Source organism: Gossypium hirsutum, chromosome D10 (genome assembly GCF_007990345.1).
Source record: "Gossypium hirsutum isolate 1008001.06 chromosome D10, Gossypium_hirsutum_v2.1, whole genome shotgun sequence".
NCBI lineage: Eukaryota > Viridiplantae > Streptophyta > Magnoliopsida > Malvales > Malvaceae > Gossypium > Gossypium hirsutum.
The window spans coordinates 340498-480578 of NC_053446.1; the positions used below are offsets into that span (position 1 = coordinate 340498).

The window sequence follows — 140081 nt, forward strand, 5'->3', positions numbered from 1 at the left end:
AAAAAATTATTTATAAATATAATTTAAAAAATTACATGTATATTATTATGTGAGGTTGGTTGGTGGTTTGCATGATAGAGGTGTAAAGGTCTTTTCATTTTCCTTTTTATATATGCGTGGGTCCTAAGGGAAACAAAAATAAAATAAAATAATATTATTTTATGATTTTGATTTTCTTTTAAAAATTATAGTCCTTATTTAACAAGTTTTGATCTACCATAATTATATCTAGAAAATAGTTAATAGCATCATTAAAATATAATAAAAATTATTATTTTATTTTGATAAAAATAAAAATTATGGTATATTTGGTTAGGTCAAAATTTGATACAGTTTTGATTTTTTGAGTGAGTAAATTAATATTTAATTTTAAATTAAGTTTAGGTTCGGATTATATTAGGGGTACATTGGGCAAAGGTTGGGGCAAGAACAAAACTGCCTCACCCTATGATGTTACCATCCATAGTCGTAAATTAAGTAAGCCCAAACAAACGAATTCCTATTCATGTTTATTTGTTTAATTTTAGTTTATTCATTTTTATAAAAAATTTATAAATTTTTCTTTTATCTTTAAATTAGTTCAAAATCAATTTATTATTTTCGATTTTTGATTAAATAAATTCTTTTGATTTATAAGATTTTTTAAACATGGGAGGCCCTAACTCTATAAATAGACAACTTGACACATGAATGAATGAAGGAATGAATTAAGACAGAAGAATATAAAGGCATAAACTTCATATATATATAATATTTACTATTATTAGCAGTGATATGAATTCATTTATCAAAACCTTGGAAAAGGACAGCAAAAAGGAAGTTCTGACTTTCAGAAGATATTAATGTTCAGTTGCATTAAAATTTGTTTATAAATCTCATAAAGTTTTAGTTAAAAAAGATTTTAATTGTTTAAGGTTTGATTGGAATTAATTTCATAAACTTAGAAATTTTAAATTATTATTTATGTTTGTTTTTAATAATACTCATATTTTAAACATGAAATATATACTCATAATCTAATATTTGCACTCAATAATTGACTAATCGATTAAATTAAAATTTTTATATTAAAAGTATAGAGATTTTAAACCGATTGAATCTTAGTTCGATTGCCATGTGTATTATTGTTAATGTAAGAATACGTGAGTTCGAGAACGCTGATGAGATTATTTAAAAGAAATACAAAAATTTTAAAAATTTGTCAGAAAAATGTTGATAATGTTAAGAGTAAAATTTCACGCATGAAAATTAAGAGAGGTGAAATTGAAAGAGAAACTAACAAATATAGACAATACAAAGTGTGAACCTTGCCTGATTTAATCTCGGTCACGGCCAAGGTCGTCAGATATTCGGGTTGCGGAATCCAAATCCTGTGAACGAGCTGAACCGTATCTCCATCGGTGCTAATGGAAACGGCATATGAACATTGTGTGATAGCCATGTACTTGGAGAGAATTGCTCTTGTTGGAAAGGTTCAAATCCGGATCCGCTGACCGATCCAAACAATAACTCCATCAGTGCTAAGTGGGGCTTGGAATATGAACATATTATAGAGCCATGAACTATAATTGAAACAAAGGTTCCAATCCGAGTTGGTGGACCCTGCATACGAACATCGTACGGAAGCCGAATAGCTATACTTGAAATAAATTGTTCTTGTAGCAAAGGTTCCAATCGGAATCGGTGGACTGAGCCAAACCGCCTCCATCGGTTGCAATGGACTCTGCATATGAACATTGTAATGGAGAATGAAGCTTTTCTTTATTTTCATCGCCATTTTTTATAGTTGGAACATTTCCAGCATCAACATTCAAGTCTTCCTCTTCATCAGATAGGCATCTGCAGCTATCGAACTCATCCATCTCGAAAATCCGACTTGCTAATCCTTCCCTCCAAGATATTCTCAATTCGGATTGTGACACATCCTCAAATGTAGAATTCGAATTCCACAAATATCGATCGTCCAAAATTTTCTGAAACCGAGAAAGATCCATAGAATCGGAAGGTGTAGACAAGCGATCAAACTTAATACTCGAACTATTAGTATCACATATCGATAAATGGCTCTCCGGTGACAAGCTCGCCATTCGGAGATCTTCGGTTATTGAGAGTAGCTCAGATTGAAGGTGATGAGGTCTCTTGTGATCCTTTAATCTTGAACATGACAACATAACAGGTCTTTCCAAGCTTGAATCCGATTTTGGGGTTTGCATAACATTTTCACTCCCTAATGTATCTGCAGATAACGGAGAGTTTCGTCCATCGATATTATAGCCGTGTTTTTCCTCTTCTTTCGGGGGAATCAGTCCGGAATAAGGTGTGACATTTGGAGAAGACAAACAATCCAAACTTAGTCCAAACCGAGGGCCTTGAGTTGAAATAAGCATACTGTTTGTGCTCCTTTGGCTCTTTCCGGTGCCGCTATTTGTAGCATCACTTGTGTCATTGCTGAAGTTACACCAGTCAAAAGAAACACCAAGATCTAATAACGGCGATGAAGGAGAAAGACGTGTCTTATGTTCTTCGAGAAAGCCATGTGAAGAAGCAGAATGCTGGTTGTCATCCTTGTCGTGATCGTTTTCATGACAAGGAGACAAAAGCCAATGCATTGAAGCCTCAACAGGTGAAGGCAATATTGAAGCACTGAACTTGTTATCGAGTCCAGCATCACAATCTTCTTCAAAGCTGGCATCGTTAGAACCATTGCTTAAGATACCATCATCAATCGGTCCGGCTTGAGCTACAGCAAGTACACCTCTAGCCCTACATTTTCTCTTATCAGTAACCCCGGAAAGGAGATGACCTGCACCATAACAAGCAGGAGTGGTTGCCATTGCGGTAGACTGGATCTCAGGAGAAAATGAAGCTTGCAGGGGTGGTGTTATAGTGTTACTAGAGCTGGTGTTTGATTTTTCATTATTCGGTCTTGATCGAACTACAGCAAGCACACCTCTAGCCCTGCATTTTCTCCTATCTGTAACCCCGGAAATGAGATGACCGGCACCGTAACAGGCAGGCGTGGTTGCCGAGGTTGCCATGGTTGCAGTACACTGGATCTCTGGAGAAAACGAAGCCTGCAGCGGTGGTGTTTTACTTTTACTCGAGCTAGTGTTCGATTTCTCATCATCAACGAGCCTATTCTTCAAATTACCATTACCAGCAGCTAGATGATCCAATACAGAACAACTTGCAATCTTACTAGCAGCCATGGGAGTGAACCGAAGCTCCTCGGACTCCTCAGAATGCGACTCAACCACAGGATTGAAAACAGCAGGTGTCTCCGAAGTTGATGATTTGGAAGATTTGGAACTCTTAACTCGGTTTAGTTTGTTGGAAACAGATGCAGATGAAGAATTTTCCTTCGTCAAACAGAAGGGTTTGGATCGAGGGAGACGGGAAACGCGAGCAGATTTCGGGGTTTTAGTGTGACAACGGCGATTCAAAGCGGTTTTACGAGTACTACCAGTAGCAGCAGGGGAAGAAGAATAAGAACAGTGGGAGAGCAAGAACTTGAGACAACCCTTTGGTGCTTCAATGGAAACAGAAGCAAAAGATGAAAGATGACCGTTGCTGCCATGGATGATGTTTTCAACAGCTTGAGAAGCTCTTCTAGAACCCTGCTATAAGAAAGACGCCATATAAATTATTCATAATTTTCAACGAGCCATTTCCAGGATCCCACTGACTTAGCTTAGCATTATCTATTCGAACCGGAACCTTCGATTCGATTCGATTTAAGTTCCGATCTGACCTGTAGAATTCAATTCCGGCATCTATAACATTCGATTCCAATTCAACTTTTAAAAAAAAAAATCAAAATACCGCTCATTAACTACAAAATCATCTTGAAACTGAACTATTATCACATTGTAGCCTAACTTAAGGTAAAATAATCATTCTAAGAAGTGGATCGGAACTTACAGGATACCGGTGTGAACGGATATCAGACAAATGCGAAGGATTTTGTTGTTCTTGTTGTTTCTCATTCAATATCAGCTCAGATTTAGCAACATCATCTTCCTCGTAGAGACCTTTTTTCCCTCTTGCTTGAGCATGCTTCGACTATAAACGAGAAAAAAGCAAATATAAAATAGATCAATGATCTCGTCTTGCTTCATGAATCAATACAAATTTTGAAAAACAAAATTAAGCGGGGGCGGCAGCGGAGGATATACCTGAAGCAACCCAGGCGAGGGAGGAGGGAGGAACATCCTGTGACTTTGGTTGTGGTGGTGCGGCGGTGGCGCGACCGGTGGGGGAGTAGATCTGAAGAATGCGGCGGCGAAACTGTAGAGTTTACGAACTGATACAGTATTTGGGTACGGTAGGGCGGGCTAAAATTTCAAATGTTGGAACCGGTTGGTAACTGGACAACCCGTAGAAATGGAACGTTGGATTATAATATATTTTATTTAAATAAATTATTGTTTTTTAGTGTTAAAAAAATAATTATTATTTTTTGTCCCTATTTTTTAATATTATAATATTTTGCTGTCATGATGAGCCGTTGCGCTTTCTTCTAGCAATTCTCTGTCATTTGTTGAAGGGTATAATATATTATTTGGCATCTATATTTAGCTTCAATGTTTAATTTGGTATCTCAATTTTTTATCTCAACTTGATACTTAATTTTGGCTCTAATGTTCAATTTGATACCTAATCTTTTTCAAACTGATACTTCAGTTTTTTCTTGTCCCATACAAGTACCTGCGTTTGACTTCAATATTCGAATTGTTACCTGTGTTTTTCTTTTGTCTCAATTAAGTACCTATTTTTTTTACTACAGTACACGTGTCAAATATTTGTTTGTGGTTTGGGTACCAATTTGAACATTGTATCCAAACTTAGGTACCAATTTGAGACAAAAATATTTAGATGCCGAATTGAACATTCAAAACAAATATAGGTACTAAATAGTATATTAATCCCCTATTGAAAAACTAAATCCCCAAGCCAATCAGTTCAATAAAAAATTAAAATGAAAAATTGTTCATTTCATAAAACATTGGTCAAATTTTGTTATTATTCTTTTGTATTCTATATTAGTTGTGGATTTAATGGCAAATTTTAGTTAATGTACATTTTTTAATTAGTCAATTTTAAAACTCGATCTCAACTCTAAATATAATCAAATTGAGTGAGATGATATACATATTTCCAAACATAAAACATACATAAAGCTGGCCCAAACTTTCAATTTGGCAAAACCCATAATTATACAAACTAAACATCCATTTACTCTAAGCAATGCCCAAACATAAACAAAAACACAGAGTTTCAAATCAATTAAACCATTTCAGATTATTATCCAAGTTTATAACACATATAAGTACCTGAATATTTATATAACGAGAAGGGCTGATACTACTACTTCGACATCTAACCTTCCTATACTAAATCAACCAGACCCAACCAATCGACAAGGCTCCAGTTTTTTCTCCTATCGTAGTATTTAAGTGCAAAGAAACACGTCCATGCGGATTAACTATCGGTCCCTCGGATAAAAATGTGCAAGAGAACTGTAAATGCACTTAAACAACACTCTACCTTGCTTCAGTTTTAACAACCTCCCTAAGGTCCTGCTATTACTTCGAAGTCTATACACACTTTTAAGATATAAGTTCTGAGCTAAAAAGAAGCAATTCCGATACTATGCTACTGTTGGAAAAAGGCTGATCAAACCTATTTTTCTGGCTTTTAAGCAATAAGACCACTGCATGTATATGTAATTGCTTCCAAAATTTCAAGATGTGCCCTCCACGGAAGATACCTCACTTTTATTGGAGCTCAGATTGATATTGGACTGTGATTTATCACCTGATGCTGCATCGTTCTGTTTGCTTTCGTTTTTCTTTGAATTGAGAAATCGACCCCCAGATCCTCTTGCTCGTCTCAATGCATGCAAATGACGGGATTCATGCAAGTATGGCTGCAAAATTATTGCGGTGGTGAAATAATGAGTCACTGTTGCAAAACCGAATGTAAACATTTAAATGGGAAAAGAATTTTAAAAAAAAGTTAACATACTTTCCGAGACTTGATAGCTTTATTCTCTGATTCGGCTTTTGCACGAGATTGTCGACGTCGCAAGATGCCATGATATTGTTTTGCATTAACAAACACTGGCTCCTCAACTGCACCTGATGGCAAAGGAACTCCTGCTTGCTGAATACCCATCAACTGAAGATGGACCTAAAATGAAAGCAAAAATAAGCCAAACTTCAGTCCTAAACTATGCTGCCCCGACTTTACATTTTTCTAGAAATACCCATGTCTGACACATTTGAATATGGACATGGGATATTACCCTTCAGGGACCCTCTATATACCTGGAAAAACATAGAAAAAGTTGAACACAGCTGTGTAAAACACATACCCACATAGGTTGACCACCACAGGGCTGCGGAGGATATGGTTGAGCATCATAGGGAGCAAATATGCTTCTATAATATGGATCCGGATAAGGGTAAGTAGCCGGTGCCTTCAATGTCATAAGCCAAGGAAACAAATAAACTTATCAGAGATCTGTAACAAAATCGGGTCAGAGGGTCAACTGATTGGACCTCCGCCAGTGTTAAAAAAATCAGATTGGAGGTCAAACCACCAGTTTGATATTTATTTTTAAATGTTTTAACACTAATTTAACGTAAAATAGATGAACAGTGCAAACATGCTTCAAAGGCAAAGCAAAAATGAAAATAAATGTTGATGCTAAAAATGATTTTACTCTGAAGATGGTACCGCAGCATGTTGAGATGTCATGTATGGGATATTTCGGGTTGTGATGGCAGAGGGAGAAAGTCCTGTTGCAGGAGATGACGACTGGTTGTGGGGTTCTAAGTGTTTTTTCTGTTCACCAACTTCGTTATCATCTGGCAGGAGTAAATTAGTTAAAATCAAAACCATAATAAGAGAGCACTCCAAATGAAGAGCAGCCACCAATCAATGTCCATAAAAGGAAACAATTTGGACAACTAAGATAGAAAGCATTGGAGGCACAAAAAAAACAATAACGTCAACAAACCCCTCCAAATGGCTCGGTATTGCATGCGTGTAACATAGCGACACAAGGAGCCCTCCCAATAAATGGGATAACAATGAGCAGTTAATTCAAATTTCAAAATGAAGAGCATTAACAGAACAAGGTCAATAAAATGAAAGCGCAGAGACAAATAAGATACAATGCTTCCAGGCACAAATTAAGACTTATGTTGCTCCAACTCTTCATTTTTCTCAACATTCTCGATTCTGGCACATTTCTGGACATACATGAAAATATCTTCAAATAAACTAAACACACCTTTGTCGTTCTCGAATTCACACCTAAGTTGGACTAACATGGATTATTACAACAAAATCAAACCATGCAGCCTAAATCATACCCACTAAATGACCCCAGTACGTGTCTTCATTGCACGGGAAAACCCTCAGTAAGAGATACCATCAATAAATGAAATAGCAATGAGGAAAAACACAGGAATTCAACAAGCTGGAAACCAAAAGGTCCTTTCAATCCCATTATTTAAATATCATTTTTCTTACCTCGATTGAACACCGGGAAATAAAAATTAAAACAAGCAAATTCGAAAATGAAGAAGGCCACAAAAATATTCAAAATTTTATCCAATCGCAAAGTTCTTAAGAACATGACCATAGTGGAACCATAAAACATGAAGTTGACAAAACATATGACAAAAAAAATACCATAAAGATCATGCACAGAGGAAGTCATGACGCTGTTGTGACCAGAGGATCTGCAAACTCAAATCTGGCAGAACAACCAACAGAAGCAAAGTTAAGGCAGTATAAAGAATCAGAGCACATTCATCAAACAATTTAGATTTTAATCCAAGTCTGTATTCGTACTTTTTGGAGCTTCTCTTGGCATCTTTTAGATTCAAAGCAATTTTCATTAAGTTTTGGCAATCAAAAGTTTTTACAAAATACAAGCATGCAATGAAAACAATATGAGCTTGCTTCAGAGAGCATTACTATACCCAATATCTCTTCCTTAAATAGAAGTAGTGTTAGGATCGTCCCGATTAAGCAACGAACAAGTAAAAATAGTAGAAGAAATTGAGAAGATGAACACACAAATTTAACGTGGAAAAACCCCTCAAAAGAGGATAAAAAACCACGGGCAAAGATAAATTTACTATAATGGCAAAAGAATGAAAAGTACAAAAGATGGAGATAAAAACTAAACCCCGAAAACCCGAAAAACAAAGAACCCTCAAACGTAAACACAAAATTCTCTGAATGTGTTATGAGTTCTAATCTAATGGGTGTCTCATAATTCTAAGATTGTAAAGGAGCCTATTTATAGGCTAAATTAGTAAGTCAAATAAACTATACTAATAAATGCTAAATATATTATACTAATAAATACTAAATCTTCTAGAAAGAAAATATATTTTTGTTTAACTTGACTTGCAAGCAATCTCTTAGAATTTGGGTCACACAATTCTAACAATTTCCAACTTGACACAAATTCTTTCAATGTCATCTTTGCCAAAACCCGCCACGGGCCTATCTTGAACTATGCAGGGAATTAACTGAGTCGAATCTATGCTTAGAAGGTGGAAGACTTCTAGCCTTCGACTTGTGCACTGCCAAATCAAAACTAACCCGGGTCTGATTTTCACGAATACAGTGCCCTAACTTTTCAAAACCTGCATCCAAAAGAGAACCTCTCTTCAACGAAACGGTCATACCTTTTTCCCTCCTATGACCAAGTTGCCTCCGCTTCAAATGAGTTGACTTTGACTCCGTAACGGACGAGGGACGTCCGATTTCACCGGTCACTGTAGAACCTTCCAGAATATAAAGACTGCCGGTTCTTTTACCTTTTAACAAAACGAGAGCTCCACGAGATACTTTAATGTCGCTCGACTCGATGTTGATTCTGCATCCTTTCAAGTCTAAAATACTCAAGGAGATGAGATTCTTTCGTAAATCAGGTACATACCTGACATCTGAGAGTGTCCTAATCGTCCCATCGTGTATCCTAATTTTAACAGTACTAATACCAATTATTTTACTAGATGAATCGTTTCCCATGTGCACAACTCCACCTTCAACTGAACTGTATGTGGAGAACCATTCTCTATTGGGACACATGTGGAAAGAACATCCTGAATCTAGGATCCACTCAGACGTAAGCTTGGAGTTATCGCTCGTTGATACTAACAAGAAATCATCACCGCCTTCATCGACCAAATTAGCACCAACTACATCTTCCTCGTTACTCTCAGCAGCTCTTTTATTTCGCAGTTTATAACAATCTGCTTTGACGTGACCTAACTTTTTGCAATAGCGACACCTTTTGTCTCGTTTCTTTGATGCTACCAAAACGGAAGCTTGTCTATCTGCTTTGCTATTCAAATCAAACTCATTGTCGAGTTTGTCTCTACTCAACAAATGACCCTTCACATCTTCGAACGAGAGTTTGTCTCTGCCATAAATCAGGGTCTCCCTTAAAGACTTATATGAATAGGGTAAAGAGCACAATAATAGCATAGCTTGATCTTCATCGTCAATATGAACCTCAACGTTCTTTAAATCATTTAAAAGAGTAATGAATTGACTGATGTGATCTTTAAGAAGCTCATCTTCGTTCATGCGAAACGTAAATAGACGTTGTTTCAACACTAAACGGTTAGCCAGAGACTTAGTCGCATAAAGAGTTTCTAACCTTTTCCACAAGGCGAATGAGGTCTTCTCCATCAATACCTCCTGCAATACTATATTCGCGAGGCACAACTGGATTGCAGACAAGGCCTTTTCATCAAGCTCTTCCTATTCTGTTTGATTTAGATTCTCAGGCTTTTTCCCTGTAACAACCTTTTTCAAGCCATTTTGAACTAGAATTGCCATCATCCGAACTTGCCACAGATTGAAATTTGTCTCACCATCGAACTTCTCAATTTCAAACCTTATTGCTGCCATCTCTGACCGGGCTGATCTATGAAAGTTAAACTAGCTCTGATGCCACTTGTTAGGATCGTCTCGATTAAGCAACGAACAAGTAAAAATAGTAGAAGAAATTGAGAAGATGAACACACAAATTTAACGTGGAAAAACCCCTCAAAAGAGGATAAAAAACCACAGGCAAAGATAAATTTACTATAATGGCAAAAGAATGAAGAGTACAAAAGATGGAGATAAAAACTAAACCCCGAAAACCCGAAAAACAAAGAACCCTCAAACGTAAACACAAAATTCTCTGAATGTGTTATGAGTTCTAATCTAATGGGTGTCTCATAATTCTAAGATTGTAAAAGAGCCTATTTATAGGCTAAATTAGTAAGTCAAATAAACTATACTAATAAATGCTAAATATATTATACGAATAAATACTAAATCTTCTAGAAAGAAAATATATTTTTGTTTAACTTGACTTGCAAGCAATCTCTTAGAATTTGGGTCACACAATTCTAACAAGTAGTCAATTAGGCATTGTTTGATTGTTACTTCTACTATTTCCCTCAATAAACATAAGTTGTTGATTAGGCATTTTTTTATTGTAACTTTTACTATTTGCCTTTTGCTTCATAAAAAAATTACTGAAAAGAAAAAGAAATTTCATGATTAATTAAAAATGAAATCTCACTAAAATGCACATGTTTTTATTTTCTAAAATATTACACACTTTGATTTTAGATTATTCAGAAAGATTTATTTTCTTTAGCATCCAAACACACTTCTAAGTTTTGCTTCCCAAAGGAATAAAGCAAAAGTAACACCAAAGAGTATCTTAGTGAAGTGGTAATTATTACAAATCCTAACAGAAAAATAGTCCAAATTCAAGATAATTAAACCTACAAGTGTAAACTAAATTTATAGAATACGTGATTGAAACATCCCATGAAATTGGTAATTATTGCAATTGGATCATTGCACCTAAAAATGTTTCAAGCAAAATGAGTAAACAAATAAACTCAAGCTCTTCTTTCTTTTTTTGCTTGTTCTTTTACCACAAGCTACAAATTCATACAATGTCCGATGCATATTTGGATACAAGTAGGTATGACATTCCAAAAGATCCTCCAGGTACATAGAAAAAAGTTAAACATACCCATGTCCGACACCTACACCAATGTCCTGAGTAACATGAATCATATCAACTTCAATTTAGATACTCACTGTTAACTGAATTAAAACCTAAAACTGAAAAAAAAAAAGAATTAAAGTGGCTTGGAAAAATTTCCCTCTATCATTCCCTTCCAAACTTTTAAGTTTTAAACCATTCTCTTAGTTAAGTGCCTAATTGCACCGACAGAATGATATGATCACCATGAATTTAAATGAATTTTCTTAAAAAAAACAAAAAAAAAACTAGTCCAATGAGCAATATACAAAACGATTGCTGAGAAAATTAAATAAATTTAACTGGAAAAAATTCAGAGACCCCGATTAAATTTAGTAAATTAACTCATGTAAAACAAAATCAACTCAATTAAACAACAGATTTGACTCCTGAAATTAAATGAAAGAAAGAACATAAAAAAAAGCTCAAAATTAATGTTATTTTGAAAAGGAATCATTCTTTCACTTAATATTCTTCATGGGAAATTAAAAAAAAAACGATGCGGAAAATCCCATATATCACAGTTTTTTTTACACTTCCACAACATCCAAACGAAATAGGAAATTGAAGTGCCAGAAGAGAAAAAACTTTAATAATTCTCTTTTGCTCGAATTTTAGAAGATTTGAGAAAGATACAATTAAAAAAAATAAATTAACAAATGATAGTTTATGGATAAATTCTCTATACCTCCAAAAAGGAAACAGCATAAATTTTAATTTGAAAAAGAAAGCAAAACTACAACAACTAGGGTTCATCGACAATCGAAATTTTACCTTAAATAGAGGTGACCGAAATTCTGTACAGCAGAGAGCTGTTTGATTTACATTTCTTTCCGTTTGCCGGAAGATGGAACAACAAATCTCTGCGTATATATGTGTGTTTGGAAACAGAGAAAACGACAAATCAAAGAAAAGGAAAATGAAAATCCAGCAGCACTGAAAATTAAAAAATTTACTAAATTAATGTTTTGAGTTGCGGTTCAAAAATTATTTTTCATTTATTTTATTCGAGCTCATTTTTGTAACTTAGAAATCCGAATTACTCGTCATTAGCTATTAAAATATATTTTATATAAATTTTATAATTATATTTATTGAAATTAAATTAATAAATCATAATTCAATTGTTGTTAACATAATAGAACATAAATTTGAATACATTGAAGTATATTATTCTTACGTAATTTTAAGCCTTCTATAAAAAGAATAAATATAATAAGTTAAAATAAATAAATTTGATGGTAAATTTAATAAAAGTATAATTATTAAAAATATTTTTGTTGTGACGTTGATCATACACGTGGTATGCGGGAAAAAGGATAGGGTACATTCGGTTTCACGAAGGTTCAAGTCTATAGTGGAATACATTGGTTAAATTCTATTATTAGTCTTTGTACTATATGTAAGTTATCGATTTAGTCACTATCCTTTAATTTGATATTTTTTGCCTTTGTATTTTTCAAAATTTAAATTTCCAGTCCTGACCAAATGTTAGTTATTAAATTTATTAAGTTGAATTCTGCTCTCTTTCAAAATATGATGCGGCAAACATATTATCACATGTGTACTCTAATATTAGTTTGTAATTTTCAAACATTATTCAAAAAAAATAGTTGATGGGCTTAATTGTTACCATTTTCATCAAGACTTAAATTTTGATATTTGGAAAAGTATAGAGACTAAAAATGATCAAATTAAATAATATTGACTAAATCTACAATTTTACGCATAGTACAAGATTAATAACAAAATTACTGCTATTATTCGGTCAAGATTGTATTTCAAAAGAAAAAAATACAAGGCCTAAATTTGACTAATTCAAAATGTAAAAGGACTGACTAGCAGCATCATTTTATGTATAATGAATTGTATAAATGATATTTTTTTCATAAAGTTAATCTACCATTAATTATATTTTCTGATAAATATCAAATTTATACATAATGTTTGATCTAATATGTACTTTGATACGTAAATTTTGATTTGGTGTAAATTTACACGTGAAATTTAAATTGTTGTTCATATTGAAATATTATGATTGTTTGTATGTAATATATCAACTTAAAATAGTGTTAATTCAATAATGTTGTTAATGATTTATGAAAAATCGCACAAAATCAAATTTCATATATAAAATTACATTCTATCAAAGTTCATTTATAGTGTTGATATTTTTAAATGTGAGTTTAAAAAAAATCCCTTGATTGTAGAAAATTAGTCATGAAGCAAGTTAAAAATTAATGTTCATCTTTACAAAGATTGTAATTCTAAAAATAAAAAATTATATAAATAGATTGATCAAATATCTATTGTGTTAGTTGATTTTCTGAGAATTGACTTTTTGATAGCTTTAAAATTTTTATTCAAAATAGATTCCAAAAAAAATTGGAATTAAATTATATAAAGAGTAAAGCTTATTCAACATTGTTTTATCATTTACAATATTCAAATCTAATATATTATTTGTGGAACATCCAACTCTTTACAACTCTACCTTATATTTGGTTTTTAACCCAAAAATCCAATTACTGTCCACGTTATAATTTTGAGATAGATCAATATTTAGTTTTTTAAATTTAACAACTTTTTTTTATTATGGTTTTTATTTTTTTTATCCGCATTAATCTTGAAATTTGGTAACTTTGTTCAATTGATCCCTAAACTTTAATTTTATTAATGTATGATGCAGTAACACCTTAATGAAATTAAAGTTCAGTAATCAAATTGGAAAAAAAATTTGCCAAATTCTAAGATTAATATGGACAAAAAAGTTGAGAGACCAAATTAAAACAATTCTAAATTTAAGGACTAAATATTATTTTATCCCTATAAATTTCAACCAAAAGAGGTTCGGGCAGTGAAGGTGCTGACCAGGGAGACAGGTGAGCAAATCCGAGCCAAGAAATACGTGGGGATAAGCCAACAAGGTGCCACTGCAGGTGACCGTTGCCCGTTGATAGCTTGATAGTTAAAACTTGAAGCTGAAAAAGGGATCAGTTACACGCGAGTCCAGGGAAAGGGGATTCCATAATTGGCTGGCCCTCATTTGAAATATAGTTTACTTTTGAATTTCAATATTCAAAACTCGAGTTTAACTCATCTAAATTTATTTAAAATTTATAATATTTTATTATTTATGTATGATGTAATTCATAGTAGATAAAAAATATATTAACTTCTTTACATGATTGTAATTGATATATATTTATATGCATATGTAAAATATAATTTATTAAGAAATTCAAATTTTAAGTATATATATAAACAAATCAACGAAAGGCATGAAGCAAAACTTTTTTTTGGAGGAGTCTGATATCAATTATGAAAGTTAAAAATGTATGTTTTTCAGTGAAATTTTACAATTTTTTAAGGAATTAAAAAATGTGAAATTGAATTTTAAATTTTAGGAGGGACTAAAATATAATTTTATCATTAAATTAATTAAAAATTTTGTAAATTTTAAAGAATTAAAGGGTTTTTTTTTCATTTTGGGGGTTAACTATACCCTTTTTAGTACTAGTATTAATATCAAAACAAAAATGACACGTTCATTGATACGACATTAACTAAATTAATTTAAATATCCTTAAATTACATGAGAATATATTTTAAAGACATATTTTTACTTTACATTTCAACCAAAAAAAAAATGAGTAATAAAGCTTTTGATGACACTATTATCATTTAAATGTTTGTTCTTATAGAGTTCATAGGCATTTGCTTTAATGAGATATGAACTATACCTATTCAAAGATCTAATTATCCTTTAAAATTAATAAACATGTGATAATATAATGCCTCTAATAATGAGTTACTTTTCTAAAATTTACCCATTTTTATGTCTACCTTAGAATCATACATGTTTAAAAATAAAAATGTATTTGAAGTTTTGGGTTATAATAATAGTTAGGAAGGCAAAAGTGATTGTATGACTAAAATCTAAACAAACCTTTAAATGGAAAACACACAGGTAATATATAATTTAGTTATTAAGTTTGATTTGAATGTTTAATTTAGTATTTAATTTTTTTTTGTTTCAATTTATTAAATACGTTCGATTTTAATGTTCAATTTAGTTCCTAAAGCAAATGGCATCCTTTGGCACAATGAATATTTGAATGGTGTGCTCTAGTATAAAAATATTAGTACTTAATTGGGATAAAAAAAAACTCGGACATCAGATTAAATATTGAAACCAAACATAGTTATTTAATTGTCACAAAAAGAAACTCAAGTATTGAATTAAATAAAAATCATTATATACCAAGTCGAGCATGGAAGCCAAACTTAGATATTAAATTGGAAAAAAAAGAAACTCTGATATCAAATTGAGCATAGAAGCCAAACTGATGTACTAAATTAGGGATAAAAAAAACTTACGTACCAAATTGAATATTGAAACCAAATTTAAATACCAAATAGTATATTACTCCTTATTACTATTTGAATTAATGGAACAAATTTGGGGGGGTTTCATCAATGGAACGATCATTTTGAAAACAAATGAAATGTGAGCTATAAATAAATTCTGATAGACAAAATTATCAATCATGAATGGTAAATAATAGGATGTTTCAATCATTTAGCCAATATATATATATATCACTTTTAGAAAATTACAATTAAATTCATATAAAAAAGAAAGAAAATAAAGCTTGAATTCTTTCAAATTCCATTCTTCTTTTCTCTGTTATCTTTGGATTCCAAATTCAATTCTCGGTGACTTATCAAATTCCTCTTTTTCAGATATAATTCTTTGTTGATTTTGGTTTTGGTTCTTTGTTTCTTCATACTTTTAGCTTATTTCTTGGATTTTAATTTTCCAATCATTAGTTTCTCTCTGTTTCTTTTTATTGCTGGAAAATTTAGGAAATGAAAATAGATTACAACTCTGAACCACAAATTGGAATTTAGTTATAAGTATTTTCATTTGAATTTGTTTCTAAATTAAATTCCTTTTTTCTGTTTGAGAATTATTGATTTATTTGTTGTTGTATTTTTATTTTCTGGTTGAATTCTGTTTCCTCAGTTTTCAAGCTTTGATTTTTGGATGATTCAGGGTTGGTTTCAAAGCAATGAATGCTACAATGATTACAAAGACTACCTCAGGTATGTTTAAACGTTTCATCAACCAATCATGTTTTTATTTAGTCAATTCAATAGAATGATTTCAATTTTTATTTTTATTTTTTGTAATGAGAATATTTGTTGTTTCGAAAAAATCTGAAGATATATGTATGACCGCGGATTTTGAAATTAAGTTTTTTTTTTCAGGTATATCTAAATTTGTCAAATATTTTAGGAATTTAATGAGTTTTTATCAAAAAGAATTAAATGGTTTAATTAAGATTTTTAAAAAATTATGAAATTAATGAGAATTTCGAAAAAAAAATAAAGGAGCAAATTAAAATTTTCAACAAATTTCAAGAAAAAATAAAAATTTTCAAAAGATTTGAAGACCAAGATCCACCATGGATCAAATGCATGAAAAAAAAACTTGTATAAAGCGTTGACACATGAATTCGAATAATATAGTTGAGAATTATAGATTATTATCATGTTTTCTGTATTGAGTACCAGGAAAAATTGAAACAAAATGAATCTATCTTTTTTTTAGATATATACCCATTTTTTAGGGGTGAAGTCAATAAATTTTGAAAAGGCGAAATTAAATTATATATTTTTATAATATTAAAAATATAATTTTATATTTAATAATTTTTTTAAAAATAAATTAAATTTTTATCATTTTTAAATTCGAGTTTTAAGTCTACATTCTACAATAAGAGCTTTTTTATTTTTAATACCTATTTTGCAGTCAATCGTAGAAGACTAAGGAACTTAGTGAACAAAAGTGATAACCGCATTTGTGCGGATTGTGGTGCTCCAGATCCAAGATGGGCGTAAGTTTTTTCCTTTTACCACTTGTTTAAAGTTTTTTAAAATATGCTATTAGTCCATGTATTTCTACAAAAATTGAGATTTAATCTTTTTATTTTAAAAATTAAAAATTTAATCTTCTTCTTTTTTTTTCAATTTAAAAATTGTAATCCAATCATTATTGTTTTTGGTAGTTTCTGTTAGAATTTGTTGACTTAACATGTTTACCTTTTGTCAGTTATATGCAATGTCATATGAGAATAGTCTAAATAATATGCCAAGTCATTAATGATAGGACTGGGAATTTTATATTAGAAAATAAGAGGACTTAATTTTAAACTTTTTTTAGTATATAGACTAAATTTTGAATTTTATTAAAGTATAGGGACTAACTGCATATTTTAACCTTTTGCCTATGAACGGACTACAAAGCTTAGAACATAGCAATGTAATGCCTAGCACTTGTTTGTAAAGTTGTTTGAATAAGAAAATGGTTTTGGATTGTATTTTTCAGATCGTCGAATATTGGAGTGTTTATATGCTTGAAATGTTGCGATGTTCATAGAAGCCTTGGCACACACATCTCCAAGGTGACCATTCTTCATCTCTGATTCAAAAATTGGACCGGATTGGTCAGTTGAATCAAGAACCAGTAGGTTCAATGATTTAACAATATAGATTGAACGATATTATTAGCAAACCGACTAAAACGGCTAAAAAATCAATTGAATCAAGAACTTATGGTACAAGGCGAAGCAGTTCGATTTCCAGCCCGATGTTTTATTTCATGGGTTACAATTCATCTTTCAGGTTTTATCAGTGACATTAGATGAATGGTCCAATGAACAAATTGATGCGATGTCTGAAGTCGGAGGAAATTCGGCTGCTAATGCAATCTACGAGGCCTATATACCCGAAGGTTTTTCGAAGCCGGGTCCAGATGCTGGTATCGAGGAGAGGAAGAGATTCATCAGGTTCCACTTCTCACAAATTTAGAACTCATTCATATGCTTTGTTATCTAGACTCGAGCGTGAGTCTGAGATGATTATGTTAAAATTTTCTTTCAAGATTCAATTTTTTTTTTTTGAGTATCATATTTCCATACCCTTACTTAGATATCTATTGGAAATGCGTATCAGACATAGGTACTTGAAGAATGATGAAGAGTCGGAATAACATAAACCACATTCATTTTGTCATAACATGTTTATCAGATTTTAGATAGAAAGCAAACACTTAGGGTGGGTTTGGATGGGCGATTGGATGCAGTGTGGTGCGTTTAGCTTACATTTTGTCTCACGCTACAGTATTGCAACAGTATCTAATCTTACCGCCACCGCTATTTTTACACTAACCGCAGGTAAACGCACCGCCCATCCAAACTCACCCTTAAACTACAACAACTTATGTTTGCTTTAACTCTTTATTTCTCTTGAAGCACTCATGTCCGGCACATAGTTATGCGAACATGAACTCTTAATACCATCCAAGTACATGAAAATGAATTTTGAAAAATTGGACCATACCCATGTCAAATATGTACCCTATTCAACACTCATATCCAAATCCAAGTAACTTATGTTGTAGTTACTCATTTTAATTCATCTCTAGGTCCAAATACGAGCTTCAGGAATTTATGAAATCGAGTTTGCGGATTTCAACAGGAAAGAGTTCCCCTTCTTTTAAATCGATATTTTCTTCAAAATTTATGGATAGTTTCCGAATAAGGCCGACGGATGATGAGGTAAATTCATTTACTCTTTATTTCTTTAGAAAAAAGGTTTTGAACCATAGTGTTGAGTTTTGGATCAATTTTGGCTCAACTTTAGGTTTCCTATTTAATTTAATGAAAATGACTTAAAAACACTATATAAATTGGTTTGATTTAATGAATTGTATGGTGTTACATTTATTCATGCGAGTCTCGTTTGACGTGAAAATGGTAACAGGATGGTAAGGTAGAATTTATCGGCTTACTGAAGGTCACAGTGGTGAAAGGCACGAATTTAGCCATCCGGGATATGATGACGAGTGATCCGTATGTTGTCTTGACTCTCGGGCAACAGGTTTGTTGCTAAGCATCTTTGGCTTTCATTCTTTGCATTAGTCGGGCTCAGGTGTGAGTGCCGATTATTGGTATGTATTGGGTAAAGGTATGGTTAGACTTTTCTAAGCTTTTCCATTATTTGGATGATCTCTGGAAATCATTTCATCATATCCTTGGGTCTGACACAAATACTCCAAAAAGAATGAAATGTTGGAGCATCATACTTTGTGTGTTTGTTTCCCTAACAAAACGAGAATAAGATTAATTGCTTTGAGTTTACTAACGATAACATCGGGTGTTTGATCTTATTAGACTATTCAAACAGCTGTCATTCCGAGCAACTTGAATCCGGTTTGGGATGAGGACCTCATGTTGTCCGTCCCGAACAATTACGGGCCTCTGAAATTGGTAACTAATTCGTTTTCTTCCCGTTCTATGTTATTAAGAAGCTTTATAGGAGTTTCCCCCGAAAAGGAAAGGGAAAAAAAATGTTTAACATTTTTAAAGGACTGTTCAGGTTCGGGTTATTTTGGGTTGTTCAAATTCGGCTTGTATAGATTATATTTCCTAAAGTGTAAACTACTTTGTACTGCATAAGAATGGGTTTCTAGTGGGTTGCTTCTATGTTACTTGGATTCGACTATGAGTTTTGGATTCGAGTATGTTTTTAACACGGATATGTTTATTTTTTTCAAAATTTCTATATATTTTGAGTGTCTTTAAAGGATCATATTTCTATACTCATGTCAAGATAAGCCTCCGGCATGAGTGTATATGATGATCTACAGTTCATATGATATTTCTTGTTATCTTAAGCGTAGTCATGATATGTTGAGCTAATCCATCAAGTTCGGATATCGTAGGAAGTATATGATCACGACATGTTCTCGGCCGATGACATAATGGGCGAAGCACAGATCGATATCCAACCCTTGATATCAGCTGCAATGGCATATGGAGATCCAGAAATGTTCGGCAACATGCAGATCGGAAAATGGTTGAAAACCGCCGACAATGCACTGATCGAAGATAGCATCATTAACATTATCGATGGCAAGGTGAAACAAGATGTCCAGCTGAAGCTTCAAAATGTTGAATGTGGAGAACTTCATCTAGAAGTAGAATGGCTGCCTCTTGATCAATAAGTTTATGCATGTGTATTTTATGTATTATATTCTTGTGGAGTCCTAATTAGACTCTAAAATTCATGTATTTTTGTCCTGTTTATTCATTTTTTTCTGTCATAATCATATTTAATTAATTTTTTATTCGTAAAACTTTCGATAGGTTCTGGCCCAAAATTATTTTAAAAGAATTATATAAATTTTTTGTTTGCCGAAGCTTTTGATCGAAATAACCTGTTAAAAAAATGGTAGAAAAATATAAAATATATGTTATAAGAAATATTGTAAATCATATACATAAGAATATTTTGTAATATGATGTTGATTAAAGCTAACATTCACAGGTCTTGAATAGTATCTCATCTTGATTTCTTTAACAATAATTGCCTTTCCAGTAAAAATTTCTTTATTGATGAATGCCCCTCCCTCCACTATACAGATGTGAAATTAATTTGCAATAATATTTTTTGTCGAGGGTAAGGAAAAGTATGATTGAATGTGTTGTGTTAGGAATTAAATTGTATTTTATTTCTTTTATTAAAAAATGAGTAAATTAATCTTTATATATTAGATGAAGGAGTATATTGATTATTCTATTAAAAATTAGATCAATTTAAACTAGAGTTGTCCATAAATCGGAAATTAACAAAAATTTAGGCTCAATTGTTAGCATGGGCTTGGTCTGGGCTAAAAAATAGACTTAAAATTTTTTTCTAATTCAGCCCAAATAAAAATGTTAAAATTTAGGTCAAATCCGTTCGTATTAAAATTTTTTATATAAAAAAATAAAAACTACAATACATCAAATACAATCACTAAAATAAATGTTTCCCAACAAAAGTCTTTATACTTAAATAATACTAAGATAAGTGCAACTTACTAAGCAAATGCCTTTAAAACAGTAGTAAAATTAATAATAAAATAAGAATTATTCAATATCCAAATAATAATAACAAAATAATAGCGAAATTATAGTAAAACAACAAATTTTTTTTTAATTTGGGTTAAGCCCGAGCAAAAAAAAACTTATCCAAAACCCGATTAATTTATATATTTATTTAAACTCTCTCACTGAGTGATTCGACCTGACCCACAAACAACTATGTGGATGACCAAACAATCCGATAGCGACAAATTACTCATAATTTAATTACTAAATTAGTCTATAAAATTGGTGTGACAACTAACACTGGCTTGTTGCTCCGAAGTCCAAATATATTCTCAATCCAAACCTAAAAACTAGTGGCTAAACGGAAAAGATGAGCTGGATTGCACTGAAATAATTATAATACATTATGGGTAAATATACATTTTGGTACTTGAACTTAGTTTCAAGGTTTGAATTAGTACTTAAAGTTTTTTTATTCAATTAGGTACATAAACTAAACCTCGACTTTCTTGTCTAATTAGATACTGAACTTGGTTTTTTAGTTCAAATTAGTATCTAAATTTCACTTTATAATTCAAATTTGTTCAAATAAGTCACCGTAAATACTAATTTGGACAAAAAAATCAAGTTCATGTGCCAATTTCAACCAAAAAGCCAAGTTTAGGTACCTAATCGAGCCAAAATAAACTTTAGGTATCAAATTAAACCTTAAAGCCAATTTCAAGTACCTAATTAGACAAAAGAAAACTTTAGGTACCAATTTAAACTTTAAAGCCAAATACAAGTACCAAAATGTATATTTACTCTTTATTTTTAGTCTTTGCCCTTTTTCCACTAGCTACGTCTTATCCATTCCGAGAAAAAAAATTACAAAATAGATATAATTGAGGTATCAAAATGTATATAAATATGAATATATATAACAAGTAAAATATTAAATTTTATAAACATTACAACATAAAATACACCAATTTCTAAATTTTTTTCCAAAATAAACTCGTAATTAATTGCTAATTACGGCTAAACTATTATTGTCGTTCTTAGTTGAATTAGTGGAAGGGGAAAATGATCTAATCTTAATCACATAAATAAAAGCGGAAGCAGCCAACAAAGCGACACCTGCGACGCCGCAAATCAAGCTCCCTAACAGCAGCACGTGCCTCACGTGATCGTTTCCCCGCTGGTTATTGGCCACACTCCGCCACCATGAGGTGTCGTTGGAATTCGTGGCCTTTGGCAACGCCACTACCGACGGCGTCGACGATGATGAAGTGGAGGAAGACTTTGAAGTTGATCCGAAGAAAGACATCATTTCCGGCGACTTGAGACCCTTCGGTGGTACGCTTTGGTACTCTAGACCGTGATCTGAGGGGCGTAGCTCCCTGGCCGCTGATTCTTGAACGAGAATGAGGACGATGACGGTGGTGACCAACTGTAGAAACGCCGTCATTGAAATGGCGTTGCTTTTTGTGTGGAAATAAGGCATAGCTGATTATAGTGTTTTGAGTTTGAGTGACAAAGTTGGTCCATAAATACGTACTAAAATAAATAATAATAATAATCCCGTCAAAATAATACGTTTTTATTTATTATTCTATGGATAAATAACAGATTTACACATGAATCTTGATCGAATGTATAATTTAATATATAAATTTTGATTTTGTGCAATTATTAACATGAAACTTGGATTGTGATTCTTTAGAATACACGAGACTTTAAATTCGATTCGATTGTATACATTAAATTAAATGAATATGTACATTTATTTTCATATTGGATTAATATAATTTTTTGTGTATATAATATATCAATGTAAAATGGTGCTAATTTAATACTCTTATTAGTGATTTGTGAAAATTGAATCAAAATAAAATTTCATTTATAAAATCACAAAAAATCAAAGTCCACGTATGACATTGCATATTGGATCAAAATTTACATATAATTTTAATATTTATCCCATTATTTTAGTGTTATAAACAAATATAATATAAAAATAAGTATGATTACATATTCGAGCAACTATATAATATAATTAAATTATTACAACATATAAACTGTTATAATAAACATTGATAATGGCGGTAAAACAATCGCAAAGCAATAAGAAAAAAATAAGAACACATATATTTTAAGTGGAAACCCTTTCGGGAAAAGACCATGGGCAGAGGACGAGAAATTCACTAATGTTGAAAAATGAATGATGTAAGAGGAGTTTCGACTATATCTGTTTAGGGGTTTAAAAGCCCGGTTCTAATCAAAGTTAGATAGAAGGAGAATAATTCTATATGGATTCAACTTGTGTTGTATGGTCTGTACTGCAATAGGTGCACTCCTGGTGGCAACTCTAGTCTAGTTTTGTGCTTAATGAGGATTTATGACAGGCTAAGGTCCTCGGCCTTTTACCCCCACAGATTTCCTTATCTTGCCATTGTATTTATTTATTTAACAAGCGATGGAATTCGGGTCATATAATTTTTAACATAAACGTACAAGGAACTTGAATAATTACAAATAAAAATATATGTCAAGCAATTATAAAATATAATCAAACTATTATAACATAAAAATAGATAAATAATTAGAATAATACGAACAAAATTCACCCATTGAACTAAAAACATTGAATGCGAGCACGCATAATGAAATTAAAGATCCATACATGAGATTTTATATTTAATGCATATACTTAATGGATTTGCTTTTAAAAAATTAAATAATACACCTAATTTACTAATAATATATCGTTGACTTCTAAAAGAAAACATAATAAAATGTATATTTGTTATAATTAAGTAATCATGATTAAAATTATATAAAATCCACCATTTTTTAAATAAAAAATCAAGAAACATTTTATATTAAGTGGTACTTATTATTATGAAAGGATAGTTTTAGATGATTGATTTTTTTGTTTGGCGATTTGGAGCAGTGATTTATTTGTCTGGTGCGGAAAACGCGTGGCATTAATATTAGTGTCACGGAAAAGTATTCGCCGCTACTTTCTTTGTCTTTTAACGACCAGTAAGACCAAGCCTGATCAAAGGATGTTATTATTGTAAGATTTGGTCTGATTTTTTAAATTTATGGTCGTGGTTAAAAGAGAAAGGAAGAATTTGAAGTCGTAAAGTCACGTCGGAAACTCGAAATTGTGTTGGTAAGTAATATTGAAGCTGTCCAACCGATTATCGAAAGACAGAAGAATTGTATTTTCTCCCATAACTGTAACTCTTATTTTGTATTGGAACGTGTAGACTTTTGGTGGATTTGGATGGGCGATTGGGTGCGGTGCGGTGCGTTTAGCTTACTTTTTATCTCATGCTACAGTATCACTATAGTATCTAATCTCACCGCTACCGCTATTTTTACACTAACCACAGGTAAACGCACCGCCAATCTAAACTCACCTTTTGTTGAAAGGTAGACTCAAGTTTTTCAAACAAAATCTTATCTGGCATGATTAATGGTGATTTAATATTGTTTATTTCACCCTTTTAATTTTTCAATAGTAAGTTTAGAATGGATCTCATGGAATTTTCCTAGATAAAAGTATTAGGGATAGAGATAGTAATAGAGTGGGGTGGGGTGAGAGCGGCTTGAAATTTATCAGACGGTTCGAGTTTTATCATTCTTAATCACGGAGGCATCTATATTGAGACTTAGCTTGCATTTTGTCATTTACTCAAAAATAGGCAAAAAATAGTCATTGTATGTCAAATCAAATAGTAAATTAGTCATTTTAATTAAAAAGTTCGTTCATTTGTGTTATTAAAAATTGGCATAACTGACAGAATAATCAAATAGTGGCATGTGTACCTCATTGGCATGCAAGAACTAATTTTTAATAGTATAAATGTATGAGATTTTTAATAAAATGATAAATTAAATTGCTCTTTGGTCTAATGTATAAAAACTAATTTACTCATTTTTTAAGTAGAGGATAAAATGCAAAGTGACTCCTATTATAGGGGTCTCCATCGGGCTTTTACTAATCCCCAATATAGTAGATCTTTCTATGAACATTACAAAGAACAATGGGTAGACAAAGTTTACATTAATGTGTTTGGTTGAAATTTTGAAAATTAAATTAGAAAAAAATACTATGTTTTCAATATTGTATAAAAAAATATTACTAAAAATGTTTTGTTTAACAAAAAGAATGATAATAATGATTTTATCATTAAATGAATAGAACCGTAGCTAGACCAATATAAATACATAAATATTATTATTTTGCAACATTTTTTAAATATCAAATTATATTGTTTGAATTCATGTAAATATTATTATGTTTCATATTTTTATTATTAAGAATACATTTTCATTGTTGAAAGTTATTTTTTTAAATTAAAAATAGAAAGTGTTTCTAGAAACCATAAGAACCTTAGGTTTTGACTATATTACTAATGTTGAAGGTTTCTTTTAGTGTATATTATATGAGGCTTTTATTTATATTTTATTTTAGTTTAAAATTTACAACACGTAGATTTAGTCTAGAGTTATCTTGGTTTAATCTTTATTTAATTTATGTTCTGTAATGATTAACTTTGCTTTTATAATGTTTTTAACGCATTAGTGTCTTTACAATCATCAATCAATGTAAATTTATTTATAACTACTCAAAAAAAAAAACTAGAAAGCTTTTTTATAACATAAATAATTTAATTTTTAATATTTCATATGGTTAGCACAAATGAACTAACAATAAAAATAATTCAGACTAAAATTAACTCACGCGATATAACGCAATTAGAGATCCACGCATGAGGTCATGACCATTGCATGTATAAGACTTAAGGTATTAAAAAACTTAGGGTATCAATTTTTACCAATAATGTCAAATCCTTGTGGGTAAATTTGCATTTACCAATAATAATTATTTTATTTAATAATTATTTTCAACAAAATTAAATTTTTAATTACTTAAATAACTTATTTAATTTTTGAGATCACGTTTAATTCACTGTAATTGAATAATGTAATAAAATAATTATTCTATGGGAATAGAATAGAGATGTAATAACATTACAAAGTTGTTTGGTTAGATAGAATAATGTTATGGAGTAGATGGAGAATTTGTGTAAAATGACATTATCATCTTTTAATTAAAAATATATTATTTACATTATTATAATTTTTTTATTTAAATTTAAATTAATTATATTTAGTAATGGAATATAGAAATAAATTAAAATTTATAAAACAATTATTTATAATTTTTTATATTAATAAATTAATTTTAAAAATCTGTTTATAAACATATTAAAACAATATTAAAAAATATAAAACATTTAAATATTATCTATACTAATTTGCTTTGGGGTACTAAAACATTTCTTGTCATTCTCGGATTGATAACAATTTTTCTCCTCTCTTGCTCCATTCATTCTTCTTCAATCTTATCCATGTACAAAAACCTAGAAAATAAAAAACCCAAAACCAGCCTTCATCTTTGTCCATTGCTGGTCATGAATTGATAATGATTCTTCTCTTCTCTTGCTCAGTCTCACCCATTCACTCCTCTTTCTATCTCACCCATGTACAAAAGTCCAGAAAATAAACATTTCAAAGCCACGCTTCATCTGTTGCCTTCATCACTATCCATTGCCGGCCATGAATTCAGAACACCAACATTCATCCTCTCCCTCTTCTCTTCATTGATATCATACTCGTGTAAGTAATATTATATTTACTCGTGATTTATATATTGATTATTATAAAAATATTATATTTAACTTAATATCTTATATTATCCCGTAAAATTAGAAAGTCTTTTTAAAAATAAATTTATTTGAAATGTTTTTATTTAAAAATTTGATAACATATTTAAAAAATGATTTTCTTAAAAAAACAAATTTAATGGATAATTAAAAATAGAAAATTAAATGTAAAAATTTGATAGAGCACCACTTGACGTAAATATAGATATGTACCTTGTTTTATATATATATATGATACGATTAATTTTCTTTTTTTTCCATGTAAGAATTTATCATGTGTGTTATTTAATTTTTTAAAAAATTTTGTAATATCATTTAGAAAAATTTCACATAAAATTTTAATGATAAAAAAACAATTTTTTGTTATATATTTTTGAAAATTTTAAGGGGTAATTTACATATAATAAAATTTTAAAAATTCAGTGTTTAACAACACTATCGAAGAATCGTCCAACCTTAAATCACGGTCATTATGATTTGTTCTGTTTTTCTTCACTTTACATAATTGAAAGGGACGTGAATATTAAATTAATAATAGCTAATCATAATATTTTAAAGCAGTGGGTCACAAAAAAGCATTCTATTTCTCTTCAATCCTTTACTTTTACTTTAAATTCAAAATTTAATTATAATTAAACTATATAATATTTATAAGTACGAGAATCATTATTAAAGAAATGATAAATGTTTAAAATTATTCATGAATTGTCAAAAAAAAAAACCATGAATTCCTCAAAAAGTTATGGATGAAATCTAGTTTAAGTGTAAAATTATATATAATTATTTTATATTTTTATATTGTATATTTTATTTCTTTAAATACATATAATTAAATTAAAATCTAAATTTTATGTATATATTTAAACCATAAAAAAATTCATATATATAATTACATCAAATCAAAATCCATTTATCAATTTAATATTACTGCAAAATTTATATATAATTTTAATATTTATCTCTTAATAAATATAAATTAAATTGACTAATAAAAACAAAAAAGTTGGATTTGGATTGAACTAGTAAAAAAACAAAATCAAAGTTTTTAATTACTATTTAAAAATATTTGAATATTCTTAGTAAAATCCATGTATTATATTTAATGTTCATATCACATTAAAACTAAGCCGTATAATTTATTCGAAAGTGTTTGATTTGATTTTCAATACAATTTTTTAAACACTGATTAGGATAAGAGTTGATTATGGGTGGGGTAGATAAAAAATTTAGGTCTATTTTTCAGATTAAGTCTAACTCAAAAAATAGGTTTAAAATTTTATCAAAGTACGATCTAGATAAAAAATATTAAATTAAGTCTGGTTTGCTTGTATTAAAATTTTTTAATATTATTTTTATATAAAAATAAATTTTAAAAAATAATACATTAAAAACACTAAAAACATTAAAATAAATGTTTCCCAATAAATTAACAATATCCAAGCAATAACGACAAAATAGTAACAAAGTAACAATAGAGAAAAAAATTAGACAAAAAATCTTAGTCGAAATCTGATCCGTTTAGAAAACAAGTTTTATATTTTCAGACTTATATTTTTATCAAAACTCTCTCACTTTACAAATAAATTTTCAAATCTAGATAAATAATCTGACCCATAACTAAATCTAGTTAAGATTCTAAACATCCCTTTTTACTCTATTTTCAATGCATACTTTATAAAAAGAGCAATTGATTAATTATTAATTTACTAAAATATTCATTGACGAGGAAAATTGGAAATTTATACTTTTCTTGGCCCCATTACATTGTTAAAAGGTTCTCGTAAATTCTATTCTTCATGGTAAGGTTGCGTAACATTTAAGAGAAAAAACGTATTCTTATTAATTTTAGATTATCAAGAATCATGTTTGTTTTATTTATAGTATAGTGATAAAAAATCCCTTTAAAATAATGTCTGAATTCGGTTTCCAGACATTTTCTATTTTAATAAAAAATTTAAGAGGAAAAAAGATAAAAAAGTTAATAACCTATAAATATATAAATAAAAAATAAAAAATCCCAACTTAGACCGAATAATTTAGATTATGAAATTGCATCACTGTTTATTTAATATTGAAAAAAGAGATTATATTATATATTTTTATAATTAAAATAATATTTTTAACCGCAACAATAAAAATACAAACATTTTATCTAAAGTCCTCTATAAATGTATATTATTCTAACTTATTAAATTAGAGGAATAATCAACTTGAATGGCAGTATATGTAAATATATCTGATCCTAAGGTCAATTGTAATATTATCCCTTCAGCTCCCGCTCAGGCGCTCACCAAATCCATTTTCGCTCATTTTTCTCATATTTTATTTGAAACCCTAAATCACCACTAAACACTCACAGAGGAAGCATTGAGATTTTTAATGCAGCAGATTTTGACTCAAACCTTTCATTTTCGCCGTTAAATTTTCTGTCAGAACAGCTGTAAGTTCCTTTTTAAAAAAGTAATTTTTGTTCAAGTTTTTATTTTTCTTGATTTTGCACTACTTTTGACTTTGTCTTTGAATCTCGAGGTAAATTTCTTGCTAATTTATCCTTACGGTTCTTATTTAAAATGCCAAGCATTCATGAATATTTTGCTCAAATTTTGGGTTTCAATAGTTGTCTGGTATTGTTAATTTGGTTTAATTTTGTTTCTAAAATTTTGACTTTGAGCTTTATTGTCATTGATTGCCTGTTAAGAAATTTGAAAAGAAATCGAACTGAATTTGAAACCTTACAGTTCGTTTCTTTCCGAGCTTAATTAATTAAATTGATGTAAATTGAATTCTCATGAAGTTGTTTACCGCAAGTAAGCAAAAAAATTCTTTCAAAGTTAGTCAACTAATTAAATCTTATAAATTTTATTATGATCTTAAGCAATATGTGTAGTTTCTCTTTTCTTTACTTTCTCCCTTTCTTTGCAGTGTAATTTGATGGTGGGAGGGAATTCTGAAATGGAGTCTGTCCATGGGACGGTGAGCGTTGGTGATCCCATAAAAGACAGTGGAGAACTTGATGTTGAATTTCTCAATGAATTTGATTTATATGTGGAAGACATCAAGGATGGATTGGTCGTTTCAAGGATGGTGAATGACTCGATCATCAGGGGCATGGTCAATGCTGTTGAGCAAGAGGCAGCTGATAGGATTGCTCAGAAAGAGTTGGAATTAGTGAGGTTGAAGGAAATGTTAAAATCTTACCATGTTGGTTCAGATGAAAACCAACTCTTGAGACCTTTAACGAAGAACAATGACCCGAATATTGGAAAATTAAGTGCATTTTCAAGGTTGTCGGATGCTTTAACTGACCATGACAAGATACTAGAATCTTTTGGCAGACTTAAAAGTGCAGCTAAAGGGCAGCTTAAGAATCTCAGGATAGATATTGGCCAAATCAGAGGGCATGGTTCTATTAAGAAGATTAATTCGGTTTCTGAGTTGGTGGGATTGGGTGGTATTTTGCAAGAGGACGAATTGAAGAAACGGATTGGAGCAGAGAAAACACTTGATTCCTTAAGTGAAACTCTGGAATCTGTTTTTGAGCAAGTGGGCAATATTGTTTACTCATTCAAGGTTTCACACTGTCAATGGCAACAGGAGCAAGAATATCAGGAAGAAGTTGAACGTATGGTAATAACAATCTGCATCCGCGGTTTAGAGGAACAGCTTGAGAAAACACTTTGGGATCAAAATGCTCAATGGTATGGTAATGAAGATGTAAGTTGGTTTGAGAAGATCAATGAGATTTCCTTCTTGCGTCAGGAGTTAGATGCCATTTCAAAATCACTGTCCAATCCTGAATCCGGAGTGCTGCATTCTCATAGTTCATTGGAGATCAATGGTGACGTGAGTAATGATAAAAGGACTGATCATTTGCATCAAAAGGTTCTAGGAAATCATGTTTCATCATCAGTTTCACTTTGGGAAGGAAATGGCAAGGACGGAGAGTTGGTAATTCCTGTGCCAGAAAATTTGGATCCTCAACAACTAATACACATGAAAAAGGATGAATTGGTGAACTTTTTCAAGGTTGAGATGACAAAAATGAAGAGGAACCATGACTATAAACTACAAGAGATGACTGAAAAATATTTTAGTCTCAAGCGGGAGTACTTGAAAGAGAGGGGTTCTTCTCTTCCATCTAGGAAAGATAAGGAGTTTGATGTCTTGAGGAAAAAGATCCCAGATGTCATACTGAAATTGGATAGGATTCTTGTGGAAAATGAAAAAGTTCCGTTATTAAGTAATAATAATGATAATCTCAGCATCTTGAAGGACAGATTAGAATCTCTACTTTCAGAAAATCGTCAACTGAGAGATGCACTGTTTGATAGAAAAAAGGAAGTTAACCAGCTTTCTTCACAACTTTCTGATGCCATAATGAAAATCTCAGAGCAGTCTCTTGTTGAGGAAAACTTACTTAGAAGGGTAGAAAGCCTCGAGTCCGCGGTTGAGGATGCACATATTGAAGCTACCATTTGTTGGGATGTATATAATTTCTTGTTCAGGAGGGCAATCAGCCAGGTAAAGTGCATGGCTGAAGATTCAGAGATGGAGCACAATATCATGAAAGAAATTTATGACCTTATATTAAAAGATGCTTCTTGCAATATGTCACATGCCAGAAAGAGTGGATTTGAAGATTCTGATTTGGAATCTTTAGCTATGGAAGGGCTATGTGCAATCATATTCAGAGAAGCCTTCACAGAAGCCAGGGAGAAACTCCATGACTTAAGTATGGATGCGATTGAGAAGGAAAGGGTGCTAAAGATGGAAGTTGCAGAGAAGGAAAATTTGCAGCAACAAGTGCTCCTAGTGACATCTACAGTTAACGAAAAGGAGAAGTTACTTAATGAAACAGCGGCTGCATTGGCAAGAGAAAAGGAGAAATTGATGGCAGCTTCTCAAGAGCTTGATAGTGCAAGGGATTGGACAAACCAGCATCAAATGATAATTTCTAAGTGCAATGAAGAATCCAGTGTTCTGAAAACTAATCTCCTTCAAGCATCAGAGGAACTTGAGCAACACAAAGTGGAGGTATGTGGATTGAAAACGAAACTTGACCAGGCCATGAAGGAGTTGAGAGAAAGTAATGGTGAGAGAAGCATGCTTCTTGTTGCTGCCAAAGAGAACGATAATATTTTATCATTAGTTAAAGCAAATGAAAACGAGCACAGAAAACAGATGGAATCAATAATTATTCTTGTGGAAGGACTGTCTAAGGGAGTTGCTGCTTTTGAAAGTCGAGTAGCAGAACATATGGAGAGGAGTAGTCTAAGGTACTTTCTCAATTGCTACCACCTTTTTTCTATTTACTGACTGGTGAATCTTCTTTCTACTTTTAGAGTCAGAATATATTCTATGTTCTATTACATGCCCTTGCAAATGTATAGAAGGTTAAAAGTGGAAATAAACCCTAAATATGCTGTTTAACTGTTGTCTGCTCCCTAACTAAATGAATTATCCTAGGTTCTCATTCTGGTTGTAACTGTTGAATGCACCGTTTTTTATGTCAAATATATGGTTTGGATTTTCCCTTAGCCCTTGGCTTGCTTAGTGAAGGAAAATAGGCTTAAGGTCTTTGTCTCTACTTCAAGACTTGCTTTCCAGATTGCTAATACTCACAAAACTAGTTAATATTGTCAAGAAAGTTTGATTTAGTTCATCCTTCTCATGCTTAACCCTTTTAACTGAAACTAACTTAAGAGAACTATCATTTTCTGACAGATCCTTTTGAGACAAATGACTTGTTGCTATTTGTTTATGGTATCTGTCTATTTTTTAATTCCACAATTGACTAAGGGGTAGCCCTGAAAGCATCTCATCCCTGCCTTGATGCAAAATGTTTTTATTTATTTATTTATCTGCCTGTTCAGGACCCTATGGTTGGGATACTGGTGTAAAAATTTTATATCTATCAAGTTAAGCTCATTTGGATATTTTAAAAACCTTTCACACGGGTCTATTTCCTCTTCTTTTATCGGTGTGTGGCCTTGTGTCCTTTTGCTCAACTTCATGTTCATATATGGACCTGTCAGCTTTTATTATCTATGGGTTATAGTTTGGTTTGATATTTTGGCACTGAGTTGTCATCTGGTTGTTTTATCTTAAGCGGTTTCTGCACTATTTTGTAGGGCGAATTTTTATTGCATTTATTAACATCAAACTGGTCAATTTTCAGGTTGGAAAGTTTAAGCTCCCAATCCAGTTCTCTAATTCAGATGGTAAATAAATTGAAAAGAAAGGGATTGCAATATAAGCAAAGTCTTGAAAGGAGACGCTCTGACCTTGAAAATGCTGAAACTGAGGTATGTCAGAAGATTTACTTACAGGATTCCATTCTGAGATGGCTATATACATATATGACCAAAAATGAAGTTTGGAAGGAATATCTAAGCTTTGCTAGCATTTTTTATAATGATAAAACCAAGCTGGAGATGTCTTCTATGGTACAAGTAATGGCATTCTTTATCTGAAAATTTCCTCCCTTTTTCAATTAGCAACAGTTTAGGAAGAAGGCTACTGAAAGGGTAGTGTAACGATACAGTAACAAATGCTCTACTTGTTATTTGATCACCTATCTGACTGTGCACTGTTGGGTGGACTATATGATTTATGATCTCACATTGTTAAAGGTAAGAAATGCAAAATGGAGGAGGAAGAACATGATCTTATTCAATCATGAAAGTCTTCATTTACAAAATCCGATGGGTAGATATTATGGCTGGGCCTATATTAACATAAATGCTGACTTTTGATTCAATGTAGAATTTACCTCCATTTAAGTTTTTGTATTAGTGGTATGCAGTTAATGTACTTGAACTAAAGTAGAGATCTTTGCGTATCACATTCCAGTCATAATAGAGTTTTGCTATTTGGTAGGTTATTATTTATTGGATTTCCCTCTTGTATTTTAGGTCGATCTCTTGGGTGATGAGGTGGACGTACTTCTAGGCCTTCTCGAGAAAATATACATTGCACTTGATCATTATTCCCCAATTTTGAAGCATTATCCTGGAGTAAGTTGTTTCTTAATTCTACTGTACTTTAATGTCATTATATTTCTTAAAAAGGAGTTATTATTATAATATTATTATTATGCGTCTTTGCAACTTTTCTTAGCCACATAGCATTGATAATAACCAAAGTATTTAGATTCTACAAATCTTGCTTCTCTACTGTGTATGTTCCTTAGAATTAGCTGTTTCCAGTAATTTTCGTATACTTGTCTCTTTGCACCGAATATTTGACATTCTAAATATATTGTTTTGCTCCTTTCAGATTATGGAGATACTGAAGCTGGTTAGAAGAAAATTGAGTGGAGAATGAAACAAGTCACTTTGATTTATCCTTCATTAGGTAGTGCTTTTAATAAACTTAATGCACCAATGCAATCCTAAACCATTTTTTAATTTATGAAATGCTCTTTTTTTATCAAAAAGGAAAAAAAAATCGTACCAAAAGCCAGTTGGAATTCTTTTTATTATTAGCTCTTGTATAATGTTATCTTAGTTCGTCTCTTCATTTTTTTTAGGTATCTGTGTTTGATGCATTATTTGGATATTGGTATGAGGATATGATCTTCCAAGGAACCTTCAAGTACATGAAAAAAATTTGGAAATTGAACATATTCTTGTTGGACATATACTTATATCCAACACCTCTCAAATTACACCCAACTCCGTGTAGCATTGTTTTTATATGTGCTTGACTAAATAATTATTGTATAAAAAACATCGTTATCATGCCATCTAATTCTAGTATAGATCTTCTTTAAGTACATGGAAAAACTTAAAAAGTGAACATATACCTGTCATCCATATAGACGTATCCGAAACTCACATGCTACACCGACTCCAAGTAACGTAAATATAATGTGTTTATATGCATAGGACTACATTATTGTAAGCTTAAGGAACAGCATGTTCATGCCACCTAGTTCTTGCATGATTATTTTCTGGACTTATCTATGTCGATTTTGTTTACAGATGAATGTTAATTCTTTTTCCACCCCATTCAGCATGAGGGTAGGAATGGTCGCACGGACAAAATTTTCCACTGCTGATACAATCAAGAACAGGGTTATGTGCAGGTGAACCCGGAAAAATACACCCTTATCCCTGTTGATTATGTTATTCTCTCTGTATAGAAACTTAGAAGAATCGTGGCGATGGTATCATCGGGACTAGTTTACTTAGATTTGTAGGTATTTTGATGATACTTTCTTTTGGCATGAACTCATGAATTGTTTCTAGCTTTTAAAATGAACCACACAGATTAGCTCTTTGCTTCTAACAGTAGTTAGTTTAAGTTTTACATACGTTTTTCTGGCAATTCTTATATTTGTATTTTTTTTAAATTTTCTTTTTGGTGTCATAATTGTGTTATAAGTTATTTTTTATTTTATATAATTTTTGACAAGTTACTAATTAGCGATATAAGGATTTTGATTCAGTTCTGTATTGTGTCCATGAAGCGATCAGATGTTTTTTAAATTGTGGATGAACCAGGTACAAGACATCAACACATAGACTCTACTCATCTGCTCTTTTTATTATAATTTTTGGAATTAGAATTTTGTCCCTTAAAAGTTAATTCCAATCATTAATTTTATTTAATATTTTTTGTTAAATTTTCATGTAAAAGAATGTTTTAATGAATTTGAATTTAATAAAAGAGTTTTAACTATGTTGATAATTGAATTTATATTTTTTAAATCTAAAAAAGTTAAAGGGATTAAATTTCGTTAGATGTTAAAATTTGAATGCACGAAGAATACAAGAATTTTGGAGTAGTTTTTAACCATTCTTAAAAAAGAACAAATAAGAGTAAACTCTACTTAATGTCACTAAATTCAATTGTTTTTTTAAATGGACTGGTGGTTGAATTGGCAAGTCATTGGTTCAATTGGTCCAGATAAAAAATAATTAAAATTTAGAAAAATTTAAAAAAAGAACCAGTTCAACCAGTTCTAGTCGGTTCAGTCGATTTGTATTAGTTTTCAATTTAATCAGTTTAAATCCACTCTTTTAGCTTGTACACCGGTTGGTTCTTTATCCAACCGATCAAACTAGTCGGTTTGATTCGGTTCAAACAACACTGACTAAATTATTAATAAGTTTATGCTTTAATCATTTAACTTCAAAAAGTTATAAAATGATAATTGAACTATTCAAAAGTTTTTATTTAAGTCATTGAGTTGTTAAAATTGCCATTATGTGAGTTTATTTGTTCGTACAACTTGTACCAATTGAAAGCACTCGTTCTCTTTTTCTTTTTACAATTTAGTTTTTTTTTTCTTCATGAAACAACTTTGAACATCAGAAATCTACTAACTAAAATTCAAATAGCTTTCTTCTCCAATCTTTGACACTGATTATTGAATCAACTTAGATTTAAAGTATATTCTTTTACTCATCAATAGGTATTGATCTACCGTACCTATCGTTGAATTGCTTGAAGCTCGCTAATAAAACTTTTTTCTAAAAAGTTAACAGCCCAATGCCTTAACTTGAATAGTCGAATGATTTATATGAAAACTTTCAAATAATTTAGTGACCGTTTTGTAGCTTTTTAAAGTAGCTTTTTAAAATTGGTTCACCATAGTTTAGTGACCCTGTGTGCACTTTAACCAAAAATAATTATGAAAATGGTGGGTTGGATAGAGAAATCTGGGGCAGGACCCGATACAGTAAAGGGTCCGGTCCAGCCATCCGCTTTCTATGGTAAGCTTTGCTTCAATGACCAGGCCCAGTCCCACTACCACCTTCTCGTTGTCGATCCTGATCTCAAAATCAAAATATTCAGATCTTTCTTCTTCTATGGCGCTTCAAATCTCCCATTCTTTTAAGATCCAAATCGCAATTTAATTCAAGAAAACAGAACACATTTTCTTTCGATTTCGAAACATTCTTTTTCACTCTTCTAGATCCATCGTAACCATTATTTCTTCTTCTTTTTCTTTTTTAATTATTCGAAAAATATATCAATTAAAGGAAAAAAGCTTCCCATTTCCCTCAATTTTTTTTTTATTTCGTTTGATGATTTGTAGATCTTGAAAATGGATCTACAGCCTTCCCCATCGGGAAGGTCATCGACAGTTGGTCGGACCTCTTCATTTTCCGTCGCCGATTCGGGTGGCCAAACGCTTTCTTCGGTCCTTAACAACCCTCATGCTGGCAAATTGGAAGCTTCTTGGGGTTGGTGGTCGGTCGCGCCGCCTGAATTCACTCCTTTGACGTCCACCAAAGCGGCTTGCGACCTTACCCGATCCGACTTCCAATCATACGTCTCTTCCATCTCCGATTCCTATTATCGATTCGAGGATATTAGGAATCACACCACCAAGGAGCAGACTCTCGATGTCGATAACATTGGGGAAGCCCTCGTAGCTTGTTTAAGGGAGGTTCCCGCCCTTTATTTTAAGGAAGATTTCGCGCTCGAAGATGGGGGGACCTTCCGGGCAGCCTGCCCTTTTACTGATGTTTCTGAAAACATTATACTTCAGGAGAAATTGTCCCATTACTTGGATGTTGTGGAGCTTCATTTGGTGAAGGAGATTTCGTTGCGCTCCAATTCTTTCTTCGAAGCGCAAGGGCAGTTGCAGGACTTGAATGTTAAGATTGTGGAAGGATGCAATCGGATTCGTGATTTGAAGGAAACTATTCGGCTCGTAGACACTGATTTGGTTGACTCTGCTAGGCAGATTCAGGAGTTGAATGCCTCTAGGACCAATTTGTTGGCTCTCCAACATAAATTGAAGCTTATTCTATCTGTTAACCAAGCCTTATCCGCTCTTAAATTGGTCAGCTTTTTAATTTCCATTTTTCTCTTTTTCTTTGTTTAATCCACCTAAAAATTAACAGAAATGAAAATATTATTTATATTGAAGAGACTGCTTTGTTAATGCTTCGAGATGAATTTGATTTAGTTTTCTCGGTTATGCAGCTTGTTGCATCTTCAGAGTGTGCTGGAGCTTTGGATATTATCGATGATCTGCAACACTTACTGGTATAGATTCATTTATCTATGAGTTAAAGCTTTGCGTTTTTTTTTTAAATTTATGTTCCTTTGCCTGTAAGTTGTTGAATTGGATTGTTATGTATTGCCACGTCATAGTCATAGCCAGAGTTTCTTCTTTCGTTCTTTGATTTCCATTAGGTAACCTTATGTTGGTTGGTGTACTCTTTGGCCCAAAGCATTGCTATTGTACATACTTGATATGAAGTCTTTGTGCTGCAATGATGATAACTTCTTTTTTCTTTTTACCTTCTTTTATAGCTTGATGGTAATTTCTTAGCTTTAAAGCTATATTTATAGTCTTGCAAAAATTCTTGCCTCATGTTTTTTCTGGGTTGTCTGTTAAAGAAGGTGAAATTGTGTCTTTTCATAGGATGGGGATGAGCTTTCTGGTTTACATTGCTTTCGTCACCTTCGAGATCACGTAGTCACTTCTATAGATTCCATAAACAGGTATTATTTATTTCTAATGTATGGTGACATTAATGACATAAAAAATGTTTTTCAAAAATTTCGTCTTCTGAAACGATTCATCAGTTTGTAATCTTATCTATATTCTGTGCTCCTTTTGGCAGTATTCTTTCAGCAGAATTTATGCGTGCTTCAATACATGATAAGGGGGATAAAGATTCAGTTATATTGTTGAAAGCAAAAGCCAGGGCATCCATTTCCTTGAATGGCGAGGATGTTGGAGTAAGCTTAATTATGTTCTTTTCTTTGTTTGAAAATGGAATACTCTTGTTTTGCTGCTTATATTATTTGTCAATGGTGTGTGATAAATCCTGTTCATTTTTCTCCGTTGATTGTGATCAATTCAGTGCCTAGGGAGGTCCAGCCAGTGAAATATTTTAAGCAATACTTCTTGCACTACCAATAATATGGCAGGGATCTTTATCATCTAATTTACTTTTTTCACTGAGAAGTTGTGGTGGACCTGGCCTAGACATATTAGATGATAAAGTAAATTAGATTGCTTGATTGGACTACAATATTAGATGATAATCCAATAATAATATGGACCATTCCTTATTCTGTAATGTTTTTCACTTTAATTGGACTACAATATTGGATTAATTGCTTGATTGAACCAAACAGTCTGCTGATGGTAAATGCACATTGAATTTTTGTTGCCTGTTCACACTTTTTCTATGTATTTCTTTATTTATTTTTATTACAGTGGCTTGTAAGTTTGATTATATATTGGAACTGGTAACTAGAATGGATATGTTAGCAGGTTAACTTGGATGAGGAAGAAACCACCAATTTTCGAGATCGTCTTCTGCCTCTTATTATTGGTTTGCTTCGAACTGTGAGTAATATCCCCTATTTCATTTTCCTTTTATATTTTTGAACCTGGGGTGGGCTACTGATGCATAGGTGTTTCGATCTTCCACGAATGTCTTGACATTAGGCAAAGCTTCAAATTAGTGAAAGTTGAGCTACCCTGATTGTCTTCCACAAATGTTTTGATCTTCCACGAACGTCTTGACATTAGGCAAAAGTTACAATGTTCATTAGTAAAGGTTGTGGGAGGAGTATATACATGTAGGAAAACTGCCACCTCTTACAGACAGAAGATTTATTTTCTCTCATATCTCTGATTCACCAAGTACATGTATTTGCTCCTATAAATATTATCTTACGGTAATGATTTTGGGTAGATTACCCAGTTGTTCACCGGAGTTTTATACTCCTGTTTTGGTAACCCAACTTTCAAAAGTTATTTTTGGTCACTAATGTTATAGAAGTTATGCATTTCTTGTTTACTTAGGGTTAGAAACGAATAGAGCCCTTTCCTGGCTTTTTGAATCACTTTTTTTTGCTCATGCGGCATGTGGCATATAATAATATGAAGTAAAGCTGAACAAAAAGTTGGTCACCAAAGTTTTCAAGCTGTTTTATTTATCAGCTTCCACAAGTTACATTTTGGTCATCACAATGGGCAATGAGGAATGCCAAGAATTAGTTTCTCTCGTGTTTAACATTAGGTGACTGAGAAATTCATAACATTTATTATCTCTGACCAAACCTAAATTTGAAAGGTGGGTGACTAAACAGAGAAGCACGAAAACTTATGACCAGCTGGATGGTTTACCCAGGTTATTTTCTTCAATTTCCTCCAAGAAAGTTCTAGAAGGAAGATGACTGTTCCAGACCTGCAATTGCATAATCCAAGCTATTAACCCCGTTTCTTTTTATCCTTCTTAATTTTACCATGTCCAATAACTTTGCACTTTAAATGGTGGAATCTGAGGTTGGATCCACTTTAGAAGAACTGATCTTGTAATATGGTGATTGTTTTTCAGGCCAAGCTCCCATTTGTCCTAAGGACATATCGTGATACACTTACTGCTGATATGAAAACTGCTATTAAGACTGCTGTTGCAGAGCTGCTTCCGGTTCTGGTGGGCCAACCTCTGGAATCTGATATGGGTGCAGAGCGCACTGTCGATGCAGATGGTAAGAACTACTGGTATAATAAATCTTCCATGTGCTTCTTCCCACATGGCCTGTGTAAAATAATTTAGTTTTAGAGCTCTCAAACTTCATCTCTTTTTTATGGAGTGTTGTGGGTTTCTTGTGTGTGCATCTCTTCTGTTTCTTCCAGTTGTTAATGCTAACTGTCTGATGGCTAAGGTGGAGGCTTATCACTTGCTAGCAAATTAAGGAGTTTGTCATCTGGAAGCTTTGTCCAACTTCTGGCTGCTATTTTCAAGATTGTACAGGTAATGTATACTTGCCTACTACCAGAGTAAGCATTTGTTGAATTGTAAGGGTATAGAAGGCATTATTAATGGCACCTTACATTTGTTATGAGATGCTTGTATATGATAAGTATGTTTTTGGAAACTAATTCTAATGTTGTGGAGGAAATTGATCAAGACTAGGGTAAACTTGGGAGTGAACTGACTTTTGCTTCATTAATAGCATTGGAAGCCAATCTTCTGTACTTCCACTAAGGCATCTGGAATAAGATTTGAAGTTCTAAATTTTTAATATTTCTTAGCCTTTTAGCTGTTCTCTAGTGAAGGCCTGCTGTGATTTGATTTGATTGGCAAATGAGATGAGCCACGGGTTTGGCTTTTATCCAATCAGCTGTCTAAGGAATGGTTTGAGATTGACTACGTAAATAGAATGGTCTCTGAATGTTGAGCGTAAGTAGGTAGAGTGTCAAATTCAGGTCATATGTCTCATGGCAGATGGTAATATATCTACTCTTTAATGCTGTCCATTTGAAAGGTAGGGCGGACTTAACTTGGGAGAGGCTTCAGCTTGTGTTTTTAGCAGTTAGTCTAGAAGGCTATTTGAGGTTTACATCTAATCTTAGAATCTGGTTATCCTTGTGTTCTTGGCAACCCGAAGTTATTTAAAGGCCACAAGACCGAAAAATTGTGATTATATCGTATGCCTGTGGATAAATTATATTTAAAAAGAAAAGATATGAGAACATAATAAGATTAGTAAAACTGAAGGGTTTATCTTGCTGGAAAATAACTAAGCTTGTTGGGTGGTTACTATTTGCCTGCCATTAGTGTGAGAACTGTGATTTGGTCCTTATATATGACTTCTGTTAACATGTTACTGGCTTGCAATATCTATCTCTATACTTGATTAATATGTAGTATATGTTAAGCAAGGTATGGTTTTCTCTTTATGACCATTTCTAGTTTTGCTCAGCACTTGCCTAAGATGTAATATGATTTCATTTCATTTAGTGAATGCAGGCACATTTAGTCCGGGCAGCTGAAGTGAAAAGGGCCATTGAGTGGGTAATGTGCAACCTTGATGGTCATTATGCTGCTGATTCAGTCGCTGCTGCAATTGCACTTGGTGCCATGGTTGCAGAATCTTCTCAAGAGAGTAACGGTCAAGGTGGTGCACTTCCTCTGAGTGCATCTTTAAGGAGTACATCCAAGGTTCTTTCATCCCCAGGGAAAGGAAGTGATGCGATAAGCCCCTCAAATTTATCAAAGAATTTTAGGTTTAGCTCTCTCCTAACGTTTCTAATTTGCATTGTTCTAACATTGTTTGTGGTAGAATATATTGTTTCAGTAAATGGAAGATATAGTAACCCTTTTTTTTGAAGAGAGCATTACAAAGTTTTCTTAATTGTTTTCCGAATTGGGTTGGATTTCAACCTTTTGAATTGGAAACCAGCCTGTTATCCAGTTTATTGCATAATACCCCTAATTTTCAAGGAGTCAAAACCAGTTTAACCTGGGGCAAATTAGTCGTGGGCATTTTCTGCATGTTTCCTATCATATATTGCCTTGAGGTGTAATTAGCTACAATGGAACTCATTATGTTGGTGACTACCATTTTGAATAGATTTACTGAATGAAATTTTAAACTTTTCAATTTCTTGATTCCTACTTTGCTTCTTTAAAACCTTCTTGAGCTTTGTTTCCATAAAATTTAATTTAATTGAAATAAACTCAACTTGCTGTTACTTGTTTTACTTAAGATATGTTGTAAATACTGCAGAATGACATGGTGCAAAAATGTTTTAATTTAAAGTAAAATTGGAAAAAGAAATAAAATCTGTTTTCTAAAAGCTGCAGAATGACATTGTGCAAACATTTTAGCTTGTCTCAAATAAAATAAAACCAGTGAAATAAAAATTCAGACTTTCAGTTTTATTCTTTTATTTTTTTTACATCTATCTTATTTATAATAATCTTGGACCTTGGTAGGGCGGATGTTCTGAGAGAAAATGCTGAAGCGGTCTTTGCAGCTTGTGATGCTGCTCATGGAAGATGGGCAAAGCTGCTTGGCGTTCGTGCTCTTCTTCATCCTAAGCTAAGATTGCAAGACTTTCTGAGCATATATAATATCACTCAGGAGTTTATAACTTCTACAGAGAAGGTATTCATTTATTTTTTTCTAGTCAAAGAAATTATCAATTAACCTGTCTGGGGTTGTGATGATATTTTATGCAAACTTTTAACAGATTGGTGGAAGGTTGGGATATAGCATCAGGGGAACACTGCAGTCGCAGGCTAAATCCTTCGTTGATTTCCAGCATGAATCTCGAGTTAGTTTCTTATCCCAATTGCCCGTTGTTTTTTTGCATTGTGATCTGTTGATACTCTGAATAATTTCTGTTACCATCTACTGTAGATGACAAAAATACGAGCAGTGCTTGATCAAGAGACATGGGTAGAAGTAGATGTTCCTGATGAATTTCAGGCTATTGTTTCTTCACTGTTTGATTCTGAAGCAATAGTTTCTGGAAGCAAGGATAATGCTGAAAGTAATAGGACAGAAAGCTACAGCAATGAGGGTTCACAAGTAGGTTCTGTGGCGCAGAATGAACCAACTGATTCTAGTAGCACAACTGCGGTAAATGCTGCCCAAGGGAAGGCTGAGGTGATTGAGAGAAAGAAATCTGATGCAGTAACTTCATCTCAGAGTAATAACAGTAATACAAAGGAACGTGGAAAAAATGCTACTCAAACACTTGAATGTGGCGGTGTTAGTTATCACATGGTTAACTGGTTAGTCATCTTGTTTTCTTCTAACCCTTCTGTCATTATCCATTCTCACAAATATTTTCCTATGAAGTTGAGCTGTAGGGGTTTCTAAATCTCTCCCAGGATCAAGCATGCTGTTCTGTGATTAGCTATGTGTTTATGTTGACTGTATCTTGTTGCATTTACACGTGTGCTGCCATTCATACCCTTGTTCATTAACAAGAAGACAAAAATTACATGATAAACTAGTCTTGACGTTGTTTATTTTCCTTTCTCGTTCCTTTCAGTGGCTTAATATTGCTGAAGATGCTGTCAGAGTACATTGACATGAATCATCTTCTGCCAGCACTATCCTTGGAGGTGGTTCATCGTGTTGTGGAGATTCTAAAATTTTTCAACACGAGAACATGCCAACTTGTTTTAGGTGCTGGAGCCATGCAGGTATGAAATAGTTTTGTAGCTAGGATATTTTTCTTTTCTAAAGTTTCACTTGAGAATAATTTGGTTAAACCTGAAGGGTTACGGATGAGACTAGTGTAATCAGATGTGGCTTTTTCCTGTGCATGTTTTCTTGAGCCCAAGTTATGGCCTAGAAAAATCTTAAACCATATATTGAGAAGTCTATAATATACTCTATATATTATGAACTCAATTATTGTCATAAAATTTTTATTGGAATTGTATGGCATTGCAGGTTTCTGGTTTGAAGTCCATTACTTCTAAACACTTGGCCTTGGCAAGTCAAGTCATTAGTTTCATATATGCTATCATTCCTGGTAGGTTATGATATGACCAATTTGTCACTACTTTTCCCAAGTGCATTAGCTGCATCATCCTTGTTCGGCAACATTTAGCTAGATATCAAATTCATAAACTGAGGCACAATATTTCTTAGTGAGTCTGGTGACTTAGCTATGAAGTTCTCTTACAAACATGTTTTGCACTACCTCACTTTTAGTCACCTCGTAACCATTGTTTATTCAGTTTTTGCTATCCTTTATGGTCTTGTATCTGAAACATATTTACCAGTTTGAAGAAACAAATGAAACATAGATAACTGAGTGAGTATCAGATGTTGATTCATGAGCATTGCAGACTATTTATGCTATTTGCCTGTTATAGTTAGGGTTCTGACATCCCATTCTTTTCAAATATGTACTGCTTTTGTTTCTTGTTTATCCCAAACGCGTTCTTTTTATGTTAGTTTCATATTTCCTTGTTTATCGTATGCTTAGTCTATTATATTCTGTGCCAATTATTAATGTTGCCAAATAATTGACATCTGCTTTGTTTGTGGTCTAAGAATTGAGGCAAATCCTGTTCCTCAAAGTTCCTGAACCTCGAAAGTCACTTTTGCTGTCAGAGTTTGATCGAGTTGCCCAGGTATAAGGCTTCATCACTATATTCATTTTATTATGTTACACCTCTTTATTTTTCTTTTTTTTTTATCCTTTGTTTATGTGTATTCTATTTTATTTTATTTGACAGCATTTGTGGCATTTTGTTTTCTATTGATTGCTTGTGGATGAATTTAAATTTACTGACAAGTATTCAGTGCTACATATACAATTTGCCTTTTACTTGCCACTTGGAACACATTTTTTGATAAATGATTGACTTTATTTTTTCAAAATTCAGGATTATAAGGTTCACCGGGATGAAATTCATACAAAGCTTGTTCAGATAATGAGAGAGAGGTTGTTGGTTCATCTGCGTGGACTACCCCAGATTGTTGAGAGCTGGAATAGACCAGAAGAAGCTGACCCACAGCCCAGTCAATTTGCTAGGTCTCTCACTAAGGTAACTACGTCATTTTGCTCAATTTGACTCAAGGGGTTCTTACCTTGTTTAATTCCTTTTTCGTTTTTGTCTGTGGTGGATTCAGTTTAGAAAAAGCACTTTATTAGTTAGTCTTGCAAAAATTACACATGTCGGATTGGTAAAAGAAAACCCGAATTATGCCATTAGGTTTTTTTTTCCCCAGCGTAACTGGTTCACTTGTTTTGTACATTTGACCTGAACTGCAATGGATGAATTGATTTTGATTGGCTGTTCAATTCATTTTTCAGGAAGTTGGGTTCCTCCAACGAGTTTTATCTCGTACATTGCATGAAGTAGACGTTCAAGCAATTTTCAGGTGAGGCAAAATTCAACTCCTAATTTAGTCACTGGATGGTCTGTTTCATCATTATGCATGATAAAATCATCTTACAATTATAACCACTATCACATACTACTTTGAAAACTGTTTGGAGAAATGTTCAAATATTCTTTGAATCAAGAGGGTGTCTTTGAAAAATACAAAGTTTTTGGGAATTTTGGAAGGCACCCATAGATTTATTTATATTCCTAGTTGCATATTGAATGTTAGATTTCCCTTCATGGTACAAGCTGGTAATAAAATCGTACATTACTACATGACCACACGCGGAAAAGAATGTAATATTTGTATCAAGCAACACCGGTTTTTATCTTCTTTATTGATAATGGAAGTAAATGGTTAATTGATGAAATAGAATTGTTCCTTTAAATAACTTAACCTCTGCTTTTCAGGCAAGTTGTTGTAATCTTCCATTCACAAATTTCAGATGCATTTTCACGCTTAGAGATCAGCACTCCCCAGGCAAAAGATAGGTATTGTACTGTTTTTCAGATTTCAATATGAATTCGAGTAAGACCTTTTCTTTGTTTTTTTTCTATATAATGGTTTATTCTTTTAATGATAGACTGTACCGCGATGTTACACACATTCTTGGATGCATTCGATCATTGCCTTCTGATAATTCGAATAACTCTGCTACCCCAAACTGGGGGCAACTGGATGAGTTCTTAGCACAAAGGTTCGGGGCCGAAGCCAGTTGAGAATTATTGTTTTGTACAGTAATAGAGATATCCACATTTGAAGGAAACACTTGAAAGGATTTTTATCAGAAACCAATCCTCAGCCTATGCAAATTGCTTTTGTAGAAATGACTCAAGGTAAGGAATCTATGAATCTATTCTATTTCTTCGGTACCCCCTAGATTCAATTGTTGAAATGTTTTTTAAGTTAGAAAATCGAGATATTATAAACCTACATTTGAGAACCACAATCTTGTTTCTCTACCTATTGTCATTGATCTTTGAACCCTTCACCATTGGGTTGATCTTGGTCATAGAGATATTGGGTGTAATATTTGGAATCTTCATCTATTATCATCAACCCGGGTCGGCCTCGATCGTCATTGAGACCTCATTTTCAATTTTGAGTAACGAAGACAAATGAGGAAATCCGTGATAATTGTTTGTGTCAGCTGCTGTAGTAATCCTTAATCCTAGTGTATTCATTCAGAATACCTTCTCTTGAGGTTCTTAAGTTTCGAGTTCGAGTTTCTTTTTTTTTGTCCGTTGGTTTGTTTTGTCACCTAATTTCCATGGATTAGATGTTCAATCTTTGAAAAAAACAAAGTTTCATTTTGTATATGTTTATTGCAAGTTTGGTCAAAACTTTGTATTGTGAAAGCGTAATTTCTGGTTATTATTAGCCATTCATTAATCATGTTATTAGGTTATATGAATAAAAATTTGCTAAAGGTATTTGATTGTTATATTTGCCTTTATTCTTTGGATTTGCATTTGATTCGAAATTATCCATATTTATTTTATACTTGGTTAAAATATACTCCAAATCCTTGTACTCTTCGTATATTTTATGTTTAGACCCTCTGTTTAGTGTAATTGTAAAAACTATTAAAATTTTTCATGTTAAATTTGTTGGGTTGACCTTTTTAAATGAAAGAAATATTATGCAGTCATGTAACAATCAATAAGATGGTGTGTCAGAAAAGAGCCCGGAATAAGTGTTCAAATAACAACCTGGATCGAAAAAGCATGAAGTACCAAAATGAAGAAAAAGATAAACTCAGAGGCCTAAATTGGATCATCAGAAGTTAATCTAGAAACACCTTCTATCCATTCCATAATGTGCATTCATTGTACAACAAATTTTGAATAGAAATTAAAAGCTAAAACCAGATGCGCCAAAAACGACCAAAAAGATGCAAAAACAGGGAGCCCAATGAGAGATTAAATTCCCTGATCATTTGAATCTAGTTTAAGTCCCCGACTTGCCTAACATTTACGAGAATGCAAAAACCAAATGCTGATTCATATTGACGAAAGATCTTCATATATAGTCTTGATACCCGGCCTCTCCGAAAGAGATCGAACACATCTTAATCCTATTTCAAGAACCTCCTTCATTCCTTTCTCGGCAGCCAGATCCCCCATTTCTTGAGCTAAAGCCGAATCAAAACAAGACAAGCCACTGCCTTCTGCTACCTTCAACCGAACCCATTCTATCAATCCGATTCCTTCTTCTTCCCCTGGAATTACATCACCTGCGCATCTGCCTGTTAGAAGTTCCAACAGAATCACTCCGAATGCATAGACATCTGACTTGAAGGAAAGCAATGGTTTCTTGGTATCAGTTAACTCTGGTGCCCGATATCCCAAGAGACCAGCATCTAGAATTTGTTCCATCGTTCCGGCTTGTGTCATTAGACGGTGGAGGCAGTAATCGGCAACACGAGCATTAAGATCAGGCCCATCTAATAGTATGTTCGTTGCTTTTAGGTTACCGTGTGGCACAGCTCGGTCGAAATGGAGATAGTTTAGACCTCGGGCAACGTCAACCGCTATTTTCAATCTCTGTACCCACGATAATGGTGGACCTTTTCTTCCCGGTCGATCTGAAGATATTTAGACAGATTTATTAGTAAAAAGAATGAAACACGATATCATAATATGATCTCATATGAAATTAGGCACAGCTCAGATTTTTACTGGTCGAAAAACTTATAATCTCAGATTCTCGGTTGAACCAGCAAGTTCAGTTTCAACAACCATTTACGAAAGTAGTTGTTTGACAATGAATGTAACTGCAAATAGTGTTCAAAAAGTTAAGGAAAACGGTTTACCATAGAGAAAGCTTGCGAGACTTCCAGGCGAGATATAATCCGAAAGAATCAGCTTCTCATGTTGAGTAGGGCCCCAATAGTACCCTCGCAAACCAACCACGTTTGGATGCCGGATATTCGTGAATTTTTTAGCCTCCTTAGCGAACTCTTTTCTCTGTTTAGCGACCCCTTCACGAAGCCACTTCACAGTCAAGAATACTCCATTATCCAGTGTTGCCCTGTACGAAGTCCCGTGACTGCTCCTTCCCAAAACTTCGGCTGGAGCACGTGACAGCTCCTCTGGTGTCAATGTGATTGTATCATCGAGAAAATGCAGCTCGCCAACGAGTCGGTCCGGTGATCTTACATCCAGTCTCGCAAGGTGCTCAGCAGTAAATGAATCTCCAGACTCGGGTGACCACGATAAATGGCTGGTCTTCGAAGGAGAGTATCCAGTACCCGCTGCCATTTTCTCACCGGGACTGATAATTCCTGATGATGATCCTTTCCGTGAAGACACAAGATCAACCGCTGAGACAACTGTAGCACCCCCACTCTCAGTCCCGACAACACTAGAAGAGTTTCTCGGTGCTTGTTTGCTAACACCACCTTTACTTCTAATAGGCTCCGGAGGAGTTCTCCGAGATATACGGATGTAATGTATGAATATAGCAAGCAAGACGAGAATGATAAGAGCCACCACACATGATACCACAATCACCCATTTCACTATCATGTTGATCCGTTTCTTCTTCGATTCAGCAGGGGCATTGTTTGATCCAGGAGGACCGCCTGGAAAATACAAGTTAGAATTTCCGGGGTAGAATGAGGAAGTAGGGAACTTCCTCAGATTTTCTGGGACAATGCCGGATAGATCATTGTAAGAAACATTAAAGCTTTGAAGGCTGTTAGGGACCTTGTTGGGTAAAGATCCGGTAAAATTATTCCGGGATATATCTAATGAGCTTAGTGAGTTCATGTCAGCCAAGTAAGTAGGTAGCGAACCGGATAAGTTATTGCCTGCAAGATTGAGCACTTGAAGTCCAGCCAATGACCCAATTTGGTCAGGAAAATAACCGTTAAGCCGATTACTAGAGAGATCGAGAACACGGAGGTTGGATTCACTCGAAGGAGAAAACTTAAGATCACTGGAAATCAAATTGTTCCCGAGATAAAGTTCTTCCAAAGTAGCCAAATTCAGTAGGTCATTTAGAAAAGGTCCATCAAACTGGTTAAAACCAAGATCAAGGACTCTAAGCTTCGGATACTGCAGTATTGCTTTCGGCAGAGAGCTAGTAAGCAAATTACGCGAAAGGTTGAGATGATTTAACCGCAGAAATTGAGGGGTTAACTCAGGAATTGATCCTGTCAAACGATTCTGGCTAAGATCAAGGTATTCAATATTCCCCCATTTCGACATTCGGGTTAAGTTTCCTTCTAATTTGTTGTTTGATAAGTCAAGTACAGCACAACTTCCGGTCAGTAACGGAAGTTCCCCTGTGATCCCATTCGAAGAAAGATTGAGTATCTGCAGATTTGTCGACATGATCATCGATATCGGCCCTGAAAAGACGAACCAACAAACAAGTATAAAGAATAGTACAATGCACAAAACGAGACAAAGCAACTAAATGCAATTCATAAATCACGAATTCAAGCAGTTTAGCATTGCTACCTGAGAGATTGTTGCCACTTAAATCTAGCTCAGTTAAAAGCAGTGAATCGCCTTTCAGCAGGACATTAGGAATGAAGCCCGTAAATCTATTGTTGCTGAGCTTAAGGACCTGAAGATCATATGCAAAGTTAAATCCAGGCAATTCTCCAGACAGTTGATTGTAGCTTAAGTCCAACACCTTCAAACTCCCGAATAACCGAAGCTCAGCATCCCCAACCAATGATCCTGTAAGTTGGTTATGGCTAAGGTTTAAAAACTGAATACTCTCCGAAATGCCGGGTAGCAATTTCCCCGAACTTGAGCTTTGCAGCATATTCCCACTAAAATCAACATGGCTAGCATTCGATAAAAGGAAAAACTCCCCGTCTAAGCTACCGTCTAGCATATTCCCGTGCAAGTCGAGAACTTGAAGTCCGGCAATGCCGTCAAACCCTTTTGGTATTCTCTTCGTAAACTGATTGGAAGATAGATTTAGATACAATAGCTCATTCAATTCCGTTAAGGCGGTTGGCAAGGTACCGGACAGGGAATTCTGACTCAAATCCAAAGATTGGACCGAAACAAGCCCTGAAATCGTATCTGGTATCGAACCAGTAAAGTTATTCCCAGCTAACGAAAGGTTCCTTAAGCTCTCTAATTTACCAATGCCTACCGGTAATGCCAAAGAAAACAGATTATCTGACACATCCAAGTACTCTAGAATTTTAAACTCCCCGATATTGTCGGGAATAACACCGGACATTAAATTATTCGATATCGAAAGTTTCACAAGCTTCGTAAGATTCGAAAAAACACTTAAGTCTGCATCAACAGATAGACCTAAATTATCAAGTATAACACCAGCAACATTCCCACCATTACAAACAATACCATTCCAAGATGAAGGACAGCCATTAAAATCAATGGATTCTTCGTTCCATGAATCAAGGACATAGCCAGTAGGGTCATGTTTAATACCCTTTTTGAATTCAAGCAATGCTAATATGTCCTGTGAAGGAAGTTGTCCCATTGCAGTAACTAAAAACAGGGCTAACACTAAAGTTCTAAACAGCTTCATAGCACTTAAAAATAAGAAATTGGAACACAAGCAGCTTAATTTCAGACAAGGTAATGAAAGTTAAAACACACACACAAAAAAAAACCTTTACAAACAAGCTCTTAAATCCATAGATTCAACCACTTTTGAAGCTATTTACCTGATGAAAGAAAGCATTTTTGACAAAGCCAAGCTTTAAAAAAAGGATGGAAGACACTGGTTTTTTTTCAACAAGAAACAATCTTTTTAGCTAACACAAAATAAGCTAAAGGGTAATGCATTTAATGACTGAAAACAACTGCTACAACAATGGGCCCCAAATCATGGATCTAACCATAGAGACATAAAAATGCAGCAATTTTCTTGCCAAGATCCCTTCTTCATTTCACAATGCAGGCTTCAAAAGAAACTTATTGTATGTGAAAAAATAAGAAAAGCAAACCAGGAAATTTGCTTTGTAAAAAGAAAACTTAAAACTTCAAAGCAAACCAAGAAATTTGCTTGTAAAAAGAAAATGAAAGAGCTTGACACTGGTGCTAAGAGCCCACTCAAAAAAAAAAAAAAAGGAAATGCAGAACAAAAGAGACCCAAAATATATATTTTATTACTAAGAACTTGTAAACTATTTTAAAGAACAGTATAATTTTTAGACTTTAGTAGCTGAAAAGGGCCAAAAACCCTAATTTCTTTTGTGACAATGACAACAAAGCCCCCTTCTCCCTACCCCAAACCCCAAAAGCAAAAAAGGGGTTGTTTTTTTTCTTCCTTTTGTCACTTTTTTTATTATTATCATTCTCTTTCTCTTTCTCCTTCTCTTTCTCTTTCTCTAAGGAAACATGTGAATTCTAATCCTACGGAACCAATAAGCTAAAGACCCTAGATTTGTGTGGCATTGGTTGATTAAAAAACATTCTTAAAATTACAAATAGTAGCCATTAATTTAAAGTTATAAAGCTCAAAGTAATAGAATAGTGCTTAAACAACTTTATAAGACCCTTAAAGAAGAGACTTTTGTCAGCAAAAAGGGACCCCAAAAAAAATCTTTAGGGTTATTTTAGGGAGTTAAATAATAAAAATTAGGAATTCACCCGCCAAAAAAGTGAAAAAAGAGGGGGAAATTGCAGAAACATGGTGGACGTCAATGGGTTTATCAAATCCAATTGAAGGTTTTGTGTTTGGCATTTAGCAATTGCATGGGGTTAAAGAATGAGGTGGATATCAGTGAAAATGGAGCCCACCAATGCCCCTTTGACCAGGGTTTTTCATTTTTATTGTTGCTGTGTTTTGTTGTGTGATTTGGCCATTTAGCTCAATCCCCCAAAATATATATAAATGAAGACGAATATGAACGAATGAGAATGGTGAGAGGAGGTGAGTTAGGTGGAAGCCATTATTACAGAGCAAATGTATTATGTGCTTTTTTGGGTGAGGAAAGTGGGACCTTTTTGAACCCTACTTTTGTCTATAGATAACAACAGAGGTAAGGTGCTCATGGCCTGGCGGCCCGGTCTGGCTCGACAGCTCGCCCGAAATATGAGAGGGTTTGGATAAAAATATAAGTTCAAAATATAAGTTTCGGTAAAAAAACGAGGCCCGTTTAGAAAATGGGCCGGGCCTTAGGCACTACTTTTTTGGCCTGGACCCGGCCAGCCCGGCCCAATATAATAAATATATTTATTTTTTAAATTTTTTTAATTTTAAAATATTTTTTAAATACTTTTTTTATTATTTTTAAATTTTTTTAATTTAAAAATATTTTTAAAATATTTTTTTTAATTTTTAAAATAAATTTTTAGTATTTATTAAAAAAATAGCCGGGCCGGGCCTGGGCCGAAATTTTTTATGGGCCCGGCTCGAACCCGACCCGGCCCAGCCCATGAGCACCTCTAAACAGAGGTAAAGGTGGGGAAAATATTATGTCTCTTTCTATATTAAATTAAAAGGTGAATTAATTTTTTTATTAATTTTTTTTATTTCTATTGCTAAGTTAATATGATTAATTTTTAATAGAAAAAATTAGTTTGCTCTTTAATTTAATGCGGATGAATTAATTTACTCATTCTGTAGGAAATAGGACAAAATATAATCAACTCTTAATATAAGAACCTTTATGATACTTTTACTGATAAAAGTATCATGGAAATCCTATATTAAAAGTTATATTACATTTTACTCATTTACTCAAAAAATTGAGAAACTAGCCCATGTAGATAAAAAAAGAAAAGCAAAATAATTTTTTTATGTTAAAAATTTATCTATTTTTATTGTTAAAAACTAGCATGACTGATGGTATAACCAGTAATTACATGTGGCATTCCACGTGTATCTTATTCTAACATACAAAGACTATTTTTTAACAATAAAAAAGAATAATTTTTAACAAAAAGACTAATTTAATCTTTGATCTAATATATAAAGACTAATTTATTTATTTTTGAATTAAAGAGATAAAAATTAGTATTAGTAGAAGTTTTACAGTTTTACCGTTGGGATGAGAACATATGGTGATGCAATATGGAATTGATGATGATAATGATCGTAAGGACCACAATATGAGCACTTAGTCCCTCTCTATTTCAACTCCCAAGGATCAATGGGTTGGCCACTTCATAAAAAGGCAAAGCTAGTAAGGTCTAAGTCTTGGACTTCGGCTCGAATTGCTAAGTAGTCTTTTGGGCTAAAGTTAGATTCGATCCTGAATTTTATTTTATTTCCTTTTTTTTATGTTAATTAAAAAACATTTATATTTTCATTTAAAATTAAAATATGATTTCTAAGTCAGCTTTTGTAAAATAAAGTATTTCTTAAAAGGGCATTTTCAAGAAAGCAAATGGGCTCAAATAAACTTTCCCACACTTTTATCGCTTCTTTTTATTGCCAATAGTTTTATTTAATTTATATTAACCATACCCAAAATGTTTATCCTTTTATCCTATCCACCAATAAATATTATCAAGTGTCCAAAAGTACTTTACCCTGTGAAATTCGACTAATTTTTTTTAACAATTCTCATACTGTTTTTTTTATATAATATCTAAAATTATCCAATTCTTTTTAACCCATAAATAAAAACATAATACAGATCAAATTCTCATCCTCTTATATTAACAACAGTATTCATACCAATCAGGCTAACATTCAAGCGATAATTCAAATAATATTTTTAATACATCCACATATGATTAATTAATTTTTCAATAAATATTACATAGTTATTCGAGTATGGTTAATTATTACTCGCAAAAATTATAAGTTATACCATTATTTGATAACTAAATAACTTTTAATCAATTTAATATCCAAAATTGATCTCAAATTACTATACAAATTTGACTTCAATGTCCAATTTAATACCAAAATCTTTTCCAATTTGATACTTGAGTTGTCCGATTATCTAAAATCTAAATTTCGATACCTGATTTATTTTCCAATTAAATATCTAAGGTTTTTTTATGCTTTTTGTCAAACATTCATTGAGCAGTTTGGTCAAAGCACCAAACCGAAGATTTAAACCAAATTCAAGTATCAAATTGGAGAAAAAACCCACCTTGAAAACCTAATGGATTAAAGGAACAAAGGCAGGCATGAGCCATCATCCACATGTAAAAGCATAAACAACCGCAAGAAATAGGCCAAATATTATTGGATAAAAACTGCTAATATAAATGCAATTCAGGGTCAAGATGTTAACAATCGGATTGCAACGTATACATAACTGATGGATGGGGAGTGTAAATGATATAGAATTTCTACAAAAAAAAAAACAAAGCAAAATAGGTGCTGAAGAACCAAACATCTATCACTCAACATAATCCATCCTCCAATATTTGCGTATATATATAATAATATGATGCTACAAATAAAAACTCATAGATCAAAATAAAAATAGATGGATGCATGCCCAATATCATATTCTGTCTTGGCTTTTGAGGGTTTGTAAGTGATGGTATCTAAGCAAAGAAACAGATGGGATCAAAATGCGTACGGATTTGATAATCCAGGGATGTAAGTCCGAACCCAGCACCAGAGAGTCTCATTTCACTTCTTCCCGCCTCCGGAAACATTGAACTTAAAGAATATTATGTCTCCGTCTTGGACCACATAAGTTTTCCCTTCCTGCCTATATTTTCCAGCAGCCTGATCAAAAGGGAAAATTATGAGAAACAAGTGACAAGCAACATTTGATATACTAAACAAATGACAACATACAAACTTCGTATGTGAACTATGGACCATCATTCATAGCTCGAGATGAAATGAGCTTAAATCCTATAATTTTGCAGTTCATCTTTGATCACATGTTTTGGCAAGTTAATCAAATTACCAGGGCAGGTCCATTAGCTTAATCACACTACAAGGTAAGAGAGCTATGGCTTAAGCACATTGCAAGGCCACATAACTTGAAATCTTGGATGTAAGCTTAAATCTTAAAAGTCCAGTTCATCTTTGATTACATGTTTTGGGAAGTTAATTCCTTTACCCCCTTAAATAATTAGTAATTACTTTTATTCTGAATTTTTTACTGACATTTTGGGACTACACATTGAAAAGCTAAGAGAAAACCATTCATAAATATGCCAACCTTGACAGCTGACTCACTGCCAAGCTCCTTCAGATCTTCAAATTTCATGACCTGAACAACATCGAGAAATCAAAGTCACTAACAGAAGCTTCATATATATGTGTTATTCTAGAAGCTAGTAAAAAGTAAAATACATAGGTAAAAACAAATAGTGTCCTTTCAGTTATGTTTAAACTCAAATGGTAGAATAACTGCACTCAAATGAATTCTGAGCACATGAAGGAAGCTCAGGAAACGGGGAAACAACAGCTTCAGCTTAGAGATTTGAAAAGTATAATGATTGTCATAGATCATTACAGAAGATAATGCCAGAGCAAACTTTAAAATTATCTTTCAAGGTTTAAGATAATGTGACAGATAGTCGTGATCCAAGACCAACCTCAGCACATATAAATCCTCTCTCAAAATCAGTATGAATGGCTCCTGCAGCTTGAGGAGCCTTGGATTGCCGTCTAATTTGCCAGCATTTAACCTTCAAAAGACAAAAAGCAAATCAGATTGTACAGCAATTAAACCAAAGTCAAATAAGCTAAACTACAAGATCCACTTTAGAGGAGAGCTTTAAAACTTGCAATGGTATGGACCTTCGAGGGAATTCAATGTAATGAACTATTATTGCAAGCAGCTTTGAAAATCAAAAGACGTTATCATAATGTTCAGATACCATGCTTATCAAAAGAAAGTTTGTTGGCAAAATAACAAATCCAGAGGACAACCTTGCATAAGGCAAGAAAAAGGTATAGAAAATCAATGTAATGATCTTAGATCATATTTATAAGAATTGAATACTCTTAAGACCCTTCAAATAACACATTAATATTTAAAGACAACCACCAACAAGTGTTGGGTGCAATGGCAAGACACACTGCACTGATAAGAGGAGAACGGGGTTCAAACCTTGGAGATGACATTGTTGGGAGGGACAGCAACGAACCCCAAACATGGATCACAAAACAGACATGAAAAGTACCAAAAATAAGCATTTAAAGACAACCAAGCATTAAAAATAAATACCTCATCTGGTCCTGCTGTGAAGAAATATATGAGATTAATAGTAGAGAAACCAGTCTTGATGATCTTTGGAAGAGCACTGTAACAAAAAGAAATACTCAGCATCATACATACACAACACAAATATATATATCAGATAAAACATCAGGGCACAGAAGAATATCTGACCATGAGACTTAGACATCTCAAATGAAAAACATTTTAAACCTCATAATAAAGTAGATACCCATTTTCAACTAACCTTTGCACCTTGTTTTCCTCACAATACTTTGCAGCATCTGCAGGTTCCATATCAGCAAGGTTTCTCTCAAACACACCACTGAAAGGAATGATAGGTTCACCACCGTGTTCTTGCACCCTATAAAAGATAAAAACAATACTCATTCCAATTGGGAAACAAAAATTATACTCTTTTATAAGTATGACAAATGTAAAAGCAAAAAGATATGTCAACACCAAATAACCAAAGGCTGCTTAAACCCCATTTAACCCTTTTGTGTTAAATATAGCTTTTCTAACACCCAAACAAATCTAAGAGCCACAGCATTATTAAAAGCTTATGTTACTACACTTGTTATACTTGAGCTTATTTTGGGGTTCAATGGTTCACACCTGCAAATATCGTGGTGATAATTTTTAAGTAGGTTTTAAATTATAAATTACAGAGATTATGGACTATTACTTTGAGATTTCTCCCTCTATTCCTCTCTGGTTGTCTCTCCCTATCTTCTACTTTTTCTATTAATTTTCTCTGTTTCTTCCAATCTCTCTAATTTTTGGTGTAATCTCTAGCTTCTCCTCTTTTCTCCTCCAGCCCTGCCCCAGTAAAAGCCAATATTGGAATAAAGCTCAGGGGCATGGATTTTCAAGACAAAAACAGATAGAAGTGAAAACGCGTTAACTCAAAACACAAATAAAATTACAGAGGTTAGTTTGACCTTCATCTCAATGTTTTTCAGGGCATTATGCGAACCCCAACCTCCAAGACACATACACACACACACACACACACAGAGAGGAAGAGAATATACCAAGCATGAATCTTTGGTAAGAACTTGTTCTTTTTCCTTTGGTAATCTTTCTCAGTCATGTTAACCTGCAGGTTGAATACAATCCGGAAACAATGAAAGATGAAAGAAACTACTTCCTTTAAATGAGTAACATTATCAGAACAAGCAGCTATAACATACAAATTGGTAAGGTATTACACAATATAACAATAAGAAATTGAGAAGTAAAATAGGAGGAACACTGACCAAATAAACAACCGGCTTGGCACTAAGCAATTGAAAAGTATTCAATATCTCAATATCAGCTGCTTTCCAGTCCCCAAGGCGAACATCTTTTTCATCTGCAAGCCATGCCTTAACCTGTAATATAACAAGCAACATCATTTTTTAGCATTTGTATAGCCCACCCCATAAACAAATTTAGCTCAATAGCATAAGCTCATAAAGAATAAACCTGATAATCTGATTAAATGAATCCTTGACTATGCTAAACTAGTCGTTAAAAATTACAATAAAAAATATAAATTAGATAAACATAGACTTATATATGGTGACTGCTTGTCTTTAACAGTGACATTTGACCACCAACAAAGTCATGGTCTTCAGGATTTGAACTGATGATTTTAAATCAGTCTTAGGTGTTTAATTTTAGCAACATCTTTTAGGTTGTGGGCATAAGACCATGAACCATAAGGTGAGGGACTGGCAACAACTTCTGGGTCTTGGTCTCCAGTGGACTTAAGTTCTGGAGTCAAAAGTTGTTGCTAAAAGTAGGAACTCTTAGATCAAAGCACCACCATAAAGACAGAACAGAAGCGGGCTTCCTAGAGTTTGCACATAACAAAAAAGACTAAAGTTGGCAAATTAGATAAAACCACAAAAAATCAATATCGAAGTCCCTACACTAAACTCTAAAGGGCTGCCAGCTAGAAGAATCATGAGACAAATCGCCTCTATTTACAGCACATTAGCAGCAACAACAGAACAGAGCCAATGAACAAGACCCACAGAAAATGAAAGAAATAATGAGACAAGCAGCAAAAGTAAAAGATCGCGTTCAAAACCCTACCCTTTCACACAATTCATGCTCTATTTTTAATTGCTTGTCATTACTCCTCTTCATGCTCTTTTCAATATCCTCTATCTTCCTTTCCATAAATTCAATATCCTAGAGAAAATGAAATTAGAATAAGTAATCAGAAAGGTCCTGTTAGGTTCTTCAATGTTGAAGTAAAAGTAGAACAAAAAATATTATCAAAGCGATAAGGAAATTCATAATGAATCAACAGCAGGATTACAAGTGTAACAAGCTGAAAATAGTATACCGAGTGAAATCTTTTAGATGGTGCCACAATTTAAATTTCAAATATGTATATAGCTAAATTTCTTCAAATATTAAAACCACCATAAATATAATGAATAAGGAGATGACAAATATTAGGAATACAAAAAAATCCAAACAAAGCCATGTGCATACAACAAGTGCACGAACATACATGTCTACATGTATTAATCTTTTTAATTCAAATTTCACTTTCAAGCTTATTAAATGTGTTACTTAATCTTCCAACTCCAAATGAAAAAGCAGACTATTTGAATTGTATTATAGAAATCAGAGTTCCAAATACCTATTGCAAGAACATAAGAATTCAAGAACAAACCTTTAACCTTAATTCTGCACTAATAGTCTCTAAATCCCTTACAGGATCCACAGAGTCATCGACATGGATGATGTCTGAATCTTCAAATGCACCTATAAGATTGAGTGGAAAAATAAGATTCCAAAGAGTTCTTACAACAAAACCACAGAAGTAAAAACTATCAAATCAAAAATGGTTTTAGATAACCTCAAAACAGTACCAACATAAACCTTTTGATAACTTTTAACAAGCCTTCTGTCATACATGCAAAATTTATATTCAACAACGTAATGATAAACTTAAAACCTTACGCTGCATATTAAGCAAAAGCTACAATTTTTAACAGAAAAACATAAAATAGAGATATTTCCAGCTCAAAAGACTAGGTATCTTACGTAAAACATGAAAAATGCCATCAACTGCACGAATGTGAGACAAGAAGTTGTTGCCCAATCCTTGCCCTTCATGAGCACCTCTAACCAGTCCAGCTATATCATGAATTTCTAAGAAAGCTGAAACCTGGTGCATCGAACATCTCAAAGTTTTAAGAGGAAACAAGCTAAGAAAATAATAATGAGTGTACAATCTACCTTTTAGATTAAAAATGGTTAACACACTAAAAAAGCCCCTGAACGATTTCACTTGAGTAAGCCCCTACACTTGAATTGCACCCAAACAAGCCTTCATTTCAAATGAAAGGCTAATTACAGTAAACACTGAAGGTTCAGGACTTATATGGATATAGTAAAAACTTAGCGGCTTAAGTGCAATTAGTGCTAATTACAGGCAAAGACAATCAGAACAAAGAAGAAAACAGAACACACCTCACTTTTGGGCTTGAACAACTGGCAAAGCCATTCGAATCGCTCATCAGGGACATTAACTCGGGCTTCATTAGGCTCGATTGTACAAAAAGGGAAGTTCTCAGCTGGGATTGAAAGCTTAGTGAGCGTGTTGAAAAGAGTAGACTTCCCAACATTAGGCAGTCCCACCTGCAAATGAACGAAAAAGAGATTCAAAAGAGGAAAAAGTTTAGCTTCGAGAAGTGAAATGAAATGAAATATATAATATATATATATAAGAAGAGAGTTACGATTCCGATCTTGAGATGAGAAGAGAATCGGCCGAGGATGGGCCTCTCCGCTGGTGCTTCCTTGGATTTAGCTGCTTTGGGAGGCATTGCTTTAGGGTTTCGCGCAGAGCTGAGGGAGTAACAGTGTGCTGAGGTGATTATTTTTATTTTTTGGGAAAGGAGGCTAGCTCCACCAGGAAAATTATTTTATACTCGGCTCAAACCCTAGTACTCAGTGATCGAGTAGAGTCGAGTTTCTAAGCCAAGTTCCAGGCTCAAGTTAGATCCTAACTTTTTATTTTTAAGTTGTAGCACAATTTGAGATATTTATTCATTTTTTATATTTAAAAGTTTATATATATTCAAATTCCAATTCCATAATTAAGTTTGGATAATAATTTATATTATAAAATAGTAAGATATATGTATTGAAAATGCAAAGTTTGATAAGATTAGTGAATATTCGATTTGAATATTATTAAGTTTGAATTTAATTAATTCGATTAATAATTTAAGTTTGATTTAATAATTATTAAATTAAGTTTAAAATTTTTTTAAATCGAACTCAAATAATTTTCAAACATCTATATCTCATTTATATCATTAAACTAAAATTAAAGTCAAAATTTAAAGTTTGAACTTAAATCTAATTTGATGAAATTATCTAAATTTATTTGATTAAGTTTTGTTTATCAACTAAAAATTAATTTAATTAATATGGTCAATATTAGATTTTTTTTGTTTATAATGTAAGTTTATATTTGAATTAATTTTTGATATAAATTCAAAAAAAATAGTTAAGTTCATGAGCAAAATATTTAAATTTGTCAATTAAACAATAATCAAGCGAAATTTAAGTTTTTATTTTTTTTTCAACCCTAATTCGATTAGCTTACATAAGAGTGTCTTGTCAAAGCACACATTTAAATGTCAAATAATATTTTATTTTATTATAAGAAAGCCCCCCAAAAAATAGTTAATAATCTTATTTTTAAGGTTTTTTTTACTGTTTCTTCGGGAGTTTGATTTTGTTTGTCAATTTTTGTAAGACTATTTAAAAAAATTTATTGAACCTAAAATAAAGTAAACTACACTCAAAGTCATTAAATTATTAATAAATTTATTTTTTAATATTTTAATTTTAAAATATTACAAAATAATCACTGAATTACTTTCAAATAGTTCAATAATCATTTATAACTTTTTAAAGTCAAATAAGCAAAACGTAAATTTACTAATTTCAACTCATCAAGCATTGATTTCTAATCAAATTATTTTCAATTTATTGATTTAGCAACCATGGTTTTTCCATAGAACAACTCATACTAAGCACAAGTCATGGATTATCTCAAGATCAAACCAAGTTACTTTCACTCTCTAATTTTTGTAAAATACTTATTTCCAACACGAGTGCATGAAAATCCAAAAATTTAATATAAAATCTAATAATATTTATACACACAAAAATCCAAATAACATGCCTAAAAAAAGAATATTCGTTTGAGAGAGAGAGAGAGGGAGAAGTAGCAACTTCCATAATAGCAAATAATTTTAGGAGACAAATTGAATAAAAATGGTGGTTCAATACATACAATTTTATATGAATGTCGTGGACAGCACAACAAGCATCAAATATATCAAAATCTACACACACACAAAAAAGCAAATTATAAAGACCACCTAACAGCAGCAAATCAAACGTATACAACTATATATAATATCATGAAATTGATGGGCCCTTTTCTCACACCGACATAGACCATGATTTTACAACAACCTAATTGCCCAGCTCTCTTATTAAATTACCCTTCATTGACAACTGCATTTTAACAATGAAATTGGCTGAACCAAAGATCAGGAAGCACTGGCAGCAGGTGGAGCTGGGGTTGGGTTGAATGCTTTCTGCTCGGCACAGCTTAGCTCCTCGTGTGGCCCTGCTTCCTCTCGCCCAACACCTAGTAAGTCAAGGTAATGAAGGTAATGGGAGATGATGATGTTCATGGGATCGATATCGCCTTGCCCGCAAGTGTAATCTCCGTAGAGAACGTTCATGGTGGAGCCAAAAGTAGGACCCCGTTTTTCCTCTGTGTCATTCTTGGTTGGTTTCCAGTTACCCACGAAAATGTCGTGTGCTGAAGGTTGGTTCTTCTTGATTGGGGTCATCCACCTCCAGATGGCAGCCTGGAAGGCAATAGTTGCGTTCTGCTCGAGATACTCAGGGTGGTGCAACAAATCAACTTTTATACCATCGCCAGCAGCTCCATAGTTGTAGTTCCTACAATCGTAAAGCCACTAGTAGTACTCAGCGGTCAAAAACTATTAATACAACTACAAATCAACTCAAACACCTAGCACAAACATCCTATGTTATACACAGAGATGCACACACACACACATACATATGCATCCTACAAGTTTCCCAAAAGATGCACGTAAACTTGAACAGACACATAGGTCATTGATCCAAAAACAAAAGGCACAGATGAACTTGAACAGACACATTACTACTATATTACATGGACTCAGTATGAGTGTCAAACACGGATATACAACCGACAGGGATATGCTGAAGTTTCTCCAAGATTCCTATGTTTTTTGAGTTATCGGAGGATCGTATCTTATATCCATATCTAGAGATATACAATGGAGCCGGACATTGTTATTTCAAGAAAGGTTGAATCGTTTAATCAGAACAGTTACTCGAACAGGCAATTCAAAACTTAATCAGTGACAACAACAAAGTGCAGATGAAAAAAATTGAATAAACGTTTCAATCCTAACCAGAAAAGGTACTATACGAACCAGTAAATTGGCAAAGCACCACGGCCGTAGTATTGAGCTCCAGGGGCACATGGATACATGTATTTGTAGTAATCATCACAGTAATCCTGGCTAGGACTCATTTCTCTCTTGAAGCAAAGACCCCAAGCCAACGGTCCTCCGTCTATGACACCATCTCCACCTGAAAAATCATTTAGCACCATTAAAAACTCTGCACAGTTGCTCAACTAACAATAAACTATTATCGATAAACATCAAAGATCATCGCTCTCCCAGTGCGTTAAACCAAGATGTTTATTGCATTTCATCTGAAAATCGAGCATAGATCATTAAACATCAAAACATCCTTAAACATCGAAAATCAAAACATGCCTCGAGATCTTAGTTATTTTTAAAAATGCTTGGTTTCATTCAAGCAATTTATCAAACACCTAAAAGGACTGCGATCTGAAAGGAGGTAATTTGCCCCAGAATGTAGAGCTTATAATATTCAACAAATTGCTTGAACATGAGACTTTCAATACCAATTTATAAACTTCAACGATTGGGGATCTCTCTAAATATGCAGTCAATTTCAGAATAAACCAGAATCAATACTAATAAAAAGAAAAATAATAAGAACTCACAAGATGTCTTGGCGCCGACATGAGCAAGAAAAGCCGCGACTTCCTTCATTTGCATATGCTTACCACCAGTAGTCCCAAAACCCAAAGGCTCATAAATGGAAGCAGCCAAAATAAAAGAATGGTAATCCCAAAATCCAACAGCATGAGCCACCGGCGAATTCCTTTTAGCAAACAGGTCCTCAAATTGATAAACCTGGAAGACATCTGAAATCGTTTGGTTGCAACAATATTTCGACCAGTAGGAACATTCCCACCCTTGTATACACTCCTTCTCACCCTTATGTTTCCTGACTCGAATCTTCTTATCATCATCACCATCAGCATCAACCATTAAAGCGAGATTCACAAGCAAAGCCACTGTGAGAATCAAAGCAGTGGCTTTCTTGAAGTCAGCCATTGTTCTTGTCGCTTAGAGCTGAAGAAAAATAAATGGTTTTTTTTCAGCTGATTTTCGTTTAGGGTTAATGGGGTAACTGATTGAGCTTGTTTTTAAGGAAAGGGGAAATGAAAAGGAAAGGTGTTAGATCGAAGGTCTATTTCATGGCGTTCTACAAGCCAGTGGTGTGTTTTTGAGCAATGGTTAAATGTCGAACATTTTTTGAATGATCTGACGGTGGATATGGGATTAGATGTTCGAGGTTTAGGTAATACCAGGCTGGATTTTGGAGGAAAGAAGCTAATGAAGAGTGGCCCCACCAAATGCTCCACCGACAGCCGCGGGAATAAGAAAATTAATTAAAATTATTAAAATAAAAAGGTAAATACATTAGTAGTCATTCAATTATAATTTTTCTTTCTTTTTGTTATCCATCTATGAAAAGTAACAACATGATCATCCAATGATTCAATTGTCTTTTTGGATCACTTTGTAACTTTTTATAATTGAGTGGAAAAAAAGAAAAAAATTATAATTAGATGACCTCTACAGTAGTTTGCCCATTAAAATTATTAAAATAAAAATAAGTAAATGTGTGGGTTTTCACTGTTTTGACTTCCATTTACTTGTCACTTCCATGGACGTAGAAGTTGGTATACCGGCGAGCCGGGTTTTTTTTGTCTAATTTTCAGGGTGATTCCGGTTGGTTTCGGTTTAAATTTTAATTTTTTTAATTTTAAATAAAAATTTGGTTGGATTTTTTATTTTCTAATTTTAGGTTTTGAATTTTATTTTAATAATTAGAAAATTATTTTTTTCAAAATTATTCTAAGAAAATAAATTATAACTACTTTCTTACAAAATAATTATATATGAAATTATTAGGAGAATACTAATTGAATATAACTTAAACAAATAATGTTATTTAAAATAGAAAACACACTGATAGTTTTATTACGGATGAGGCGGGAGGCACACCCTAGTAAATAATAGTAGGGGTGGCAAGCCCTCGCTCTTATTGCGAGAGGATTTAAGTTTTTTCTGTATTTAGTCTAATTGTACATGTTTTTAAAACTTTTAATCTAACACTTTATAATGTAATCTAATTCAATACTTGGTTTCTATTTTTCAATATAAATATTAGTTATTCTATTAATTAAATTATCTAAATTAATTTTCAATTAAATAATTTTCTCGAACCTAATTTTAATTTCATTAAAATCATAACAATTTTACCGTTGAAGAATTTATAAGAAATTATATTTAATTTACTTATTCAATTAGAGTCATAATGACTACTTATTTTAAATCTATTTTCGAACTTTAATTATTCAATTATAATTAATTAAATAATAATTAGAAAACCCTAAATTAATCTTTAAATCATTTCTTTTATTAGTGAGAAACTCATTTCTCTAATTTTATCATTTCCATTCATTTATGCTCATTTAATTCTACATTAAATTCATTTATGGTTTCAACGAGCTAGTGAAAGTTTGATTAGACATATATAATTAAGGCTCAAATAAATTATAATTAAGTTTCAGTTTTTCGCCTATTAATTATAAATTTGTTTAGTCACGAAGTCATTCCTCTATAGCATCGTGATTGAGCCCTCCTTAATTATATATCATCGTGAAAGTTAAACAATAAGTGATCATCCAATGATCTTATCATAAGTGTGTTACTCTCACAGGACATCATTAATCCCATTGGGATAAATCCACTCTCTCAATATGATTCTATTTTTATCTCATGGTAGTCATTACATATTCATTTGTGAAAAGTCAATTACTATCGAATAATAAGCAAGTCATGTATCACGAAGACAAGTGACATGTGATCATGTTTACTTTTCATATATCATGTAATGTCGATAAAAAGATATCATTTACCATTTAGTTGAGCTATGAATTCCATTTTTGTGAATGATGTTACTGCAGAAGTCGTATATCTAATGCACCAGCTTTCGGTTCATTATCTATTTAAACTTACACTTTTACTTATATAAAAGTATACAAGTCACGCATACATAGTCTATCACTCATTCGGGATTAAGGTGTACCACACCATGAATGTCGTAAGCGAAACAAATCCATAAACGGATTTAGGATCTATTCTACTTGGGTATTGTCTGATGCACTATCAATTCAGTCAACCACATTTATGTTTCTATTTTATGGGGGTCATTTGCCCTAATGCTCAAGATAAAAACATCTTTCAAATTGCACTTGGTAGATAACATATTAGTTTTTGAATCGATTTGCTCATTTTCGATTAAACTAATGACATGTTTAGGTTTATTTACTAATACAAATTATTTTTCTGTATTACGATTTGACCACATAACATCACTTAGTACTAGTTAAACCTTAGATAATCAGTGAGCCAATATTTGCTTCCATTTTGTTTTGCATGTAAAAACATTGATGATAATATATAAACGGTATTAATGTAATTAATAGATTTTTTGTTAAACCAATTTGTTTGAAAATTACAAGTATATTTAGACAAAAAATGCTATAATAAGGGGACTAGATCCCAACATAAACTTTTTATCTTATAGTGGGACCACATACATCAAATCAAATAAAATTATGACTAGTTTTGAAAATGGTAAACTTCACCATTAATCACTAAAACTATGGGTAAGTTTTCATTTTGGTCACTTAACTAAAAAAAGTTAATTACTGAACTAGTCAAAAGTTTTATTTAAGTCATTTGGCTGCTAAGTTATTTAAAAAAAGATTCGCCAACGAGTTCCAAGCGACAATTTGATGATCGATATGGTAGATCAGTACCTATTGACGAATATAAGAACATACATTGGATCTAAGCCAATTTGGCAATCAACGTCAAAGACAGAAGAAAAAAGTTGTTTGGCTTTTAGTTCGCAAATTTATGACGTCTAAAGTTATTCCATAAAAAAAATCGAACTATAAAAGAGAAGGGAAAGAGAGTTTTCAATTGGTACATAAAGTGCGAACAGATAAAGCCATATAGCATCGATTGTAACAACCCGATAACTTAAATGAAAATTTTTGAATAGTTCAATGACCAAATGAAAAAAATTTACCCATAATTTAGTGATTAATAATGTAGTTTACCCTTTTGAAAAGCCACTTCTTTTGATGAATTATGAACTACTGAAATCTCTTATTGACATTACTTGTAGGATTCGAACAAATGATCATTAACAACTAAAGTTATGCTTTTACCATCAAAGTTAATCTTCAACTCTAATTTAGACAAACTAGTAAATAACATATAAATATCAATAAAAATATTTTTTAAAATTAAATATTTTAATCAATACTAAAATCAAATATAATAAATTTAAGTACATTAAAAAGACTTTTAGAAAATATATCTTATTTAATATCTTATTCTCTTGAAGTAGAAAATAAATTTCTTTTAAAAACAAAAGATGATGAAAATTTGAAAAATGTTTTAGAGACTTTCAAAATGAAATATAATGCTATTGGAGAACTCATAAAAGAGATAAAGTGTGAATATTTTAGAGAACTCTGCTTTAAATAGTAAATACTAAAATTTGGGTATTAAAAAAGGTATAATGTAAAATTTAACTCTTAATATTTATATTTGTTGTCAATTTGATTATTATTATTATTATTTAGTTAAATCCGACCCTCAATCTTTTAACAAGAGTCAAAATTCACCATCAACTTTTTGAAAAAGAGTTGAAATGATTTTTTTTTTATAAACTCTAACTAAAATGTTAAAATTTTAAACACGACAACCTGCACAATTATCCATATATACTCCATGCTAATTTCTTTGAATTTTTGTGAACTTGTTATATGTTTTAATTTTTATTTTGATATTTTTTATTTTCATAATTTTTAAATTTTTTGTTGACGTAATATATAATTCAAATGATTTTATGTTAGCATGACATGTAAATGGATTGCTATGTGAGTTGTCAAGCCAATAATATTAAAAATTAGTGTTTTAATCATCATTTCCGTTAAAAAATGATTTGACTTTTTTTAGAAAGGTTAAAGGCCAAAAAAGATCAAATTAAAAAAATAAATATTAAGGACTAAATTTGATATTATACCTAAAAAATACGGGAAAGAAAGAGAGAGAGCGCAATGCACCAAGTTTGAAGACCGCTAAGTATAAAACAAGTTTGATAGGTTAAAATATGTTTATAAATTTCAATATTTTTATTTATAAATTCTAGTATAATAAATTTCGAGATTTAATTAAATGGTTAAAATTTGAAATATTATTCTTCGATTTAAAAAATTTAGTGTAATTATTGATATTAATAATAATATTTTTATCAAAATTTGACATTACTACAATAATACAATCATATTAACCTTAAAAGCAAACCATTATAAATTCAACAAGGATAATCTACAATAGCAGAATTTGTTAAGGATAAAATAAGTTCAAATACTTATAATTTTGAGATATAATCCATATAATTTAAATATATATATTTTGGACTAAAAAAATTAAATTAATTGTTGTTATCATTAATATTTTTAGTTTTGATATAAACACACCCACGTCTCAAAATTTGATACAAATATTTTCATACAATTATACTAATTTTAAAACTAAATCATATTATTTCAAAAAAAAAAACTAAATCATTATAAATAATATCCCCTTTGTAACCATATCTATAATAAGTAAAAATTGAAAAAAAAACCCCTAAACATAACAACCATTAAACTAAAATTTTAAAAGTATAATGACTTATTTAGCCCTTTTAATTTAAAAAAAATCATTTTTTATCAAATAACATCATGGAAAAATTAACATTTTTTTTAAACTTTGTTGATGTAGCATACACATGGATTGTCACGTGGATAATACGTTAACATTTAATCAAAGTTTTAAAAATTAAAAAAATATTTTTTTAAAAAATAATTAAAAAAGTATAAAATATATATATTTAAATATTTTAGAAATTTAATTGAATGCTGACATGTCATACACATGTATGTGTCAGCAAATTTAACAAACAGTAAATTTTCGATTCATTTTGAGGTGATTTGATAAAAAAAACAAGTTCAAGGGCTAAAAGAAGCGGAAAATGAGGGTCAAAATGATTTTTTTATAAAGTTAGAGGGTCAAAAAAGTCATTATGCCAATTTTAAATAAAAATAGTTTTGAAAATTTTAAATAAAAATAAATTTAAAATTATAGGGTAAACTACACTTAAGGACGTTAAATCATTAGTAAATTTATGTTTTAGTCACTCAACTTCAAAAAAATTTACAAAATAGTCACTGAATTATTTAAAAGTTTTCATTTAAATCATTGGGCTGTTAAAATAACTGTTCTATGGCCTTTTTTGTTCATATCACCTACACCTATTGACTTGGATATAAAGTATGTTCTTCTAGTTGTCAATTGATATTGATCTACCATACTGATAGTTGAATCATCATTTGATTTAGTGACTTAAATGAAAATTTTCAAATAATTTAATGACTATTTAATAATTTTTTAAAATTAAGTGTCTAAAATATAAATTTACTAAAAATTTAGTCAAAGGAGTTTACCCAAAATTATAATATCACTGATATCAATGAATTATAAAAATAAAGAAAAGACGAAGCCTAGTAACGGCTAGTTTGTGGTGCGAGGCCACTATAAGGCGTACCGTTGGAGAGTATAAGAGGCGCACCGCATTGGCACGCTCCTTGAAGCCGAAGACATTTTCACGCGCTTACACTATTCTTGCCTCTCTTATTTCCATTCAAAGGGGTCTGAAGTGATTTCCTCGCAGAATATACATTTGTTCTTTTTTTGCTCTCACATTGCTATTGGTTCCTTAGGGTTTTTGTTTGTTTTTGAAGGATAAACCAGTGAAGTTAATCTCATGTTGAAGATCTTCAAGAAGAAAACATCTCCCAAAGGTATTTTAGATTTGATTCCATCGTTGCTTTCTTGCTCTCTATTTTCTTTTTCCTGCATTTTGCGGTCGTTCTCTAATTGCTCACTTCCTCTGTTAGTTCTGTTTCACTGTGTTTTTTTTTTCATTATTTTTAAATTTTTTATTTCGTTTTTTTTTGTATTTCAGATGCTTTGCGGACGAGCAAGAGAGAAATGGCGGTTGCAACACGAGGTATGTGTTTTTTTTTTTTTTAAAAATTCTATATGTACTTCACATAAAATCTTTGTTGCGGGAGCTTTTTCATTTCTCCTAAATTATACGAATCTGACATCTGTGTTCTGAAACATATTTGATTTGAATGAGTGATTATGATTCTCGAAATGTAAGGAAAAATGCTTACCTGAAAGTTGAATTCTTAGATTCTGGATTGAAGTTTGTTCATTCTTCCGTTGGAGCTGAAGTTCTATGTGGAATCATAAGTTAGGCAATTCTAAAATAGAATCGTATGTTTACTTTGATGTTTTAAACTGTTTTCCTTTGTTCTAGATTGCTCTAATGACTTACCTGTTCCTTTTTAGGCGTTGAACGGGAGATTGCGTCTCTTCAACTGGAGGAAAAAAAATTGGTGGCAGAGATTAAGAAGACGGCCAAAACTGGAAATGAGGCAAGTTTAATTCTGGATTGGTTCGAAGAAATGAGCTGTAGTAGTGTAATTTAGTTGAAAAGGGGAAATAAGTTTAATCAATGAAGTTTAAGGTTGTTTATATTTTTGAATTTTAACTTAAGGTTACTTTAACATTGGTAATGAAGTTGTAAAATTCAATGGTTGTTTCAAACCTAGAAGATTCTGTTGATTATTCATGTGAGGCATGGACATAAGAACAACACATTTTAGTTTCTTTGCATGATGGATTTGCTTGCATGTGCTATAGTACAATGAGCATGGCATAAGATCCAGCTTATTCTATGATTTATAACATTTAAACTGCTCAAGTTTTGGGTGTAAGCCTTTTGACTGTGTTTATGGTGATAACCAATGGAATTAGCTTTATGTTATAAAATTCTGTCATTTGCTGTGTATGAGGTGCATGTGTTAGTTATTTGCAACTTTTGGGGCTGAAACATTTTGCATTATGACTATTAAAGTTGCACAAGTGGGTTAAAATTTACATACCGAGGCTTTTCATATAAAATAAGTTGCAAATGATTTGATAAAAATATTTACATACAGCTAAATGCACACCTTATCATTACTAGAAGCAGAAATTTAAATATTACCATTTTGTAATGTCAAATGTTAAAAGATCCATAAACAGCTCGCCGTATGTTTACGGAAGTTGTTTGTATGTTAAGATGATTTGTTGTAATTCAAGAACTCTGCCACTGGTGTTTGCTCAAGTAATTCCCTTAATTCCCCAAACCCTCAGCTTATTCCTTTGTATTTAATCTCCCATATGTGTTTCTCAGGCTGCTACTAGAATTTTAGCTCGCCAACTTGTACGACTGCGTCAACAGATAACTAATTTGCAGGGGAGTCGTGCCCAAATTAGAGGTGTCGCAACTCATACACAGGTTGAGTTTCTACAATAAATCATTGGTTCTTGAGGTGATTAAAGTTTCTACGCCAGTACCTCATATTTCATTTTATGTGTTCACAGGCATTATATGCCAGCACCTCGATTTCTACTGGAATGAAAGGAGCAACTAAGGCAATGGTGGCAATGAACAAGGTAGGTACTTAAAACCTTGCTTTGGTAAATGTTTTACGATGTTTTTTTATCAACTGTGAAGTCCTTTTGAAACAAAAAATCGTGTTGATTTTTGGATCGGAAGCTTTTTAGCTTGGCTCTAGTGACAGAAGTTTTGGAAATAAGGATCAATGAATTTATTGGCACAGAAGATTATATTCTGGAGAGCATTATACTTCCATGTTTTGTTTTGCAGTATGACTTATCGCGGTTCTTCTTACTCTTTGGGGTTAGATTGTTCTCATATTTGAAAATTTCATTTTCTGTCCTTTTGCAGCAAATGGCTCCTGCAAAGCAAGCAAAAGTAATAAAAGAGTTCCAAAAGCAGTCAGCACAAATGGATATGACGGTACTCTTCTTTTTTTCTTGGGATAGTTTTTAACTTTTAGATTCTCTCTTCATACAGTCTTTAGCCTTGAGAACATACCTAGAAAGTGATGCAGTGTAGACTAACACATAACGGAGTCTTGTGAACATGACGTTGACTGCTGACAATTAATTAAGATCGATTCACTTTGTCCTCAGTGCAAGGATGCTTACATTCTTGGTTCATACAGAAATCTTTGCAAGAGAAACTTAGAGCTTGGATCAGCTTGTGCGAGTGTGTTTTATGTTCTAGTAATGTTTGTTTGGATGTATTTTTTACAGATAGAGATGATGTCGGAAGCTATTGATGAAACTTTAGATAAAGATGAGGCCGAAGAGGAAACGGAGGAGCTCACCAACCAGGTGAGATATTTTATTTACTGATATATATTTGTTTTAATTTCTTTTTTTTGTTTCATTGCCATTGTTCCATTAAGTTTTTCCCCTACTACTCTAATTTATAAGCTTTTAACTGATCAGGTGCTTGATGAGATTGGTGTGGATATTGCTTCTCAGGTTGGATTCTTGAAATTGACCTTGTAAAAAAAATTCTGTAACATGTTCCGTTTTTCTAATTACGAGAATGTGTCGATAAAGGCTTAACCTTGTCCCATTCTTTTAACAGTTATCTTCAGCTCCAAAGGGTCGGATTGCATCAAAGAATGCTGCTCCCCTGGTTAATGTCAAGTATGTATGACTTTTCTCGAGCAAAAGTTTCATAATTCAAAATTTTTTTGTCATGCACTATAATATCCTCTAGATAGGTCTGCGTCTGTTAATTGAACTTAAAAAACTTGAGCATTCTTTTCCTTGATCATTCACAAAGTACTCTACAAACAACCAAGTGATGTTTGGTAGAGTACGAGACTCTTAGTTCTAATGATTAGGGTCTGATCCCTGACAGCTTCATATCACTGTATATTCCACTCCCACTAACCCCCAGCCTACACCCCCAATGCTTTCTTTCCATACCAAGGAGCTGATTATTGAACTAAGGGTATTACCTGAAATTGATGTTTCTTAAAACTGTTATTCAAATTTTATGGTCAATTTATATAGAAGGTACTGTACTATGCATTTTTGTCTGATTTAGTCCTTTTGTTATAATTTGATCATTCTAGTCCTTCTAGTATGGCATTATCTGAAACTGATGTTTTTAAAACTGTTTTATGAAAATCCAATCAGCATGAAAGATGGACTATTTAAATCTTTAGGTCAAAATATATAGGTTTTATACTGTGCATTTTTGGTGACTTTAGTTCTACGATAATTTGGTCACTTATTTTTTAAAAACCTATGATGTTGTCTTTGGCATTTTTGGTACAACTTGATGAATAAAAATACATTTTCTCCATTTGATAGTTTTTTCTTTTAATGTGTGAAAAAATTGTGTATACAAATTATTATATGTCTCATCATCAGAAGAAAAAAAATAAGCCATCAAATTATCTGTTCAAGATTGAAAATACATATTTTGAAAAGTAAAGGAACTAGAAATGATCATTATAGTGGAGAGGCAGAATTTGACCAAAATTTTATGTTTTACTTTGTTTTTCGAAAGTGTTGTGTAATGGTGAGAGTATGTTACTCCACCTTCACACAAATCCTCTAGAAACTCACGTTGGGCACACACCCGAGCTTTGACAAATCTTGTTGGTGATTTGGTGCAGGTCTGAGCCTACCACTGATGTTGATGATCTTGAGAAAAGATTGGCATCTCTACGACGACTTTGATGACAAAAAGAAGGGAAATGTGTAAATGATATGAAGTACAAAACAAATTCTATATATTTATATATTATATTCATGAAGGACATAGCTGAAATTATATATATGTTAGATAATGACCCGATACCTTATAACTTCCTTAGATTGATGATTTATCTGCTATTTTTATAGTAGTCGTTTTACTTTAAAATTTGCTCCATTTTTGTGCCTATAGATAGCTCCATTTCTATTTGCTTTTCTTTTTCTTTTTCTCAATTGGATGCATTTATCTTTTAATCAATTTGGTATTTATATTTAAAGTTAATAGGTAGTTTTTGAGTTTTACTTCAATAATTAAATTGGTATTTGAACTATTTTAATTTTATATTTAGAATGCTTTTCCCAAATATTCATTGTAATGATTTAACATGAAATTGAATATTGAAATTGAATTAAGATATTAAATTGGGACAAAAAATGGTACCAAATTAAACATATAAATATTGATGTATATATTTTTGCTTTTTGATATTGATTAGTCATTTAATTTTTTTTAGTTTTAAGTACAATTAGAATCACAATTGTAATAATAAATAATATATATTTAAATAACTATTATCATAATTAGTCATTACAAAAGATGATCATAATTTAAATATATAAAACATAAAATGGGAGAGAATTCACTTCAATCAAAATGAAATCTGAGTTGAGAACTCTCTCTCTCTATCTATATATATATATATATGATATTTATACATGGTTAGACTTAAATATAAAATTTTAAAATTTTTACGATATATGTGTATTATTAGATTCAAATTAACAACTTAGTGACTTAAACAAAATTTTTAAATGATTTAATAATTATTTTATAATTTTAAGGTTGAATTTAGTGCACCCAAACTTTTATTAAATCTAAATCTATTTCTATTTAAATAAAAATTAAATGTCCAACTCATTACTTTTTTTTACAATAATATTTTATTTCTAAATTAATCAAATAATTTTAAAAATATATAACAGTATTTTTTCTTTTCAAAACCGAGTTGAAGGTCGTGCTGAACATTTATTCCAAATCAGCCAAATGGGATAACAAGAAATTCTTTTCGTAAGAAACCATATTTCAACGAAATCTCCTGATCCAAACAAAACCCAAACTTTATTTATTAAAAAGAAAAATAATAAAGAAAAGCAAGAAAGAAAGAAAAAAAAAAGAAGAAACTCGATCTTCTAGTTTGACCCAAATTCATGTAATTACGGGATTCCTAATTTACGCGGATCTCATCGTATTTGGAAAAATCACAGCTTACAATTTTCATTTTAATACCGCTGTTATTTTTGTTGTATTCAAATTCCACGTCTTCTTAAAGGTAAAATGAACTTCCATTTTTTTGTTTCTGTTTTTCTAAGGAAAAAATACTTGTTTTTTTACGATTTTTTTGGGGGTTTTATTTGCTTGACAGGAGCTTTGGATCTCAATTCGATTGCTTCCCGAAGAATTCGAATCATTTCATTGTTGAAGGAAGGGAAATCGGGTATTTCTTTAACATTCTTTTGGGTTTTAATACCGATCTTATCAATGTTCATTGTTAGTAATTATTTTTTTCGGATTAGAGTTATCGTATATGAAAAATTCAATTTTCTCTTTGTAAATTAGATTTCAAGTTTAAATTAGCTAGGGATTTTAGAAAAAAAGAGGAGGATTAATTAATTCTGCTGAGATGTTGCTAGATATATGATTAAAAGGGCTTTGTTTTAATGGAAAAAGATGCTTAAAATGATTACTTTACACCATGTTGCTAGATATCTGATTTCAAGTTTCATGCTTCTTTTTTTCCTCAGAATTTGGTATTTGGAATCCTTTATCTTGGTTTTTATTTTGTTGTGAATGTTAACACATATGATTTTAGTGTATGTAATACTTAGAGAGAGAGAAATCTCATTAAGTAACTTATAAATGCAGCTATGTTGATTGGCTCACAAGTATGCCCAATTTTTTCCATGCTGTTCTCATTTATTTGGAGATCATTTCCCGTACCTGTGTCAGAATATGTCCAAAAATTAGAAATCGGATCAACATAGAATGCTAGTTGTTAACACGTCTTGCAGTCGGGTTTTTTTATTACTATTAGACTTTTTTTCTTGACTAGTAATTTCAGTAATTTTGAATGTTTGGGAGGATGTTAACCTCTCAAGGTTCTGTTGGTTCATAGAGACTGAATTGGGTTAATGTATGAGATTTTGCTACCCTCTGCTTTAAATTGAATCTCAAAACCAGTATTACCAAATTTAAATGGATATTAATGTTATAATGGGGTTTTAGAGAGGTATCTTTTCATGGTTCTTTTCAATGATTGCAGATATGCAGAGCCAGATAGTTTGCAGTGGGTGTAGGAGCAATCTTCTTTATCCTAGAGGAGCTACAAATGTTTGCTGTGCATTATGCAATACAATTACACAAGTCCCTCTCCCTGGTACACTTCATTTTTTAGTCTTGTTGATTGCAAATATAAAACCGTGCATCAATTTTCCAAAGTTGTGAGCAGTTTAGTTTTCAGTATCCTTGGCATGATTAGCTGAAACTCTTCATAAAGTTGGTAAAAGTTTCTTATGTTTATACTTCTTAGTGGCATTATTTAAATATGTAACTGAGCTAAATATCCAATAAGAGTCTTATGGCTTGGTAACCCATGTTTTAAATTAACCCTGCAGGGATGGATATGGGTCAACTCATATGTGGAGGTTGTCGAACATTGCTAATGTATGCACGTGGAGGAACAAGTGTGAGATGTTCTTGCTGTCACACCCTTAACCTTGCACCAGGTATACTAAATTGACTCTCTGCATGTAATGTCAGGAACTGCTGAATTGTTACTATTTTTGGACTTCAAGTCAAAACTTCATGCTTTTGATTGAGTATTTGTTTCTTTCTTCAACCTTTTCTGCTCTGTAAACAAGTTTTAGGCAGTGTGGTTCAGTTTTCAAGAGTCACAATGCATTCCTTGTGGATATCTTTTGTTACTGTTTTCTTTAGTAGCAGTCTGAGCTACTTTGACTGGTCAAAGATCTTCATATACTTCTAAACATTGTCTTCTTTGATTCCTCATGTTTTTTTATTGGATTTCCAGGTTGTCTTGGTGCTGCTAGTAGTTTATTCCATATGTTACTTGTTCATTTCTTCTACCTCTCTTTCAGTTTAGTTGTTTCTAGATTATTTTCTGACTTCTTTCTTTCTTGGATCGTATGACCATGAAAAAAGCACCCAACCAGATAGCTCATATCAATTGCGGGCACTGCCGGACAACATTAATGTATCCATATGGAGCTCCATCTGTCAAATGTGCTATCTGTCAATATGTTACTAACGTTGGTGTAAGTATGATTGAGTTGATTAAACTTTTTATTAGCACATTTATTATCAGCATGCGGAATATCTTCAGAATTGGTTGAGATTTAGAGATTTACTAATAGGTCCGTATTAATTCCTAATTTGCTTGATAGTAGTCATTCTTTCTCTTCTTATCTTATTACATATTTTCTGATTTACAAAGTCATATGATGCAAGTTTCAGTTTTTCATGATCTTTAAAATTCTTTAGCAATATTTCTGTATGTATTTGGAATGATAAACAAAAATAATCATGTTTTATTGTTTTGGGTCTTCTGTCTGCCTATTTTGTCTCTTTCTGAGTGAATTTGGCTTTGGGGTGTACCTCTCGGACTTGGTTTTACTCCCCCGCTTTTTGAGTGATTACTCTAGTTGATCTCTCTTCTAGACCCTCCTCTGTGCGACCACCATTGCAATTGATAGTCGAATCTCTGAGTAATGATTGATAGATGCAAGGCGTGATCAGTTTTAGTGGGCTTTTTATCTATGGTCCTTTACTTCTCAAATATGCAAAATTTTCTGCATCATAACCACATTAGGAATTAGTTCTTAAAAACCTATGTTCCTACAACTTTTCATCTTGCTCGAAGTACCTGTGTTCTGCACATATTCCGACATTGTATAGGGATATGATCCTCCAAATACATGAAAAAACATGGAAAAAATTGAATATACTCATATCCGGCACTCGTATCTGAGTAACATAGTTATAATCTGTTTGCTAAGCTATATTTTGAACATAATAGTTCCTTGTACTGAATGTCTCCGATCTAATATTCACATGATGAATTCTCATAAATCTGCCTTTGCTAGCACTATTCTCTATTACGTTCATGAAATTAATATTTTCGAGCAGCATTATGGGATATACAGTGTATGTATTTTTGTCTATAGTGATAATCTATTTGGAGGTTTACCTATCCCTCACTCCATATTTCTCATCTTTCAGACGGGCAATGCAAGGGCTCCATTTTGCGTAAACCGACCTAATCAAATAGCTTCTGCAGGGACCATGCCATCTACTTCAACAGTAAGTTTCCGTAGTTAGTTTTTGTTTTTTTTTCTTTTTATTACAAGAAAGTGTAGATGGTTGAGTTAATAAACTGTTTACCTAATCTAACCCTTTTGCATTCTATGCTGGAATTGACAGAGCCAAACAGTTGTGGTTGAGAATCCCATGTCAGTCGATGAGAGTGGAAAATTGGTAAATATAGTTATAATTATGGTAAAAGTACAATGGAGGCCCTTGCACTAGAAGTCAGATTGTATGATGCCCGTTCTAAAAAAAAAAAAGGCAAATTAGTTCATGTAGATTAGATTAAAGAGCAAATTGGTCTTTTTGTTAAAAAATTTCATCCAATTATATTGTTAAAAGCTGGTCCTTGTACATCAACATAAGGTACTTGTGGCATGCCACATGTCACTTTCTGGTTATTCCGTTAGCTACACCGGTTTTTAACAATTCAAACGAATGAAAATTTTAATAGAAAGGATCAATTTGCTCTTTGATTTAATGTACAATGACTAATTTGCCCATTTTTTGAGTAGATGAGATAAAATGCAATCGGACTCCTAGTACATGGGCCTCCATTGTACTTTTACCTTTATTTACATATCTTTAATATGATGTGCTTTCATTTTCTTGAGCTTTGGTATGTATAAACTGAAAATGGTGTGGGGCTGATATATTTATGATATCGACTCGCAGGTTAGCAACGTCGTGGTTGGCATAACAACAGATAAAAAATGATCCAGAAGGAATTTTGAGTTCGATTACTCCATTTATTCGAGCACGATGCAAACAAACAACATACATTTATTTTGATTGCCTGGAAATTGGTTTGTGTATAATATATATAGTACGAGTATAGCATGTTGGAAATGGAGAGGCATGAACATTTAATTTAGGGAAAATGTGATGTATATTTTTGTGTATGAGAAAGATGGAGAGTGCAATGTTAAAAAAAACCTGATCGGTATTCGACCGTCATATCTGGTTTTATAATCCATGGGAGAGTGTCGTTTTACATGTGGATTTTAGGGAGTGAAAATGTGTGATGCGTATTTAGAATACCGGAGTTTGACCGGTTGGTTGATTCGGTCCGGTTTTATAATTCATGAGAGAGTATCATGTGGGTTTCCAAAGGTGAAATAATGTAGGCTCGTGTCAGTTTAGTTAACTCGTTATTGAGTGTAAGGTCTATTTCATTTTAGGGGTTTTATCCTTTAAATTTTATAATAAAGCATCTTATTAGTCTATTTTGTTGCTAATTTTTGTCTTATTTTGTTTTAATTCCTTTAAGAAATAGTCTCTTAGTTAATACAATCACACATATTAACATTCCCTTTTGACCACAATTTTAAGTACAATTATCGATATATAGTCAGAGTAATTAAATCGAAATATAACTTAATAAAATTCACATGTCATAATAGAGACATATATTATTCAACAATTTAACCCTTATATTCATAATTTAATTTTTTACATTCACAAATTCTATTAATTGATCTGAATTTTTTTTGGTTCTATTGTCAATTCGACCGTGTTTTGAAATATTGGTTTTTATAGTAATTATTTAAATGTATTGGTTGTAACGATACATTTGGTCTCCAATTCAAACTCTATACATAACCTCAAACCTATGATAAAAAATAATAATATATACTTATAACAAAAAGACCGGCTCGAAACAGATGAGATTGGAGGAGACAAGTACAGGATGAAGTACAACACACGCAAAGCCAAATGACAAAATTGTGGTTGGTTAGTTGTGTTTGCCGGTTTCTGTTTTGTAATTTTATTATTATTCTTTATTTATTTTATTTCATATTAACCTAAATTAATTTGGGAGAAATATTTTTATGAATAGTAATAGATAAAAACGCAATGAATTTTTAAACGTATATGCGCGACCCATCGATATTTCTAAGTTCAACTCGTAACCTATTAGTATGAGTTTTTATGGTTTTACCTGTTTTTGTACTGTTTAGATTTTTAAAATTTAGACCTTCTGTTTTTAATTTGATGGAATTAACTTTTGTTAAATGTGATTATAGCGTTATTAATTGGATTGAACACTTATTTGATATATCAACCATATGATTTTTTTTACTCTACGAGTGTTTATTTTCAAATCGAACAAAGAAAGGGGTTAAATTTTTGATAATAAAAGTAGAAGGATGAATTTCAAAAATTCAAAGAGTATAAGGAAGAGAGAAATAAGTCAAGCTTGTAATCTCAGGCAGGTATTTTACTTTTTAGTATTATTATATTAAAAAGAAAATTCTTTAGTTAGTTTATTATTTATTAATCACTTTATTTTATTTTGGCTTAATATATTGATTCATTCCTAAACTTGTCAACTTTTCTCAATTAACCTCTAATTTTTTTTAAATCATACTAGTCCCTAAAGTTGGCAACTGTTACTTAGAAAATGAAAACCCATAAAAGGCGGATTTAAAAAGGAAATCTATATATTATTTTCCGGCTTTCTGTTCAATATATACAAAGCAATATATTTTTTAAGGCTTTTGATTAGACATTTGCGATGATACTTTTCTATTTTAGTATTCTTCACATATTTTTAGACCAAAAAATTGAATGCTGATTTACAAATATTTGAAGATGAAATTGTTGTTGGTAAGTGGTCGAAATTGTGGGCTAAAAACCAACCTCCATTTAGTGAAGAGGTGAGTGAGTACTGAGTAGTTAGTTAGAGGAAATTGATTCTAGACTTCTAGATGAGTGACGAAGAAAGGAGTCAAAAGATGAAAAAGAACTAGAAGACGATGGTAATGAAATTATTTTTTTTTGATTTTTTTATTAAACAATTGATATATAAAAATTATTTATTTATACACATGTCATTATGGGGTTGGTTGATTTTTCCACAAATAAAAAAAAGGTTACCGGCATTAGTTGTAGCCCGTAGGGGTTGATCTATGTAACAGCTGTTAACTTTTAAGGGTCAATCTGATTAAAAAAAAGTTTAGAGGTCAATGTGAGAATTTATCAAGTTCAGGGGTCAATTTATATATTAAGCCTTTTTGTTTTATTAGAATCCTACTTCCAACGTGTCTTTTAAAAACGGTTTACCGAGTCAAATATGAAATATATCTATTTGATTAAAATAAAAAAAGGAGACTTTTACTTAATATTTATGAAAAAAAAGAATATTTTTTATCCTTAAATTAAAGAGAGAAAAAAAAAAACAAAACGTTTCCTTTCTGGAATTGAACTAAAAGAATTTAATGTTAGGTATTTTATTTAAACAGAAAGGAATGTGATTTGGATTTGATTTGATTTCTTTAGCGAAATAAAATCAGAAACTCGTTCTTAGGGTAGAAAATTTTTATTTTTTCTCAAAAAAAAAAAGAGAGAAAATTTTATCGTAAAACTTTATTTTTTAATTATAAAACAATTTTTTTGCATAATTTTTTTTCGTTCCAATTGAATGGAACAGTTGAAAATTGCAACAAATTCTCATATGAAAGAGGTTAGATTCTCCGTTTCTCTTTTTTTTTTTTCTCTTTTTAATTTGAAGATATTTGATTCCTTGTTTTAAATATGTAGATCTGTGTATGAGGAATTTGTTTCTTTCAATTGTTTTTTTTGGTGATATTGTTTGTTTTTTTTGGTTGAGAAAGTTTTGATATTTGGGCATTGGGTCAAATAAATACCTAATTAGAACCTGTTGTTGTGATCAATGTTGATTAAAGTTCTTTATTTTGTTTTAAAAAAATAGATGGGATTAATATACAGAATCTGTTCACATTCAGAGCCCTAGGAAAGCATCGTTCTTGAGATTTCTTGTTCTCATTTAACTATTGTATTAGATTTGACTTTCTGTTATGGATTTTTCTTAATTTTTTCGTTGTCAGATGGAATTGCTTCAAAGTTTTTAGTTGTATGCATGGAATATTTTCTGGGAATTCATAATCTATCACTTAGAAATTATGTCTGCCTAGTTTTCTGTTTATAAGTTTTATGGTTGATTTAGAATCAATTTTGGTTTTTAAATACCTTGGAACGCATTGGTTGGGGGGTATTTAGTAAAGGTATAGATCGCAATGTCCTGTCAACTATGGCTATTCATTCCTATAGTACAAGGCATGGCTGAAGATCGAATATCATGGAAGTTCCTAGGGAATATTAGTCACAAGTCCTTAAACTCGATATCTTGATATCCTTCTTAACTTGGTTGAAAGAAACTTTTTGCCATTGCCTGTGATCAACTTAATCGTGTAACTATTGCCGAGTGTGAGATTTAAAGAGTGCTAAAACTGGGTGATATTCTATTATTGTTATCTTCTATATGCTGGTTGATGGTGTATGATGTTTGTGTTGAGTGAAGGAATTATACTGAATTCTGGTTGTACATGTTGATATGCTTCTCTTCCCTCTTTCTGAAATCATGCATATTTCTATGCAAATTTTTGTATGCATTTGAATTTGATATATATATGTATAAATATTGATGAAATGGGTCATATTTTATCATTTGTGATGTGATACCATTATTTATGTGCTTAATTTTAGAATGCCTGGTTCAGGCTAACGAACATAAAATTGTAAATTCCTAACCAAAGACTATTACAGGATCATTCTTCACAACTTTCCATGAAAAGAGATAATAATCTTGAGTCTTTGGGCAGTCCTCGGCATCGAAGGGTAAGTTAATGCGTGACCGCTTTGTGCGTGACATATATATGTTGTACTCCTTGCAATAGCTTGGTGATAATGGCTTTACTTTCTTTTTGGGGCAATATCTAAAAGTAGGCAGTCTGAATCCAAGGGTATATGGGTTTTCTGCGCAGGTTTTGATAGCCGTCTTTTGAAATTTTAGGTCTCTTTGTGTATTTTTAAGGTTAGTGGAAGAAAATTTTGACATGATACCTAAAATAACACAGTTATAAATGTTTTGGAAGAAGTGTTTTGTTGAGATATTCACACCTGCAACTAGAAAGATAATTATCTTATTAAAGTGGTCTACATTGAGCTACATTGTTTAGTGTGAAATCATCTGGACATCCTCCAAGTATATGTTTCTAAGTTATGTTGCTTTATGATGATTGTTGGTTTGTTTTAGGTGTCAACAAGATGGGATCCAAATGAACCATGCCGGCCTAACATTGATGATGCCCCAGTGTTTTATCCAACTATTGAGGTAATCTTATCTTTTAATGTCACAATTTTCTGTTACAATATTTCTTTTTGATAACAGTGCTTAGAATTTATGATGTTCCATTTATTAGGAGTTTGAAGATACACTTGCTTACATAGAAAAAATTCGTGCTGAAGCTCAATCATTTGGTATATGTCGGATTGTTCCGCCACCTTCCTGGACTCCACCTTGTCCTCTTAAAGAGAAAGATATATGGGAACATGCTAAATTTTCTACTAGAATTCAGCAAGTTGATTTACTTCAAAATAGGGAGCCAATGAGAAAGAAAAATAGAAGCCGGAAACGGAAACGGAGGAGGCATTCAAGAATGGGAGCTACTAGAAGACAAGCCAATTCTAGTTCAGAATCTGTTGTTACTTCTGAGACTGATGAGAAGTTTGGCTTTAATTCAGGATCTGAATTCACTCTTGAAGAATTTCAGAGATATGCAGATGAATTTAAGAAGATGTACTTTCAAAGGGACTGTAGTGAAGATTTAGAGCCCAGTATGATTGAATGTAGGAAATGGGAACCGTCTTGGGAGGACATAGAGGGTGAATACTGGAGGATAGTTGAGCAGCCAAAAGATGAGGTTGAGGTGAGGAGTATGTTCATCTCATTGCTCCTCTCTATTATAAGATATTATTCATGGAAATCCCTGTTTACTTCTACTGGAGTTTGCTTTTGTATTGCAGGTATATTATGGAGCTGACTTGGAAACAGGAACATTTGGCAGTGGCTTTCCTAAGTTGTCTTCTGTGTTGACTGGAAATGATGCAGATAAATATGCAACGTCAGGTTGGAACCTAAATAATTTCCCACGCCTACAAGGTTCAGTGTTATCTTTTGAAGGATGCGATATATCTGGAGTTCTAGTGCCATGGCTCTATGTGGGGATGTGCTTCTCATCATTTTGTTGGGTAAGGCATAAAAACTGCTAGAATAGCATTCCTCTTAGTTCACTTGATTAAAGTAAATTAGGATATAAATGATACTGGTACACAACACTGTCCATTCTTGTTTTTGTTATTCATTTTTAGAAATGTACAACATGCTTCTCATAAACTTGTAGTTTTGAATTTGTATGGCAGTATGGTCACCTATTGCTGCATGATCCTCTATGGTTGCTTTAACTGCAAAGAATTTTATAAATTTAGACCTTTTGCAAATGCAATCATTTACTGGAAATATTCTCTCTAACTGTGATTTTTAATGAAATATTCAACGTGAATTATGCTTTCTATTCTTTTGTGTTTTAGGTCTGAATCCCTTTTTGATAATTTGAATGGTGACTCATTCCTTTTCTCATTTTAACTTTATTATGGTTTGAGCAGCATGTTGAGGACCACCATCTGTATTCGCTAAACTATATGCACTTTGGTGATCCAAAAATATGGTATGGAGTGCCAGGGAACCAGGCTACCTCTTTGGAGGCTGCAATGAGAAAGCATCTGCCTGATTTGTTTGAAGAACAACCTGACCTACTCAATGAATTGGTGAGAAACATATTTGTCTTTACTTTTATTCTTTATTTTATTTTATCGCTCAAAAATACATTTTATCACCTTTTTTGTTTTTGCATATTTTTGCACTTCTTTGTTGCTTCTTGGAGTCATGCTTGTTTTCTCATTGGATCGATGGTGTTGAACAAGAATTCTTAAATCAGAAGTCCAGTTCTTCATGTAGCCTCTTTTCATCCTGCATCAGTAAAATTTTGTACACTTTAAGAGATTTCATAGTTTTGGACACCTAAACATGCATTCTGGTGTCTTACCAAATCTCAATAGGTTATAGATGTAGGAATCTGGACCTAGGCTTCCAACGCATCAAGGGATCTAAGAGAATTGTGTATAAAAGAAAGACATCTGGGCTGCTTTATCAGCAAGCAACTTATATTTTGTATAAAATTTTGTTCTTATTGTAGATAAAGAAAACTGTTAGTTGTTCCGATGTGATTGTTAAACTGCGAAGGTCTAGTTGCATTGATACCTGGTGATATTCATCATGGTCATTGTACAGTGTTTCCCATTAAATCATCTCTACTTGAAGTTTCTGGACGAAAACCTGTGAAGTAATTCTTTAATATCTTTTACACTCGTTTGTTCTTTCATTTCATCAAAGTATTTTTTTGGTAGATGTTGTATCTGTTCCTCATCTCACATCCATTTTCTTATTCTTTAACTAGTTTGTTACATGCATGAAATTTATGGTTCATCTTTGGCAGGTTACTCAACTGTCTCCTTCAGTTCTGAAAGCTGAGGGTGTACCAGTCTATCGGGCCGTACAACATTCTGGGGAGTTTGTTCTTACCTTTCCAAGGGCATATCATGCTGGATTTAATTGTGGCTTCAACTGTGCAGAGGCAGTGAATGTTGCTCCTGTTGATTGGCTAGAACATGGTCAACTTGCAGTTGAGCTCTACAGTGAGCAGCATCGCAAGACATCACTGTCCCATGACAAGCTACTCCTGGGATCAGCTCGGCAAGCCATCCAAGCTCTCAGGGAGTTACATGTTCTTGGCAGAGAAACACCGGGAAATTCAAGGTGGAAACATGTATGTGGGAAGGATGGGATACTTACGAAGGCAGTTAGGGTAGATTCTTCTCTCTCACTCTAAAATAATTGTGTAAATTATAAATACACACATAATAAGTGAAAAACTTACTTATGTCATTATGTGCACTAATATATGTAAATTATCACTGTTAACAGATGAGAAAGCAGATGGAAGAGGAACGAGTAAATTGCCTTCCCCCTGATATGCCTGTACGAAAGATGGAAAAAGACTTTGATCTGGAAAGTGAGAGGGAATGTTTCTCTTGTTTCTATGACTTGCATCTATCTGCCTGCAGCTGCAAATGCTCTCCTGAACGATTTGCTTGTCTGAAACATGTAAAGAATTTCTGCTCGTGCCAGGATGAAGACAGATTTGTCCTCCTTCGCTACACCGTTGATGAATTGCAAATGCTAGTTGAAGCCCTAGAGGGAGGATTAGATGCTGTTAAACTATGGGCATCCAAAGATCTCGGGTTGGTTTCTGGTATTGATTGCGATGTTTATTTATCTAAGTGGGTTCAGGACAGTGAGGTATTAAAATTTGAGCCTGCTCGGGAAAGTTTCTCTTGTTCCTCAAGAGTGGAAGAAAAGGTGGATATTAATACTCCTTACTTGTATGGTCATTTTTCTTCGGAGGTATCGCCATCAGAGTGCCAGCCTGCGACTAAATTAAAAGCCTCTCATGTCACCTTGGATGGTCATAATAACGTCGTAAATGTTGGAGTTCTTGTCATGGAAAACAGAACGAACTCGGAGCAGGAAGCCTGCATTGACTTAAATCTTGATATTGTATCTGATTATCCTGCAACTGCAAGGAAGTCTATTTGTGATTCTGATAGCTCCAGTAACCACAGTGTAACTGATGTTGAGACATTTTTGCGAGAGAAAAGTTGTGGATTTGATGAAGTAAGAGAACCTGTTCTAAAGAGACTCAAGAGTGATTGTAGCTCATCAGTTTCTCGAGAATATTCCGAGAAGTATCAGCATTCAATTTCAACAGGTCATCGGGGTCCTGACGGCTTTGAGGGCAAGAAATTGTTCGGCGTTGAACTTCAGTTTCCGCATATCAATGCAGGACAATCAAATACCTTGTTGAAGGCAGAAACTCTCAACTGCTCAGATGTAATTGCGTCTATGGCTCACCAAGGTCATCCATTGTTGAATCATGCTGTTGAGCCTTTAAATTTTGGATCTGTAATTTTTGGAAAACTATGGTGCAACAGCCAGGCCATATTCCCAAAAGGTACATAATAATGAAATTAGATCTGATTTCTTACTATTTAATTCACAGTTTCTTTCTTTCTGTTATTAGCTTTTTAGATTCATACTTGACTTTTACAGGTTTTAGAAGCCGTGTCAAGTACTTTAGTGTGCTCGACCCAACAAAGATTTCTAGTTACATTTCTGAAGTCTTGGATATTGGGCTACTTGGACCTCTATTTAAGGTGAGATTACCTCTTGTTTGTCTACTAATTTCGGGATAAAGGTTCACTCATAAAACTTTGGCAATGGAGATGTCACTGAGTTAGCCTTCACATAGAACCTCATGTGTATTATATTATATTTCAGGTTACTTTAGAAGGCTGCCCTACCATAACCTTCTCGAATGTGTTGCCTAACAAATGTTGGGAAATGGTGCTACAGCAATTAAATCAAGAAATCTTGAGGAGGAAAAACCTAGGAGAAAGTGGGCTGCTACCTTTGCAATCTCTGCAGAGCATCAACGGGCTCCAAATGTTTGGATTTCTCTCACCATCCATAATTCAGGTAATGATGCCTTTATAAACTTAGAACATTTCTTAGCTAACAAATATCAGATTAGAAATCCTTCAATAACAAAACATGATCCATATGGTTCTTATCATGATATGGAATATGGCTTAGCAAATACGATGACGTGATAAATAGAATGTCATTTATTAATCCTTATGTATCTACCACACCTCTGTTGGGGATATGACTTTTCAAGAATCCTCCAAATACATGGAAAACATAGTAAAAAATGAACCTACCCATGTCGGAGACGCCACTTCCATGGTATGCTAATGACCATAAATGGATAGTACAGGAATTGTGCATATAGCGGGTACTCATGCAAGCATGCATTTGTCTAATAAAACAAGAGAACCGTTTTTCTTATTCAATTTAGTTGTGATAACCGTGTTCTGTTATTTATTTCCTAATAAATTGCTTTCCTCCAGGCAATTGAAGCTCTCGATCCAAATCATCAATGTTCGGAGTACTGGAATAACAAGACTACTCGTGATATCAATGAAGTCAAAAAGTACGCGCTTGGATTGAGTTGCTCGGTAGGCGAATCGAAAGCAAAAATTTTTGGTGTCGATTTGACAAAGCAAGATCATGAAGATCCCAATCAACATTCTGTTGATGAAGAAATACAGGTAGTCCTAAGAGGACTTTTCAAGAAGGCAAGTCCTGAAGAGTTGAAAATAATGCGCAGGATACTCTGCAGCGACTCACGAAGTCCTGAACGGCGAGTGGCATATGAAACATTGACCGAGGAGATCCGCAAAACATGTCGATAAACAGTACTGTTCCAAAAATAAAGGTAAAAACAAAAAAAGAGAATTAAATTAGTTCTGGTAGTTGATTCTGATAGGGAGTAGATAAATTTGGCTTTGATTATCAGATTTTCATGCTTATTCTTTCAACTGCTGATCCGGTTCCTGTCTTATATCCGAAGTCCGGTACGAGCAATATTGTAATTCACTGCAAAATCCTCCATTGTTAATGCCACTAACTTATCATAGATAACATTGCAGAATTTTGGTAACCTTACTGAAATAGATGTCATTTTTAGTAACAGCTTTCACATCTAGTATTTGTTTTGTTTTTGTTTGCTTAGGAAGGACTGAAAATTCCCAAATGATAATCATAATAAAATTAATGTTTCAAAATTCCTCAATGATGAATATCTAGAAAATATAGAGATTTTTTTTTAAAAAAAAGGTGAGGAATGATATGGTAACTTGCTTTAAATTGTTAATGTGTTAATTTTAAGGTTAAATATACCAAAAATGTCTTTTAAGTTCTTAAATTATTTTTATATGATTTTTACTTATAAAAACCATTGATTTTAATATTTAGATTGTGTTTTCTTTTTTTGGAAATTTAGGCATCGAAAATTTTAAAATAGTGATCGATTGTGTTATGTATATAATCGTTTTCAATAAATTATTCTAATTAATTTCACATCAGCTTGATTTTATTTTAATATTAAAATCAGGGGTTTTTAAAGATAAAAATTATAAGTTATATAAGAGGTTTTCTGAACATTAATATATTGGCTCGGAGTGGATTTTAACACTATTCATTTGCTTAAATTTTTTTATAAATTATTTTCTTACAAATATTATGTTAAAAAAAGGATATCTAATTTTCGGAAATGTAATGAGGGCATGTTGTAAAAAAAAACGTGGCTTTTACAAATTGTATATAAATAATCGAATAGTATTACAACATATCATGGTTGAACAATATAAGAGTGACTTTGTTGTTGAAAGGTTTTTTTTTGTTTGCAGTCGGATGTATTTGGTATGTTTTTGTAACCTTTTTAATGTCTTTTTTTATGTTAATAAAATTTCACATCGGTTAAGAAAAAAAAAGATGGTATGTTAAATTTTGTTACTAATTTTTATATACTTTAAACAACATCGTTAAATTTATTAAGTTCTACTATTTTCAAAATATTATGTGTTAAATATATTATTAGATGTGTAATGCTATGTCAAATTTCTATTTGTACATATTACTCACAAAAATGCCAGTTGATGGATTTAAAAATCATCATTTGCATCAAGATTGATTTTAAAAACATGGACACAATCTACAACTTTGCAATAGAACATAACTAACAGCAAAGCTTAATGAAACATATTTAATTGTTACCATTTTGAGTTAGGTCTTAAATTTTAAAATTTGAAATGTATTTAGAATAAAATTGACTAAATTAAATAAACTAAATCTACTTAAATTGATGCAAACTATTTTCATAATTATGTATATATGATTAATATTCCAAGAATCTGAGAATGGCTAATGGTTTGGTGAGGGAGGGATGTTTACACCATGCATACAACCAATCCGAGTATGAGTTTCTGTGAGAAGCTGTTGCAAGGCTTGATTTAATGGCAAAGTGGCGTAAAATAAATAGATATAAAGTTGGTTAAAGGGGTATGGGATGAATGAGCACTTTGGCGATGGCATCTTTCAAAGATAGTTCAGGCCTTGTCAATCCATCGTCTTTCTTGTAAAGAACCAAAACTAGACGTGCAATGTTAAGAGCTCGCACCGCAATTTTGTTTGAGACAGGCATTGGTTTAAGACAACCTTCGTTCATGTCTTTCCAAGCAACCTCAATCATTTCCCTGTAAGCTTCGACCGCTTCCTGTCTTGTAACACCATATTGTTTCATGTAACAACTGGTTCCACAAACCAGTCCCCTCTTTTCTTCAGCCTTAATTTCACCATTAACACATTCCTCGTTACATTGCTAGAAGAGTTTTTAGAAGAAAAAGAAAGGTGAGGGATATACCTCATTAGTTGAGAGATCATCGTAGAGACGAGCAATTTTGTTGAGGGCTTTATGAAGTTTGTTATCAGTATTGATCAGCCATTGATATGCAGTTTCATCTGCTTCTCCCATTCCTACCAGGGCTTGACAGACTGAAACAAGGCCTGCACTTGACGTCATTGCAGTGTCCATATACTCATCAAATGTTGGCACATAACTTCTATGCACCCAACGTCGCTCAACAAAATAGGCTTCTGCTAATTTCTTGAACTAATCACCCAATACAAAACAATTAATTAACCATAATAAACTTTATGTTGTGATGCAACTTAAATTAAAAATTTTATGGGATCTTAAGGACTATTCTAACAGTCGAAACGTGAAATATCAGTTCAGCCAGACATTTTCAATGGGCAAACATCCTTGGTGTGTTCTTATGTCTTGGTTGATGACCATGTATTGCATTAAGGAATGAATGAAGCTTTTATCTCAAAACAGCCTCTATCAAATGACTCCAACTATGCATAGGCTCATAATTAAAGTGTACGAGACTAATTTTAAATCAAATTATGTTGAAGATTGCATGCCCAATTATGTTCTACCTACAAGTTTGGTGGGATTTTTGTATAAGATTATTTTGAAAATCTTAATTAATAGGTTGAAAAAAACTGTTGAGTAAAATGATAAATGATACACGGCTAGAGTGTTTAATTTCATAGATGCGTGACAAATTATGGATGGGATACTACTTGCATGTAAAATGTTACATTGTCTGAAGAATTGATGCAACCTAATTTACCTCATTTATAGTGTAGGAAATGGCATAAGACCTCCCTTCCTTTCTCATCTTATCCTCAGCTTCATTGTGAATATTGAAGATAGTCTCGTAAACAAGTTTCAAGTAATTTGTTGGAAGTTCATCTATAACACCAATATCAAATCTGCACACCACCAGTTAATTTTTATCATAATTCATTAAAATGTTAATAAGAAATTATATATAGTAGTACCTTTGGATTGCATCGGTGAAATATTGGAGTTCTTCATAGGTACCATAGGCATCGTACGTATCATCAGTGAGTACTAAGGTTGATAACAGTTTAGCGTATATGTTGCAAGCACGTGCATAACACGGTTCAAAATAAACCGCTATCGCCGAGAAAAAGCACTCCACAATTCTACTTCTTGCATATGGAAGCCTTGATTCTATATTTTCTTCTTTCCACTCACTGTATGCCCCAAGCAAGCATGACATTAACTAAGATTTTAGAAAACGAAAAGTTTTGCTTTGGGTTCAGCACAAAAATAAAAGAGTTCTTATTACCTACAAAGGTTGCTTAGTTCCTGTTGATGCGTCATTTGGATCCGATTGAAATCATACTTAGCAAACTTTAGTAACGTATCATTCCTTGCTTCATCACCATCATCTTTTTCGTAAAAACATATATATTGCCTTGCTTCTAGTCTTGGAACCCCTCTTTGGTAGGGGCAATAGAGGGCATTTTCGATGTATTGGGCATAGTGTGGACTTGTTTGGCTTACCATGGACTTCAATTGTGATGTTGTGAAATCACAAGTTTCATCAAGAACGAGTTCACCATTTATTCTGAAATGGGAAGCTTCATATAAACTTATCAGCTCTTTTGTATCACTAACTTTGAACTCGCCATTCTCATCATTGAACTTGTTAAAAATATCTGATTCAATATTCAATACATAGAATTAGCATTTTCAAATAATAAAAATAGACTACCATTTGCTGGTGTTTCGATGCTTGTATTCTCTTTTTCTTTTTCCTTCCTATGAGCTAAGAGAAAAGGTTTCTTCTAAACAAGTTAAATATTTTTTAGGGGTTAGAATTAAATTATAAATTTTTAAAATATTTTATAGCTTCACGGTTAATCTAATCTGGGGCTTCCGGTTTAAATAGTGGCGACAATGATGTTATAATAATATATAAGTTAATAGTAGAGACAATTGTGGTAATAAAGTGAATTATGGTAAAAGAGAAAACTATTTTAAAATTTACAAATATATACTGGAAATTTTAGTTTTTTATCAAGAAAATAGTAGATTATTTAATTTTCTTGAAATTAATAAATATTCAAACTTTATTACACTAATAAATATATCTAATAATGTAATGGTTTTTTTATTAATAAACGATTTCGTGTATATACTAAAAGCATAAAATATTATAAGAGTAAAATCAATATTATAAGAATTAGATGTTCAAAGCAATCAAATTACAAATTTCTCATTCAATCATCACAAAATAAAAAAAATTCTCCCACAAAAAAAATAATAAAAGTAACATAAACATTTATTATATAAATTATAAAAAAATTAATTAGTTAATCTAACTTAAATCTTATTCAAAACAAGGTTTAATTGATTTTGAACTCATTTTTACTGTTTTTTATTTATAATTTCAATACCTCTTGATTTTAGGGTACTGTGATTGGATCATTTGATTTTCAGTTTTACGGTTTTGTCTAGTCTAATTCTTATAATAATAAGTAAAATAATAATTTTAAAAGTCGAAAGGATGGATTAAAGTAAGTATTTACTATTCTACGGCACATGTCTATCTTAAAAAAATTATTTGACGCGAATCAATGTAAAATTAATTTGAATGGTCATCGTAGGATAAGCACTTATCAGAAGACATATTATAACCATGAGATCTGAAAACTTGAAACATGATTGCAATTGCGTGCAAATTATGCGCACTGTTACGAATGATTTTACTTAATTCATCAAAACAGTTGGTTAATTGTTGCTCTATTTCGGTCTCGAAGTGGTAGGATACTCCTAGGCGGCATAATGAATTTATCAAAACAACATTGTGTAAAGGATCAGTTGTAGAAGCCATTAAAATATCCTTCACCGTTTCTTTCAACACTTCAACTTGTCTTGAGCATCGATTAAGTTCCTACATGTATTATTACATATAAGCAAATGGAAAGTAAGGTTGAATTTTAATTTATCAAACAGGTAGATATGTGCACTTATGTGTTATATAAATCATAAATATTATATATACACAAATACATGTAAATATTCAAGTACGTTGATGTGTCCCTACTTTATTAAGGGTTCTATGAGTTTAAAGGTTGAGAGTTACATCAACAAATCCTATACTATTCCTAATTATTCTAATGGTACCATAGCTCCCTCGAGATCCTCTACACACTAGAGGTTTTGGGTTTGAGTCTTGCCATGAACTTGCTTTTCAGCAACAATGGTGCCATATACTATGTAGATAATATCATTAAATGAAAATGAAAGAAACTAAACTTGATGTTTTCAACGGATAAATACGGAATCAAAATGAAGGAAATGATGGATGTAATAATGTATATAAATCTATACCGAGATATCAAAGGAAAGAGTGAGGAAATGATCACCCCATATGTCTGGGGGAAAGTTGGCCAACGGACGACCACTTTCTCGATGGTTACTGCTTAATGGCGTAGCCTTTGTGGAGCTTGTGGAATGAGCTGCAACAAAGCAGCACCTCTTGGCCTTGTGCAGGCGTAGGGGAAAAAGCGTTGGGAATGGTGGAGAGGGAGCCTTAGAGAGGCAAAGGAGGATGTTGGTGTTGCCCAACACACTGCCTTGGACTTGGACTGCCATTTCTATTGCTAATTACACAACACAACAGAACTGAATGTGAAGTTGATGAGGGATAACTAGCTGATGAGGCTATTTATAAAAAGCCAGGAGTATCCTTTCCTGACATGGAAAAGATATTTTGGAAATCAACGTGAATAATGTGATGCTTCCATTTTTTTAATAATTAATTTGTTGATATCGTACATTATCTGTCGTGCTGATGAGGCTATTTATAAAAAGCCAAGAGTATCCTTTCCTGAAATGGAAAAGATATTTTGGAAATCTACGTGAATAATGTGATGCTTCCATTTTTTTAATAATTAATTTGTTGATATGTACATTATCTGTAGTGGTCCATTTTTGCCCGGGCTCAGGAAATTGAAACAAACCCAACATAAATTAGACGCAAACAACCCAAAGCACACTTAACAGGCCCAATTGTAAAAAACTTAAGCCCAAGTAACCAGCCCACAAACTAAAAACATTTTCAGCAAAATGAGAGGCAGAAACCCTAGGTGTGTCGCACCTAGGTCCACCTCTAGCGCCGCATGTGACCTCCTCGCGTACCCTTCGCGCCGCCGTACGCCAGCGCCCCATCCACGCGTATCTGATACTGCTCTGTCACCTGCAAAAGACAACCAACAAAACAAAAAATAGAGAAAACAAATAGAAAACGGCAAATGAAGCAGAGATTAAACGTTTGTAATCTATCTATAAAAAGCCCCAAGCAGTTTCTTTAGTTTTTTTCTGGACACTCTTACAAACATTGGAAATAAAAATCAAAAGATTATCTTTTGCGTTCTTGTCTGATTTATTTATTTATTTATTTTTCATATTTTTTTCTTTTACAAATCTTTTTTAAATATTAATAAAAAGATAAAAAAAAGAAAGGGAAAGGGGAATAGCTGAGGTCGCCCGCAAAGCCCGTCACCGGAGCCTTGTTCGGTCGCCGAAATCAGGACGGGAGAGGGCGTGGGTTCTTCTTCTTCTTTCGGTCCTAAGGCCCAGAAGGCTAGGCCTTCAAATATTTTTTGAATCAGGCTGAAAATTCGATCTCCGCGTCGCTCTGACAACCGCCTACGGTGGAGTCGCGGCGGCGCAGACAGTGGCCCTATTGGCCGGATTTGAAGCTGTTAGAGAGAGAGTTTGAAAGCTCTCTGAATTTTTTTTTAAAAAGCGGGTTTAAACTTATGGAACATGATTTCTTTTTCCAAACCCGAATAATTGAATCAAATATCTTTCGAATAAATAAATTTTTCGGTAGTATCGTATCGGGAATTCGATACGTTGTGTCTTAACACATTGGATATGACATGTTGTTTTCCCGAGATGAGGTTTTTCTAAAAAATAATAAAGGCAATATTCAGTGTTTGAAATTTTGAGAAATTGTGCCCTAACGTATTGGACTACGATTTCTTCGTCTGACTTAAACAATTGAATACCCTTTTGAATTTTATTGCATGAGTCTTTTTAGGACAAGTTGATTTTTGAGGATGTGAAATATAATGCACTAACTCATTGAGTATGACATTTTCTCTCTCCGAAATGAGAGGGTCTTAACATATAATTTGATTTACACAAGTTGTTTTTTTAACAAGGGATCGTATTTTAAAACTCTTCAAAGTTTCCAATCTTCGACACTAAGACACTAATTAATCAACTAGGTACCAATTTTGGGCGTTACGAGGGTGCTAATTCTTTCTCGTACGTAACCGACTCCTGAACCCTTTTTTCTGAATCTTGTAGACCAAAATTGTTGTTTTAATAAATAACCACTTTTCGAGGTGACCCAATCACACCTCATTAATAAAGGATTGGTGGCGACTCCAATTTTCGTTTTTGTTTTCAAAATCCAAGTCGACCCAGTTTTGTAAAAAAAATGGTGTCAACAGCTTGATTAATTAATGTCTCAGTGTCGATGATTGAAAACTTTAAAGAGATTTAAAATACGATCCTTTATTAAAATGTTGAAAAATTTCAGAAAAATGACATATTTTACGTTAATCGAGAAAGAAAATTATATCCCGTAAGTTAGGACATAATATCTTGAATTCTCGATACATGAATGAATGCCAAAACTTTATTTATTTAAAAGATATTTGATTATCTCAGTTTTAGAAAATACCATATTCCGTAAGTTAGAACACCATCTTTTATTAATTCCCGAGATCGTTTGAAAACTTAAGTTTGAAAAGATTCGTATATTTAGATTTATCGCGAAAATCGAAACCCCGTAAGTTAGGGTACAATTTTTGAATCTCCAAAACGCGAAATATTGCCTTAATTAAAAATTTCTTTTTTTTTTTGAATAATAAAGACTACAATACCTAAACTATGTGTATTTTGTTTATTTAGGGGTAACATAAAACGGTTTATTATGGGTATATAAAATACATTAGGTGCCACTTTTGAAATGATGGAATGATAGGACGCTAATATAGAACATGGAATGACAATTTATGAATAAAATGTTACATTAATAAATGACAAATATACAAAAATACGAATGAACAAATTATAGTACCCACGGTAATAAGCACATGACATATAATTTTAATACCAACATTAGTAATCAAAGGAAAATAAAAAGATAATGTATGAAACAATTTAAAGTGAATAATAATTTAAAATAAATGATTTATAAGAACAATAGATAATAAAAGTTCCAAATAATCAATATATAAGAAAACTTAAAATAAATGATAATAAAAAAATCTAATATAAATAATAATAACAAAAATATGAAACATTTTAAAGAACATATGTGACAATTTGAAAGACATATTCATATATATATAATAGTTTACAATAAACAAAATATAAAAGAAAAAATTGAAATAGATAATATGTAAAACAATTTAAAATAAATAACATATAAAACTTAAAATTAATGATAATAAAAGGGATTTTATTTTTTTAAAATAAATAAATAAATTAAATGGGCCTAGGATGAAATCGAATTCGGATTAAAAAACTCGGGTCAAAATTGCAAATAACATAAAGGTTGCCGGGACCAAAATAGAGAGCGCTGAAAATTCCAGGGGGCAGATGAGAAAATATCACAGGCCCCTTATGCGTAGCGTTTTAACTCAGGGCCAGCGTATGGTTCAAGAACCAAATTGAAACACCAGCAAAATTTGCAACCCAAATTAAAAAACTAAAAAAGACTAGATTGCGGCACGTTGTAAAAGCAGAGGGGCCGAATGCGCAAATAACTCATTTGTGAAAACGGCGCAGATCCTCCCCAGGCTGGTCGGGTTGCACGCTGGTGGCCCCCATACGACGCCGTTTTGGGCATCTGGGGCAGTATCAAAACGGTACCGTTTTGGTACCCTATAAAAGCCCCAAAAATTTACAAAAAATTCATTTGGCCCCTCCCTCAAAAAAAAAAAAAAAGAAATCTCAGAAAAAGAACTCTCCTCAGCCCTTGGTCCGGCCTAAAGTCCGGCTACAGCTTCGGCCACCGTGTCGGCCGCCAGCCGCCGGCGACGGCGCCACCGCATGCGGTAACCAAAAAAGGCAAAAAAACTTAAAGTTTCTATTTTATAAATGTTGAGACTTAAAGTTTCTATTATGTCAAATTTATAAGCTACTACCATTATCTAGTTTGTGACCAAAAAGATAAACTTAAATAGTTGATTGATAATTTTTCTAACATTTCACAGTTGGGTGATCAAAAAAGAAATTTACTAATAGTTGAATGATCGTTTTGTAATTTTTCATAATTAAGGGACAAAAATTTACTAATAATTAGATGATTATCGTTCTAATTTACCCATTTATTAATTTTATGATTAGGACGAATAAATTTACCGTCTCAAGTTCCAATGTTAGGTCGAAGCTGACCCCTAAGCATATTGTAAAAAAAACCTGGCTTTTACAAATTGTATATAAATAATCGAATAGTATTACAACGTATCATGGTTGAATAATATAAGAGTCACATTCTTTGTTTTTTTTGTATAAAAAGAGTGACTTTGTTGTTGAAATGTCTTTTGTTTGCAGTTGGATGTATTTGGTATGTTTATGTTAATAAAATTTAAGAAAAAAAATCTTAGGTTAAATTTTACTGTTAATTCCCTATACCATACATGAATTGTGAATTTAGTTCATATACTTTATAATTTGATCATTTTTAGTTTCTGTACTTTTTAAATTTTGAAATTTTAGTCCTAATTAAACAACATTGTTAAATTTATTAAGTTCTACCATTTTCAAAATATTATGCGGCAAATATATTATTACATGCGTAATGTTATGTCAAATTTCTATTTTTACATAATATTCACAAAAAAGTCCGTTGATGGATTTAAAAGTGATCATTTGCATTAAGATTGAAATTTAAAAATTCAAAAAGTACGAGGACTAAGAATGATTAAATTAGAAAACATAGATAAAATTTACAACTTTACCATAGAACATGACTAATAGCAAAATTTAATGAAACATATTTAATTGTTACCGTTTTGGGTAAAGTCTTAAATTTTAATGCATTTAAATCAAAATTGACTAAATCCATTAAGATTAATGCAAACTATTTTAGTTTTACTTATTTTCATAATTATGTATATATGATTAATATTCCAAGAATCTGACTTTCATATTTGATATTCAGGTAATGTAAATAATTCATGTAGAGTGGAGTAAATTAAAAATATATGAAACCTGTTAATGGCTTAAAGATCGAGGGATGTTTACCCCATACAACCGATCCGAGTTTGAGTTTCCCGGAGAAGCTGTTGTAAGGCTTGATTTAATGGCAAAGTGGCGTAAAATAAATAGATATAAAGTTGGTTTGTTGGTGTTGGAAACAAAGAACAAGCAAGCTCAGCTTGTGTCTTGAGCAGCAAGGCTCGATACTTGCCGAGGAAACAATTGAGTTTGAAAACAAAAGAAAGAAGAAAAGCAAAGAAAATAGAGAGTATTTTTGATGAACTAAACTGATTTCATTCATAGGTTGAACAATGGCATAATGCCAATACATAAACCAAGCAATTTGCTTGTCAAAATCTGCATAATGATACCTAATCATCACCTACTACCACTAATACATTGAAACTTGAAAAACTAAGCTTGCACACTTAAACAAAGCTGACTTAACAGCTCAATTGTCATCAAAATTACATCAATCATAAACCTAACATAGTTCTAAATGAACTAAAGTACATTACATTAACTTAAGATTACAAGATGAACAAAATAGGAATAGTTCAGCTCGTTCCAGCAGCTCCTGCATGGCTTGGTCTTCATGGCCTGCTTGCTGTCTGCTTTGTTGCTGCATGCTGACCAACATTCAACATGGTTAAAGGGGTATGGGATGAATGAGCACTTTGGCGATGACATCTTTCATAGATAGTTCAGGCCTTGTGAATCCATCATCTTTCATGTAAGCAACCAAAACTAAACGTGCAAAGTTAAAAGGTCGCAGCGCAACTTTGTTTGAGACAGGCATTGGTTTAAGACAACCTTCGTTCATGTCTTTCCAAGCAACCTCAATCATTTCTATTGGAACCTACCCATTGTTTGCAAAGTCAAAAAGGGTGGGCACCGAAAGTAGAAAGTAAAATTGATTGGCAAGTTGGGTTAAAAGTTGGCATGGGATAATTGCAATTTTGGTCCCTAATTGTATAGGGACATTGCAAGTTGATCCTTGAGCCTCAACTATAAATAGGCCTAACCATTTCTTACTTTCTTCATCCCATAATTGCCATTCTCTACTTAAGGCATTATTCTCTCTCTCTATTTGTAAATTTCACTTGTAATTTTTGGAGTGAAATATATTTGGTAGTGCCCGAGGACGTAGGCAAAATTTGCTGAACCTCGTTAAAATTCTGGTGTTCTTTATTATTTGTTTTGCATATTTTGTGAATGTGATTGTAGTGATTTATTGTGCTATTAAATTACGATAGAGGGATATTCTAGCTAGGAAAGACTTGGTATTTAAGTGATCTTCGTGATCTACCTCTCTTTCCTGGGAATTGAACTTAGTGTGATTTTTCAGTACAATAATTTTACTCTTTCACACGCTTCTGCGCAACAATTGGTATCAGAGCCAGGTTCGTACTTGGGGAATACGACCGTTTACGGTACTATTTACGTATACGGCACTATTCACGTATATAGTACTATTCACGTATACAGTACTATTCACGTATACGGTACTGTTCACGTATACAGTAGTTGGGATTGAGGAGAAAAATGGCAGCAGCATCGTCATCAGCAAGGACTACTGTGACAAATGCAAAATTTGAAGTAGAGAAATTTGACGGTACCAATAATTTTGGTATGTGGCAATGTGAGATCCTGGATGTCTTATGTCAGCAAGAGCTAGATATAGCCCTTGAAGAAAAACCTGACAAGATGGATGACAAGGAGTGGGCCAAGATCAATAGACAGGCGTGTGGTACAATCCGCCTATGTTTGGCCAAAGAGCAGAAGTACTTTGTCATGAGGGAGACATCAGCAAAGAAGTTATGGGATACACTGGAAGAAAAGTTTCTAACGAAAAGTCTTGAAAATAGGCTTTATATGAAAAAGAAACTTTATCGATTCACGTATGCACCCGGTATGTCGATGAATGACCATGTGAACTCATTCAATAAGATTTTAGCAGACTTGCTAAATTTGGATGAGAAATTTGAAGATGAAGACAATGCATTATTGTTGTTGAATTCCCTTCCTGATGAATATGATCATCTTACCACCACATTGCTTCATGGGAAGGACACGATCACATTTGATGCAGTCTGTAGTGCGTTGTATAGATCTGAGACTCGAAAGAAAGATAAAAGAGATCACAGAGATACAACCGCAGAAGTCTTAACAGTAAGAGGTCGTTCACACAGCAGCAAATCTGGTAGAAGGGGAAAGTCCAAAAGGAGACCCGCCAAAGATGAATGTGCCTTTTGCCGTGAAAAAGGGCATTGGAAAAAGAATTGTCCTAAGCTACAAAAGGGCAAGGCTATTTCTAATGCATGTGTAGCGGAGCATGATGAGGAGTCAGACTTTAGCTTGGTTGGCATGGCAATGGCATGTCAAACGGATGAGTGGATTTTGGATTCAGGATGTACTTACCATATGTGTCCTAATAAGGACTGGTTTTCTAGTCTTAAAGAGCTAGAAGGTGGAATTGTTCTTATGGGCAATGATAGTGCTTATAAGACAATGGGAGTGGGTACAGTCTAATTGAAGAATCACAACGGCTCAATCCAAGTCTTGACAGATGTTCGCTACGTACCTAGCCTGAAGAAAAATCTCATCTCATTAGGTGCCCTAGAATCTAAAGGGCTCACAATCACTTTGAGAGATGGATTACTAAAAGTAGTAGCTAGGCAACTGACGGTGATGAAAGGCACAAGAAGAAATAACTTGTATTTTTTAAATGGAAGTACAGTTATTGGATCAACATCAACAGTTTCTACAAAAGATGTAGATTCAGAGGCTACCAGATTATGGCATATGCGATTGGGACATGCTGGTGAAAAAGCTTTGCAGACATTGGTGAAGCAAGACTTATTGAAAGGTCCAAATTCTTGCAAAATAGAATTCTGTGAACATTGTGTTCTGGGCAAACAGAAGAGGGTAAAATTTGGTCTAGCAATTCACAATACGAAAGGAATTCTGGACTACGTTCACAGTGATGTGTGGGGACCTACCAAAGTAGCTTCTTTGGGAGGTATGCACTATTTTGTTACTCTTGTTGATGATTATTCAAGAAAAGTATGGGTGTATCTAATGAAAAGAAAAAGTGAAGTTTTGGATGCATTTCTGAAATGGAAGAAGATGGTGGAGACTCAGACTGGTCGAAAGGTCAAACGACTTCGATCAGATAATAGTACTGAGTACAAAAACGATCCATTTCTACAAGTATGCCAAGATGAGGGCATTGTGCGACACTTCACTGTTCGGGATACACCACAGCAAAATGGGGTGGCAGAACGAATGAATCGAACTATACTGGAGAAAGTTTGATGTATGTTGTCCAATGCTGGATTGGGCAAAGAATTTTGGGCTGAGGTAGTTACATATGCGTGCCATCTAATTAACCGTTTGCCATCAGCTGCAATAAATTGAAAAACTCCTATGGAGATGTGGACTGGTAAATCTGCTACTGATTATGATTCTTTGCATGTATTTGGTTCCACTGCATATTATCATGTAAAAGAATCTAAGTTAGACCCAAGAGCAAAGAAAGCATTATTCTTGGGTATAACTGATGGAGTAAAAGGATATCGTCTCTGGTGTCCTGATACAAGGAAGATTGTTTTCAGTAGAGATGTGACTTTTGATGAATCAACCATGTTGAAGTACAAGGATTCACAAAAGGATGACAAAACTAGTAGTACTTTGCAGCAGGTGGAGCTTGAAAAGGTTAACGATGATCCAGCTAATATTGAAGGGACAAATGATGAAGAGGTTCCTACCCAAGAACCTCTACAGCAACAAGATTCAATTGCATATAGAAGGCCAAGAAGAGAGATTCATAAGCCTGCTCGCTTTGATGATATAGTGGCCTATGCACTTCCAATTACAGATGATGATGTTCCTTCTACTTACACAGAAGTAATAAGTAACCCTGATGGTGTAAAGTGGAAGCAAGCAATGAATGAAGAAATGCAGTCTCTTCATAAAAATAAGACCTGGGAGTTGGTGACACTACCCAAGGGAAAGAAGGCAATTGGATGCAAATGGGTATATGCAAAGAAGGAAGGATTTCCTGATAAAAATGAAATTCGATACAAGGCTAGATTAGTAGCAAAGGGTTACGCTCAGAAAGAAGGAATAGACTACAATGAAGTATTTTCTCCAGTTGTGAAGCATTCGTCTATTCGGATTTTGCTAGCCTTGGTTGCGCAATATGATCTTGAACTAGTTCAGCTTGATGTGAAGACCGCGTTTTTACACGGTGATTTGGAAGATGAAATCTATATGACTCAGCCAGATGGATTCAAGGTTGCTGGAAAAGAAAATTGGGTTTGCAAACTGACAAAGTCGCTTTATGGATTGAAGCAATCTCCGAGGCAGTGGTACAAGCGATTTGATCAGTTCATGAAAGGGCAAAGGTACACAAGAAGTAAATTTGATCATTGCGTGTATTTTCAGAAGCTACAAGAAGGAACTTTCATATACTTGCTCTTATATGTTGATGATATGCTAATAGCATCTAAGAGCAAAGTTGAGATTGAAAGATTGAAGACTCAACTCAATCTCGAGTTTGAGATGAAAGATCTAGGAGAAGCTAAAAAGATTCTCGGCATGGAAATATGGAGAGATAGAGCTCATGATAGAGTTAGCTTGTCTCAGAAGCAGTATTTGAAAAAGGTACTACAGCAGTTTGGCATGAACGAGCAGACAAAACCTGTAAGTACCCCGTTGGCTTCTCATTTCAAGCTTTCTGCACAACTATCTCCTTCGACGAATACGGAACGAGAATACATGTTGCAAGTTCCGTATTCTAATGCAGTGGGTAGCTTGATGTATGCAATGGTGTGTACAAGACCCGACATTTCACAGGCAGTTAGTATAGTGAGCAGGTATATGCATAATCTTGGAAAAGGACATTGGCAAGCTGTGAAATGGATTCTACGGTATATTCAGAAGACCGTGGATGTTGGATTACTGTTCAAGTAGGATAATACACTTGGTAAAGGTGTTATTGGGTACGTTGATTCTGACTATGCCGGTGATTTGGACAAGCGAAGATCAACCACCGGTTATGTGTTTACACTTGCTGGAGGACCAATAAGTTGGAAGTCTACACTACAGTCTACAGTTGCATTGTCAACCACAGAAGCCGAGTACATGGCTGTAACAGAGGCTGTAAAGGAGGCTATTTGGTTACAAGGTATGGCTAAAACCTTGGGGTTGGTTCAGGAGCATATTAACGTGTATTGTGATAGTCAAAGTACTATTCATTTAGCAAAGAATCAAGTCTATCATGCACGTACAAAACATATCGACGTACGATTCCATTTTGTGCGGGAAATTATTGAAGAGGGGAAAATTTGTCTTCAGAAGATCAAGACTGCAGATAATCCCGCAGATATGATGACCAAGGTGGTAACATCAACCAAGTTCGAACATTGTTTGAACTTGATTAATATCCTGCAAGTTTAACAGTTGAAGAAGGCACTATCAAGTATTGTTGTCAAAGGCAGAAAGAATTGTGTGAAGATAAGATTATCCTAATCAAATCTTCAAGGTGGAGATTATTGGAACCCACCCATTGTTTGAAAAGTCAAAAAGGGTGGGCACCGAAAGTAGAAAGTAAAATTGGTTGGCAAGTTGGGTTAAAAGTTGGCATGGGATAATTGCAATTTTGGTCCCTAATTGTATAGGGACATTGCAAGTTGATCCTTGAACCTCAACTATAAATAGGCCTAACCATTTCTTACTTTCTTCATCCCATAATTGCCATTCTCTACTTAAGGCATTATTCTCTCTCTCTATTTGTAAATTTCACTTGTAATTTTTGGAGTGAAATATATTTGGTAGTGCCCGAGGACGTAGGCAAAATTTGCTGAACCTCGTTAAAATTCTGGTGTTCTTTATTATTTGTTTTGCATATTTTGTGAATGTGATTGTAGTGATTTATTGTGCTATTAAATTACGATAGAGGGATATTCTGGCTAGGAAAGACTTGGTATTTAAGTGATCTTCGTGATCTACCTCTCTTTCCTGGGAATTGAACTTAGTGTGATTTTTCAGTACAATAATTTTACTCTTTCACACGCTTCCACGCAACAATTTCCCTGTAAGCTTCGACTGCTTCCTGTCTTGTAATACCATATTGCTTCATGTAACAACTGGTTCCACAAACCAGTCCCCTCTTTTCTTCAGCCTTAATTTCACAATTAACACATTCCTCGTTACATTGTTAGAAGAGTTTTTAGAAGAAAAAGAAAAGGTGAGGGATATACCTCATTAGTTGAGATATCATCGTAGAGACGAGCAATTATGTTGAGGGCTTTATGAAGTTTGTTATCAGTATTGATCAGCCATTGATATGCAGTTTCATCTGCTTCTTCCATTCCTATCAAGGCCTGACAGACTGAAAGAATGGCTACACATGTCTTCAATGCAGTTTCTAGATACTCATCAAATGTTGGCATATAACATCCATGCACCCAACGTCGCTCAACAAGATAGGCTAATGCTACTTCCTTCAACTAATCACCACCACATATTAATTAATTAACCGGTTAATTAAAAAATTATGTTGTGGTGCAACTTAAATTAAAAATATTTGGGATCTTAAGGACTATTCTAACAGTCGAAACGTGAAATCTCAGTTTAACCAGACATTTTCAATAAGCAGACATCGTTGGTGTGTTCTTATGTCTTGGTTGATGACCATGTATTGCATTAAGGAATGAATGAAGCTTTTATCACAAAACAACCTCTATCAAATGACTCCAACTATGCATAGGCTCATAATTAAAGTGTACGACACTAATTTTAAATCAAATTATGTTGAATTATGTATAGACTTTTTTTTCAAAGATTGCATTTTCCAATTATGTTGAATGATTTTCTACCTACAGGTTTGGAGGGATTATGGGATACTACTTGCATGTTGAAGAACTGGTGCAACATACTTTACCTCATTTTTAGTGTAAGAAACCGCATAGGATCTCCCTTCCTTTCCCACTTTATCCTCGATTTCGTTGTGAACATTTAAGGTAGTCTCGTAAAGAAGTTTTAAGTAATCTGTTGGAAGTTCATCTATGACACTAATATCAAATCTGAGCACCACCGAATAAATTTAGTCATAATTCATTAAAATATTAATAAGAATTTATATATAGTAGAGTAATTTTTAAAAAATTAACCTTTGCATTGCATCGGTGAAATGTTGGAGTTCTTCATAAGTACCGTAGGCATCGTAAGTATCATCAATGAATGCTAAAGTTGATAGCAGTTTAGCATATATGTTGCGAGCACGTGCATAACATGGTTCAAAATAAAACACGGTCGCTGAGAAAAAGGACTCCACGATTCTATGTCTTGCATATGGAAACCTTGATTCCATATTTTCCTCTTTCCACTCACTGCATGCCCCAAGCAAGCATGGCATTAATTAAGATTTTATTAACACAGCAAACATATGACATTGCATCTATTTAAAGTATACGTTTACGTGCACTTTAAATGCATTAAATATAAATTTTATTGATTTTAGGAAACGAAAAAGTCTTGCCTTGAGTTAAAAAAAGGAGTTCTTATTACCTACAAAGGCTGCTTAGTTCCTGTTGAAGCATCATTTGGATCCGATTGAAATCATACTTAGCAAACTTTAGTAATGTGTCATTCCTTGCTTCATCTTCATCTTTTTCGTAAAAACATATATATTGCCTTGCTTCTAGTCTTGGAACCCCTTTTTGGTAGGGACAATTGAGGGCATTTTCGATGTATTGGGCATAGTGTGTACTTGCTTGGCTCACTATGGACTTCAATTGCGTGGTTGTGAAATTGAAAGCTTCATCAAGAATGAATTCACCATTTATTTTGAATTGAGCAGCTTCATATAAAGTTATCATCTCTTTTATATCACTAATTTTGAACTCATAGTTCCTCTTCTTGAACTTATTAAAAATATCTGATTCAATATTCAATACATTGTATTAGCATTTTCAAATAATAATAATAATAATAATAATTGTATGAGCTAAAGGAAAATGTTTCTTCTGAACAATGTATCAATGTGAGAAGTTAAATTTTTTTAAGGGTTAGAATTAAATTTATAATTTTTTTAAAATATTTTATATTTTCACAGTAAAAAAAAAAGAAGAACAAAATTGAAAATTGGGCTGCCTCTCACAAGGGTTTAAAATAGTGGTGACAATGATATCATAATAATATATAAATTTTACAAATATATAATGGAAATTTTAGTTGTTTATCATGAAAATCGTAGATTATTTTAATTCTCTTGAAATTAATAAATATTCAAACTTTATTACACTTATAAATATATCTAATAATGTAATGATTTATTATTAAATGCTTTTGTGTATATACTAAAAACATAAAAAGTTACATAAAATATTATAAGAATTAAAATCAAGAATTAGGTTGTCAAATCAATCAAATTATCCTGATCCGATCATCACAAAATAAAAAAAATAATGAACACAATCAAATAATAAAAGTAACATAAACATTTATTATATAAATTATTACAATAGAATTAATTATTAAAATAATTTAAATCTTATTCGGTTTAATTGAATCGGCTTTTTTTTATATAATTTTAATACCTCTTGATTTTAGGATACCAGAGTTGATTGCATCATTGATTTTCAATTTAAGTGTTTTGTCTAGTCTAGTATAAAAATTATAAGTAAAATAATAATTTTAAAAGTCGAAAGGATGGATTAAAGCAAGTATTTACTATTCCACGGAATATTTCCATCTTAAAAAAATTCATTTGACATGAATCAATGCAAAATCAATTTGAATAGTTCTTGTAGGATAAGCACTTACCAGAAGACATATTATAACCATGAGATCTGAAAACTTGAAACATGATTGCAGTTTCGTGCAAATTATAATCATTATTATGAATGAGTTGACTTAATGTATCAAAACAACGAGTTAATTGTTGCTCTACTTCGGTCTCGAAGTGGTAGGATACTCCTAGGCGGCATAAGGAATTTATCAAAAGAATATTGTGTAAAGGATCTGTTGTAGAAGCCATTAACATATCCTTCACCATTTCTTTCAATACTTCAATTTGTGTTGAGCACCGATCAAGTTCCTACATATATTATTGTGTATAAGTAAATGGAAATTAAAGTTGAATTTTAATTTATCAAACAAGTCTATATGTGCACGTATGTGTTATATAAATCATAAATATTATACATATATATACAAATACATGTAAATATTCAAGTATGTTGATATGTCCCTATTTGATTAAGAGTTCTATGAGTTCAACAGTTGAGAGGTACATCAATAAGTCCCGCATTATTTTTGATTATTCAGATGGTACCATAGCTCCCTCAAGATTCTATACACTAGAGGTCTTGAGTTTGAATCTTGCCATGAATTTGCTTTTAAAAGGTGCCATAGCTCTTCAACGACCATGGCTTCTACTAACTGGAAACACTATATATATTAAATGAAAATGAAAGAAACTAAACTTGATGTTTTCAATGGATAAATATGGAATCAAAATGAAGGAAATGATGGATGTAATAACGTATGTAAATGTATACCGAGATATCAAAGGAAAGAGTGAGGAAATGATCACCCCATATGTCTGGGGGAAAGTTGGCCAACGGACGACCACTTTCTCGATGGTTACTGCTTAATGGCGTAGCCTTTGTGGAGCTTGTGGAATGAGCTGCAACAAAGCAGCACCTCTTGGCCTTGTGCAGGCGTAGGGGAAAAAGCATTGGGAATGGTGGAGAGGGAGCCTTAGAGAGGCAAAGGAGGATGTTGGTGTTGCCACTGCCTTGGACTTGGACTGTCATTTCTATTTCTAATTACACAACAGAACTGAATGTGAAGTTGATGAGGGATAACTAGCTGATGAGGTTATTTATAAAAAGCTAAGAGTACTATATATCCTTTCTTGGAATGGAAAAGATATTTTGGAAATAGGAAATCGATGTGAATCATGTGATGCTTCCATTTTTATAATAATTAATTTGTATCGTAAATTATCAACAACTAAAAAGGGGTTTACGTAGGGCACTGCTGTTGTTGAAAACCTTTATGATTCCAATAAAGATCCACTATAATCACCAAATACTAATTAACTAATCAGCTTGCACACTTGCACTGCCTTCCTCTCTTGGGCTCCTATGCCAACACCAGAGACGCCTCGTATTGTTTAAACTTAAGCCATAACATAATTTTAACAACTTGAATTTCCGCAACATGATCACAGATGTTAATTTCCTCCATATTCGTCGAGAGATTGCAATTTCTTAGCCTTTCAAAACTTGGTCCATGTAAGCAAAAACATTGCTGATAACTATTATTCGATAGATTGACAATAATTCACTTAAAAAATGGTTATGTGCATGATTAGTTTGAGATGATTTTAAACGTTGTTAATTGCGTTTAATCATTGAAGGATAATTCAAGGTTTGGGGCCCAATCGAAATTGCGTGCCTGCTAAGTCGATTGGTAGAATGGGAATGCGTTGAACCCTGCCAATTAAATAATATATATTAATCTATTCATATTGTATTTAATTCGTGTGTTGACGTGATAATTAAGATATTAATTTCCCCGTACACGTCGAAATTGCAATTTCTTTGCCTTGCAAAACTTGGTCCATCTAAGCAAAAACATTGCTGATAACTGTTATTCGATAGATTGACAATAGTTCACTTAAAAATGGTTATGTGCATGATTAGTTGGAGATGATTTTAAATGTGTGTTAGTGTGTTTAATCATTAAGGGATAATTTAAGGTTTGCGGCCCAATCGAAATTGTGTGCCTGCTAAGTCGATTGGTAGAATGGGAGTGCGTTTCATATTGCATTTAATCAATGTCAATGCAATTTGTGTGTTTACATGATAGTTAAGGTGTTCATCATTTAAAATGTGATCCGAATTCGAGTCACGTTGCTGTTAGAATTTCGCCCTTTTTTATAATTCATACAAAAAAAAAAGAACTAGTAGATTTTTTAATAAAAAATAGATAATGCATGCGATGTTGAATTATGGGTGAATTTTCTGTTTATATTTTAAGATCTCTCAATTATGTCTCAACTTTAAAAATGTTAAATTTAGACACTAATGTTTGAATTCATTCTTGTTTTGGTCATCGGTCATTAAATTGATAATAAAAAAGGGGTTTTTTAACCGATATAATAACACATTTAGTCTTTAATACTTACATATTTTATCAATTTGATCCTCAAACTTCCTAACCAAAGTTTTCAGCTTTTAAAACAAAAGCATTCCACATCAATAAATTTGTAAAACCCAAAAGAAGCTATACAATTTGCAACAGTCAACAAAGGGTAAAAACACCGTGGTGGCAATTATAAAAAGAGTCAAAATGTATTTTGTCCCGTTTACTAAAAAATGGAAAAAATAATCTTTATATGTTAAATCAATGAGTAAACTGATCTTATTAAAAATTTTATCTATTTTTACTTTTAAAAAATTGGCCATGTACATCAACATGAAGTACACATTACACATTACATATAACTCATTACATATAACTGTCTGGTTATTCTGTCAGGTACATTAATTTTTAACAATAAAAATGGATGAAAATTTAACAGAAAGAATCAGTTTACTCTTTAGTCTAATAGATAAGAACAATTTATACAATTTTTTTATAAATAAAAACAAAATGCAATTTAATTCTTAATGTAATAAGTATATTATATTTTTACTTAACAGTTAGTACCTCCGAACATGACTGATATTTGGAAAGCGAGAAGCACAAGAACTGCAGCAAGCAGAGTTGCTTAAGTGCCTCCAAACTCTTTTAATGAATAAATCATAAAAAAAAAATCAATAAATTAACTAATTATATATAAATGTCAATATACTAAATAAGCCCTCAAACTTTATCACTTTACATATAATCTTTTATACTTCTATTATATCCAAAAACTTTAATTGACACTCAAATAAGCTATTAGACTTTAATTTGTAGTGCACCCAAATAACCCTCCGATATTTTTAAGCTATTAATAATTATCCAATTCGAATCATGTAAGACCCAAATCGATCTTATACAAATTTAAGTTGAATATTTATAGTTTATTAAAGGTATAATGATCAATTTACTAGGTTAGCTTTCAGTAGGAAAACTGCTACTTGTTCTGTTGATATTTTACAAGGATGGGGATTTGATGTATAGCAATTTTGATTTGGGTTCTTGAGTTTTCTTTTGGTAGTCATTGTAGTAGATAAATTTTGCTATTAATTCCTATGTTATAAGTAAGTTTTGGATTTAGTCCATGTGTTTTTATTTGGCCATTTTTAGTTTATCTACTTTTTGATTTTTGAAATTTCAGTCCCAATTAAACAACAACGATTAAATTTATTAAGTTTTACTATTTTCAAAATATTACGCAGTAAACATATTATCTCATATGTTCATGTGTAGTGTTGTGTCAGTTTGTCATTTCTACATGTTATTTATGAAAAAGTCAGTTAATGGATATAACAGTTAGTCATTTAGATTAAATTTTCAAAATTCAAAAAATATAAGGATTAAAAATGATCAAGAACATAGACAAAATTTAGAATTTTACCACAATAAAAAGATAACAAATATAGAAAGAATTTGGAAAAATCCAACCTCTTTCAAAAACGACAAGATTACAAAAACACCCATAGTAAATATTTCATATTTCATATTCTTTAAGTAAATAGTTTATTTAGAGTTGAGAGTGAACTAAAAATATATGGAACTCCCACTAATGGCTCGGTGACTTCACCCCCATACATCCCACCTAATGGCAGCTCCTCTTCGTGGCGTGTGTTATTAGAGGGGAATGGGATGAATGAGCAATTTGGCGATGAGGTCTTTCATGGATTTTTCGGGGCTTCCAAATCCATCGCCTTCCTTGTAAAAAACGTCCATTAAACGTGCAAAACTAAGAGCTCGTAGCGCGATTTTGTTTGAAACGGGCATTGGTTTCAGACAAGCTTCGTTCATGTCTTTCCAAGCAACCTCAACCATTTCCCTGTAAGCTTCGACCGCTTCCTGTCTTGTAACACCATATTGTTTCATGTAACAACTGGTTCCACAAACCAGTCCTCTCTTTTCTTCGTCCTTAATTTCACCATTAACACATTGCTCGATTAAAAAAAAGATTCATTGATTTATGTATCAAATAATATATATATATACCTCATTAGTCGCTATATCATCGTAGAGACGAGAAATTATGTTGAGGGCTTTATGAACTTTGTTATCAGTATTGATCAGCCATTGATATGCAGTTTCATCTGCTTCTTCCATTCCTATGAAGGCTTGACAGACTGCAACAATGGCAGCACTCGACTTCAATGCAGTGTCCATATACTCATCAAATGTTGGCACATAACTTCTATGCGCCCAACTCGCCTCAACAAAATAGGCTTCTGCTAATTTCTTGAACTAATCACCCACCACCATCAAATTAAGATTATACATTGCTTAAAAAAGATATGATAATATACAATTGATGAAACATAACTTACCTCATTTTTAGTGTAGAAAACTCCGTAGGATCTCCCTTCCTTTCTCACCTTCTCTTCGGCTTCATCGTGAAACTTTAAAATAGTCTCGTAAACAAATTTAAAGTTATCTGTTGGAAGTTTATCCATAACACCGATATCAAACCTGAACACCCAACAGTTAATTTTAGTCATAATTCATAAGATATTAAGGACAGATTAATTAGGAAATCAAACCTTCGCATTGCGTCGGTGAAATGCTGGAGTTCTTCGTAACTACCATAAGCATCGTAGGTATCATCGATGATTCCAATAATAAATGTCAGTTTAGTTTGTATGTTGCGAGCACATGCGTAACGTGGTTCAAAATTAAATCCAGCCGCGTAGAAGAAAAACTCCACGATCCTATGTCTTAAGTATGGAAGCTTTGATTCTAGATTTCCTTCTTTCCACCAACTGCATGCAAACCAATGAGAAAGAACTACACTATTTATAAAATTTGAATCCAAATTTGTTTATTATTTGCATTAAATTCAATCATTATAATTTGAATATAAATTGGAATGAATTGAATAATCCTTCAAATATCTGAAATTACTAAATCCAATAAATATAAAATATATTTTTAAATAAAAATTTTAAAAAATAAGTCAGATAATATATCCAAATATTCGAATAATAAATATCCAAAGATTAATATCTGTATCTGCTTCAAATCTGATTATTAAAATTTAAATGCATAAAATATATATCTCCTTGTTTATACCTAGAAAACAAAAATGATTTTAGTACCTGCGAAGGTTGCTTAGTTCCTGTTGGAGAATCATTTGGATCCTATTGAAATCATACTTTGCGAACTTAAGCAGTGTATCATTGCTTCCTTCATTCTTTTCGTAAAAACATATATATTGCCTTGCTTCTAGTCTTGGGACCCCCCTATGGTAGGGACGGTAGAGGGCATTTTCGATATATTGGGCATAATGTGGATTTGATTCAAATGTGATGTTGTGAAAGTAAAGGCTTCGTCAAGAATATTTTCACCATTTATTCTAAATTGAGTAGCTTCGTATAAACTTATCATCCCTTTCGTATCACTAACGTTAAACTTGCCGTTCTCATATTTGAACTTATTAAAAGCATCTAACATAAAAGAAGGGAAAAAAAAGTACAATTTGTTAGTATTACAGTTACAATTGCATGTTATGGCTTATTTTATTGTCCATATTTGAAGTTCAGAGTTGTTGTCTCCAAGATTTGAACATGTGTTCTCCACTTAAGGTGTGCCAAACACACCTACAAATGATGATGTGTTTGAATGGCAGGATATATTTTTTTAAAATTCTGTGCGACAATATCCAGAAGAGCCATAGAGATCCTTTTGGACAAGATTAATTTTGATGAGACAACAAATCATTGATTATAATATTAGTTAAGATTAATATGATATATATATATACATGATATATTATACTTACGAGAAGACATGTTGTAACCATGAAATCTGAAAACTTGAAACATGTCGGCAATTGTGTGCAAATCATAATTATTGTTATGAATGAGTTGGCTTAGTGTATCAAAACGGTGAGCTAATTGCTGCTCTACTTCGGTCTCCAAGTGGTAGGATACTCCCAAACGGCACAGGGAATATATCAAAAAAATATTCCGTATTGGATCAGTTGTAGAAGCCATCAACATATCCTTCACGGTTTCTTTCAACACTTCAACTTGTCTTGAGCATGACTCAAGTTCCTACATATATTGTCATTATATAAACAAATGGAAATTAGTATATATGTGTTGATATGTCTCAACTCTGCAGTTAAGAAATGTAGGAATTTATCAGTCGAGAAATATATCAAGAAGTTTGATATTGTCTTTAATCGCTGGAGTGGTACATGACTTCCTCAAGATCTTCTATCTGCTAGAGTTCTTGGGTTTAAGCATTGGGTCTATGAATCTAAATATCTCTCAGCAAAACCAAGACACATAAATAGAGTTTCATGAATTAATTTTCACAATTTAGCATTTATAGATTTACATATATACATGATAAGATTAAAAGACATCCATTAATAAGCTTATCGGTATGTATATATATTAACTGAAAAAGGCAACTAAACTTGATGGACGTAATAATATATATACCGAGATATCAAAGGAAAGAGTGAGGAAACGATCACCCCATATGTCTGGAGGATAGTTGGCCAATGGGCGATCCATAGGTGAGGAAACACTGCCTTGGACTTGGACTGCCATTTCTTTTGCTACTTACACAACAGAACTGAATGTGAAGTTGATGAGGGATAACTAGCTGATGAGGCTATTTATAGAAAGCTAAGAGTAATGGAAAAGATATTTTGGAAATAGGAAATCGATGTGAATCATGTGATGCATCCATTTTTATGATAATTAATTTGTTGATATCAATACGAAATTAACATCTATGATCATGTTGCGGAAAATCAAGTTGTTAAGATTATGTTATAGCTTAAGTTTAATCAATACGAGGCGTCTCTGGTATTGGCATAAGAGCCCAAGAGAGGAAGGCAGTGCAAGTGTGCAAGTTGATTAATTAATTATTATTTGGTGATTATAGTGGACAAATAGCTGATAACTTCAGAACAAATTAATTATTATAAAAATGGAAGCATCACATGATTTACATTGATTTCCTATTTCCAGAATATTTTTTCCTTTCCACGAAAGGATACTCCATGGTTTGCGAGCCAATCGAAATTGCGTGTTTGCTAAATCGATTTTCGTAGAATGGTAGTGCGTTTAACCCTGTCATTAAAATAAAAGATACTAATCTATTCATAGTGTATTTAAATTTTGTGTTTACATGATGACTAAGGTATTTATTATTTCAATTGTGGTTTAGGTTCGAATCATATTAATTTAAGATTTTGTCATTATCTTATAATTCACAAAAAGGAAAGTAATTTTTTAAAAAATAAAACAATCAAAATTGCTTGCGATGTTTGTTGGGAAATGTATCATATTGTAGTAAACATATAATTATTTACTATTTATTTAAATGATAAATAAATAAATAAAGTTAATTTCACATTTCACTATTATATTTTTTTGTATTTTATGTCTTTTATATTTTACATGCATAGCGAAATTGTGACAAACAAATATTAGCTCATTAATTGTCTAAAGTTAAAAATGAAGATAAGTGGCATTGTAAAGAACGTTTACATTACGAGAAAGATAACTTACTTCAGTAGATAATCTAAATGAGTTCGTAATCCCGTAAAAGAATCAAAGTGAGCATTTGATTCAAATACTGAGAAGGATTATTATGTCGTCTACAATTTCAATTGGAGAGATGGCTAGTCTTGTCTATCGGAGCAGTTGACTCCCTGAGTAGAGACATAAATGTATTCATTGGTAGAATGATACATTGGACTGGACCCAAAATTAATTAATTCTGAATCCGTTTGTGAATGAATTCACTTGTGATGTTCATGGTGTGATTTAATATTCAATACATTATATTAACATTTTCAAATAATAAGCTAAGGGAAAATGTTTCTTCTGAACAATGTATCAATGTGAGAAGTTAAATCTTTTTAAGAGTTAGAATTAAATTATAATTTTTTAAAAATATTTTATATTTTCACAGTAAAAAACAAGAACAAAATTGAAAATTGGGCTGCCCCGGCCCTCAGAAGGGTTTAAAATAGTGGTGACAATGATTCTATAATGGAAATTGTAGTTTTTTATCATGAAAATCGTAGATTATTTAATTCTCTTGAAATTAATAAATATTCAAACTTTATTATATATACTTATAAATATATCTAATAATGTAATGGTTTATTATTATTATTAAATGCTTTTGTGTGTATACTGAAAACATAAAAAGATAGCTAAAATATTATAAGAGTAAAATCAATAACCTAAGAATTAGGTGTTCAAATCAATCAAATTTTCTTGATATATGATCATAACAAATAAAAAACAATGAAGACAATCAAATAATAAAAGTAACATAAACATTTATTATATATATTTTAACAATAGAATTAATTATTAAACTAACTTAAATCTTATTCGATTTAATTCAATCGGCTTTTTTTTTTATAATTTTAATACCTCTTGAGTTTAGGGTACTAGAGTTAATTGCATCATTGATTTTCAATTTAAGTGTTTTGTCTAGTCTAGTCTAACAATTATAAGTAAAATAATAATTTTAAAAGTCAAAAGGATGGATTAAAGCAAGTATTTACTATTCCACGGCATATGTCTATCTTAAAAAAAAATCATTTGACATGAATCAATGCAAAATCAATTTGAATAATTCTTATAAGATAAGCACTTACCGGAAAATATATTATAACCATGAGATCTGAAAACTTGAAACATGATTGCAGTTTCGTTGAAATTATAATCGTTGTTTTGAATGAGTTGACTTAATGAATCAAAACAATGAGTTAATTGTTGCTCTATTTCGGTCTCGAAGTGGTAGGATACTCCTAGGCGGCATAAGGAATTTATCAAAAGAATATTGTGTAAAGGAGCTGTTGTAGAAGCCATTAACATATCCTTCACCGTTTCTTTCAACACTTCAACTTGTGTTGAGCACCGATCAAGTTCCTACACATATTATTATATATAAGTAAATGGAAATTAAGGTTGAATTTTAATTTATTAAACAAGTATATACGTGCACGTATGTGTTATATAAATCATAAATATTATACGTATATACACAAATACATGTAAATATTCAAGTATGTTGATATGTCTCTATTTGATTAAGAGTTCTATAAGTTCAAAAGTTGAGAGGTACATCAGTAAGTCCCGCATTATTTTTTATTATTCTGATGGTACTATAGCTCCCTCAAGATTCTATACACTAGAGGTGTTGAGTTTGAATCTTGCCATGAATTTGCTTTTAAAAGCATGGTGCCATAGCTCTTCAACGACCATGGCTTCTACACACACATATACATGGCTTCTACTAACTGGAAACACTATATACATATTAAATGAAAATGAAAGAAACTAAACTTGATGTTTTCAATGGATAAATACGGAATCAAAATGAAGGAAATGATGGATGTAATAATGTATATAAATCTATACCGAGATATCAAAGGAAAGAGTGAGGAAACGATCACCCCATATGTCTGGGGGAAAGTTGGCCAACGGACGACCACTTTCTCGATGGTTACTACTTAATGGCGTAGCCTTTGTGGAGCTTGTGGAATAAGCTGCAACAAAGCAGCACCTCTTGGCCTTGTGCAGGCGTTGGGGAATAAGCATTGGGAATGGTGGAGAGGGAGCCATAGAGAGGCAAAGGAGGATGTTGGTGTTGCCCAAAACACTGCCTTGGACTTGGACTGCCATTTCTATTGCTAATTACACAACAGAACCGAATGTGAAGTTGATGAGGGATAACTAGCTGATGAGGCTATTTATAAAAAGCTAAGAGTATCCTTTCTTGGAATGGAAAAGATATTCTGGAAATAGGAAATCAATGTAAATCATGTGATGCTTCCATTTTTATAATAAGTAATTTGTTGATCATATCGTACATTATCAATAGTTAAAAAAGGGGAAAAAAATCAAACCGAATAGTCTGAAGTTATCAGCTATATTTGTCCAGTATAATCACCAAATAATAATTAATTAATCAGCTTGCACACTTGCACTGCCTTCCTCTCTTCGCCTCCTATGCCAATACCAGAGACGCCTCGTATTGTTTAAACTTAAGCCATAACATAATTTTAACAACTTGATTTTCCGCAACATGATCACAGATGTTAATTTCCTCCATACACGTCGAGATTGCCATTTCTTAGCCTTGCAAAACCTGGTCCATCTAAGCAAAAACATTGCTGATAACTATGAATAGATTGACAATAATTCACTTAAAAAATGGTTATGTGCATGATTAGTTAGAGTTGATTTTAAATGTGTGTTAGTGCGTTTAATCATTAAAGGATAATTCAACGTTTGCGGTCCATTCGAAACTGCGTGTCTGCTAAGTCGATTGGTAGAATTGGAGTGCGTTGAGCCCTGCCAATTAAATAAAAGATACTAATCTATTCATATTGCATTTAATCCGTGTATAGACATGATAGTTAAAGTGTTCACTGTTTAAAATGTGATTTGAATTCGAGTCATGTTTCTGTTAGAATTTCACCCTCCTTTTATAATTCATACAAAAAAAAGAAAGAAAGAATGAGTAGATTTTTTTAATAAAAAATCTATATTGCATGCGATGTTGAATTATATGGGTAAATTTTTTGTTTCTTTTTAAGATCACTCAATTATGTCTCAACTTTAAAAATTTTTAATTTAGACACTAATGTTTGAATTCATTCTTGTTTTGGTCATCAGTCGTTAAATTGATAATGAAATGTTTTTTTTTTCTAACCGGTATAATAATACATTAGAAATATTTAATCATGTCCATTCTTCGTTACGCTTTGTAATTGAACTAACATTTGGAGTGTGGAAAAAAATGGCCAATATTAAGAGATATTCCAAATTATTCATTCAACAAGTAAATTCTAATAGTTATTGCAACAATGGTTTTGCATAATTACATTTGAAGACATGCTTGGACAAATGATGAGGATTTTCGACAATTTGAGAATATACCCGACATGCCAGTCTCTTCAGGCCATTTTGATATAGGTGAATCGAGTTCTTCTAACAGTGAAAGTGACCTTGAAATTGCGATGTTAAGAGAAACCATTGCAAGTAATTTAATGAATCCATATTTGTAAAAACATTTTGGATCATAACCTAATTTCTAGTAATAATGAAACTTGTTATGTCTTATGTTACTATATTTTTTTTATTAAAAATCATCCGTTTAGATACTTCAAAATTTGATCCAAGTATAATGTTACTATTTGTGAAAATAATATTTATCATTGTTATAAAAGAATATTTAACTATAAAAAATTAAAAATAATTATCATTTTATCTAATAAATAATTTAAATTAATTATATAATTTATTAAAATATTTATAATAAAATATTGGAAGATACATTTTAAAATTTTATTAAATGAATTTATAAATTCACATATTTTAATAATTTTAAAAAAGTAAAATAATTTAAAAAACTTTCATTATGTATCAATTATAATCTGATGTCCTTTATAGTCATTTTTTATTCTCACATCACCGCTACAGCTGTGAATCCAAACACACCCTCCACCATTGTTTCTAACCTCACTGCTATATTATCCAATCTCACCGCTATAGTAACTAATCTCACCGCCACCGCTGTTTTTAACCTCACCGGAGGTAAACATACTGCCCATTCAAACTAAGCCTTAATGAAACATATTTAATTGTTACCATTTTGAGTTAAGTTAGGTCTTAAATTTTAAAATTCGAAATGTATTTAGACTAAAATTGACTAAATTCAATAAACTAAATCTACTTAAATTAATGCAAACTATTTTAGTTTTACATATTTTCATAATTATGTATATATGATTAATATTCCAAGAATCTGAGAATGGCTAATGGCTTGGTGGGGGAGGGATGTTTACACCATACAACCAATCCGAGTATGAATTTCTCTGAGAAGCTGTTGCAAGGCTTGATTTAATGGCAAAGTGGCGTAAAATAAATAGATATAAAGTTGGTTAAAGGGGTATGGGATGAATGAGCACTTTGGCGATGGCATCTTTCAAAGATAGTTCAGGCCTTGTCAATCCATCGTCTTTCTTGTAAAGAACCAAAACTAAACGTGCAATGTTAAGAGCTCGCACCGCAATTTTGTTTGAGACAGGCATTGGTTTAAGACAACCTTCGTTCATGTCTTTCCAAGCAACCTCAATCATTTCCCTGTAAGCTTCGACCGCTTCCTGTCTTGTAACACCATATTGTTTCATGTAACAACTGGTTCCACAAACCAGTCCCCTCTTTTCTTCAGCCTTAATTTCACCATTAACACATTCCTCGTTACATTGCTAGAAGAATTTTTAGAAGAAAAAGAAAAGGTGAGGGATATACCTCATTAGTTGAGAGATCATCGTAGAGACGACCAATTTTGTTGACGGTTTTTTGAAGTTTGTTATCAGTTTTGATCAGCCATTGATATGCAATTTCATCTGCTTCTTCCATTCCTATCAAGGCTTGACAGACTGAAACAAGGCCTGCACTTGACTTCATTGCAGTGTCCATATACTCATCAAATGTTGGAACATAACTTCTATGCATCCAACGTCGCTCAACAAAATAGGCTTCTGCTAATTTCTTGAACTAATCACCAATACAAAACAATTAATTAACCATAATAAACTTTATGCTGTGATGCAACTTAAATTAAAAATTTATGGGATCTAAAGGACTATTCTAACAGTCGAAACGTGAAATATCAGTTCAACCAGACATTTTCAATGAGCAAACATCGTTGGTGTGTTCTTATGTCTTGGTTTATTGGAACCCACCCACATTGTTTGAAAAGTCAAAAAGGGTGGGCACCGAAAGTAGAAAGTAAGATTGGTTGGCAAGTTGGGTTAAAAGTTGGCATGGGATAATTGCAATTTTGGTCCCTAATTGTATAGGGACATTGCAAGTTGATCCTTAAACCTCAACTATAAATAGGCCTAACCATTTCTTACTTTCTTCATCCCACACTTGCCATTCTCTACTTAAGGCAATTGTTCTCTCTCCCTATTTGTAAACTTTCACTTGTATTTTTGGAGTGAAATATATTTGGTAGTGCCCGAGGACGTAGGCAAAATTTGCTGAACCTCGTTAAAATTCTAGTGTTCTTTATTTTTGTTCTGCATATTTTGCAAGTGTCATTGTAGTGATTTATTGTGCTATTAAATTACGATAGAGGGATATTCTGGCTAGGAAAAATCTGGTATGTAAGCGATCCTCGTGATCCACCTCTCTTTCCTGGGAATTGAACTTAGTGTGATTTTTCAGTACAATAATTTTACTCTTTCACACGCTTCCGCGCAACAATTGGTACCAGAGCCAGGTTCGTACTTGGGGAATACGACCGTTTACAGGACTATTCACGTATACAACACTATTCACGTATACGGTACTATTTACGTATACGGCACTATTCACGTATACGGTACTATTCACGTATACAGTAGTTGGGATTGAGGAGAAAAATGGCAGCAGCATCGTCATCAGCAAGGACTACTGTGACAAATGCAAAATTTGAAGTAGAGAAATTTGACGGTACCAATAATTTTGGTATGTGGCAATGTGAGATCCTGGATGTCTTATGTCAGCAAGAGCTAGATATAGCCCTTGAAGAAAAACCTGACAATATGGATGACAAGGAGTGGGCCAAGATCAATAGACAGGCGTGTGGTACAATCCGCCTATGTTTGGCCAAAGAGCAGAAGTACTCTATCATGAGGGAGACATCAGCGAAGAAGTTATGGGATACACTGGAAGAAAAGTTTCTAACGAAAAGTCTTAAAATAGGCTTTATATGAAAAAGAAACTTTATCGATTCACGTATGCACCCAGTATGTCGATGAATGACCATGTGAACTCATTCAATAAAATTTTAGCAGACTTGCTAAATTTGGATGAGAAATTTGAAGATGAAGACAAGGCATTATTGTTGTTGAATTCCCTTCCTGATGAATATGATCATCTTACCACCACATTGCTTCATGGGAAGGACACGATCACATTTGATGCAGTCTGTAGTGCGTTGTATAGATCTGAGACTCGAAAGAAAGATAAAAGAGATCACAAAGATACAACCGCAGAAGTCTTAACAGTAAGAGGTCGTTCACACAGCAGCAAATCTGGTAGAAGGGGAAAGTCCAAAGGGAGACCCGCCAAAGATGAATGTGCCTTTTGCCGTGAAAAAGGGCATTGGAAAAAGAATTGTCCTAAGCTACAAAAGGGCAAGGCTATTTCTAATGCATGTGTAGCGGAGCATGATGAGGAGTCAGACTTTAGCTTGGTTGGCATGGCAATGGCATGTCAAACGGATGAGTGGATTTTGGATTCAGGATGTACTTACCATATGTGTCCTAATAAGGACTGGTTTTCTAGTCTTAAAGAGCTAGAAGGTGGAATTGTTCTTATGGGCAATGATAGTGCTTGTAAGACAATGGGAGTGGGTACAGTCCAATTGAAGAATCACGACGGCTCAATCCAAGTCTTGACAGATGTTCGCTACGTACCTAGCCTGAAGAAAAATCTCATCTCATTAGGTGCCCTAAAATCTAAAGGGCTCACAATCACTTTGAGAGATGGATTACTAAAAGTAGTAGCTGGGCAACTGATGGTGATGAAAGGCACAAGAAGAAATAACTTGTATTTTTAAATGGAAGTACAGTTATTGGATCAACATCAACAGTTTCTACAAAAGATGTAGATTCAGAGGCTACCAGATTACGGCATATGCGATTGGGACATGCTGGTGAAAAAGCTTTGCAGACATTGGTGAAGCAAGGCTTATTGAAAGGTGCAAATTCTTGCAAAATGGAATTCTGTGAACATTGTGTTCTGGGCAAGCAGAAGAGGGTAAAATTTGGTCCAGCAACACAATACGAAAGGAATTCTGGACTACGTTCACAGTGATGTGTGGGGACCTACCAAAGTAGCTTCTTTGGGAGGTATGCACTATTTTGTTACTTTTTTTATGATTATTCAAGAAAAGTATGGGTATATCTAATGAAAAGAAAAAATGAAGTTTTGGATGCATTTCTGAAATGGAAGAAGATGGTGGAGACTCAGACTGGTCGAAAGGTCAAACGACTTCGATCAGATAATGGTACTGAGTACAAAACGATCCATTTCTACAAGTATGCCAAGATGAGGGCATTGTGCGACACTTCACTGTTCGGGATACACCACAGCAAAATGGGGTGGCAGAACGAATGAATCGAACTATACTGGAGAAAGTTCGATGTATGTTGTCCAATGCTGGATTGGGCAAAGAATTTTGGGCTGAGGCAGTTACATATGCGTGCCATCTAATTAACCGTTTGCCATCAGCTGCAATAAATGGAAAAACTCCTATGGAGATGTGGACTGGTAAATCTGCTACTGATTATGATTCTTTGCATGTATTTGGTTCCACTGCATATTATCATGTAAAAGAATCTAAGTTAGACCCAAGAGCAAAGAAAGCATTATTCTTGGGTATAACTGATGGAGTAAAAGGATATCGTCTCTGGTGTCCTGATACAAGGAAGATTGTTTTCAGTAGAGATGTGACTTTTGATGAATCAACCATGTTGAAGTACAAGGATTCACAAAAGGATGACAAAACCAGTAGTACTTTGCAGCAGGTGGAGCTTGAAAAGGTTAACGATGATCCAGCTAATATTGAAGGGACAAATGATAAAGAGGTTCCTACCCAAGAACCTCTACAGCAACAAGATTCAATTGCATATAGAAGGCCAAGAAGAGAGATTCGTAAGCCTGCTCGCTTTGATGATATAGTGGCCTATGTACTTCCAATTACAGATGATGATGTTCCTTCTACTTACACAGAAGTAATAAGTAACCCTGATGGTGTAAAGTGGAAGCAAGCAATGAATGAAGAAATGCAGTCTCTTCATAAAAATAAGACATGGGAGTTGGTGACACTACCCAAGGGAAAGAAGGCAATTGGATGCAAATGGGTATATGCAAAGAAGGAAGGATTTCCTGATAAAAATGAAATTCGATACAAGGCTAGATTAGTAGCAAAGGGTTACGCTCAGAAAGAAGGAATAGACTACAATGAAGTGTTTTCTCCAGTTGTGAAGCATTCGTCTATTCGGATTTTGCTAGCCTTGGTTGCGCAATATGATCTTGAACTAGTTCAGCTTGATGTGAAGACCGCGTTTTTTACACGGTGATTTGGAAGAGGAAATCTATATGACTCAGCCAGATGGATTCAAGGTTGCTGGAAAAGAAAATTGGGTTTGCAAACTGACAAAGTCGCTTTATGGATTGAAGCAATCTCCGAGGCAGTGGTACAAGCGATTTGATCAGTTCATGAAAGGGCAAAGGTACACAAGAAGTAAATTTGATCATTGCGTGTATTTTCAGAAGCTACAAGAAGGAACTTTCATATACTTGCTCTTATATGTTGATGATATGCTAATAGCATCTAAGAGCAAAGTTGAGATTGAAAGATTGAAGACTCAACTCAATCTCGAGTTTGAGATGAAAGATCTAGGAGAAGCTAAAAAGATTCTCGGCATGGAAATATGGAGAGATAGAGCTCATGATAGAGTTAGCTTGTCTCAGAAGCAGTATTTGAAAAAGGTACTACAGCAGTTTGGCATGAACGAGCAGACAAAACCTGTAAGTACCCCGTTGGCTTCTCATTTCAAGCTTTCTGCACAACTATCTCCTTCGACGAATACGAAACGAGAATACATGTTGCAAGTTCCGTATTCTAATGCAGTGGGTAGCTTGATGTATGCAATGGTGTGTACAAAACCCGACATTTCACAGGCAGTTAGTATAGTGAGCAGGTATATGCATAATCCTGGAAAAGGACATTGGCAAGCTGTGAAATGGATTCTACGGTATATTCAGAAGACCGTGGATGTTGGATTACTGTTCAAGCAGGATAATACACTTGGTAAAGGTGTTATTGGGTACGTTGATTCTGACTATGCCGGTGATTTGGACAAGCGAAGATCAACCACCGGTTATGTGTTTACACTTGCTGGAGGACCAATAAGTTGGAAGTCTACACTACAGTCTACAGTTGCATTGTCAACCACAGAAGCCGAGTACATGGCTGTAACAGAGGCTGTAAAGGAGGCTATTTGGTTACAAGGTATGGCTAAAACCTTGGGGTTGGTTCAGGAGCATAAACGTGTATTATTGAAGAGGGGAAATTATTGATAGTCAAAGTGCTATTCATTTAGCAAAGAATCAAGTCTATCATGCACGTACAAAACATATCGACGTACGATTCCATTTTGTGTGGGAAATTATTGAAGAGGGGAAAATTTGTCTTCAGAAGATCAAGACTGCAGATAATCTCGCAGATATGATGACCAAGGTGGTAACAGCAACCAATTTCGAACATTGTTTGAACTTGATTAATATCCTGCAAGTTTAACAGTTGAAGAAGGCACTATCAAGTATTGTTGTCAAAGGCAGAAAGAATTGTGTGAAGATAAGATTATCCTAATCAAATCTTCAAGGTGGAGATTATTGGAACCCACCCACATTGTTTGAAAAGTCAAAAAGGGTGGGCACTGAAAGTAGAAAGTAAGATTGGTTGGCAAGTTGGGTTAAAAGTTGGCATGGGATAATTGCAATTTTGGTCCCTAATTGTATAGGGACATTGCAAGTTGATCCTTAAACCTCAACTATAATAGGCCTAACCATTTCTTACTTTCTTCATCCCACACTTGCCATTCTCTACTTAAGGCAATTGTTCTCTCTCCCTATTTGTAAACTTTCACTTGTATTTTTGGAGTGAAATATATTTGGTAGTGCCCGAGGACGTAGGCAAAATTTGCTGAACCTCGTTAAAATTCTAGTGTTCTTTATTTTTGTTCTGCATATTTTGCAAGTGTCATTGTAGTGATTTATTGTGCTATTAAATTACGATAGAGGGATATTCTGGCTAGGAAAGATCTGGTATGTAAGCGATCCTCGTGATCCACCTCTCTTTCCTGGGAATTGAACTTAGTGTGATTTTTCAGTACAATAATTTTACTCTTTCACACGCTTCCGCGCAACATGGTTGATGACCATGTATTGCATTAAAGAATGAATGAAGCTTTTATCTCAAAACAACCTCTATCAAATGACTCCAACTATGCATAGGCTCATAATTAAAGTGTACGAGACTAATTTTAAATCAAATTATGTTGAAGATTGCATGTCCAATTATGTTCTACCTAGAAGTTTGGTGGGATCTTTGTATAAGATTTTTTTGAAAATCTTAATTAATAGATTGAAAAAAAGTGTTGAGTAAAATGATAAATGATACACAGCTAGAGTGTTTAATTTCATAGATGGGTGACAAATTATGGATGGGATACTACTTGCATGTAAAATGTTACATTGTATGAAGAATTGATGCAACCTAATTTACCTCATTTATAGTGTAAGAAATGGCATAAGATCTCCCTTCCTTTCTCATCTTATCCTCAGCTTCATTGTGAATATTTAAGATAGTCTCGTAAACAATTTTCAAGTAATTTGTTGGAAGTTCATCTATAACACCAATATCAAATCTGCACACCACCAGTTAATTTATCATAATTCATTAAAATGTTAATAAGAAATTATATATAGTAGTACCTTTGGATTGCATCGGTGAAATATTGGAGTTCTTCATAGGTACCATAGGCATCGTACGTATCATCAGTGAGTACTAAGGTTGATAACAGTTTAGCATATATGTTGCAAGCACGTGCATAACATGGTTCAAAATAAACCGCTATCGCCGAGAAAAAGCACTCCACAATTCTACTTCTTGCATGTGGAAGCCTTGATTCCATATTTTGTTCTTTCCACTCACTGTATGCCCCAAGCAAGCATGACATTAACTAAGATTTTAGAAAACGAAAAGTTTTGCTTTGGGTTCAAAATAATAAAAATAAAAGAGTTCTTATTACCTACAAAGGTTGCTTAGTTCCTATTGATGCATCAATTGGATCCGATTGAAATCATACTTAGCAAACTTTAGTAACGTATCATTCCTTGCTTCATCACCATCTTCATCTTTTTCGCAAAAACATATATATTGCCTTGCTTCTAGTCTTGGAAGCCCTCTTTGGTAGGGACAATAGAGGGCATTTTCGATGTATTGGGCATAGGGTGGACTTGTTCGGCTTACCATGGACTTCAATTGTGATGTTGTGAAAGCACAAGCTTCATCAAGAACGAGTTCACCATTTATTCTAAAATGGGAAGCTTCATATAAACTTATCAGCTCTTTTGTATTTTTAACTTTGAACTCATCATTCTCATCCTTGAACTTGTTAAAAATATCTGATTCAATATTCAATACATTGCATTAGCATTTTCAAATAATAACAATAGACTACCATTTGCTGGTGTTTCAATGCTTGTATTCTCTTTTTCTTTTTCCTTCCTATGAGCTAAGAGAAAAGGTTTCTTCAGAACAAGTTAAATATTTGTTAAGGGTTAGAATTGAATTATAAATTTTTAAAATATTTTATATTTTCATGGTTAATCTAATTTGGGGCTTCCCCTCACAAGGGTTTAAAATAGTGGTGACAATGATATTTATAATAATATATAAATTAATAGTAGAGACAATTATGGTAAAAGAGAATAACTATTGTAAAGTTTACAAATATATAATGGAAATTTTAGTTTTTTATCATGAAAATTGTAGATTATTTAATTTTCTTGAAATTAATAAATATTCAAACTTTATTACACTAATAAATATATCTAATTTGTATTAATAAACGATTTTGTGTATATACTAAAAGCATAAAATATTATAAGAGTAAAATCAATATTATAAGAATTAGATGTTCAAAGCAATCAAATTACAAATTTCTCATTCAATCATCACAAAATAAAAAATTCTCACACCAAAAAAATCAACACAAACAAATAATTAAACATTTATTATATAAATTATAAAAATAAAATTAAGTGGTTAATCTAACTTAAATCTTATTCAAAACAAGGTTTAATTGATTTTAAACTCATTTCTATTGTTTTTTATTTATAATTTCAATACCTCTTGATTTTAGGGTACTAGAGGTGATTGGATGATTGATTTTCAGTTTAACAGTTTTGTCTAGCCTAATTCTTATAATAGTAAGTAAAATAATAATTTTAAAAGTCGAAAGGATGGATTAAAGTAAGTATTTACTATTCTACGACACATGACTATCTTAAAAAAATTATTTGACACGAATCAATATAAAATCAATTTGAATGGTCATTGCAGGATAAACACTTACCAGGAGACATATTATAACCATGAGATCTGAAAACTTGAAACATGATTGCAGTTTCGTGCAAATTAAAATCGTTGTTATGAATGAGTTTACTTAATGTATCAAAACAATGAGCTAATTGTTGCTCTATTTCGGTCTCGAAGTGGTAGGATACTCCTAGGCGGCATAAGGAATTTATCAAAAGAATATTGTGTAAAGGATCTGTTGTAGAAGCCATTAACATATCCTTCGCCGTTTCTTTCAACACTTCAACTTGTGTTGAGCACCGATCAAGTTCCTACATATATTATTATATATAAGCAAATGGAAATTAAGGTTGAATTTTAATTTATCAAACAAGTATATATGTGCACGTATGTGTTATATAAATCATAAATATTATACATATATACACAAATACATGTAAATATTCAAATATGTTGATATGTCCCTATTTGATTAAGAGTTCTATGAGTTCCAAAGTTAAGAGGTACATCAGTAAGTCCCGCATTATTTTTGATTATTCTGATGGTACCATAGCTCCCTCAAGATTCTATACCCTAGAGGTCTTGAGTTTGAATCTTGCCATGGTGCCATATAGTCGCTCTTCAACGACCATGGCTTCTACATATACGTATACATGGCTTCTACTAACTGGAAACACTATATATATTAAATGAAAATGAAAGAAACTAAACTTGATGTTTTCAATGGATAAATATGGAATCAAAATGCTGGAAATGATGGATGTAATAATGTATATAAATATATACCGAGATATCAAAGGAAAGAGTGAGGAAACGATCACCCCATATGTCTGGGGGAAAGTTGGCCAACGGACGACCGCTTTCTCGATGGTTACCGCTTAATGGCGTGGAGCTTGTGGAATGAGCTGCAACAAAGCAGCACCTCTTGGCCTTGTGCAGGCGTAGGGGAATAAGCATTGCGAATGGTGGAGAGGGAGCCTTAGAGAGGCAAAGGAGGATGTTGGTGTTGCCCAAAACACTGCCTTGGACTTGGACTGCCATTGCTATTGCTAATTACACAACAGAACTGAATGTGAAGTTGATGAGGGATAACTAGCTGATGAGGCTATTTATAAAAAGCTAAGAGTATCCTTTCTTGGAATGGAAAATATATTTTGGAAATAGGAAATCAATGTAAATCATGTGATGCTTCCATTTTTATAATAATTAATTTGTTGATATCGTACATTATCAATAGCTAAAAAGGGAACAAAAAATCAAACCGAATAGTCTGAAGTTATCAGCTATATCTGTCCAGTATAATCACCAAATAATAATTAATTAATCAGCTTGCACACTTGCACTGCCTTCCTCTCTTCGCCTCCTATGCCAATACTAGAGACGCCTCGTATTGTTTAAACTTAAGCCATAACATAATTTTAACAACTTGATTTTCCGCAACATGATCACAGATGTTAATTTCCTCCATACACGTCGAGATTGCAATTTCTTAGCCTTGCAAAACCTGGTCCATCTAAGCAAAAACATTGCTGATAACTATGATTTGATAGATTGACAATAATTCACTTAAAAAATGGTTATGTGCATGATTAGTTGGAGATGATTTTAAATGTGTGTTAGTGCGTTTAATCATTAAAGGATAATTCAAGGTTTGCGGTCCAATTGAAATTGCGTGTCTGCTAAGTCGATTGGTCGAATGGGAGTGCGTTGAACCCTGCCAATTAAATAAAAGATACTAAACTATTTATATTGCATTTAATCCTTGTGTTTACACAGTTTAAAATGCGATCTGAATTCTAGTCAGGTTGCTCTTAGAATTTCGCTCTCTTTTTATAATTCATACAAAAAGAAAAAAAATTAGTAGATTTTTTTAATAAAAAATCGATATTGCATACGATTGTTGAATTATGGGTGATTTTTTTTTTCTTTTTAAGATCACTCAATTATGTCTCAACTTTAAAAATTTTCAATTTAGACACTAATGTTTGAATTCATTCTTTTTTTGGTCATCAGTCGTTAAATTGATAATGAAAAGTTTTTTTTTAACCGGTATAATAACACATTTAGTCCTTAATACTTACATATTCTATCAATTTGATCCTCAAACTTTCTAACTAAGTTTTCAGCTTTTAAAACAAAAACATTACATATCTATAAATTTGTAAAACCCAAAAAAAAAAAAACTTCTCTCAACTAACGAGCCATTTTTCGAGCCAATTGTTGAGACCAATGAGTTTATCTTGGAACTTATTTCATTTTTTTTTCAATAGTTTTCTTTTAAATATCATATTTTATAACACTTTAATTGCTAAAATTTTGGCTAAAGAAAATAGAAAAACATTGAAAAAACACTTTAGATTTACTCTTGTTGTTAATAATGAGTAAATTATATGTGAGTTTTAATTTGGGATTAAATTACAAATTTTGGGTTTCTAGTCTTTTAAGTACAAAATCCACTATTTTGTTAGATTTTATATAAAAATATAAATCGGCAAAATGAACAACTACTAAACTATTTAATCAATTTTGATTACAAAATGATTTGCATTTACATGGTAATGAATGAAAAAAATTGGTTGAAAGCTAAGGCAACGAAAAAGCTGAAGAACAAAGCAAAAAGGCATACTGTAAAAAACTCACTAGTAAAGCTTTACAATGACTGATAATGGTATATTAAGGTTATGGCCACCGTTTCCGACAAGTCCGATCCTCCCAAAACTGGCGGTGGAATCATTTGTCATCGCATTAAAGGTTATATTTAAGACTTGCTTCTCCCCCATGGCAATGAAGAAATGAGCTGGAGTGACGTTCATTGAAACACCGAAAGGAGCAGTCCAATCAACCCTGTACGATTCATTGCCCGCAATGTTTGTCAATGATCTTCCAACGGTTTGAGATCGGTTCAGTCTTGCAATGGTGATCGATGGCAAGTTTAAGTCAGCAGCGGTGACTGTCGAGTTATAGAGCTGACAGTTTTGACCCGTGTGGTTAAAAACAATGGGGATTGAACCGTTGATGCCGCAAAGAAAGGACATATAATCTTCATAGGCTGCAACAAGTACATAATGTGATTAGAATGAGATGTTGTAGGATGGGTTATGATAAGTTCGATTTTCTCGAATTGGCTTACTTGATTCGAAGATTAGACCCGGATCGAGAGCCGATGATGCGTTTACGAAGCCGTTCCCCATGTCAAATGGTGTAGCTGGAGATTGGTTTAGATCAGGGTTCGTATAAGCGCGTTGAGCCATTATCGGACTGCCGTTTTTGTCGTAAAGTGAAGCCGTTGTAGAAAGTGCTGAAGCAATGGCTGCTGGACTGAAATGAGGAAACTTTTGTTTTATCAATGCAGCTAGCCCGGCAATATGAGGAGCCGCCATGCTTGTCCCGGACATCATCGCGAAGCTTTCACCTAAGATATCGAGTTAATTGTTTAACGATGTAGCTGATATCGAATTGTAATCAAGTTATCTATCGTGTTTGTTTAACTATTACCTTGGAATTCAACTGATTCCATGCCGAGAGTACTCCAAGCAGCCCATATTGAATTCCCAGGAGCAACCAAGTTCGGTTTCATTATGTCCGCGTTGTCTAGAAAACCGTCCTCAGGATCTGGTCCTCGGGCAGAATAATACATGACCTTTGGAGCCGAGACACTATAGTTTGCTTCCAGTCCACCTGAAATGCTCGCAACTGCCCCGAATCTAACAATTTTCTTTGTGAAACCATCTCTCTCCAAAGAAGAATTGTAATATTGGAGTAAAATCTGTTCATCATTGACATTAAAAACAAAGAACAGGTAATTTGCATATGCCGTCTCAAAAAAAAAAGGAACAAGCAGAATCAAACCTTGGAATCGTTTGTAGAAGGAATTATGATGCCAGGCATGTTCAATGGTGTTGGATTAAGCTGAAAACCAATTACGAAAGGATCCATACAGAACACAACACCAGCTGCACTGAGGTTTTTCGCAGTTTGTAAGGCCTGCTTGACCGTAGAGAGTCCGAGCACAAACCGGATCGAATAGCTACAGATTAACAAGTTTCCTTGGATAAATTCCCGATCAAAATTACTGGGGTCTTGGCATTCACCGGCATACATATCATTGGCAAGTGTTGTTTCATTGCTTAGAGCATGAACTGCAGAAATCAATGTGTACATTTCATTTGAACATGTACCCGCTGTCGAAAAAAATAACCGAGTGAGTGACAACAATCAATTATATGACACTCAAATCTGAGCTCACATAATCTCATACAAATTAAGGAGACTTACGGGCAAGTCCAACTCCAGGGATAGTTACATTGTTTCCAAGGACGATAGAGTTAGAATATACTCTGTCATGAGAGGCAGCACCAACAGTGAAGATCCATGGACTGAAAGAAGACATACTCTTAGGTGACGGTCCGGTATTTCCGGCAGCTTGGACAACGAAAATACCAGACTTCACAGCTGATAGCAATGCCATGTCAATGGGATTGAAAAACGTTGCAATACCGGGTGGACGTCTATTGGGAGTTATCGATAAGCTTATTATATCGACCCCGTCTTGAGCTGCCTGCAATATGTATGACGAACAAGTCATGTGACATAAACTTATTTGCCAAAATTGAAACCGAAACTAAGGCATACCTGGTCTATAGCAGCAACTACATCTGCAGCAAATCCACCGAAACTCTTATATAAAGCTTTGTAAACAGCAATACTGGAAAAAGTAGGCACATCATTAGTATGATCAAATAGAAATGAGTACATGTTCGAGAAACAGGTGGGTTCGATTGACAAAATTAAACTAGACTCAAAACTTTAAAGATTTCTCATGAAACTTACTGTGAACGAGGAGCCATCCCACTAGCATTTCCGAAGTAGTTTCCAGCCACCATCACTGGAATCCCATGGTTTCCTGCTGAGACCGAAGCCGTGTGCCTGCATTAGTATTATATTCATCGACAAACATTAGAAGGTTCAACCAAGACCGATAATGTCAAGTCACCTCGTAAGCAAGTTTTGGGAATTTATTGCAGATCATTCAACATAAGTCCATCCCAATGTTAAGTGTCTATCCAAGATCTCAAAAATGATCAATAAAAACCAGTTAATATTTACTTACGTGCCATGGCCATTACCGTCTAACGGTGAAGCATAGTCCTGAGATGAATTGAATACTCCCCTCGTTATAGCAGATGCTGCAAAATGGCGTGCTCCGACAAGCTTCCTATTGCATGATCCGGAAGGAAAGTCTCGAGTAACTTCACAAATGCCGGAAAAATGGTCCGGAATAGGGTATTTATGGTCTGATACATCATCGGCAAAGCTAGAATGAGTTGGATCTATACCGGTATCAATAAACCCGATTACAATACCCTCTCCGGCCGTTTCATATCCGCCATCCCGGGGCCATACACCCTTTAGTAGACCTAAGAACTGTGGAGTATATGTGGTTGCAGTTCTAACAGGAAAATCCAACACAACATTCGCAACTTCTTGTCTCCTCGAAAGCATGTCCGCCTTATAAATAAAAGAATACAACTAATTAAGAACAGTGTTCCAAAATGATGGATAATTATGAAGAACATTGAATGATAATATACCTGTTGAGGAGTAATAAGCACTGAAAAGCCGTTAATCAAGTAATGGTAACTATATAACTTCATATATTTCTCCCCCTTCAAAGCTTTCTTTAACAAAGAATCATGAACTCGAGATATATAAGAACTAGACCTTTGATGTGATCTTGAATCGTTCCTAAATATAGAGAAATTATTAGGCAATCTCTAAACATTACATCTTCAAACAACTGAATAAGGCAACAATGAACACAATAATCAAAATTTAGCAAAGCAATTACTAATTGTTGGATATTTATGAATGTCTAAGTGCTCCCATTTTCTAGAGAAACAAACAACCTATTAAGATACAGAAATGTAGCAGGTAAGTGTAAAAAAAGTTCATGCCTTGGCTTGTAAAGCTTGTTTAATCTCACTGAAGTAGAGCCATTGTTGAACCCTTGATAGCTAAGAGATAAAGGAGCTTGCTTAAGAGTGACAATGTATACATCTGAATCTGAGTTCTCTTGACTCAAAGTGTTTAAAACCAACCCAAAACAAAATGGCAGCACTAAGTAAACCCAATAAAGGTTCCCCATTTTTTTTTTTAAATTCCAGATTTAAACTGAGATGAGTAACCCAATAAGAGTGAAGGAAAAAGGGTACCCTTTACTGAGGTAGAAGGAGAAGAAGCAAAGCCATTAATTAAGAAATAGTATAGTTTTAATGGAAAATGAGACAGCCATTGTCATTGAGAAAGACAAAGACAGACTTGGTTTTTTTGGAACGCTTTTTTGAGCTTTTGAGGCTTTGATTAAAGAAATAGAGAGAGGGTGTTGAATTTATAAATAAGAGATTGAAAATGGTGGAATTGGATTGATCCGATGGAAATGAATTGACTGCAGCTTTGTCTGGGCTGACGTGATTTGCTTTTTGGCGTAATGATTTTTTGGCCCTTCAACTTCATAATAATAGTCATTTTAACTCTTTATTTAATTTGTTATCTCTTTTAGTCCTTAAATTTGCATTTTTTATCAAATAACCTAAAAAAAGATGGAAATTTTATTAAAAATATTAAGTGAGTTTCGATTTAATAATTTTATTTCAAGTATGACGTTGATGATTGGATTATAAATTTAAATAAAAAAAGTTACATGACTAATTTTTAGATTTTATCAAACTACAAGGATCGATAGCAAATTTTAACCCATATATAAGAACGTTTTGTTCTTTTGTTGTTTTTCTCCATTTTCCGACAGTTGCATATTGCATTATTGCAATGCTTGTGTCTTTTTGACTTCCACTGTTTTTTTTATAGCGCTTTTGTTAAACATTTTTAAATTTAAAAAGTTATTTTTAAAACATATTATTATTGGAGTTGTTAAAATCAAGTTAATTTTTTTTAAAATATATTTTAAGAGGTATGTGTTATTGTATTATTCGTTACTGTTAATAATTTATAAATTATAATTTAAATTATTTTTAATTATTTTATGTAAAAATATATGAATACCAAATTTTTAAAAAGATTATTAGTGTCATATATATTCATTAATCACTTTTTGAGATATTTATATGATGATTAGGGTTTTCATGTATCAAGTTAAACCTAATTTTTTTCTACCACTAAAAACCTACTCATTATATATATGTACACACACTTTTGGCCCTCACTCTACCTAGTTTATGATGTCAACTTCAATAACATGTTTTTTTTTTAATTATTGAATTAACTTTGTTTAAGAATAATTTTTGTACCATCGGTAATATAATAATAAGTGCTTAGAATTCGTCCAATGCATTGAAATCTGAAAATAATAAACTAAGTTGCTAGCTAAGGCACTTAATATTGAGGCCATTAGGGAATTAGTATAATAAAAATTACAAATTTAAAATGTAAATATTTGTTTGAAAATAATATATCATAAATGATGAAACGTATTATTTGAAATTAATTTGTAATAACGTATGAAATATGTACGTTATTAAAATAAAAAAATTGGATTAAATTATTGGCCATGGTGTTACTTCAATTTTGAGTTTGTGTCGAGTTAACTTGCGACACCAACTCAATCAAATACATTATTAATATATACAGTTGATTGAGGTAATAAATTGTGCATAATAAAATTAAAAAGTATAAAAATATTAAAATAAAGCTTGGTAAATTAAAGGATTTATTAACTCATTTGGTGTAGGTTCAAATCTCATGCTATGCGTTTTTTTTTATTTTTTTAAAGTAAAAAATTAAAATTCTCTCAAATAATATTATTTATTTTAATTACAAAATACATTTTTGTAAAATATTAAAAAAATTGTTTTTAATGATATTAATTTTAAGAAAATTGAAAATTATATTATTAGTATGAGAGTTTTTTTTATCATCAATCACATTTCAATCCTTATAAAATATTAAAAAATATTATTGACTGAGTCTTAGTTCAATTGGTATAAGTATTGTTATTAATATAAGATGACATGAATTTGAGTGCATTAAAATATATTATCCACTTATTTATGAGTTGAGGATGGACTATGGATAGTATACACTTTAAACACATTATCAAAATAAAATAGAATACTTTTATTTTTATTTTTTTTAATGTCTAAATTTACAAAAGTGCAATCATTTAGCATGCCAAGTCTCCAACCCTTAAAATCAGGGAAATTGCTCAAAGCTTTAAAGACAAAGAAAAATAAATAAAATTATTGTTTGAATGCTTGTTTTTAATAAGTTAAAATCACGGAATTATTTATACGCTCTTAAATAAAAATAAGAAATTTTAATTTTTGATAATTTTATTATCATATAATTATTTGTTTGATTATATCAGTTTAGAACTATCCATAGTTCTTCCCCAACTTGTAAATAGGAGGATAATGCGCTTCAACGCACTTGAACTCACGTCCTACTGTATTGACAACAATGCACATGTCAATCGAGTTAAGACTCAATCGACTAAGATTATTATACATAGAAATGTGATAATATCAATATAAAATAATATATTATGAAAAATGTTAAAAGCCTAATTTAATTTTTTTTGAATTTAGTTGTTTTTTTTTCACTAGCGTAATGATTGTGATAAAATTTAATGGTAATAGTACTGGAAAATTTTAGGGTTTTCTTTTCCTTTTTGGGAGTGGGCAATCATGGCTTGACTTATTGTCTTCACCCTTTAATTATAATTTATAAATACAAAATAAAAACAAAAATCATTAATATTATTTTACATAATTGAATTCTACTCGTAAATTCACTTCATATTTAACCCAAGCATTAACAAGAAAAAGGGGATATTTAATAGACCCACATACCTATATGATGGAATTACACAGAACATGCCACAGAAATGTTAGGTTCCTTATAATGTTGAGCTTTATGTAAAGATAGTGATATGATAACATCAAAACTTAATCGAGTGGTTGGAGCATTTACATGAAATAAAAATAGGTTTTATTCATAAATTGACTCTTAAATCATACCTCGATTCTCATATTGGTCCTTAAAGGCTTTTTCCATCACATTTTATTCAAAAAGTGTATCACATCATATAAGAATTTACTATATGTCCTGTTCTTGCTGATTGATGTCGTCTTTTATGGATAAACTAAGATGAAATTGATAATTTTTTTAAGGACCAATGTGGAATTTATTATATAATTTAGGGGTTAAATTACGAATAAAGCCATAAAAAGTATAATCGTTTGGGATGAATACGATAGCAAAAAGTCGTTTACGGTGGTAAAGTTGAAAAAAGAATGTGATTCCTTAATGATGACTATCACTTTCTCTTTGGCTTCATTTCAATTCAATAAAAACCAATCACTTCTTCCATGTGCACGCTTTGCCTTTCTAAATACCACCTCACCTTTCTCTTTTTCTATCATTTATCATTACAATGCTACCCCTTTCAACGTTTCACTAAAAATATTGTTATTTTTATTTAATTTACGTATTATAAAAAAATATAATTTAAGTTTATATAATTATTTACATTGTGAACTCAAATATTATAAAATCTATGCTAATTATGTAAATAAAAAATGTTTTCGTACATCATCTTGTGAGGTATGATACCATGTGAGAAAATTGTGTTAGACACAAGTACAATAGACAGCTCGTGAAGTTTTTAATTTGAGACATTCAAGGCTTCAAAATATGGTTGAGAAATATTAGTATAGCATAAAAAAAAACAATGTTGCATATTTCGTAACGTTAATCATAGATAGAATTAAGAATACATCAAAGAGTACATGAAAGAAGGAGATCTTGATAATCTTAATAATGCAGACTCAAATTCAAATGAAGATAATGAACTCCGTTAATGACAAATAGATGATGGTAAGAAGTATATGTTAAATATTAAAGAGGAACTAACTCAACAAATTTGCACTAGAATAATTAGATAAAAATTGCATATGATATTTATTTTTCTTGCTATTTTTATTAATAATTGTATTATGAACTAATTTTTTTTTACTAACATGACACATATGATTATTTAATTTTATAGTAATTCATATTTTTTTAAGTAAAATTTTTTATATAAAATTATAATACATTATACACAAATTTCTTAAGTACGCATCTCCTTATTTTTTTATCAATGCCTAGAACAAACTATAGCCTCTCCTCAACATTTAAATAGGAAAATAACGTCACTCAAGCCCACGTCCTCCTCCTCTAGCAAGAATGTCAATGCCAACTGAGCTAAGACTTAATCGACAATACAAATCTCCTTATTTATTTTTTTGAATAATCTCATTATAGCTTCTAATTATATCTACTTTTTTAACACAATGCCTAGATGTAACAGCTCGTTTTCAGTGAAATCAAAACAGTGGTTTCGAGATCACAAATCCAAGGTCGGAAGAAAATTTATTTTAATATTATTTTATGGTATATGGTATAATAGGAATGTCGAATAAAAATCTCGTTAAGAAATTCTACCGATTACATGTCTAATTTGTTAAAAAGGGCTAAATTAAAAAAAATGCAAAACTTGCTGATTATGATAATTAAATGAATAAATAGCTTAACTAATAAATAAGGGAGGACTTCAGGAATAAATATACCTAAAGTAGATGGATGAGGCGGCATAGAAAAATAATAAAATCAAATCAAATTAATGGTAAAATTGTAAATAAGTTGAAATTAAAACTAAAACAAATTGAAAGTAAAGGTTTCTAGACATTATTGTAATGACCCAAAATTCACAAGCACCGAAAAAGTATATTATCGGGCCTCCGTCTTAGTAAATTGAGTTCGAAAATAATTATTAGAAATATTTATTAGACTAGTTGTGTGTTTAATTAGGTATTAATTGGGTGAATTTAGTTTAATTAAGAGAAATTAAGAAAAAAGGACTAAATTGATCTAGAGTTAAAAGTTGAATTATAGATTAATAAAAAAATAAAAAGGATTAAAATGGAAATTAAGCCATTAAGAAGAAATGGGCGGTAAAAGTGATAAAAATCTTAGATTTTTATGTTTTATATATATTATTTTATTATATTATATATTATATTATATTATATTATATTATATAAGTAAAAAAAAAAGATGACAAATGTATGGTAAATATTGAAGACATGTGTAATAGTAATAATTACATGAGTACACTTGTAATTAAAATAAATATGTGCTTAATTAATAAGTAAAAGATTTTTTTAAATATATTATTAGTTAAAATAAAAGATATAAAGTAAAAAAAAGAAAGAAACAAAGAAGAAAAGAAACAGAATAGCTAGAAAAGAAGCAGGGAAAGAGACGAAAACAGGGGAAGAAAAGGGGAAAGAAAAATAAAAGGGAAAACTAAGGATTTAAAGCTTCAAGTTAATTGGTAAGCTAAATTTAGCCCTTTCCTCTTCATTTTGATATTTTAAAAGCTTTAAAACAAAATTTTGTTGAAGTTAAGTGGAGGTTATGGAAGTTCATAGGTTTTTGAACATGATTCATTTTGAACAAGTTGTTAAATTAGGGGTTTAGTTGATAGAATTTTTAGTTAGAATAGATAAAAAGAATGATTTGTGAACTAAGTTGTAAGTTTTACATAATTGGGATTAAGTTATAAAAAGCCTTAAATTAGGGTTTATGTTGAATAAATGATGGAATTGAGGGTTATTTGATAGAGTTTCTAGTTAGAGTTGATAAAAGGATTAAATTGTGAACTAAACTATAAGTTTTGAATTTTAGGGATTAAACTGAGGAAAATTCGAAATTAGTGAAAAATCAGGGATTTAAATTGCGGTTGCGGTCGCGTTTTCGGTCGCGTTGCGCTTATCGCGGTTGCGGACATAACTGAAGCTATTGCGGTCACTGCGGGTATCGCGGTCGTGAATTTTTTTAAAATTCACACAACTTATTGTAAAACATAATAATTTTAATTTTAATTATAAAAAATTACTTTTAATGATTTTTAAAGTATTTTCTAATACTTATTAAAAGGTTAAAAGAATATTAAACTTGAGTAATACAGTTGACATAATCTGACTCAGAAAGCTAGGAATCTAACAATTTAATATCAGTAAAAAAATTAGAACTTGTTGTTAATGTGAAACACATTCCAGAGATATT

At 32.6% G+C, this 140081-nt stretch overlaps 16 protein-coding genes and 2 pseudogenes across 25 annotated transcripts; 6 read left to right on the forward strand and 12 right to left on the reverse strand.

Moving 5' to 3' along the window:
- Window positions 1–1093: 1093 nt before the first annotated feature.
- LOC107930315 (uncharacterized) lies at window positions 1094–4378 on the reverse strand. 2 transcript variants are annotated; one of them, XM_016861943.2, is made up of 3 exons: window positions 4176–4378; window positions 3922–4062; window positions 1094–3617 (listed from the first exon to the last, which is right to left on the reverse strand). In XM_016861943.2, exons 1-3 carry the CDS (start codon window positions 4209–4211, stop codon window positions 1635–1637), a joined length of 2160 nt encoding a protein of 719 aa, XP_016717432.1. In that variant the 5' UTR covers window positions 4212–4378; the 3' UTR covers window positions 1094–1634. The 2 variants fall into 2 exon arrangements, with proteins under 2 accessions (XP_016717432.1, XP_016717431.1); XM_016861942.2 differs by having other exon boundaries at window positions 1094–3620; window positions 4176–4372.
- An 897-nt stretch (window positions 4379–5275) lies between these two features.
- LOC107930306 (nuclear transcription factor Y subunit A-7) lies at window positions 5276–12134 on the reverse strand. 2 transcript variants are annotated; one of them, XM_016861930.2, is made up of 7 exons: window positions 11864–12073; window positions 11078–11103; window positions 7705–7768; window positions 6742–6872; window positions 6377–6481; window positions 6028–6192; window positions 5276–5929 (listed from the first exon to the last, which is right to left on the reverse strand). In XM_016861930.2, exons 3-7 carry the CDS (start codon window positions 7730–7732, stop codon window positions 5744–5746), a joined length of 615 nt encoding a protein of 204 aa, XP_016717419.1. In that variant the 5' UTR covers window positions 7733–7768; window positions 11078–11103; window positions 11864–12073; the 3' UTR covers window positions 5276–5743. The 2 variants fall into 2 exon arrangements, with proteins under 2 accessions (XP_016717419.1, XP_016717418.1); XM_016861929.2 differs by lacking the exon at window positions 11078–11103 and having other exon boundaries at window positions 11864–12134.
- Window positions 12135–15731: 3597 nt separating this feature from the next.
- On the forward strand, window positions 15732–20285 carry LOC107930351 (ADP-ribosylation factor GTPase-activating protein AGD12). The gene is made up of 9 exons (XM_016861979.2): window positions 15732–15808; window positions 16149–16198; window positions 16908–16992; window positions 17484–17559; window positions 17780–17943; window positions 18582–18714; window positions 18920–19036; window positions 19330–19425; window positions 19881–20285. Exons 2-9 carry the CDS (start codon window positions 16165–16167, stop codon window positions 20160–20162), a joined length of 987 nt encoding a protein of 328 aa, XP_016717468.1. The 5' UTR covers window positions 15732–15808; window positions 16149–16164; the 3' UTR covers window positions 20163–20285.
- Window positions 20286–21950: 1665 nt separating this feature from the next.
- On the reverse strand, window positions 21951–22642 carry LOC107930345 (uncharacterized). The gene has a single exon (XM_016861974.2). The coding sequence runs from the start codon at window positions 22514–22516 to the stop codon at window positions 22034–22036; it is 483 nt and encodes a 160-aa protein (XP_016717463.1). The 5' UTR covers window positions 22517–22642; the 3' UTR covers window positions 21951–22033.
- Window positions 22643–26356: 3714 nt separating this feature from the next.
- LOC107930402 (WPP domain-associated protein) lies at window positions 26357–35092 on the forward strand. Of its 2 annotated transcripts, none has more exons than XM_016862059.2 (6): window positions 26357–26706; window positions 29676–32029; window positions 32932–33058; window positions 33668–33769; window positions 34032–34109; window positions 34739–35092. In XM_016862059.2, the coding sequence occupies exons 2-5, from the start codon at window positions 29685–29687 to the stop codon at window positions 34077–34079; spliced, it is 2622 nt and encodes an 873-aa protein (XP_016717548.2). In that variant the 5' UTR covers window positions 26357–26706; window positions 29676–29684; the 3' UTR covers window positions 34080–34109; window positions 34739–35092. The 2 variants fall into 2 exon arrangements, with proteins under 2 accessions (XP_016717548.2, XP_016717547.2); XM_016862058.2 differs by having other exon boundaries at window positions 26361–29193.
- A 1331-nt stretch (window positions 35093–36423) lies between these two features.
- On the forward strand, window positions 36424–46830 carry LOC107930362 (vacuolar protein sorting-associated protein 54, chloroplastic). 2 transcript variants are annotated; one of them, XM_041102627.1, is made up of 18 exons: window positions 36424–37554; window positions 37698–37760; window positions 38143–38222; window positions 38345–38462; window positions 39004–39078; window positions 40076–40229; window positions 40407–40495; window positions 41495–41751; window positions 42464–42635; window positions 42721–42804; window positions 42891–43267; window positions 43531–43684; window positions 43938–44019; window positions 44547–44626; window positions 44882–45043; window positions 45313–45380; window positions 45797–45877; window positions 45970–46830. In XM_041102627.1, the coding sequence occupies exons 1-18, from the start codon at window positions 36811–36813 to the stop codon at window positions 46103–46105; spliced, it is 2976 nt and encodes a 991-aa protein (XP_040958561.1). In that variant the 5' UTR covers window positions 36424–36810; the 3' UTR covers window positions 46106–46830. The 2 variants fall into 2 exon arrangements, with proteins under 2 accessions (XP_040958561.1, XP_016717481.2); XM_016861992.2 differs by having other exon boundaries at window positions 36514–37554; window positions 39001–39078.
- A 342-nt stretch (window positions 46831–47172) lies between these two features.
- Window positions 47173–51926, reverse strand: LOC107930361 (LRR receptor-like serine/threonine-protein kinase GHR1). Its single transcript, XM_016861991.2, has 3 exons — window positions 49856–51926; window positions 48202–49743; window positions 47173–47973 (listed from the first exon to the last, which is right to left on the reverse strand). The coding sequence occupies exons 1-3, from the start codon at window positions 50910–50912 to the stop codon at window positions 47390–47392; spliced, it is 3183 nt and encodes a 1060-aa protein (XP_016717480.2). The 5' UTR covers window positions 50913–51926; the 3' UTR covers window positions 47173–47389.
- A 2593-nt stretch (window positions 51927–54519) lies between these two features.
- LOC107930399 (obg-like ATPase 1) lies at window positions 54520–60503 on the reverse strand. Its single transcript, XM_016862056.2, has 12 exons — window positions 60228–60503; window positions 59959–60126; window positions 59530–59653; window positions 59156–59247; window positions 58564–58662; window positions 57741–57854; window positions 57516–57580; window positions 56726–56842; window positions 56488–56563; window positions 55853–55945; window positions 55474–55524; window positions 54520–55028 (listed from the first exon to the last, which is right to left on the reverse strand). The coding sequence occupies exons 1-12, from the start codon at window positions 60312–60314 to the stop codon at window positions 54930–54932; spliced, it is 1185 nt and encodes a 394-aa protein (XP_016717545.1). The 5' UTR covers window positions 60315–60503; the 3' UTR covers window positions 54520–54929.
- Window positions 60504–61745: 1242 nt separating this feature from the next.
- Window positions 61746–64355, reverse strand: LOC107930385 (chitinase-like protein 1). Its single transcript, XM_016862034.2, has 3 exons — window positions 63614–64355; window positions 63009–63168; window positions 61746–62481 (listed from the first exon to the last, which is right to left on the reverse strand). The coding sequence occupies exons 1-3, from the start codon at window positions 64008–64010 to the stop codon at window positions 62061–62063; spliced, it is 978 nt and encodes a 325-aa protein (XP_016717523.1). The 5' UTR covers window positions 64011–64355; the 3' UTR covers window positions 61746–62060.
- A 5190-nt stretch (window positions 64356–69545) lies between these two features.
- LOC107930312 (vacuolar protein sorting-associated protein 2 homolog 2) lies at window positions 69546–73911 on the forward strand. Of its 4 annotated transcripts, none has more exons than XM_041102629.1 (12): window positions 69546–69740; window positions 69833–69892; window positions 70057–70101; window positions 70290–70349; window positions 70449–70534; window positions 71338–71442; window positions 71529–71600; window positions 71896–71967; window positions 72267–72347; window positions 72465–72500; window positions 72610–72671; window positions 73655–73911. In XM_041102629.1, the coding sequence occupies exons 2-12, from the start codon at window positions 69856–69858 to the stop codon at window positions 73716–73718; spliced, it is 720 nt and encodes a 239-aa protein (XP_040958563.1). In that variant the 5' UTR covers window positions 69546–69740; window positions 69833–69855; the 3' UTR covers window positions 73719–73911. The 4 variants fall into 4 exon arrangements, with proteins under 4 accessions (XP_040958563.1, XP_016717424.1, XP_040958562.1 ...); XM_041102628.1 differs by having other exon boundaries at window positions 69613–69747; XM_016861935.2 differs by lacking the exon at window positions 70290–70349 and having other exon boundaries at window positions 69593–69740.
- Window positions 73912–74737: 826 nt separating this feature from the next.
- LOC107930372 (protein LSD1) lies at window positions 74738–79340 on the forward strand. The gene is made up of 8 exons (XM_016862004.2): window positions 74738–75064; window positions 75158–75229; window positions 76055–76168; window positions 76407–76517; window positions 76954–77066; window positions 78031–78111; window positions 78232–78285; window positions 78790–79340. Exons 3-8 carry the CDS (start codon window positions 76057–76059, stop codon window positions 78829–78831), a joined length of 513 nt encoding a protein of 170 aa, XP_016717493.1. The 5' UTR covers window positions 74738–75064; window positions 75158–75229; window positions 76055–76056; the 3' UTR covers window positions 78832–79340.
- A 1862-nt stretch (window positions 79341–81202) lies between these two features.
- LOC107930371 (lysine-specific demethylase JMJ18) lies at window positions 81203–88628 on the forward strand. Of its 2 annotated transcripts, XM_016862002.2 has the most exons (11): window positions 81203–81580; window positions 82684–82755; window positions 83174–83251; window positions 83340–83846; window positions 83944–84168; window positions 84583–84744; window positions 85473–85841; window positions 85961–87047; window positions 87146–87249; window positions 87374–87571; window positions 88006–88628. In XM_016862002.2, the coding sequence occupies exons 1-11, from the start codon at window positions 81539–81541 to the stop codon at window positions 88348–88350; spliced, it is 3189 nt and encodes a 1062-aa protein (XP_016717491.2). In that variant the 5' UTR covers window positions 81203–81538; the 3' UTR covers window positions 88351–88628. The 2 variants fall into 2 exon arrangements, with proteins under 2 accessions (XP_016717491.2, XP_040958564.1); XM_041102630.1 differs by lacking the exons at window positions 81203–81580; window positions 82684–82755 and adding an exon at window positions 82902–82951.
- Window positions 88629–89798: 1170 nt separating this feature from the next.
- Window positions 89799–94030, reverse strand: LOC107930320 (vetispiradiene synthase 3). The gene is made up of 6 exons (XM_016861951.2): window positions 93749–94030; window positions 91663–92035; window positions 91349–91567; window positions 91138–91279; window positions 90360–90608; window positions 89799–90281 (listed from the first exon to the last, which is right to left on the reverse strand). Exons 1-6 carry the CDS (start codon window positions 93975–93977, stop codon window positions 89991–89993), a joined length of 1503 nt encoding a protein of 500 aa, XP_016717440.1. The 5' UTR covers window positions 93978–94030; the 3' UTR covers window positions 89799–89990.
- A 10540-nt stretch (window positions 94031–104570) lies between these two features.
- Window positions 104571–108482, reverse strand: LOC107930327 (probable terpene synthase 6). The gene is made up of 7 exons (XM_016861957.2): window positions 108179–108482; window positions 107442–107715; window positions 106185–106554; window positions 105788–106006; window positions 105559–105700; window positions 104876–105124; window positions 104571–104796 (listed from the first exon to the last, which is right to left on the reverse strand). The coding sequence occupies exons 1-7, from the start codon at window positions 108434–108436 to the stop codon at window positions 104674–104676; spliced, it is 1635 nt and encodes a 544-aa protein (XP_016717446.1). The 5' UTR covers window positions 108437–108482; the 3' UTR covers window positions 104571–104673.
- Window positions 108483–111173: 2691 nt separating this feature from the next.
- Window positions 111174–114680, reverse strand: LOC107930341 (probable terpene synthase 6; annotated as a pseudogene).
- Window positions 114681–116103: 1423 nt separating this feature from the next.
- LOC121203245 (casbene synthase, chloroplastic) lies at window positions 116104–117933 on the reverse strand. The gene is made up of 2 exons (XM_041102631.1): window positions 117203–117933; window positions 116104–116710 (listed from the first exon to the last, which is right to left on the reverse strand). The coding sequence occupies exons 1-2, from the start codon at window positions 117464–117466 to the stop codon at window positions 116402–116404; spliced, it is 573 nt and encodes a 190-aa protein (XP_040958565.1). The 5' UTR covers window positions 117467–117933; the 3' UTR covers window positions 116104–116401.
- A 1412-nt stretch (window positions 117934–119345) lies between these two features.
- On the reverse strand, window positions 119346–129354 carry LOC107930340 (valerianol synthase TPS1G-like; annotated as a pseudogene).
- A 1098-nt stretch (window positions 129355–130452) lies between these two features.
- On the reverse strand, window positions 130453–134325 carry LOC107930444 (subtilisin-like protease SBT2.2). Of its 2 annotated transcripts, none has more exons than XM_016862119.2 (10): window positions 133910–134325; window positions 133547–133688; window positions 133066–133463; window positions 132786–132881; window positions 132588–132660; window positions 132231–132513; window positions 131805–132136; window positions 131451–131721; window positions 131086–131367; window positions 130453–131004 (listed from the first exon to the last, which is right to left on the reverse strand). In XM_016862119.2, exons 1-10 carry the CDS (start codon window positions 134098–134100, stop codon window positions 130595–130597), a joined length of 2478 nt encoding a protein of 825 aa, XP_016717608.2. In that variant the 5' UTR covers window positions 134101–134325; the 3' UTR covers window positions 130453–130594. The 2 variants fall into 2 exon arrangements, with proteins under 2 accessions (XP_016717608.2, XP_016717607.2); XM_016862118.2 differs by having other exon boundaries at window positions 133547–133700.
- Window positions 134326–140081: the final 5756 nt, after the last annotated feature.

Bases quoted from the DNA above. Each gene is read 5' to 3' on its own strand.
- LOC107930315 (XM_016861942.2), bottom strand. From the start codon at position 4,211: ATGTTCCTCCCTCCTCCCTCGCCTGGGTTGCTTCAG. The intron at 4,063-4,175 runs GTATATCCTCCG...TCTCGTTTATAG, and splicing joins CCTCGCCTGGGTTGCTTCAG to TCGAAGCATGCTCAAGCAAG. The intron at 3,621-3,921 runs GTAAGTTCCGAT...TCTTTCTTATAG, and splicing joins TCCGTTCACACCGGTATCCT to CAGGGTTCTAGAAGAGCTTC.
- LOC107930306 (XM_016861929.2), bottom strand. From the start codon at position 7,732: ATGACTTCCTCTGTGCATGATCTTTATG. The intron at 6,482-6,741 runs GTACCATCTTCA...ATGACATTGAAG, and splicing joins TGACATCTCAACATGCTGCG to GCACCGGCTACTTACCCTTA. The intron at 5,930-6,027 runs GTATGTTAACTT...ATAATTTTGCAG, and splicing joins AAGCTATCAAGTCTCGGAAA to CCATACTTGCATGAATCCCG.
- LOC107930351 (XM_016861979.2), top strand. From the start codon at position 16,165: ATGAATGCTACAATGATTACAAAGACTACCTCAG. The intron at 16,199-16,907 runs GTATGTTTAAAC...CCTATTTTGCAG, and splicing joins GATTACAAAGACTACCTCAG to TCAATCGTAGAAGACTAAGG. The intron at 16,993-17,483 runs GTAAGTTTTTTC...TGTATTTTTCAG, and splicing joins GCTCCAGATCCAAGATGGGC to ATCGTCGAATATTGGAGTGT.
- LOC107930345 (XM_016861974.2), bottom strand. From the start codon at position 22,516: ATGCCTTATTTCCACACAAAAAGCAACGCCATTTCAATGACGGCGTTT.
- LOC107930402 (XM_016862059.2), top strand. From the start codon at position 29,685: ATGGTGGGAGGGAATTCTGAAATGGAGTCTGTCCATGGGACGGTGAGC. The intron at 32,030-32,931 runs GTACTTTCTCAA...GTCAATTTTCAG, and splicing joins ATGGAGAGGAGTAGTCTAAG to GTTGGAAAGTTTAAGCTCCC. The intron at 33,059-33,667 runs GTATGTCAGAAG...CTTGTATTTTAG, and splicing joins TTGAAAATGCTGAAACTGAG to GTCGATCTCTTGGGTGATGA.
- LOC107930362 (XM_016861992.2), top strand. From the start codon at position 36,811: ATGGATCTACAGCCTTCCCCATCGGGAAGGTCATCGACAGTTGGTCGG. The intron at 42,805-42,890 runs GTTAGTTTCTTA...CATCTACTGTAG, and splicing joins ATTTCCAGCATGAATCTCGA to ATGACAAAAATACGAGCAGT. The intron at 45,044-45,312 runs GTAACTACGTCA...TTCATTTTTCAG, and splicing joins TTGCTAGGTCTCTCACTAAG to GAAGTTGGGTTCCTCCAACG.
- LOC107930361 (XM_016861991.2), bottom strand. From the start codon at position 50,912: ATGAAGCTGTTTAGAACTTTAGTGTTAGCCCTGTTTTTAGTTACTGCA. The intron at 49,744-49,855 runs GTAGCAATGCTA...TCGTCTTTTCAG, and splicing joins AAGTGGCAACAATCTCTCAG to GGCCGATATCGATGATCATG. The intron at 47,974-48,201 runs GTAAACCGTTTT...AAATATCTTCAG, and splicing joins TCTCGCAAGCTTTCTCTATG to ATCGACCGGGAAGAAAAGGT.
- LOC107930399 (XM_016862056.2), bottom strand. From the start codon at position 60,314: ATGCCTCCCAAAGCAGCTAAATCCAAGGAAGCACCAGCGGAGAGGCCC. The intron at 58,663-59,155 runs GTTTGTTCTTGA...CATTTTCTCTAG, and splicing joins GTGCAGAATTAAGGTTAAAG to GATATTGAATTTATGGAAAG. The intron at 56,564-56,725 runs GTTAGTTGAAAA...TTTTTGTTACAG, and splicing joins GAGGAAAACAAGGTGCAAAG to TGCTCTTCCAAAGATCATCA.
- LOC107930385 (XM_016862034.2), bottom strand. From the start codon at position 64,010: ATGGCTGACTTCAAGAAAGCCACTGCTTTGATTCTCACAGTGGCTTTG. The intron at 63,169-63,613 runs GTGAGTTCTTAT...ATGATTTTTCAG, and splicing joins TGTCGGCGCCAAGACATCTT to GTGGAGATGGTGTCATAGAC. The intron at 62,482-63,008 runs GTTCGTATAGTA...TTACGATTGTAG, and splicing joins GGTGCTTTGCCAATTTACTG to GAACTACAACTATGGAGCTG.
- LOC107930312 (XM_041102629.1), top strand. From the start codon at position 69,856: ATGTTGAAGATCTTCAAGAAGAAAACATCTCCCAAAG. The intron at 71,968-72,266 runs GTACTCTTCTTT...TATTTTTTACAG, and splicing joins CAGCACAAATGGATATGACG to ATAGAGATGATGTCGGAAGC. The intron at 72,672-73,654 runs GTATGTATGACT...GATTTGGTGCAG, and splicing joins GCTCCCCTGGTTAATGTCAA to GTCTGAGCCTACCACTGATG.
- LOC107930372 (XM_016862004.2), top strand. From the start codon at position 76,057: ATGCAGAGCCAGATAGTTTGCAGTGGGTGTAGGAGCAATCTTCTTTAT. The intron at 77,067-78,030 runs GTAAGTATGATT...CTCATCTTTCAG, and splicing joins AATATGTTACTAACGTTGGT to ACGGGCAATGCAAGGGCTCC. The intron at 78,286-78,789 runs GTAAATATAGTT...ATCGACTCGCAG, and splicing joins TCGATGAGAGTGGAAAATTG to GTTAGCAACGTCGTGGTTGG.
- LOC107930371 (XM_016862002.2), top strand. From the start codon at position 81,539: ATGGAACAGTTGAAAATTGCAACAAATTCTCATATGAAAGAG. The intron at 82,756-83,173 runs GTAAGTTAATGC...GGTTTGTTTTAG, and splicing joins GCAGTCCTCGGCATCGAAGG to GTGTCAACAAGATGGGATCC. The intron at 83,847-83,943 runs GTGAGGAGTATG...TTTGTATTGCAG, and splicing joins AGCCAAAAGATGAGGTTGAG to GTATATTATGGAGCTGACTT.
- LOC107930320 (XM_016861951.2), bottom strand. From the start codon at position 93,977: ATGGCAGTCCAAGTCCAAGGCAGTGTGTTGGGCAACACCAACATCCTC. The intron at 92,036-93,748 runs GTGATCATTTCC...ATATTGAATCAG, and splicing joins CTTTCCCCCAGACATATGGG to ATATTTTTAACAAGTTCAAT. The intron at 91,568-91,662 runs GTAATAAGAACT...TGGGGCATACAG, and splicing joins GAACTAAGCAACCTTTGTAG to TGAGTGGAAAGAAGAAAATA.
- LOC107930327 (XM_016861957.2), bottom strand. From the start codon at position 108,436: ATGACAGTCCAAGTCCAAGGCAGTGGCAACACCAACATCCTCCTTTGC. The intron at 106,555-107,441 runs GTAAGTGCTTAT...ATATTGAATCAG, and splicing joins TGGTTATAATATGTCTTCTG to ATATTTTTAATAAGTTCAAG. The intron at 104,797-104,875 runs GTATATCCCTCA...TGTGAAATTAAG, and splicing joins ATGATATCTCAACTAATGAG to GCTGAAGAAAAGAGGGGACT.
- LOC121203245 (XM_041102631.1), bottom strand. From the start codon at position 117,466: ATGGCAGTCCAAGTCCAAGGCAGTGTTTTGGGCAACACCAACATCCTC. The intron at 116,711-117,202 runs GTATAGATTTAT...TAATATGTGTAG, and splicing joins CTCTTTCCTTTGATATCTCG to GAACTTGATCGGTGCTCAAC.
- LOC107930444 (XM_016862118.2), bottom strand. From the start codon at position 134,100: ATGGGGAACCTTTATTGGGTTTACTTAGTGCTGCCATTTTGTTTTGGG. The intron at 131,722-131,804 runs GTTTGATTCTGC...AATGATGAACAG, and splicing joins CTTCTACAAACGATTCCAAG to ATTTTACTCCAATATTACAA. The intron at 131,005-131,085 runs GTAAGCCAATTC...TACTTGTTGCAG, and splicing joins GGGTCTAATCTTCGAATCAA to CCTATGAAGATTATATGTCC.